Below are 137,862 nucleotides of genomic sequence, written 5' to 3'. Positions count from 1 at the left end.
TGTGGTGGGTGAAGGGGAAGGAACTGGGATTAAAAGTGGACCCATTGGGGCTGGGAAGGTGGCTCAGTGGTAGAGCGCTTGCCTTGCATGCCTGAGGCCCTGGGTTCGATTCCCCAGCACCACATAAGCAAAAAGAAAAAAGCCGGAAGTGGCGCTGTGGCTCAAGTGGTAGAGCGCTAGCCTTGAGCTGAAGAGCTGAGGGACAGCGCCCAGGCCCAGAGTTCAGGCCCCACAACTGGACCCCCAAAAAAAATTTTTAAAAAAAGTGGACCCATTGAAATTCTCTAAAACACACATCGAAACCAAGCGCTGGTGGCTCATACCAGTACTCTTAGCCACTCAGGAGGCTGAGATCTGAGGATCAAGGTTCGGAGTCAGTCCAGGAACCAAAAAGCTGGAGTGGGAGCTGCAGCTCCAAGTCTAAGCCCTGACCTGAAGCCCTGGTTCTGGCAGAAGAAGAAGAAAAAACAATCCAGGAGGAGAGAAGGCCATACTTGTGTCTCTGGAAGACAGGCCTCTGGGTAGAGGGTTTGTGTCCAAGGCCGCTGAGCGGGCCAGAGAGCCCCAGGACACAGGGCAGGAGAAGAGACGGACATGGTCAGGAGCAAACCCTCTGGGTTAGGCTGAGCTCAGAGGGTCCCCCCAGACATGAGGAGGAGACTGACGAGCAGGCTGGAGCCTGTGACGCCGCTGAGCACCGCGAGAGCACTGCACGGGGCCCCAGAGCCCAGGCAGCTTCCGGGCAACGCAGCATGCCATGAGCGCGGCAGGGACGCGGCAGGAACGCTGTCCATTCCTATCAGCCAGCTTCCAACACACAGCATGCGCCATGCCTGGAGATTCTTCCAGTGTGTGCACCTCTGTGTGTGTGTGTGTGTGTGTGTGTGTGTGTGTGTGTGTGTGTGCCACCTTCTAACACACAGCATGCTCCATGCCTGGAGATTCTTCCAGTGTGTGCACCTCTGTGTGTGTGTGTGTGTGTGTGTGCATGCCAGCTTCCAACACACAGCATGCTCCATGCCTGGAGATTCTTCCAGTGTGTGTGCATGCGTGCACGCACGCACGCATAGCTGCACACACCAGTCCTGGCGCTGGAACTCAGCCTGAGCACTGCCCGAGTCGGTTTGCTCAAAGCTACCACTCTATCACTTGAGTGACAGCTTCACTTCTGGCTTCTTGGTGGTTACTTGGGAGATGAGAGTCTCTTGGACTTTCCTGCCCTAGCTGGCTTGGAACCACAATCCTCAGATCATAACCTGAGTAGCTAGGATCACAGGCCTGAGCCCCTGGCACCCTGGAAATGCTGTATACTCGAATCCAATTTACAATCCCCATTTGTGATCAACTGTAATCAACTGAATGACCCCACCTCCCTGCAAAAACAGGGGGAGGAGAGGGGGAGGGGGGGAGAGAAGGGGGGAGAGAGGGGTCCCTGACTGAACACCTGCAGCTTCACATCACTCACTGGCAGCAAGAGTTTTGTGAATGTGGTTTAAGATGGGGAGAGCACCCTGGAACATCTAGGGGATCCCCACACCACAAACGTTCATAAAAGGAAGCGGACAACGGCATACAGAGGTGATGTCCAGACCGACAAGGCGAGCCCGGTGCAGGCTGCCGCCAGCCACCTGCTCTGCCGCCTCCTCTGCTCCAGGCTCCAATAAAAGCACTGTGCACTTCCAGCCTTCAGGACTGCGAGGAAAACAAAGGTGGATTTTTTGTTTTTGATTTTTTTGCTGGCCCTGGGTCTTGAACTCGGGGCCTGGCCGCTGTCTCTGAGCTCTTCAGCTCAAGACTAGCACTCTACCACTTGAACCATCTAATTTTTTCTGTGTACGCGGTACTGAGGAATCGAACCCAGGGCCTCATGCATGCTAAGCAAGCACTCTACCACTGAGCCACCTTCCCAGCCCAAAGGTTGTTTTGCTCAGACACCAAGGATGTGGTGCTTAGCTAGTTACCCCAGGAGGTGACCAGACCCTCATGGGACTGGCTTGCCTGCCAGGCACAGCCCCACACACCGACCCGTGCCCGCCAAACTCATCCAAGAGCCCTCTGCACCCCAGTCTGCCTGAGCACAACTCCCCCCAGGGTCCAGGGCTGAGAGCCCCTCTCTGCATACCCCAGCCCCGAGCTCTCCCGCCCACCAGAGACAGTCATGACTTGGGGAAGTGGGCCTAAGCTTTCCCTCAGCTGCTCATTTGTCTTGAAAAATCGTGGGATTTGGTGTGGGTCATGGTGGCTCACACCCCAAATCTCAGCAGTTAGGGGAGACTGAGGCAGGAGCATCTGGGATTCCAGGTCTGTCTGAGCAAGAGAAGGTGTCACTATGCCTGCTCCACGGGAGAGGCCCGTCACACAGTGCTCAGAGCACGCTGGGGTCAGGGGTCGCGTGTGTCCCTGGGCTGAGCTTGTCTGGCATTCAGGGCCTTCACTTGAGCCACACCTCCACTTCTGGGCTTTTGCTGGCTGACTGGAGATAAGAATCTCAGACTTTCTGCCTGAGCTGGCTTTGAACCAGGATCCTCAGGTCTCAAGTCTCCTGAGCAGCTAGTATTAAAGGTGTGAGCCACCAGTGCCTGGCTTTCTTTTTTTTTCCCCCTAAGCCTGGGGCATGAACTCAGGGCATGAGCACCGCAGCCCCCTCAAGGTTAGCACTCTACTACTTAAGCCACAGCTCTTCTGGCTTTTTGGAGGTTAACTGGAGATAGTCTCATGGACTTTCCTGCCCAAACTAGCTTCAAACTGCGATTCTCAGATCTTAGCCTTCTGGTTAGCTAGGGTTACCAGCACAGGCCCCTGGCGCCCGGCTCTTCTTTTGAAGCTCAGGTCCTCAGTGCTGGTCAGGACTTGATCCTCCTGCCTGGCACTGAGTAACAACAGGCTACCAAGAGGCTTGGTTCCAAGGGAGTGCCGGCCGATCCTCAGCGCTTGGCAGTGGCCCCAGCCTCCTGCCTCTGGGAAGGAAGGCCTTGCTGCCCGGCCGGGGGGGGGGGGGGTGGGCACGCTCCTGCCTGCTCCCTGGGGAGGGGAGCTTTTCTCTCTCCATCTGGGAGACCCTCGGGACAGAGGGCCTGCCCGACGGGTGGAGTAGGGGAAGAGAGCCAGCAAGCAGCCCGGCCCAGGTCCAGCTGGGCTTCCCAGAGCCTCTGCTGGGGACACAGGGCTTGACTCGGGCCAGGTCTCTCTGCCTCGGCCTTTCCGCTCACGGCTGGCATTCTGCTCCCTTCGGCACCTCCAGTTCCTGCCCTGGGGTGGCGCGTTGGAGATAAGCATCTCGAGAACTTTCCTTCCCGGGCTGGCCTCCTTCCAGCTCCGGGGCAGCCCGCAGGCCCAGGCCGGTGCCACCCCAGCGCGGGGAGGGCGGCGCGGGGCCCGGGCTCCGAGCGGACGCGCGAGGCGGCCCGGCCGGCTGACCCGGGAGCGGACGCGGCCCCCGCCGGCTCGGAGGCGGGCACCGAGGTCCGGAGACCAGCCGGCTTCCGCCCGCCACTCCCGCCCCGCCTCTGCCGGGGGCGGCCCGGGAGGACGGGCCGAGGGCGGGGCCGGACGCTCAGCTGGTCCCGCTCGGAGCCCGCCGGGGCGCAGAGGGAGCCGGAGCCGGAGCCGGAGCCGGGGCCGGGGCGCAGAGGGAGCCGGAGCCGGGGCGCAGAGAGAGCCGGAGCCGGGGCGCGGGCGCAGAGGGAGCCGGAGCCGGAGCCGGAGCCGGAGCCGGAGCCGGGGCCGGGGCGCAGCGGGAGCCGGAGCCGAAGCCGGAGCCGGAGCCGGAGCCGGGGCGCAGAGGGAGCCGGGGCCGGAGCGCAGAGAGAGCCGGGGCCGGAGCCGGGGCGCAGAGGGAGCCGGGGCCGGGGCGCAGAGAGAGCCGGGGCCGGAGCCGGAGCCGGGGCGCAGAGAGAGCCGGGGCCGGAGCCGGGGCGCAGAGGGAGCCGGAGCCGGGGCGCGGGCGCAGCCGTCCGGGCTCCGCAGCCCGCGATCGCCGCTCCGAGTCCGGCGGCCCCGGTGCCCTCGATCGGAACCGCGGCGGCCCGGGTCTCCGCGTCCAGGACGGAGAGCTCGGCGCCCACCATGCTGCTGAGGTGAGCGGGGACCTCGGGGCCCGACGGCAGCGGCCGCACCCGGCCCCCGCGTCCCGGTTCACCTGGACGTGCGGCGCGGAGAGCCTGGGGGCCGCCCGGCCGTGAACGCCAGGGGGCGGTGCGGGGCGCGGTGCGGGGCGCGGACCCGCGGCGCAGGGGGGGGGGGCGGTGCGGGGCGCGGACCCGCGGCGCAGGGGGGGGGGCGGTGCGGGGCGCGGTGCGGGGCGCGGACCCGCGGCGCAGGGGGGGGGCGGTGCGGGGCGCGGTGCGGGGCGCGGTGCGGGGCGCGGACCCGCGGCGCAGGGGGGGCGGTGCGGGGCGCGGACCCGCGGCGCAGGGGGTGCGGTGCGGGGCGCGGACCCGCGGCGCAGGGGGGGGGCGGTGCGGGGCGCGGACCCGCGGCGCAGGGGGGGGGGGCGGTGCGGGGCGCGGACCCGCGGCGCAGGGGGGGGGGCGCGCGTGGTGGAGGGGGCGGGGGCGCCTAGGGCAGGGGCTCGCGTGGTGGAGGGGGCTGGGGGAGGATCCCGGCTGGGGGGGGGGCGCGCCTGGCCTGGAAGGGGTGGGCCCCGGCTCTCTGCCGCAGCCCCCTCCCTCCTTGGCTCGTGGCCTCGTGTGTCCCTCAAGCCGGCTGGGTGACGAGGTTCCCCCCTCCGGCCCCCCAGGCCCCCCTCCGTGGGCTGCCTGGAGGACCGTGGCGGGAGGACAGCGTTGCTGGAACCCAGGTCCCCTGTGCGGCCCCCTTGGCGAGCCCCGAGGTGTCTCCCGCAGTCCCCAGGAGGGGCAGGACGGTCTGCCGGGACCCCGGCCAGCCGGCCCTGGGCCAGTGCTGGCCGTCCCAGCTGCATGGGGTTTGGGGCTCCCCGGGAGGGGTGGGGGGAGATCCTGGGACACAGGCTCCAGGCAGTGGCTGCGAGGTGAGAGACTTTGAGTAGAGGCCCTGGACCCTTTCTGGAGACTTCCACCTCTGGGTTTGGGGGTCTAGGGGGAGTACTGAGATGGGAGGGGGACACCCGGGGTGGCCTGGAAGGGAAGAGGCCAGGCCGAGGGGCACGGGGTGCAGAGACTTTGGACAAAGAATGACAGCCCCAGCTCTGGGGTGTCTGAAACACGGGGGTCCCACAACTTCCAGAGGCTCTGTTCCTCCCCTTCCGGAACCTGCCTGGTGCTGGCCCAGATGCCCTGGCTCCCGGCTTTTCAGGGCAGCTGGAGGCATCTCCCTCCCGCCCCAGCTCCTGGCGTGGAGTCAGAGCCCAGGGCCGGTGGCTTGCCCAGCCCTTTCTCATCACCCTCTCCTCATTGTTTTCCTGGGGTTCTGGGGACTTGCTGTGGGGGGCAGGAAGGAATGGTCCCAGCTCAGCGCCCCACCCCCCATTCTCTGCGGAGAAGGGGCCAGCCAGGAAAGCCAGCCCGCCATGGCTGCGCTGCCTGCCGGGAGCACCGCCCGGGAGCACCGAGAAGAGGACTCACCTGTGCCCCTCACCTGCCGCTGTCTGTTTGTTTTCTAGTCCCGGTCTGTTCTTACTGCTGCTCAGTGGCCTACAAGCTGGTGAGTTTGGGGTGCTTTATGCAGGGGGAGGCGTACCTAGCTCTGAGCTGAGCTTCCAGACCGCTTCGTGGCTGCTCCCGGAGAGCCGCAGACGGAGCCCTTCGGGGGCCTTGCTGCAGGCCTTCACGCTTTCCTGGGGCCTGCTTCTGGCCCGTGTGCTGGGTTGGTTAATTCCAGGCGTGGGGTCTTCTGGCTCCAGCCACTGCCACTGAGCTCTGAAAGACACTGGTTTGGGGAAGAGTCAGGAGCATCACAGCAGAGCCAGAGCCCTGGCCCAGAGGGGGAGGCATTAAATGGCTATAAAAATGTTCCTATTGGCCGGGCGCCAACGGCTCACACCTGTAATCCTAGCTGCTTGCGAGGCTGAGATCTGAGGATTGCGGTTTGAGGCGAGCTGGGGCTGGGAAGTCCCCGTGAGACTCATCTGCAATTGACCTCCAGAAAAGCAGAAGTGGAGCTGTGGTTCAAAGTGGTTCGGGAGGGGCTGGGAAGGTGGCTCAGTGGTAGAGCACTTGCCTTGCATGCTCAAGGCCCTGGGTTCGATTCCTCAGCACCACATAAGCAAAAAGAAAAAAGCCAGAAGTGGCGCTGTGGCTCAAGTGGTAGAGCGCTAGCCTTGAGCTGAAGAGCTGAGGGACAGCACCCAGGCCCAGAGTTCAGGCCCCACAACCGGACCCCCAAAGTGGTTCGGGCGCTAGCTTTGCGCAAAAGAGCTCAGGGACAGCGCCCAAACCCTGAGTTCAAGCCCCACCACCGACAAAAACAACAACAACAACAAAGAAACTGAAAGCTTATTTAACAGCAACAACAAAGACAAACAAAATCTGTGTCTTGTGCCATGCCCGTGCCCCCTCCCGGCGTGGCCGTCTGTGTTCCTGTGTGTCCACGGAGGGCGAGGCCTTGGATGTGGGAGCCTCTGTTGGCCACGGAGGGCGAGGCCCCAGGCTGTGACCCGTGGCCTGCCACTAAACAAGCGGCGTCCCCGCCCCTCCCTCTCCCGGTGTATCTTACAACTTCGGGGCTGTCTTCCCCTTTTCTGTTGAATGGGTCGGGATTGGAGCTTGAGTCCTGTCACAGCAGAAGCCGATGGCGTCACAGGCCGGGCTGCCTGGGAACCTGAGTGGCTTCCTTCCCATTGCAGTTGCTCCGGAGAGAGACGTCCAGGCGATGGTGGGGAGCGACGTGAGGCTCGGCTGCGTCTACCCCGGGGGAAGCACCTTTGACTTAAACGATCTGTTTGTCTACTGGCAAATCAGCGGCTCCAACACCGTGGTGGCTTACTTCCTCTCCGGGAACAGCTCCGTGGACCACGTGGACAGCCGCTACCGCAGCCGGGCCCACGTTTCCGGGGACAGCATGAGGCAGGGTGACTTCTCTCTGCTGCTACAGGACGTCGCCCCCGACGACGCCCAGACGTTCCTCTGCCTGGTGTTCAGGAAGTCCTTGAAGCTGGGAAAGGTTCTGGAAGTGGAGATCAGGCTGCACGTGGCCGGTGAGGCCCTCAGCGTGATGAGAGCAAGTTCTGGGAGCCTCGCACCCTGGCCCCGCCGCCTGCTCTCTCCTGTGCAGAGGACCCCATCTCGTGAATTTCTGCTTCTTTGTGAGGCTGCAGTGAAGAAAGCGTGTTCAGCTTGTGGAAAGTTCCATAACCTGAGACCCCCTGTACCATAGAGCCCCGACCCGCTCTCCCTGCTTGGAGCACTCCAGCACCAAGTGGATTTTAAACAATGAATTTTAAAATCCAGGCATGGTGGCTCACGGCTGTAATCCTAGCTACTCAGGAGGCTGAGATCTGAGGGCAGAAGTTTAAGCCAGTCTGGGCAGGAAAGTCCATGAGACTCTTGCTTCTAATTAACCACCAAAAAGCCACAAGCAGAGGTGTGATTCAAGTGGTGGAGAGTGTGGAGGAGAGTGCCAGCCTTGAGCATAAAAGCTGAAGGATAGCACACAGGCCCTGAGATCAAGCTCCAATAGCTTCACACACGTGCACACACACACACACACACACACACACACACACACACACACACACACACACACACACACACACAGTGCTGGGAGGTACCAAGTGAAACAGAATTTAGAGGAAAACAAGTGCCAGTGGTGCCACCTGCCTGTGAGCAGGTCCAGATGTGGGGCTCAGAAGCCGCCATGGCACGGTCACTGTCCCAGGGATGGCGGCTCCCTGCTGGGAAGCAGAGGCCCAGCCTGGCCACGCTGACGCTCTCCCCTCCTCTCCCCTGCAGCAAACTACAGCTTGCCGGTGGTGAGCAGCCCTGGCGGCGGCCCTGGGGCCAGGGAGCTCACTTTCACGTGCACGTCCACCAACCTCTACCCGAGGCCCAAAGTGTATTGGATCAACAAGACGGACAACAGTCGGCTGCCCGAGGCCCTGCAGAACCACACGGTCTCCGTGAACGCCCGGGGCTTGTACGACGTGGTCAGCGTGCTCACGCTCCCGCACACCCCGGGCGTGGACGTTGGCTGCTGCATTGAGAACGAGCGGCTGAGCCAGAACCTCACGGGCAGCAGCCAGGCACGTGAGTTCGGGGCTGGGGCTGGGGGGAGGCGGGGGGGGGGGCAGGCGCCGAGTCCAGCGCATGTCCGGAGGCATGGAGGAGGAGAGGAGGCAGGTGTCAGGCCCCGTGGTGGCAGGAGAGCCCCGATGCTGAGACATGGATGGCACCGGTCGGCATGGCGGCCGTCGGGTCTGCTCTGCTGAGTCGTTTTGCCAAGGAGGCTGAGGCTTTGGGGGCCACGGAAGCGGTGCTGCAGGTCGGGAGGGAGCCCCACGCGCTCTGCCAGGACCGAGGCCTGCGGAGGATCCGGCCCCCTCCCCCAGGGGCCGCAGGACTTCCCTGTCTGTCTCCAGCAGCGGCGTAAGATGAGGAGCTGCAGGCCCGGGCAGCAGACGCCCACACGGAGGGCTGTGGAGAGGCTCTCGCGGGGGGCACCGGATCCACGTGCAGCGGCATGGAACAGAAACACAGGCGTGTTCAGAGCGCTGAGAATCGGCTGTCCCAGGCCAGAGCCCCGCACCCTTTCACAGGGGCCTCTGGAGCCTCTGAAAGCCGCCGCGGCTCCTCCCGCCAGCTCTCTTCCTGGAGCGTCATGCCTTGGAGCGTGGAGCGCTGGGCTCTCCCAGCACTCATCTTAACGCGCTGCACGCGTCTGCTCTACGTCTCAGTGGCACGCCCCTACAGGCTGGGCTGCCCCACTGGGAGAGCAGGACCCCTGGGAGGGCCTGAGGCGCTTGTGCGTTGGCCAGGGTGGAAGGATGCCACTGCTGTAGAAAAGGCCAGAGCTCTTCAAGAACTAAACTGGATGCTGGTGGCTCACACCTGTAATCCTCGCTACTCAGGAGGCCGAGATCTGAACATCACAGCTTAAAGCCAGCCAGGGCATTTCTATGAGACTTTTATCTCCAGTTAACCACCAAAAAGCCAGAACTGTAGTCGTATGGATCAAGTGATAAAAGACTTAACCTTGAGCACAAACACCCAGGTACAGGCCCCAGGCCCTTATTTCAAGCCCCAGACCTGGCACACATAGGTACACACACACACACACACACACACACACACACACACACACACACACACACACACACACACACACACACACACACAGCTAAGCAGTCACAGGACGGCCCAGTGATTCATCTCCTACAGATGCACCCAAACCAGCAGCTCACGCGATTCCTGTGAATGTGCACGCCCAGCAGTTAGCAGCAGCCCCAACAGCAAAACCTCCCACTTGCCCCCCCCCCACCGAGGACACACGTCGCTGGAGAAGGACACACACCGTGTTGGCCGTGCAAAACCTCCCACTTGCCCCCCCCCCCAGGACACGTCGCTGGAGAAGGACACACACTGTTGGCCGTGCAAAACCTCCCACTTGCCCCCCCCCCCAGGACACACGTCGCTGGAGAAGGACACACACCGTGTTGGCCGTGCAAAACCTCCCACTTGCCTTCCCTGGAGAGGGACACACACCGCGTAGGCTGGGCAGTACCAGAGTGTGGGTGACGGCTGCTGACACCATGCTGAGCGGCCAAAGCCAGTCAGCAGAGACGTCACGGACGTGTCCAGAATAGGCAGGCCACAGGGGCAGAGCCTGTGAGTGGGGGTCAGGGCTGGACATGGCTCCCCCCCACCAGCGTCCTCCATAAGCTCAATGTTGTTGTGTTGTTCACAACGGGCGAGGGTATGTGCTGCAAATTCTGCCTCCCTTGGAAGACCAGGAAGGGCCTGCCACCCCACGGTCTCCCGCCTCGGATGAGGATTACAGGGACTGCAGGTCTCCTGTGTCCTGGCTCACAGGTCCACCCCGGGGAGCCTCACCTCTGAGAAATCCCCTCCTGGCCTGGTGTTTTACATGACAAAGCAATGTTAGCAGCTCTTGGGGGCAGAGGAAGCCCCGCCCAGGCCCCTCCCCCAGGCTCAGGCCCCTCCCCGGGACGCCGGACACGGGCATTTTCCTCTCTTACAGTAGCAGCTTCCAGTGGAGCAGGAGAGTGGTTCACCGAGAGCCCCGCAGGCCCAGCCGGCCGCCGCAGGCGGGAGGTGTCAGCCATGGCCATTGCCCTCCCTGTCCTGGTGGTGGTGGTGGCGGCGGCGGTGACCGCGTGCCTGGGCCTGGGCCGCTGCCGACGACGCTGCCGACGCCACCCAGGTGCGCGCAAGGCTGTTAATGTTGCTGTTTCTGGTGTTGGTGTGAGCTTTTTGTTTCTTGTCAGTGGTGGGGTTTGAACTCAGGGCCTGGGCCCCATCCCTGAGGCTGTTCCAGCTCAAGGCTAGTTAGCACACTGCCACTTGAGCCACAGTGCCACTTCCGGTTTTCTGGTGGTTCATTGGAGATGAGTCTCCCGGACTTTCCTGCCCAGGCTGGCTTTGAACCACGATCCTCAGATCCCAGCCTCCTGAGCAGCTAGGATGACAGGCTTGAGCCATCGACGCCCGGCTAGCACTTTGCTTTTTAAGGCCTTCCTAACTCTTGCAGATGTTCATTTGAGGTTTAGCTTTCAAAGCTGGAGGGCTGGGAGGCGGCTGGGTGGTAAAGTACTTGTCTGGCGCATGCAGCGTCCTGGGTTTGATGCTTAGGACCAAGATAGAAAAAGACGAAAAAACTCTTGAGCCCCGGGAGCCAGCCAGACTCCCAGACGTGGATCTGCACAGGGGGCGCCTCGTGGGCGCCGCCCCTGTGCGGGTGATGCCGGCCGCCCGGGAGGGCTCCAGCGCCCGCAGTGGCTGCCCCGAGGCCCCTGGCCCCAGGACCCTCCCCCAGCGGGGCCACGGAGCCCCTGTGGGTGGGGCTTCGCTCTCTGGAGGGGAGGCTCCGGGTGGCGCCCTGACCCCCTGCCCCCACCATGTCACCACACCGCTCGTTTGTCCACAGGTGACCAGACTGTGACCCTGGAGCAGGAGCAAGAGCTCACAGGTGAGTGCACCTCACAGAGAAAGCAGGCTGTGGGTGTGAGCCGCAGGCCCGTCCCTGCCCTCAGGTTTCAGTGACTTGGCTGAAACGGCTGGCGATGGGGTGGGTGGCATGGGTGGACAGCGGCAGTGCTGTGCACGTGCCTAGCACTGTGCCGGAAGTGTCTGCCTGCGTGCAGGCAGCCTGGCCCTCCCACCCTCGGGGCCTCTAGGACAAGTGCAGACACCAGGCACAGTTTCCTGCCCCGGCTAGGCCCTGGCCCTAGGCACGGGTGCGCCTCTGGCACCGGCTGGTCCCACATCCAGTCTTGGTTTGGGAAAGAACATCCACACACAGGTGTCAAGGTGCCGGTGGCCCACCAGGAGGGGCCTCGGGGTGCAAGGGGGGCCTCGGGGTGCAGGGGGAGGGGCCTTGGGTGCAGGGGGAGGGGCCTCGGGGTGCAGGGGGGCCTCGGGGTGTGGGGGGAGGGGCCTCGGGGTGCAGGGGGGCCTTGCCCCTGTGGGCAGTGACTGTTTCATCCTGGGAAGGAGAGAATGAGGCGTGGGGTGCTGTGAGCCCTAGGGTACACTCCCCATGACTCAGGACATGCCAGTTTCAGGTCACTTTGGAACACAATTTGCCAAAAGCTAGAGCTACCTGCTGGGTTTTCTTACTGTGAAGGGGAGAGGCCAAAGTGGGCTGGGACATGGCCCAGTGGTAGAGCACTGGCTAGCAGACACAAGTCCCTGGGTTCAAACCCCAGAGCCATAACAAATGAGACATGAGGGAGATGCCAGTCCTTCACATCCCCTTCGCCCTTCCTCCCAAGACCAGGCTGCCCAGAGCCTCTGCCCGGGACACCGACCAGGCTCCGGAAGGCCACCTGCGGGCCGGTGGACGCAGCTCAAGGGCAGACTCAGCCAGGGCTGGTGGCAGAGGGGGTGACAGGCCGTCTGCCCTGTGTGCTGCTGGCCCGCACCTCAGCCCTGAGGCGGCCCCTCCCCACACACAGGGCAGAGGCCGCGCCTCCTCCCAGCAGGGCCCTCGGAGGGCCCCCCCCCCCCCCCCCCGTGATTCAGACCAGCTGATCCAGACGTGTGGGGGGCGCGGCCTGCAGGGCACACGCGCTTGCTGAGACTGACCATCACGGCACTTGGCTCGGAAAAGAAGAATGCGCCGGCGGCTCAGGAGGCGACCAGGAGGCCTGAGATCTGAGGATCACGGTCCTGATTTTTCCTGGAAGGAAAATCCATGAGATTCATATCCAATGAACCAGCAAACAACTGCAAGTAGAGCCGCAGCTCGCGCGATCGATAGATGCCAGCCCCAAGTGCAAAGCTCAGGGAGGGTGTCCGGCTCTGAGCTCAAGCCCCAGCACTGGCACACACGTGGGTGCGCTCACCCGGGTGTGTGTGCATACAAATGGATGTGGCACTTGGCAGGAGGTTCTGGAGAGCTGCTGCCGGCCGGCATGCTGTGCCGCTCTCCACGCGGGCCCCGATGAGAGGTGGGACGTGCCTGGTCAGGCTTTGTCCGGGAATCCCACTGCCGGCGGCTGAGGGTGAGGCCGGCGTGGGTCGGGGTGGACCGGGCCCGGTGGAGGGCGAGGTTGGCCAGCGCTGCCGTTTCCCCGGAAAGCATTAGGTCGCGTCGAGGTCTGTGTAGAGTTGCACTTCAGCTAAGAAGCACAAGGAGCTGCGGGCGAGGAAAAGCTGGGGGGAGGGGAAGCGCGGTGCACCGGGCCCAGGGGACGAGACGGAGGGGCTGCCCCTCCCGGCCATCCCGGCCCGGGACACGCCACGCACACACTGTGGTCTCAAGTCTCACTAGAGAGGCCTCGGAGCCTCGGGCGGGCCTGACAGTGGGGGGAGGGGGTAACCGGCGCCCCAGCCTCTTTTGCCAGAAGCAGGAAGCCATGTCTTTGTCAGCAGATACAGGCCACAGCTGTAACCAGCTGCCCCAGGGCACCGGGCCCCCCCCCACCGCCGGGGGTCCTGCCTGTCCACACTGGGGCTGCCAGTCACCTCCCCGCGGGGCCCTCTGACAGCCCCCACGCAGGGGCCCCTGGGTCGGGTCCTAGGAGAGCCGGCCTCGCCCTTTGGTGTGGGGACTCGCCAGGGCCTTTGGCCCTTCAGCCTGTTGCTCTCCACGCCAGGTTGTGGAGCGGCTTCAAGAGCTCTGAGCCAGGTGTGACCCGTTACCATGGTTACCACGCATGCAGTGGCTTCTGTCAGTGCGGCGAGACTTCAGCTGCCAGTCCAGCTACATGTGTCTGTGCAGAGCCGGAAGTGGGGGCCCTGCCCCCCCAGCTGCCCTGGTCCCCCCAGGGCCCATGGGGCCTGCAGATGACAGCGCGTCACGTGGTGGCATGGGCCTGCACGGCACGGAGCTGCCCTGTAGTCCAGGACCAGAGTCCTGGCCGTGAGTGTCTCCAGCTGCTCCAGTCCTCGCTGCATGGCTGTGCCCAGGGCGGCCTCCTGTCCACTGGGCACCCACACAAAAAGAAAAAAGCTTTACTTAAACAATCTAAGATAATTTGAAGTCATGTTTGTATCGCATAGATACAGGGATATAATGTTTTATCTAAGACATCTTATATTCTTATGTTTACATACACATACTCCAGACTCTTAAAGGTTGAGATTGTATACATGCTCTTTGGAAACCTAGCCTTTAACCTGATTATTTTTTACATTATAATGATCATTCTGTGACTCTTTATAGTTTTCAATATTCTGTCATGTATTTGAACTTTGATATTTTTGTCGAGGGCATTAAAAACTGCTTAACAGAAAAGAATTTTTGTTTTTTTGGGTCCAGTCGTGGGTCCTGAACTCTGGGCCTGGGCGCTGTCCCTCAGCTCTTCAGCTCAAGGCTAGTGCTCTACCACCTGAACCACAGCACCACTTCTGGCTTTTTTCTTTTTGCTTATGTGGTGCTGAGGAATCGAACCCAGGGCCTCAGGCATGCAAGGCCAGCGCTCTACCACTGAGCCACCTTCCCAGCCCTGAGAAAAGAATTTTAAAAGGAAGAAGAACTGCTTCCTCACTAAGAAGAGTGTCCACATGCCAATCTCCACGCCCACCCTGTCCTCCCCGCCTCCTCTCTTCAGTCTTTTGGGACTGGGTAGTGCTGTGTGACCCAGGCTGGCCTTGACCTCCAGCCCCTCCTGCCTCAGCCTCCCGAGGGTGGGAACTTCAGGTGTGCACCGCCGTGCCCAGTGCCTCGCTCACAATCTTGGCTTACTCGTCCCCGTGGGGCCTGGAGGAAATGAACGGAAGAAGAGGGGCGGCCGTGCGGGTGAAAACGTGACTGCAGGCCGGAGCCGCACAGCCTCGGAAGGGCCTGTCCTTCGGTGAACACAGCCTCCTGCGGCCTCCATTGTACAGAGGTCTGAATCAACCCGTGTGAGAGCGTGCAGGGGCTGATCACTGATGGGGGGCATTCTGCGGGCCCGAGCGCCCCCGGCTCCAGCCAGCAGCTCTGAGAAGATCAATGACAAAACCCCACCTTTTAGGGGAAAAAGCAACAGACATTCAGTTAAAATTACCTCCCGGACTTCCTGTCTGCCACAGAAAGAGGAAGTGGGTACAGTGGAGCCATGCGAGACCTCGAGACCTTGCTGAGGGTCCCGAAGCCAGGGCACCAGGACCCCGGGAGGGAGGGACGAGGGGGGAGGGGAGGGCCCGCCCCCGTCAGTCATCCCCGGGAGAGGGTGTCGTGTTGGGTGGCCAGCTCCCCCAGCCAGCAATGTTCCCTGCAGGTGGAGGGGGCGGCAGCAGCGCCTGGCCCGTCCTCCGTCCCCTCCCCTGCCCAGCTGCGACAGCCCTCATTCCAGGCCCAGGCTGGAGCGCACAGAGCAGGCCCCACTGCTGCCTGCTGGGGTCGACGCCGACCCCACAGGGTGACTCCAGACAGCGCCCCCGGGTCACGAGGGCAGGGAAGGGGCGAGGAGCCCTGCTACTCCCCCGGGACAGGCACCCTGGGTGCTTAGGCTGCCAGCCACACCCCGGGGTCTCGGTGCCACACGGGCCGCCGGCCGCGCCCTGGGGTTGTGGTACCACCACTCCCCAGTCACATGGAGTCAGCGGGTGCTGGGTCACTTCCAGGCCGAGTTGGCAGGGAAGGGAAGGAGCTAAGGTTAAGGCTGACTGATTGATTGCTCCTGTCCCAGGGCGAAGGCAGGGTCTGGGCCCCGTCCCTGAGCTTTTCATTCAAGGCCAGCATCTACTTGAGCCACAGCTCCACTTCAGGCTTTTGGTGAGTAAGAGGAGATCAAAGCCTCATGGGCTTTCCTGCCCAGGCTGGCTTCAGACCAAGATCCTCCGCTCTCAGCCTCCTGAGCAGGGAGGGCTGCAGGTGAGGGCCACGGGGGCCAGTGAAGTTCAGGTTCAGACAGAGGTGATGGCCAACTGAAGGACAGATCACAGTCTGGCTTTTCACACGTTTACAGCGAATTCAGAAAAGTGTGCAGCTGCAGAACAGCCGGGCCGCGCAGCCTCTGCTGACCTCAGATAACACGGAGGGACAGTCACTCAACCAACCCGTTTTACCCCAGGCCTCAGAGCCTCTGTGGGTCCCGGGGCCGGCCCTGCCCTTCCCACCTGCCCCCTGTGCCATCCGGAGATGCTTCCAGAAGGGCTCCCCAGGTGGGGGCGGTCCATCTGTCCCCCGGGGACCGAGTTTATGATATCATTGCAAAGAAATGCAACCAGGCAGACACCAGAAGTTCACTGTGAATCAAAGCAGAGGGCATGGCACAGGCACAGATGTGACACCACATGCTGTGTGGCCGGCACCCTACGCCAGCCCTGTCTGTCAGATGAAAGAGGGAGCTGGGAGCTGGGAGCCAGCAGCTCACACCTGTAGTCCTAGCTGCTGAGGAGACTTAGAAATGAGAACGGAGGTTCAGAGGCAGCCCAGGCAGTGAAGTCCAGGAGAGTCTTACCTCGCTCTCCGCGCGCAGGCTGCGGGTTTGCTGCCTAGGGCAAGGCCCTTCCCTCTGCAGCTGGGTCGTTCCCTTGCCTTCGGCTCAGGGCTGTTCAGGCCTGTGTGCTAGCCCGGCGTCACGTCGGAGCAGTGGGCTCTGCCAGGCTCCCTTGGTGGCAGGTGCGCTCGTGCCCGCAGGAGGCCCTGTTCTCAGCACCCATTAAGACGATTTTGCTCCGTTCCCAGAGGCTCGCTGTGGGGTCTCGTGGATGAGCTTGGACAGAGCTGCCTTTTGCCCTCTCTTTTTACTGAATGCCATCCTTCCTACAAACACAGAGGCTTAAGGAAAGGAGACCACGTCTGTGGGGCCATCATCACACTCTCCAACAAGGTTTCACCGCGGCGTGCCCTCCCTTCGGCCGCCATGCAGGTGGGCGCCGTCGCTGGGATGGGGCTGGAGGGGGCGGCCTCTGCTGCCCGAGTCTCTCCAGCCCCCCTCCGCCACTGCTCTGCTCTGCTGCTTGTGCGCGCTCATGCCCCTGCCCACTCACGTGTGTAAACCACCCCCAGTTAGGCAGGTGACACACACCGTGGCACACAGCCACCACTTCCCAGGAAGGCGGAGGCAGAGCCCAGCCAGGGGCGGAGGCAGAGCTCCGGCGGGGGCGGAGTCAGAGCCCGGGGGCGGAGTCAGAGCTCCGGCGGGGGCGGAGTCAGAGCCCGGGGGCGGAGTCAGAGCTCCGGCGGGGCGGGATCAGAGCCCGGGGGCGGAGTCAGAGCTCCGGCGGGGCGGGGTCAGAGACCGGGGGCGGAGGCAGAGCTCCGGCGGGGGCGGAGTCAGCTCTGGCAAGGGCGGAGTCAGAGCTCCGGCAGGGGCGGGGTCAGAGACCCGCGAGGGCGGAGTCAGCTCTGGCGAGGGCGGGGTCAGAGCCCAGCGGGGGGGGGGGGGGGGTAGTCAGCTCCGGCGAGGGCGGGGTCAGAGCTCCGGTGGGGCGGGGTCAGCTCTGGCGGGGTCAGCTCCGGTGGGGCGGGGTCAGCTCCGGCGAGGGCGGGGTCAGAGCTCCGGTGGGGCGGGGTCAGCTCTGGCGGGGGCGGGGTCAGAGCTCCGGTGGGGCGGGGTCAGAGCTCCGGCGGGGGCCACACCAGGCCTCTGTGGCCTCAGTGTCCCGGCCGTCCTGCCTGCCCGGAGAGGGCCCAAGTGCTGGCACAAAACCCCTGGTCCGTTGGAACGGCCGCCGGGCAGCATCGGTGACGCTCCGGCCTAGCAGCCGAGAGGGGTCCGTGTGGGACCCGGTGGGGGCCGAGCCGGGGTCTCCTTGGAGCAGCGCCGAGCCAGGGGCCACATAGCCCGGCAGAGCGCGGTCCCGCCTTCCGGTTTTACCAAGCAGGGAGGAGCGGGTCAGACCAAGCTGGGGCCGGGGCAGGGGCAGGGGCAGGGGCAGGGGCAGGGGCAGGGGCCGGGGCAGGGGCAGGGGCAGGGGCAGGGGCAGGGGCAGGGGCAGGGGCAGGGGCAGGGGCCGGGGCAGGGGCAGGGGCCGGGGCAGGGGCAGGGGCCGGGGCCGGGGCCGGGGCAGGGGCAGGGGCAGGGGCTGGGGCCGGGGGCGGGGCAGGGGCAGGGGCAGGGGCAGGGGCAGGGGCAGGGGCAGGCAGGGGCAGGGGCAGGCAGGGGCAGGGGCAGGGGCAGGCAGGGGCAGGGGCAGGCAGGGGCAGGGGCAGGGGCAGGGGCAGGCAGGGGCAGGGGCAGGGGCAGGCAGGGGCAGGGGCAGGGGCAGGCAGGGGCAGGGGCAGGGGCCGGGGCAGGGGCAGGGGCAGGGGCAGGCAGGGGCAGGGGCAGGGGCAGGCAGGGGCAGGGGCAGGGGCAGGGGCAGGGGCAGTCAGGGGCAGGGGTGGGGCAGGGGCAGGGGCAGGGGCCGGGGCAGGGGCAGGGGCCGGGGCAGGGGCAGGGGCAGGGGCAGGGGCAGGCAGGGGCCGGGGCAGGGGCAGGGGCCGGGGCCGGGGCAGGGGCAGGCAGGGGCAGGGGCAGGGGCAGGGGCAGGGGCAGGGGCCGGGGCAGGGGCAGGGGCAGGGGCAGGGGCCGGGGCAGGGGCAGGGGCAGGGGCAGGGGCCGGGGCAGGGGCCGGGGCAGGGGCAGGGGCAGGCAGGGGCCGGGGCAGGGGCCGGGGCAGGGGCAGGGGCCGGGGCAGGGGCAGGGGCCGGGGCAGGGGCAGGGGCCGGGGCAGGGGCAGGGGCCGGGGCAGGGGCAGGCAGGGGCAGGGGCAGGGCAGGGGTAGGGGCAGGGGCAGGGGCAGGGGCCGGGGCAGGGGCAGGGGCCGGGGCAGGGGCAGGGGCAGGGGCAGGGGCAGGGGCAGGGGCAGGCAGGGGCAGGGCAGGGCAGGGCAGGGGTAGGGGCAGGCAGGGGCAGGCAGGGGCAGGGCCTGCAGAGCACCCAGGCGCCAGTGGGCGATGGCTGCATGCGTGGGAGAGTTCGCGGTGCTCCATCACCCAGGGAAGCCACCCCAAGTCCACAGAGGGGCTCACGGGGGTCTGAGAGGCCACCTCCCTGTGTGCACTGCTCCTGGCTGGCCTCCCGGTGCCCGGTGTGCACCGACAGCTCCCGGCCTCCGAGGGGCGGCCTCCCGGTGTGCACCGCTCCGGGCTCCGCGTCCTCTTGTGTGCCTGCATGCTAGGCTGCCTGCCGAGTCCCCATGCTGCCCGGCAGATCGCAGCACACCGGCGAGGGTGTCTTCCTGAGCCGTCCACCTCTGCACACCCCGTCTATTTGCACAGTCACGGAGGGGTGACCAGCACGTTTTTATTTTTATTTTAAAGACAGTTGAGGGCAAGGTGCCCCCCTCCCCGTGCCCCCTCCCCGTGCCCCCTCCCCGTGCCCCCTCCCCGTGCCCCCCTCCCCGTGCCCCCTCCCCGTGCCCCCTCCCCGTGCCCCCTCCCCGTGCCCCCTCCCCGTGCCCCCTCCCCGTGCCCCCCTCCCCGTGCCCCCTCCCCGTGCCCCCTCCCCGTGCCCCCTCCCCGTGCCCCCTCCCCGTGCCCCCTCCCCGTGCCCCCTCCCCGTGCCCCCTCCCCGTGCCCGGCTCGCTCTGGGGAAGCCCATGGTGGCCGGGAATACTCTGGAAGAGGCCTCGGCTCTGGACATGTAAATTCTGTGGCTTGGATAACAGTAGCTTCTTCAGTTAAGAAGTCATCAGTTGGTAAAACAAACAAAAAGTACCCTTTCTGGAGGTTTCTATTAACTCTGAGGGAGAGACTGGCACCCCAGCCGCGCACGCGCTCATCCAACAGGGCGCATTCCCTCTCCACGCTGCTCTGTTCCCTCCTCCAGCGATGGTGAGGAGCGGTGAGAGGACAGACACCATTCTGGGCACTGGAAGTGGAGGTCAGGAGACGCGGGTGGGGTCAGGCGGGGGGGGGTGCGGGGGGCACGGGGGAAGCCTGGGCACGGGGGAAACCTGGGAGGTTCGGGGAGGGGAGGCTTGTCCAGACCCATCCACTACCTAGCTCTTCCCCCACCATTCTCTCGGGTCGTGGGAAGGGACTGGGAAAGCTTGACTTTGCTCTCCCTGCCCTGACTGACGCCAGCTGGAGAGCCGGGCCCAGAGCCCTGGGTGCAGGGCTGGTGGGAAAACTGGAATGTTCCTCCACAGTGCTGCGGTGGGTGGGGATTGGGAGGGAGGGGCGGAGCTTAGAGGAAGAGATGAGAGGAGGCTGCTAATGAGGGGCGGGGCCTGCTGAGGAAGGCCAGGGAAGGGCTGACTGGGTCAATCTCACCCATGGCCAGAGGGTCAGGATCCATCTGCAATTCTGCAGAGCAGGTCGGGACATGTCCCGAGGCCCATGGGGTGCTCTGCACATTATAACATGCCCTAGTGGTTGGCTTGGCGGGATCCTCAGCCCGCTCCCCGCCGGCAGGACAAGGCCCTGCGGCTTTGCAGCCTCTCCCATCCCCTCCCTCCTGTGACAGGCCACATCCTGGATCCTGGCTGGTCCTCTATGCACGGGCAAGGGGACCCCAGTCCCTCGGGAAGCTGCCCTACACACTTCCTGGGAGGCCCCAGATCGCAGGGTCCTGAGGCCTGAGTTCCTGAGGCTGGTCATCTGGGTGGGGGTGGGGCGAGCCGAGTCTACGTCTGGTGTCCCCCTCCCCCCCCACGTGTGGGCGGCCTGAGACCTTCTTCCCCAGACTGCGGGGATCCCGTGGGGCCTAGAGATGACCGGCCAGCTTCAGCTGCCTGTGGCCATTTTGGGTGGACATCGCATGAGAGACACCTAAGCAGGTCTGGACACTCTGTTTTCTCCACCAGCCATTGTCCTGCACAAGATGCCCCCCTGATGTGGTTGGTTTTCTTCATTCTGGAACTGAACTTTGAACGCTAGTCCTCACACTCAAACATGGCTTTTTCGATGCATGCCTCCACTGCTGATTTTTTGCCGGTGAATTGCAGAGGGGTCTCCGTGCTTCCCTGCCCAGGCTGCCCTGCTGCCCGAGTTCAGCTCTTGGATCTGAGCTTCCCAGTAGCTAGGCTGGCGGCTTGAGCCTTCAGCCCGGGGTCTCCCACGGCCCCATCCAAACCGGCGGACCCCCTCCACAGCAGGGCAGGGCAGCCTGTCCAGGCGGGACACGGGACACAGCACCACTGCTCCGCCTTCCCAAGAACCTTTTCTCCTGCCTGAGACCTCCTCCTCTCCAGCTCCCACTCAGCTCCCAAGCCTCGGGCCCTGGCAACTTCCGTCTCCCCAGCCAAACCACCTTCCCACACAGAGACGAGACTACAGCACCTTTTATGGTTGGGGCAAGATGCCTGGGGTGTGAGGCTGTGCCCAGCGGGGGTGGGGAGGGAGGGGGGCAGAAAGGACCAGGTGTGGGGAGGGGGTGGCATTCCAGATGTTTCTGGACTTGGACGCATGCCCCCTGGGGTTTGGAATCACTCGGATGAGAAAATCTAGTCTAGCTGGGCGCTGGTGGCTCATGCCTGTAATCCTACTCATGAGGCTAAAATCTGAGGATCGCAGTTCAAAGCCAGCCTGGGCAGGAAAGTCAGTGAAACTCTTATCTCCAATGAACCACCTGAAAACCAGAAGTGGCGCTGTGGCTCAAGTGGTAGAGTGCTCGCCTTGAGCTGAAGAGCACCCAGGCCCAGAGTTCAAGCCCCATGACAACAACAAAAAAAAAGAAAAGAAAAGAAAGGAAACCTAGTCTAGACCATGTCACATGAGGGTGATGACAGAATCTGGGCCACCTACCCCCCCCCTGAGGCCCAGTGGCCAAGCTGTGCAGCAGGTGGGGGGCCGTGTGGCCCCCGGTGCCCGCGCGGACACGGGCCACAGCGCACTCACGCCACCGCTTCCTGCAGCAAAGGCTGCGTCTGCTCCTCGCTCTTCACCTCAAGGCCAGATGGCTGCGAGCAGGGAACCCCGGAAAGCCTGTGCTGCACAGGTGTGCGCCACGCTGGGGGGACAGGACAGAGCCGCGGCACGGCACGCCGGCCAGACGCCCCGGGCGGCATCTCTGAAGATCACCCTGACCACAGCGCTGGGCCTGTCGCCAGGGCTGTGGGTCGAGGTGCCGGGGGGGGGGCGCTGTGGGTTGGGGTGACGGGGGCTGTGGGTCGGGGTGAGAGGGGCTGTGGGTCGGGGTGAGGGGGGCTGTGGGTCGGGGTGAGGGGGGCTGTGGGTCGGGGTGAAGGGGGGCTGTGGGTCGGGGTGAGGGGGGCTGTGGGTCGGGGTGAAGGGGGGCTGTGGGTCGGGGTGAGGGGGGTTGTGGGTCGGGGTGAGGGGGGCTGTGGGTTGGGGTGAGGGGGGCTGTGGGTTGGGGTGATGGGGGCTGTGGGCTGGGGTGAGGGGGGCTGTGGGTTGGGGTGAGAGGGGCTGTGGGTTGGGGTGAGGGGGGCTGTGGGTTGGGGTGAGGGGGGCTGTGGGTTGGGGTGAGGGGGGCTGTGGGTTGGGGTGAGGGGGGCTGTGGGTTGGGGTGAGGGGGGCTGTGGGTTGGGGTGAGAGGGGCTGTGGGTTGGGGTGAGGGGGGCTGTGGGTTGGAGTGATGGGGGCTGTGGGTTGGGGTGAGGGGGGCTGTGGGTTGGGGTGAGGGGGGCTGTGGGTTGGGGTGAGGGGGGCTGTGGGTTGGGGTGAGGGGGGCTGTGGGTTGGGGTGACGGGGGAGGGGAGGGGGGAGGACCAGCTCCCTGGTCTGGAGCCACCATGATACCCGGGCAGTGTGGCTTAGCCAGGTCTGTGGGGCCAAGAAGAGGCAACCACGCCAAGGCCCAGGACAGAGCTTCTAGAAAGGGAAGGCTGGGTTGTGGAAACTAAGGACAAAGTCTTCTTGAGGCCCCCGGGGGAATTTTGAGTCTAACCCAGCACCCCTAGACCCAAAGCCAGCAGCCGGGGGCAAAGAGCTGGCGGAGGTGGGCCGGGGCTCAGACCAGGGCGGGGGCTGCGCTGGCTGTGGCCGGGGTCGCCAGCCCCGAGGCCCGGGCAGGCTGGCTGCCTGCCTGCGGGGACACCAGCCCCCCGGGAGTGACCCCACGGCAGGTCCGCAGCCCTTCCAGCCGACGTGCCTCGTGGGGTGAAAGCCTTCCTCGGGACGCCTGATCTGTCTTTTTATTGGGTTGAGTGGGGGGTGGGCAGGCCGTTAGTTACCAGCAACAGCTGCTGTGGACCCAGCACATTCCTTCTCTCTCACATGAAGACGCAGCCTTTGGCTGGGTGCCAGCGCGTCACCCCCGCGGCCCCCGAGGCTCAGGAGGCGGAGATCTGAGGATCCGTTTGAAGCCAGCCCAGCAGGAAAATCCAGTGAACCACCAGAGAGTGGAAGTGGCGCTGTGGCTCAAGTGGTAGAGCGACAGCCTAGAGTGAAGAAGCAAGGGACGGCGCCCAGGCCCCGAGTTCGAGGCCCAGTCCCATCGCACACACGATCGATCGCTGAGGCTGGAATTCCTGGGGGTGGAGGGGTACAGCAGCGAGGAGGCCGGCCCTGGCAAGGGCCGGCACCTGGGGGCAGTGTCTGCAGGTGTGTTACGTGGAGCCAGTGTCTCCAGCCCGCTCCTGCTGGGCGGGGTGCTGGGCGGTTTCTCTGGGCTTCCCTGGGGTGCTGGGCTGAAGAGCTCTTGCAGCTGTGAGATCCTAGCAATGGTCACTTGTTAACCCCCCGCCCCAAGCGTGCTCAGGGGACCCAGAAAGCCCCAGATACAAAGCCCCCGGGATTTCGTTCCCAGAGAAGCACATTCCGAGCTTGCACTCGGCTGGCTGGGGATCAAGTCCTGTGTCCATGGATCCCAGGGAAGCAAATGGAAGCCCTGCACCCCAAGCCGCACCACGAGGTCCTGTCCTTTGACCATCCTTCCAGAACCTTCTACACACTCAGCAGAGAGACCAAGATGTAGGTGCCTGTGAATCTCAGCCAGGTGCTCAGGATGAACAGGCAGAGCCCAAGGCCACAGCAGATCGCGGCTGTGCCCTGGGGCCTCACGGAACATCTACTTGCATGCTGGCTGCGAGGGCGGGGAGGGCAGGGAGGGCTGGGAGACACGCACGTGCGTGGGGGGAAAGCAGCCTCTGCACCACCCAGTGGCGTGGAAGGACTAGAGCGTCCAGTCGGGACCGGGGAAGGTCCAGGCTGGGATGGGGGTCAGCGGGGAGGGAGGGGCAGCTCTGGCCACCTGAAAGCTTTTGCTGGGCCCAAGAATTCGCTTTAGAGCCGGGAACTCAGTGGCCCCCATCCCGCTCCTCCGCCTCCCCCGGCCCCTCCTGCGCTCTCCTCGGTCACGCTGTCTTCACACAAGAGCCTGCCTGCGGCTTGCAGCGCAGAGGCCAACGCCCACCGCCCACCAGGGTCCAGAATCAAAGATGGAGCTAAGGGCCGGGCAGGCCCCTGGGCCCGGGGCCGGGGTGACCTGCAGAGCTCCTCACTCGGCCCCAGCTCTCCCCACCCGAGGCCAATGGCGGTCTTCCTACGGCTGCCACAGTCAGTGTCCTTTCTCGCCCTTCACCACGTCTCTTCAGTGGACAGAGTGGGTGAGTGGCTGGAGCTGGAACGTAGCCCCTGGAGTTGTGCCGAGGGGCTAAGGGCCCTGGTGCCTGTGGACAGCGGCCCCAGCCCTGCTGAGGGCCCAGCTTTGCAGCCTCCCACCGCGGGGCTCCAACTGCTGCCGTCCAGCACACGAGCCCTGTAAGCGTCTCTCTTTGTGAGGCGCAGACCCAGGAGCTGGGTACTTCACTAAGGTGACAAAAAGCCAGCCATACTCCGGACCCCAGATCTCAGGGAGACGGAGTCCCGGACGCAGAGTGCACCCTGGGGGAGGGCGCCGCTGGCGTGGCGGGCAGCGCCTCCCCGGAGGGCAGATGCCCTCTGGAGGGGACGACTGGATTCAGCCCTGAGTGACTAGGAGAATGTCCCTCCACACCCTTCCCCTGCTCCCCGAGGACACAGCAAGGGAGAGAGGGAAGGGGCGGGGCTGACGGGCCCAGGGTCCTGGCCCTTTCTCCCCAGCTCCAGGGAAGAGTGAGATGGAAGGCTCCAGAAAGAATCTGAAAGGCTAAGACAGAATGTGGAGCTGGGGCTGAACTCTGCAACCCCCTTCCCGTCCCTCCTCCCGTCCTGCCACCGTGACTGTTGGGGGCAGGGGTGCAGCGAGGAGAGGACACTGGAAGAATGCTATCTGGTGGGGCTCCCCGGCAGACAGGGCTCTTGGGGCGCTGGGCCAGGCCTGGGTGGAGGCTGGTGCTGCAGCTGGGCTGGGAAAGTTTTGTTTCTCGTCCCAGGGTGGCGGATTGCGCTTTGTGTGGATGGACGGATGATGATGGAGGGATGAGTTATTTTGCTTGGAAGAGGCCTCGGGCATGAGCAAGCCGCATTGTCCCCCCTCCCTGGCCCTGCCCAAGCCGCACGGAACCACAGTGGAGGGGCAGGGAGCCGGGTGCGGCCCTGGGCTGGCCTGGGAAACGGGCGAAGGGGACTGGAGGAAGCCAGAACAGAAGGCTCCCTGTGTCCAGCGACTCCCGCTCAGCCCCGGGAACACGGAGCAGGTTTCCTCTTCTGGGGAATTCTGTCACCCAGCAGGGTGGCCGTGGGTGCCACCTGTCCCGTTCACCCCCCCATCCCTGGCCCCGGCCCTTCCTGGAGCCGGGGCTGCACCCCCCCCGCCCACCCCGGCCCTTCTTGGAGCCGGGGCTGCACCCCCCCCGCCCACCCCGGCCCTTCTTGGAGCCAGGGCTGCAAGAAGGCAGCTGTGTTACAGCAGTGTGGCAGCAGCAGAGACCACACCGTCCCACGCCAGAGAAGCTGGGATGGCGAGGCGAGGGGGGGCCGGCTTTATACCAACCGGTTCACAGAATCACGTCATTCATTAGAAGGGCAAAGGTCAGGCGGGGCGGGCGAGGTCTCCCCAGTGGTTTTTCTGTCATCATCCACAGAGCCGCACCTGGTCTGGTGCAAATCCACGTTCCCGCAGAATTCCCTCCTCCAGCCCTGGGCCCAGCCCCTGCCCCAGCCCCAGGCCTTCCCCAGCCCCAGCCCCTGCCCCAGCCCCGGGCCTTCCCCAGCCCCAGCCCCTGCCCCAGCCCCGGGCCTTCCCCAGCCCCAGCCCCTGCCCCAGCCCCGGGCCTTCCCCGGCCCTGGCCCCGGCCCCGGCCCCAGCGCGTGACCCTCGGAGCCTGTGCAGTGGCCTCATACACATGGCGCCAAGCCACATGGGCGTCTGCCACGCTCGGCCTCCGTCATTGGCTGCTTGCTTTTGTTGGGCTTTTGTAAAGTCATGAGTCTGCAAGTTCCCTCAACCGCCCCACACAGTTTGGCAACTGAAAGCCAAACACTCAGATCGTCCCCAGCTGTGGAAGGCGTCGAGGTGAGGTGGAGACCTGGGGGCGGTGGGGGGGCCAGTGGTCAGCCTCCCTGCGTCTTCCATCCAGAGTCCTCCTGCCCAGCGGACAGGCCCCGGGATGGGAGGGGTGCTCAGGGGGTGTCCACTTGCAGCAGGTGGCTGTGACAGGCAGAGTTTGGGGCTCCAGGCCTGAACTCCTGGGCTTCCGGGCCAGGCGCGGCCTTGCACGCTCCCGCACAGGAGATGAGAGCTGAGGGTGGCGAGGGAGGGTGGGGTCTGTGCGCCCGCCACCGCACCCCTGCCCCGTGCTCCCACGAACATGCACACACGGACACACACAGGAGCCCCCGGCCCTGTTGCACACACTTCTTTTGGACAAGCTTCTGCTTTGGGTTACACACTCACTACAGCGTGGGCCACACCGTGACCTCAGGGAGAGAGGAGAAAGCAGCGGCCGGGGTTGAGGCGGCAGCCCAGCATCCCGGGTCCTCGCCCTGCTTCCCGATGGAGCAGCCACTTTCCCAGAAGTTCAAGCTTTCCTGGGAACCACATGGACAGAGAAGCTAACCTGCGGTGTTTCCCTTCATCCACACACCACCCACAGACCACACAGTGTCCATCCATGCACACACCACCCACAAACCACACAGTGTCCATCCATGCACACACCACCCACAGACCACACAGTGTCCATCTATCCACACACCACCCACAGACCACACAGTGTCCATCCATGCACACACCACCCACAGACCACAGTGTCCATCCATGCACACACCACCCACAGACCACACAGTGTCCATCCATGCACACACCACCCACAGACCACACAACAGAGCTCTCCACAAAGCGCACAACCTGCAGCCTCACCTGTCTGACAAAAATAGAGATGAGGCACGGCGTGCCAGCTCCTCACACCTGTCATCCTAGCTACCCAAGGGGCTGGAATCTGGAGGACCGTGGTTTGAAGCCAGCCAGGGAAGAAAACATGAGAGGCTGTCTCCAAAATCACCAGAAAAATGCTGGGCTGAAGGTGTGCTCAGGAGGTAGAGCACTGTCTTAGCAGGTTGGGTTTGGACCTCAGGACTGCCAACTCCCCCCACATCTATACACGCCTGTGTGTATGCATACGCACCTATACACACATTGTGACACAGACTACAGAGACGTGCGTACGTGACAGTACGAATTGTAAGATAGATCGCTGACAGGCAGGTGTCCCGTAGTTGAATGGTGGGAAGAGGAGGCCCTGGCCGGCTCTTCTCCTCCCCGAAGCTCAGTGGGTGCGCTCCGGGCAGCCCCCATGAAGCAGGGGAAGGAGCCCCGCCGAGCGCGCGCATCCGCTCCGGTCAGGGGCCTGCGGGCGGCTGCGGGAGCGGAGCCGCTCACGCGGATCCTGGAGCCGCCTGGACAAGAACTGGCTGACTGAAGTGAGAAGACTTTCATTGGCACACAGGAGGCGTACGGGGGCGTTGTGAGTCACTTCTGAACGGGTACGCAGGGTACCCCAAGGAAACACTCTCCCTCATTCCTTGCATTTTTTCTATTGCCACTAACAGATTCCTTTTATTTCCATTTATAAAACTAAGGAGAGGGGCTGGGAAGGTGGCTTGTGGTAGAGTGCTTTCCTAGCACTGGGTTCGATTCCTCAGCACCACATACACCGAAAAGGCTAGAAGTGGTGCCGAGCTGCATGGCTGAGGAAGCCCTCACACACCTGCCCGAGCCCGAGCCCGAGCCCGAGCCCGAGCCGAGCCCGAGCCCGAGGCCGAGCCCGAGGCCGAGCCCGAGGCCGAGCCCGCCGGCCGGCCCAGAGCTAAAGCTCAAAGAGTTCTTGTTCTACCAAAATGCTCAACTCTCTTGTTGAGCAGAGATATTCTGACTCCTTTAAGGACAAACATAGCGAGGTTCTTTTCTTCCTGGGCCTCCATGTCAGTACAGTGCTGCTGAGGGCATTTCATCTGGTCGGGGCTTAGCGGCTGACTCAGGGTCCGTGGCTGGCAGCGGAAGCCAGAGGCCAGGCAGGAGGACTCAGCTGCGTGGCGAGACTTCTGAGGACGAGTGGAGCCCATGAACAACAGCAATAAAGCCATCACCCCGCCTCTACTCGGGAAGTCGGGGTGAGACAGGGTGGCTTCCGTCTGGGAAGCAGCGTCCCTGCCGGAGCCCGGTTTACCACGTGGCTCGATGTCCGTGTTTATTTGGACAATCAAGCCACGCTGACACAAATGGTCTTAATTAAACATTTCATTCCCCCCGCCAGACGCTCCCAGCAGAGGCGGAGCAAAACAACCACCCAGAGGATTGTCCAGGGAGCGGTGCTGGGAGGCGGGCGGCAGCTCCGAGTTCCGCGTGGGAGGCCCTCGAACGTTTGCAGGCAGGGGGCCCTGCCTCACGCCGGAGCAGACCCACACAGTGCCAGCCCCGAAACCTACGCGTGAAGCCAAGGATCACGGGAGCGGAATGTTTAAAGCAGCCTGGGCTCGGCGCGCAAAGCCTTCATGCCATCGGAGTTGGCAGATTCTCGCCCTACCAAAGCCTCGAACAACAGAAGGGGACGTGGAACTAGGTAAAATTAAAACCTTCTGTTCATCAAGAGGCCCTCCCGAAAGCGCACAGGGAGCCGCAAGGAAGAAAAGATCTGCAAAGCCGTGAACCCGAAAGGAGTCAGAAAGCAGAACGAACATTCAGAAACTGCCAAAGGACTTGATTAGACATTTTCTCGGAGGAAACATAAAAAGGGCAGCCACCGCGGGGCGGAGCGGGCACTGCTCCCTGGGGAAGCGCAAGCCACGCCGCACCGCGCGGGCGCCGGTATCCAGACCAGTGCAGTGAAGAACAGTATGGAACGTCCACGCACGGTGAAATTAGACACACGTGAGCCAGCACGTGCACGCCTGTTCCCCCCAGGTCAGCCCGGACACAGCCTGGGTGCAGCCAGAGAGCAGGAATGCAGCGTCGTGCCCTTCCCCAACCCCAAGAGGCCCGAGCAAGACCCCCCCCCCCGGGCCACGTGCAGGCATGAAGGGTGAGCTAGGTGTCGGTGGCTCACACCCAGAATCCTCGGCTGAGATCTGAGAATTGCGGTTCAAAGCCAGCCTGGGCAGAAAAGTCCATGAGTCTCTTGTCTCCAATTAAGCACCAAAATAAATCAATAGCCAGAAGTGGAACTATAGCTCAAGAGGTAGTACACCAGCCTCGAGCCAACATCATTCAGGGACAGCGACCAAGCCCTAAGTTCAAGCCCCAGCCTCGGCCCCAGATAACAAACTAACCAAAACAAGTGCACAGGTTTATCCCATGCATAATCATTTCTTAATCTGGATGTCTGAACCCAGGGTCGCACACTTCTCTTACTTTCTCGGTGGCGCGCTACATTAGCCACACCCCAACCCAACTTCAACGTGAGTTTGCCCAAAACGATCCATGCCATCTAAAGAAAACAGGAACACACCACCACCACCACCACCACCAAAGAACACAACTACAGACGGCCAGGAATGAAGACCAGAGCAGCTCCGCCGGGCCATAGCCACGCCCCGTGGAAGGGGGAAGGGGGAAAGGGGGGGACAGAGGGATGGAGGGGGAGGACGAGCAAACGCCGAGCACCAGCGCGTCCCATGATCATGTGCAGAAAAGGAGCTGCGTGCCGGTGGCAGGGCGGACAGGGACACGGGCGGCGAGGCCGGGGCGGCAGGCACAGCACCGCAGCACAGCGGCCGGCCCGTCACCCTCTACACCGTCTAGTCACAGGAAAAGAGAAAACGGGCAGCGTGACTTTTTAGAGAATGGGTTACTCTCTTTGCATAGGAAAGTGGTTGCATAAACAAACTACCAGAATGTTCTCTCTTGTGTAACTGTGGACTCTTCTAGCGCCAGAACATTTTTCATTGCCCCAAATGAGCCCTGCCCTTCTAGTCTGGGCCTGGAGGAGCTAGCGAGCCAGGACTGTGCGGCTCTGCCGGCCGGCCGCTCTCGGGGAGGGGGGGAGAGGCCGGCCGCTCTCGGGGAGGGGGACGGGAGAGGCAGGACGCTCTAGGGGAGGGGGGGTGGGGGGGAGGCAGGCCGCTCTCGGGGAGGGGGACGGGAGAGGCAGGACGCTCTAGGGGAGGGGGGGTGGGGGGGAGGCAGGCCGCTCTCGGGGAGGGGGACGGGAGGCAGGCGCTGGCCCCGAGGCTCACTCGCGCTGTACCTCGTCCTGGTCACTGCTGTGTAGTACTCCACCTGGGACGGGCGGCATGTTCCTGTCAGTGGCGGCGGCCCCGCCAGGAGCGCCCGGCACAGTTTGGGTGACGCCCGTGTCTGCGTCCGTGCCCCAGCACTCCGGGGCTCCCGGCTTTCCCATGACCACAGCACGCCCAGGAGTGGGTGCAGTCTGACCTGCCCAGATTGTGTAGAGGACACGGAGCCCAGCTCAGGGGCTCCCCAGGGGACTGAGGAGATGATGCCCTCTTCCCAGGAGCCGTCCTGCGCCCCTTGCAGAGCCCCAGAAGGGCTCAGGGAGGGCCCAGGCCATGGCCACCCTCCACCCAGACCCCTAGAGTGGCCACCACACTGTGGTCCAGTGCAGTAGCCAGTGTGGGTGGACACTCCAGGCCTGGCCAGAGGGAGAAGGAGGAGAGGGAGGGGGAGAATAGAGAGGAGGAAGGGGAGGGGGAGAATAGAGAGGGGGAGGGGGAGGAGGGGGGAGAGAATAGAGAGAAGGGGGAGGAAGGGGAGGGGAGAATAGAGAGAAGGGGGAGGGGAGAGGGAGAGGGAGAATTGAAAGGAGGAAGAGGGGGAGGGGAGGGGGAGGGGGAGAATAGAGAGGAGGAAGGGGAGGGGGAGAATAGAGAGAAGGGGGAGGGGGAGGAGGGGGGAGAGAATAGAGAGGAGAAGGGGGAGGAGGGGGAGGGGAGAATAGAGAGAAGGGGGAGGGGGAGAGGGAGGGGGAGAATTGAAAGGAGGAAGAGGGGGAGGGGGAGGGGGAGGGGGAGAATAGAGAGGGGGAGGAGGAATAGAGATGGGGGGTAGAGAAAGATGGGAGGGAGGCTGTCTGCAGCTCTGGAGAAAGTCTCAGGGCTCTGGGAGTCCCCGGCTGGACCGCTGCCCAGCCCAGCTGGCTGTGGTTTCCGCCTGGCACATCCCGTGCCAACTTTCTCCCCAGTGGGAAAGCCCGCCCGCCCTCCCTCCCTCGGCTCACTTTCAGCAGCACACTCTGCTCCGGCCTGGCCTGGAGGAAGTGTGCGTGACCTTTCCCCGGCCCCGTCCCGCCAGGCACCCACGAGGGTCTGCCTCTCACACCCGGGCCCTGGCTCCGGCCCTGACCCCGTCCGCACCCACACTCCACGGCGGGGGAGGGGTTGCTGGACGGCCACGCAGGACCCCGGCTCACACACCCCAGTGATCTCGAACAGCTCACGATGGAGACGGAGGTGCCTGCCCTCCGGCAGGTCCCAAAGTAGGCTGCAGCTCAGGGGTGCACGCAGGCAGGACGGGAGACCCGACCCTAAAATACCCCGTGCAAAGCTGCGTCCAGGCTGGGCCGTGCGTGGCTGGGCGGTGCGTGGCTGGGCGGTGCGTGGCTGGGCGGTGCGTGGCTGGGCGGTGCGTGGCTCGGCGGTGCGTGGCTGCGGTACGCGGCTGGGCGGTGCGTGGCTGGGCGGTGCGCGGCTCGGCGGTGCGTGGCTGGGCGGTGCGCGGCTGGCAGAGTTGTGTCAGCAGAGTTGTGACAAGGCCCCGAGCTCACAGGAGGACCAGTCTGCTGTGCATCCTGTTTCTGAAGGGATGGACAGCCCCGGCCACGCACAGTGCACCCTTGACTGTAAGACTCTGTCTCTATGCCGGAAACGAGGGCGGATGAGCCCAGCCGCGCCGCGTGGAGTGGGAGCGTCACCGCAGAGAGGCGCCGCAGCCGCCGCAGCCTCACGCGGACACTTGCTGCGAGCTGGGAGGAGCGCCCGTGCCGCTGCAGAGCCCCGCACGCAAATGCCAGCGGACCAAGGGCAGGCAGGGCAGGCTCAGCTGGCCGGCCGGGCCTCGGGAGACAGACGGCAGGACGGAGACGGCGGGACAGACTCTGGAGGCTGAGGCTGAGGCCCACCGGGCCGGGAGCTGCAGCCTGGGGAAGGCTGCCCACCCACACGGGGCTTCAGAGGGTCCAGTGGGTCCCAGCTAGGATGCTGGAGCCCTGTGGGTGAGGATCGGCGTGGGGCCGGGCGCCATGGCCTGCGTGACTGAAGCACTGGCGGGAGCATCGTCCCCAGGTGCCATCCCCACGGCCAGGCTGAACCCGGGGTCCTAGCAAGAAGCGAGGGAAAGTGGAGGATCTCCGGGTGGAGGATCTCCGGGTGGAGGATCTCCGGGTGGAGGAGCACCCGGGTGGAGGATCTCCGGGTGGAGGAGCACCCGGGCGGAGGATCTCCGGGTGGAGGAGCACCCGGGTGGAGGATCTCCAGGTGGAGGATCTCTGGGTGGAGGATCTCCGGGTGGAGGATCTCCGGGTGGAGGATCTCCGCGCGGAGGATCTCCTGGTGGAGGATCTCCGCGCGGAGGATCTCCGGGTGGAGGATCTCCGGGCGGAGGATCTCCGGGTGGAGGAGCACCCGGGTGGAGGATCTCCGGGTGGAGGATCTCCAGGTGGAGGATCTCCGGGCGGAGGATCTCCGGGTGGAGGAGCACCCGGGTGGAGGATCTCTGGGTGGAGGAGCACCCGGGTGGAGGATCTCCGGGTGGAGGATCTCCGGGTGGAGGATCTCCGGGCGGAGGATCTCCGGGTGGAAGAGCACCCGGGTGGAGGATCTCCGGGCGGAGGATCTCCGGGTGGAGGATCTCCGGGTGGAGGATCTCCGGGTGGAGGATCTCCGGGTGGAGGAGCACCCGGGCGGAGGAGCCCCCAGGACCAGGAGAGCCGTGGAGGCCCAGCGAGGTGGAGGGCCCCCTCCAGCCTGGCCCCCCTGCCCGGCCACCCCCTGCCCTGCCCGGGCTGGTGTCGGGCTGTTTGGCTTGGCAGGGATGGCTCACACTCCCCCGCCCCCTTGCTGGAGTTCCATTGGAAGGTTCAAGAAGAGCTCACTTCCTCCCAGCCTGCTGCCCTGACTGGCCAGGCTCCAAGCGGGAGAAAACAGTCAGGCAAGTCCCCGGGAAGCCCCAGCTGAGCCCCTGCCCACATGGGCAGGCCAGGTGGCCCTGGGCCCTGGGGAAGGGTATTTCTTTCCCTGGAAAGCCTGTCACGTAACCTCGTGGGCTCTGTCACGTGACCCCGTGGGGTCTGTCACATGACCCCCTGTGGGCTGTCCTCCAGAAATCAGAGAGCTGCAAAGCCCCCAGGCCACCAGAAGGGTTCACTGGACGGCTCAGAGGGACGGAGGGTCCCTCCAGCCCCCCTAAACAAGGGCGGGGAGACCGGCCACCTCCCCCCAGGCCGGCACCCACCGCCACAGCATGAGCCGCCGTCATGCCTCCATTCCTTTCCTGGGGAGAGGCACGCAGGTCCACATCCACCCCGAGGTGTCCTCAGCGTCCGGCCAGAGTGGGCTGGGGGCAGGCACCACCGGCGAGGGGTCCGCAGGCCTTGGAGGCCATGGTGTCGCTGGGGCCAGCCCCTCCGGAGGTCCCCTCCCCTCCCTTGGGGAGATGGTCTGGTGGGAGCCTGCACAGCACCTTCCTGGGCCAGGGTCCCCTCGCTCCCCCTGCGTCCCGCGTGCGCCGCTCCAGCTCTGCTGTCTGCGCGTGACTGACTCTGAGCTGGGGGGGGCCGGGCAGCACACTGGGGAGCGGAGGCAGAGCCAAGGCCCTGGGGACCCGGAGACCCACACGAGAGGACGCGCGCGCGAGGAGGGAGGGAGGGAGAGCGGGCGGCAGGAAGCCGCACTGAGCAGAGACACGGGGGAGGGTCCCGAGGTGAGGCCGCCGCTGGGGATGTCCTGGGAGCTGTCAGAGCAGCTGTGCGGCTGCGGGGCGGCTCGGAGCCCGGGCGCCCGCCTAGCACGCGTGAAGCCCTGGACCACACACATACACAGGAAAAGCCGGCAGTGGCGCCATGGCTCAAGTGGTAGAGCGCTAGCCTTGAGCAAGAAGCAGATCAGGGACGGTGCCCAGGCCCTGAGTTCAAGCCCCGGGACTGACAAAACAAAAACACAACAAAAAACTCCCAGCTGTGCAAAGGCAGACGTGCTCAGACATCGAGGCTGAGGCCCGCTCTGGGGTCACGTTGGAATTGAAGGCTGGGAGGAGCCCTGGGGCGGTCAGCTGACTCCGTTGGAAGCCGTCCCCAAGTGTGCAGGGCGCTGCCCACACAGGCCCGTGTCCCGGCCGGCACCGTCCCACGCCTCCTCGCCGAGCGGCCAGTCCCCTTTCACAACACGCCCGGGGATTCCCCAAGCCAGCCTTTGGTCAGGGTCCAATCCTGGGAAGTCCAGGACAGAGAACAAGGAAAATTCAGCCCTGGGCTGTGGCCAGGTGAGGCGGGGCCCTGGTGTGGCTGAGCTGCCCTGCCCAGGCTGCTCTGAGAGGCCCGGATCGGGCCGCAGGGCCCGAGGGCACTGCCCTGGCTCCAGCGCCCTCACGCCTCCTTCGCCAGGGCAGTCTACGGCCTCAAGGGGCAGAAAGACTGAGGTCCCTGTGGGGCCTGGTTGGAGGGAAAGGTGAGGCCGGATGACTGGCCAGCGGCTGAGGGGACAGCAGAGGGACAAGGCAGGGACAGAAGCTGCGGTGGCCTCATAGAACGGGCCCCTGGGATCTGGCTCCAGGCCTCTGTCCCATGGAAGGAGGCCCAGGCGTGGCCAGAGGGGCTGGGGTCGGGGAGGTGGCAGAGGGCTGTGCAGGGTGGAGGTGCGGGGAGAGGGTGAGGAGAGCGGGGGAGGAGCCCGCTGTGGGAGCAGGCTCCCGCCACACACGCACACGCGCACGCACACTCGGGGCGTCAGAGCCGGCCGGCATCTCCCAGCACTGGGGTGGCTCTCCATGCCTGCGGCGGGGTTCCGCGTGGCTTTGGAGGCTGTGCGGGGCTGCGTGGTAGTGGGGGCTGGGGTGAGCATGGGGGGCTGGAGCAGGTCTGCCCCACTCACGGGATGATCTGGCTGCGGAGGCCAGCGTGCGCCTCACCCCTGCCTGACTCAGGGGCCTGCTGAGGTCCCAGTCCCGGGTGGGCTCCTCTACCCCTCCCCCATCCCCGCCTCTCTAGGCCTCAGTCTCTGTCTTGTCTGTCTGTGTCTGCGTGTCTCGGCCCTCTCTCTCTCTCTCTCTCTCTCTCTCTCTCTCCTCTGTCTCTGTCTCTGTCTCGTCGATCTCTGTGTCTTGTCTATCTCGGTGTCTTGTCTCTGTCTGTCTGTGTCTGCATGTCTCGGCCCTCTCTCTCTCCTCTGTCTCTGTCTCTGTCTCGTCGATCTCGGTGTCTTGTCTCTGTAAGTCTGTGTCTGCGTGTCTCGGCCCTCTCTCTCTCTCTCCTCTATCTCTGTCTATGTCTTGTCTCTGTCTCATCGATCTCAGTGTCTTGTCTATCTCGGTGTCTTGTCTATCTGTCTGTGTCTGCGTGTCTCGGCCCTCTCTCTTTCTCTCTCTCCTCTGTCTCTGTCTCTGTCTCGTCGATCTCTGTGTCTCGTCGATCTCTGTGTCTCGTCGATCTCTGTGTCTTGTCTATCTCGGTGTCTCGTCGATCTTGGTGTCTTGTCTCTGTCTGTCTGTGTCTGCGTGTCTCGGCCCTCTCTCTCTCTCTCCTCTGTCTCTGTCTCTGTCTCGTCGATCTCGGTGTCTTGTCGATCTCGGTGTCTTGTCTCTGTCTGTCTGTGTCTGCCTGTTTCTCTACCCCCCCCCCCCCATTTCATCTCTGGTGGTGGCAGCTGTTGATACAGGGCGGATCTTTACAGTTACTCTGTGTCCTTTAATAAAAGAAGTTGCTGGCTGGGAATGCCCTGAACAGAGGACTTCCTGTCCAGAGCCTGGTGACAGCGTCTGTCCCCTGCTCTTGTGGCAGGTGCTACTTCTGCAGGTCAGGGGTCAGGAGCCAGAGCCTCTCTGCCCTCTACATAACACCCGAGTGCCCCAGGACCACCCTGCATCAGACTCCTGCGGTGCCCCAGATCGAAGCTGGGGGCAATGTCCCCCGGGGGTCCCTTTGCTCCTCTCAGCCCCCCACTGGCCTGCCCTGCCCTGCTTGTCTTTCCAGAGCCTTGGCCTCTATGGTCTCGGAAGGGCAGATCACGTGTGGCCTGCTGTCCTCTGAACCGGCCACAGGGACGCCCGGGCCTGCCCGGTGGAGCTCGGGCTGTGAGGAGGCGGCCATGGCGCCGATTGCCGGGGGTGCCGTTGGTCCGCTGGCTCAAGGGGCTATGGTTATTCCCGGCCCAGCATCCATGCCAGTGGCCTGGCCTCCCACGGAAAACCTCGCACGAAACCTGGTCCCCCACCCCGCCAGCCCCAAGGCTGAGAGCCGGCATCCTGACCCGAGACCCGACCTGACCCGAGAAGAGCTCCCTGGAGTGTTGGCAGGAACGAGTGCGGACAAGGGCCTGCCTGGGGGGAGGGGGCTGCCTGGGGGGGAGGACCTGCCTCGGGAGGGGGGCGGCCTGGAGGGCGGGGGGGCGCGGCCTGGAGGGCGGGGGAGCACCCTGGGGGAGGCGGCCTGGAGGGCGGGAAGGTCTGGGTATCCTCAGGCTCCCTGGCACCCTCCCAGAGGGGACCCCACAAGACAGGGTCAGTGGGTGGGGCAGGGCTGCCATCAGAAAGCAGACAGCACCACCCCTCCGCTGGGCCTCCCCTCCCCCCGTGGCTCCTACTCAGCCAGCAGGGCTCCGCAGAGGCACAGCCCAGGTCACACAGGGCAGGGCGGGGGGGGGGGGGGGGGTAATTGAGTCCTAGGCCCTCGGTGCGGAGAGCAGTTGGCGGCTGGGTGGGGGCTCTCAGTGGAGCCCTGGTGAGCCCATGGCCCCCAGGATAGCAGGGATACTGTGCGCTGCCCACAGCACCGCCGCTGCAGTGCTCAGCACTGGAGCCTGGATTCCAGGAGGGTGTCTGGCGGGGCAGGTCCGTGGGGTGGGAGGACCCCCCTTCGGGCTGTGGTACCACCTCACCCCGAGTTCTGCCCCTGGCAGTCTCGGCCCTGCTAGGATGCCACCCACCCCAGATAATGGGCTTTGTTTCAACTCTCATGCTAACTAAAGCATGCAAGAAGACGGGGACACACTGTGTCCCCCAAATCCATGTGTTGAAGCCCTGATCTCCAGGACATCAGAGTGGAGGAGAATGAGGTCAAAGGAGTCGCCAGATGCCCTGTCTGATCTGTGTCCAAAGAGGGAGGCTAATGACATGGGGAGTCCCGAGTCCCCACCCCGAGCCAGGGGGCAGCCTGGGCCAACTGTGGGACACCTTGGCCTTGGGCTCCGCCTGAGGGCAAGGAGACGATGAGTGCCGAGGTTCAGCCCTGGAGCGTGGTACTGAGGTGCTGGAGCGTGGTACTGGGTACTGGGACATGAGCCTGGAGAACTAGAGCGTGGTACTGAGGTGCTGGAGCGTGGTACTGAGGTGCTGGAGCGTGGTACTGGGTACTGGGACATGAGCCTGGAGAACGGGAGTGTTGTGCTGGGGTGCTGGAGCGGGCTACTGCGGGAGAGGCGCACAGTACCTAACACGTTAGTGAGGGTCCTAGGCCTGTTCCCAAGCCACATAAGCTGAGCGGGGTCTCCGCAGGCCTGCACACATCCCTGTCCTCCCTGCTCAGCCACAGCCCGCAGGGGCAGGGAGACTTTGGGTAACGGGGTTCAGGGAACTTCCTGTTTGGGGATGGGTCAGTAGATGCTTAATGAAAAGTATTTTTGAACTTCTGCTATCTGGACTTAAGCAAAACTAGGAAGTGCTGGGACACGCAAAAATAAGACAGAAAATGCCAGAACTGTGACTTGAAGCCAGTCCTGTCCATTCCTCCCAGCCCCACGCGCCCTGCCCCTCTCCACAGCCACAGCGGGGCACAGGGCTCGGGAAGCCGCCGTGCGGCAGAGGGGAAGGGGGCGGGACAGCGGCCGCCTCTGTGACATGTCGGGCCTGCGGGCCTGCCGACACATCCTCGGCCCTGGCGGCGATGTGAGGTGCGGGCATCTTCCCCAGAAGCACCAGCCACGCCTGCCTGGCCCGGGCAGCCCCACCGCAGGGAGCTGGGAGAGTGGACAGAAAACACCAGGCTGGGCCAGGCCAGGACGGGCTCGCGGAGCGCGGGAGCGGACGGATGCCACTCTGCGGCTGGCAAAGAGGCACCAGCTCTTTAGGGGGACGGGTGAGCGGCCCAGGAGCTCAGACTCACCCAGGAGGTGAGCACTGGAGGAGGAGGAAGCGGAGTGAAGTACAAGTTTATTTTCTTAGTTGAGCTAACCAGTCTAAGTTTGCTCAAAGGAACAGCAGCACTGAATCCACTTCCTGTAAGTGAAATGGGCCTCAGCCATGGCCCAAGGGACAGGAGGGGTCAGGACCTTGTTATTAAAAGATACTCGCCAGGAGAACAGGAACGGGAGGATGGTAGTTTGAGGCTAGTCTAGGCAGAAAAACCCAAATGACCATCTCCACGGAGGGAGGCCCGATGGAGTGGCAAACTCCGGTCCTCACAGCCAGGTGGACTGCAGGGACAGAGTGGAACAGAGACTGTGCTAAAACCAAACTAAATAAAAACCCCAAAGCAAAAACTCCCACAAAATGCCAATAGTCAAAGACAAAAATAGGAACAAAGCCAAGAAACAGAAAAACAAACAACAACAACAACAACAACAAAAACAGAATAAAACATGTCAGCAACTCATCCAGCTACCATGAAGCACTCTCAGTGACCACGGTCTAAAAGCCGCGGCGACACGACACTGAAATCAGGACCCAACCCCACACTGGCCACAGGAAAAGCCTTTTAAATGTGACACAACTGGATGCTGACCGAAGATCACCACGAGATGCAGAGACCTCTGCGCATCGAAATCAATGTAGAGCAAAATCAACAGAACGAAAAGCCTGTTTCTTTGAAAAGACCCAGGAAATCAATAAGCCTCTAGCCAAGCTAACTGAAAACAACTCACACCGAAGACACACATTCAAGTGTCTAAAGTAGAAGAGGGACAGGAGGTGGCTCTCTCGCCCGCAGTCCCGGCACTGAGGCGGTGGAGGCAGCCTGAGCCGCCAGCGAGCCCCGGCAGCCCAGACCCCCTGGCCCACAGCACCTCTGCTGCAGTTGCTGGGCACGGTGGCTCGAGCCTGGAGTCCGCGTTCCTTGGGAGGCAGAGAGATTTGGGGATCGTGGAACTCCACCTCAACCACACGCTGGACGTGACAGATGCAGCCTGCGTCCCTGTCATCCCCACACGCCACCAGTGCAGCCGGGCGCCGGGGCCAGACCTGTGATCCGGTCCACTTCAGAGGCTGAGGGCTACGGCTCGAAGCTCCAAGCCAGCGTGGGCAGACAAAAAGTCAGAACTGGAGGCATGTCTCAGGTAATGGAGCATCTGCCTGGCAAGTATGAAGTCCTGGATTCAAAACTACAGGCACCAGAGAACTGTGAAATAATGGAAGGCCGGTGATGAGCAGGCTTTGGCTCAGAAATCTGAAATCCAGATGACATGGACAGCAGCTTCTTTGAAAGATGCAATCTGGCTGGGAAGGTGGCTCAGGGTTAGAGCGCTCACCTTGCATGCACAAGGCCCTGGGGTCCATTCCTTAGGGCCACACACACAGAAAAAGCTGAAGTGGCGCTGTGGCTCAAGTGGTCGAGCACTAGCCTTGAGCAGAATAAGCTCAGGTTCAGCGCCCAGGGCCCGAGTTCAAGCTCCAGGACTGGGGGAAAAAAAAAAAGATACAATTTGTCAAAACTCACAGCAGAAACAGACAATCTGAAAAGGCTCCTGTTGGCCAAGGAGACAGAATCAGAACCAGACCAGAGCCAGGAGGTATGACCTCCCAGACTGAAAGCTCCAGCCAGAGCAGCTCCCTGTGAATGCACTAAGATCTCCTTTGGACAAAAGCAGAAGGAACACGCTCTAGCTCATGCTATGAGGCCAACATCATCCTAATACCAAAGCCAGACATGGGTAGTACAAGAGAAGGAAGTGCAACTCAGGAGGACACAGCGCTGGGGAGACTCTAGCAGTGGTGGTACACGCCGTGGCCTCAGCTACCAGAAAGAGCGACTCTGTGTGCCGTGGACATGTGCAAGGGCAAAGGAATCAAGGTGGAGCAAGGAAAGACGTTCCAACAAGTAGGGCTGGAGCAACTGGAAGCTCCGTGTCCAAAAATTAGATGCTGATCTTTACACGGCCCAAGATTAATTCAAGTGGGACCACAACTTACACCTAAAACTCCCAGAAAAGACCCAGGAGAAAGCCCGGTGACTCGGGCTTGGTGGTGGCCGTCTGGAGCAGTCACTCAAGCACCACAGGCGGAAGAAGTCGGCTCAGCAGGGCGGCATTCAAAGGAACAACCTTGCTCTGCGCAGCCACGCTGGGAAAAGAGGGATGGTAGGCCACAGTGCTCTGATAAAGCCTGCCCGGGGAACTCAGCACTCAGCACCTGCAAAGCTCTGCTCTCCAAACACACAGAGGACTCAGCACTCAGCACCTGCAAAGCACTGCTCTCCAAACACACAGAGGACTCAGCACTCAGCACATGCAAAGCTCTGCTCTCCAAACACACAGAGGACTCTGAACACAGCACCTGACAAAGCACTGCTCTCCAAACACAGCAGACTCAGACAAAACAAGCAGCTGACAAAGGACTGCCCAGGGAACTCAGAACTCAGCACCTGACAAAGCACTGCTCTCCAAACTACACAGTGAATTCAAAACGCAACAGCAACAGAAAAGCAAACACTAATTAAAACAGGCAAAGCAATCTCAACCAGACACCCTAGAAAGACACACAGAAGCAAATAAGCACTGGGAAAGAAATGAGGCCATGCCAGGGAAGGCACACAGGTAACAATGGTGCCTGACACCCATCAGAACGCTGCACGCCCGAGGTGAGAGCCCCCGACCACGGAGATCCTGCTCACATGCACACACACGTGCACACACACGTGCACACAGCAGCCTGTTCACCAGTTCCCAGCCCCCAAAGCAGCCTGTATGTCCTTCAGTGGATGAGTGGCTCAGTGGGGGTGCATCTAAACCACAGGATCCACTCGCCAGCCAAAAACGCACACGAGGAGCCCTAGGTGTGCACAGTGAAGAAAACAGGGTGGACCGACTGCACACTTCATGACATTCTGGAAAAGAAACACTAAGGGGGGGGAGAGGAGGGGTGTGCAGGCAGAGGTCAGAGGAGGCCAGGGACGAGCAGGTGGTCAGGGGTGAGCAGGGGGAGGTGGGGGGTGGGACAGGGGTGAATAGTGGAGGCAGGGGGGGAAGCAGGTGGAGGTCAGAGGTGAGCAGGGGGAGGTGGGGGTGGGGGAGGGGCGGGGCAGATGGAGATCAGAGGTGAGCAGGGGGAGGTGGGGGGTGGGGGTGGGACAGGGGTGAATAGAGGAGGCGGGGGGGGGAAGCAGGTGGAGGTCAGAGGTGAGCAGGGGGAGGCAGGAGGGGGGTGGGAGGTGGGACAGGGGTGAGTGGGGGAGGCGGGGGGGCGGGGCAGGGGTGAGCAGAGGACACAGTTCTGCAGCAGGGCTTGTCACCAAGCCAGGTCTCGGCACAGCCATGTCCCCAGGTCCAGTGAGCCCGGAGCCCACACAGCCAGTACGGTTCATAGGCCGCAGTGGGGAAGGCGTGGCACCCCTGCCCCCAATCCCACCTCTCCTGCGACCCCCAAAGTGCCCCATAAAGTCTGTTTTTCAGTGGCAAAACAGCTATGCTGGGAAGTCACACAGACGAGGAGCAGGCTGCGCCGACGGTGGCATCAGGCAGGCCTCCCTGTGCGCCCGCTGGCCACGGGCTTCTGGCACCTGGTGCCAGCATAGGCCACGAGCCCACCACCCTCAGGACCACGCCGGGTTGGGGACCGCAGCGTGCAAACCAATGGGGGCTCAGCAACTCAGTTCTCAGAGCTGGGGGGTGTGTGTGACAGCACCTCAAGCAACCTGCACCGCCACGTGTGTGTGTGCCAGGGCCCTGGGCGGGCAGCACCGAGGGCACCGCCATGTGTGTGCCAGGGCCCTGGGCGGGCAGCACCGAGGGCACCGCCATGTGTGTGCCAGGGCCCTGGGCGGGCAGCACCGAGGGCACCGCCACGTGTGTGCCAGGGCCCTGGGCGGGCATCACCGAGGACACCGCCATGTGTGTGCCAGGGCCCTGGGCGGGCAGCACCGAGGACACCGCCACGTGCGTGTGTGCCAGGGCCCTGGGCGGGCAGCACCGAGGGCACCGCCGCGTGTGTGCGTGCCAGGGCCCTAGGCGGGCAGCACCGAGGACACCGCCACGTGCGTGTGTGCCAGGGCCCTGGGCGGGCATCACCGAGGGCACCGCCATGTGTGTGCCAGGGCCCTGGGCGGGCAGCACCGAGGGCACCGCCAAGTGTGTGCCAGGGCCCTGGGCGGGCAGCACCGAGGGCACCGCCACGTGTGTGCCAGGGCCCTGGGCGGGCAGCACCGAGGGCACCGCCACGTGCGTGTGCCAGGGCCCTGGGCGGGCAGCACCGAGGGCACCGCCACGTGTGTGCCAGGGCCCTGGGCAGGCAGCACCGAGGGCACCGCCATGTGTGTGCCAGGGCCCTGGGCGGGCAGCACCGAGGGCACCGCCGTGTGCGTGTGTGCCAGGGCCCTGGGCGGGCAGCACCGAGGGCACCGCCGTGTGTGTGCGTGCCAGGGCCCTGGGCGGGCAGCACCGAGGGCACCGCCGTGTGTGTGCGTGCCAGGGCTCTGGGTGGGCAGCACCGAGGGCACCGCCACGTGTGTGTGCCAGGGCCCTGGGCGGGCAGCACCGAGGGCACTGCCACGTGTGTGTGTGCCAGGGCCCTGGGCGGGCAGCACCGAGGGCACCGCCATGTGTGTGCCAGGGCCCTGGGCGGGCAGCACCGAGGGCACCGCCACGTGTGTGTGTGCCAGGGCTCTGGGCGGGCAGCACCGAGGGCACCGCCGTGTGTGTGCCAGGGCCCTGGGCGGGCAGCACCGAGGGCACCGCCATGTGTGTGCCAGGGCCCTGGGCGGGCAGCACCGAGGGCACCGCCATGTGTGTGCGTGCCAGGGCCCTGGGCGGGCAGCACCGAGGGCACCGCCGTGTGTGTGCCAGGGCTCTGGGCGGGCAGCACCGAGGGCACCGCCACATGTGTGCCAGGGCCCTGGGCGGGCAGCACCGAGGACACCGCCGTGTGCGTGTGCCAGGGCTCTGGGCGGGCAGCACCGAGGGCACCGCCTGGCCAGAAGGGCACGTAGGAGGTGCAGGAGGAGAGGCCCCCTGCAGAGCCCAGCATGGCCGGGGACGCAGAGGACACAGGGCTGGGGTGTTGGCAGGAGCAGAGGGCCGGGGAGGGTGCAGGGCCTGCAGGATCAGTGTGCCAGGGTCACAGGATGGAGACAGAAAGGTACGTGTGTGACTCCCCCGTTTCATGCGTGAATCTGGTGGGCAGAGGGTCATCAAGAAAGGTAGGAAGTGGAGACTTACTAGATGCGGGGAGGAGAGAGGGAAGAGGCACAGGAGATGGCTGGAGGGCGGTGGCCGCAGAGGGGCCTGGGCTAGGGGCAGGGGGAGGTACCACGGGGTGGACTCTGCCTGGAGCCCAGGGACCTGGTAGAGGGCAGAGGTGCAGGCCAGGTGGGCCCAGGCTGGCTTCTGAAGTTGCCGATGAGCCCGGTTAGATGGGGCTGGCACGCACAGACAGCGGCCTATCAGGCCAGACCCAGGGGCCTGCAAGCATCCAAGATGGGTCTACCGTGCCCCCTGGTGGCACTGTCTTAAACCTACAGCCCTGCCCTGGAACCATGGAGTCTCCGGGACACCAGCCTGCTGTCCCAGGGATCTGGGGCTGCCCATCAGCACCCTGGCTGGCTCCAGGATGAGCCCCAAAATCTGAGCTGTGAACCCAAAGGGATTGGGAGTTTGGCAGGCTTCTCCCAACACGAACTCTCAGAACAGTTTCCTGGCATGGTCAAGCAGTCCTGCCTGGACAGGAATTCAGATTTCTATCCTGTGGGCTAGTTCCACCCAAACTCTGACAATCTGCCCATGCAGATTCTAAGTCGTCTACTGCTCACCTCCACTTCCTCCGTAAGGAAGTCGTTTATCATGGGAATAAGATTGGACCACGCAACCCACACCTATGACTTCAAGGGTACTGAATAGCATGGATAACACCTTGGTGCTTGTGACTTCAAGGATATTAAGTATCCTGAGTGGCACCTGTGACCAAGCACTCCCTGCACAGCGCGGCACCCTACTCCTAAGAGGGACCTGACGGTGCCCACCTCAATCCCACGGCCCGTTCTGTCCCGGCCTTGTCCCTGCTTGTGGTGGTCGTGCCACGCCTGGCCATGTGGGCCTCTATCTCTTCCCTGGACGTTGTGTGCAGGCCCTGCGCTGCCCCGCGTCCTGCTGCCCGACAGGCTCCCGTGCCTGGCGGTGCAGGGCATGAGGCCCGCGATTGCGTGCGCTACTCTGGTCACTTGGAATGGGCCTGGCACGTGTGTGGCTCAGGCCCTCCCTGGGCCTTCCAATGACCCAGAACTCGAGCTGCCTGAGTGCCAACAGCAGCCCAGACCTCAGGGGACACGGTGGTACACCGTCGGCATGGCCAGACGCAGTGCTGACGGGGACACAGCGGGCTGCGTGTCTGGCTAGCGGAAGCAAAGGACGGCACTCTGGCAAACCCGCACCTTGGTGCTGGGAATGAAGTTGCTCCTGGGGCCCTCAGGTCCTCACCCCCCCTCCCCACTCCCACACCTCTGGGCAGGCTCCTCTGAGAATCTTACCAGGAGCCCTGCCCCAGAGCTATTCCCAGAAAAACCTCACCCCTGCCTTATCTCAAAGTACAGGATCTGCAGCTACCACTGCAAAGACGTCACGACCCCAACAGGGGCCTTCCACAATTGCACAAACAGTACACACCCCAAACTCTTCACCACACACACACTTGTCGGTGGTGGTGGTCGTGGGGCTTGAACTCAGCCTGGGCGCTGTCCCCGAGCTCGTCTGCTCAAGGCCAGCGCTCTACCGTTTTGAGCCATGGAGCCACTTTCAGCTTTTTTGTGTGTAGTTTATTGGGGATAAGAGTCTCATGGACTTTCCTGCCCTGGCTGGCTTTAAACCGCCATCCTCAGATCTCAGCCTCCTGAGTAGCTAGGATGACAGGCGTGAGCCACCAGCGCCTGGCTTTGGCTTGACTCTTAAGCCTACAAAAAGCCCACGTTCCTCACCCCTTGTCTCTCTGCTTGTGCGGTGCCACTTGGAGCCCCTCCGCAGTGATGGGCAAACCCTGAGCTGCTCTGCTGAGGGCTCTTCCCCTTTCTCTCTTGATTTTCCTAACCCTTGGAAAGCTACTCTGACATCAGCTCCCCAGGGAAGGAGGCAAAGGAGTGAGCAAAGGAGACTGGAGCTGGCGCAGGACTCGCACCAGCCTGCCTGGCACAGCCAGGGAACACCCGGGAGCATTCACACCAAGGGGGTGTGATCACACCGGGGCGGGGGGGAGGGGGCTCTCAGGGGAAGCCTGGCATTGACACCATGTGCAGGTGGCTCAGGGACGGCAGGGCGGGAACAGGGAGGAGCCCCGCTGCCACCGACAAGGCAGGAGGTCCAGGGTGCAGGGGCCAACGCTGTGGCTCCCAGATGTGGCTGGACGAGGGTTTCCCGTGACTCACTGAAGTGTCTGCCCAGGTCACACACAGGATGTGCACACGTGTCTGCGGAGGCTGCTGGCGACGGCCGGCATGTCAGACAGGTCCCCAAAGCAGGGGCCCGAGGGGGCAGGACCGGCCCCCTGCCATGAGGAGCAGCCCCTCAGGGCTGGCGGCTGCTGAGGTGGGGCCAAGGGCACGCACGGCCCGCTGCTCTCCACCAGGCCCTAAACCGGCTTCACAGCACCTGACACAGACCACACAGCCCAACTCCCTGCAACACTGCTGGGAGCCAGGGCGCCCACCTCTACCTGTGTAGACCAGAAGGGGGAGAATGTTCCAGAATGGGGCAGGGGGTGCAGACACTCAGTCCGGCATGCTTGCAATCACACACGGCCTTCTTTAATCTTCCTCTACACACGTGGGAAGGTGTCACACGGTCCCAGGCCCAGACTTGGCTAGGCCCAGGCCCCCTTCTGGAAACGCTGAGCAGAGGCCTGCCCGCCGCCCCGCTCCCTGGGCTCAGGCTTGAATGGCGCCCTCACGTTTCAGTGGAGAGGGGGAGCTCTCGGCGGTTTAGAAACCCCCTGGCTTTAAGTAGACATCTTAAAAACCCAGACAAATTACTTCTGGATCTCTAATTAGGATTTGAAACCTCCAACGATTTTTTTTTTCAAACACTAAGCATCCCGAAGGTCCAAAGCTGGCTGGAGAAGCTGGGCAGCGGCCCAGGGGACGGCGCAAGCCCCACCTCCTCCAGCCCGAGGCTGAGCTGAGCCCCGCGTGGGCGGGGCCTCCAGCAGGCATGGCGGCGGCCCCTGCCCTGGGCAGCCGGGGCCAGGAGGCACACACCGCCCGCCGCCAGCGCCGTCACTTCCCCGTGAGTTCCAGCACCTTCTTCACCATGGCCCCAATCCCGTCATGGATGTGGTGAAGCTCGGTCTCACACATGAAGGCCGGGGTAGTGACCACTTTGTTCTTCAGGTCCACATGGGCTTCGTGCACGAAGTTAGGGAAAGCAGCACCGGCCAGGCCCACGGAGGGAGGAGACTGAGGCCCACAGGGGAGCAAGCCACCCATGGGGGAGGGGGACCACTGCCCACGGCGGAGACCTTGGCCCACAGGGCCCGACCCACTCTACTACTGAGAGCAAAGGACGGGGAGGCTCAGGGCGTAGCACTTGCCCAGCGAGTACCAGGCCCTGAGTTCTACCCCAGCCCTGCAAAGTCACCAAAGGGGCACTAGTTTCTAACTCACTTTTTTTTTTTTTGTCGGTTGTGGGGCTTGAACTCTAGGCCTGGGCGCTGTCCCTCAGCTCAAGGCGAGTGCTCTACCACTTGAGCCACAGCTCTACTTCTGGTTTTTGGGCTTCCCTGCCCGGGCTGGTTTTGAACCACGATCCTCAGATCTCAGCCTCCTGAGTAGCTAGGATGACAAGCGTGAGCCACTGGCGCCCGGCTAACTCACTGCTTTTAAGATGAAAAAAGCTCCAAGTTCCAGGGGTCAGGCCAGCACAACCCTGGGAATGGAGCCCTGCCAGCCCACCAGAGCTGCTGGGACCCTGTGGTCACCAGCCAGCAGCTCCCGGGTACTGCCCCACAGTGGCACAGCAGCCGCTGGGTGGCCACAGGACGGCGCGAGGTCAGCACGCGGCAGGTGGCCACAGGAAGGATATGTCCACGCCCTTCACGCGGTGCGTGGCCCCCAGGGCTTTGATGGCTTCTGCAGTCCCGGCGTAGGGCCACTTGCCGCCCTCTTCCTGCTCGTGGCCCACTGTGACCTCCACGCCTCTGAGCACCTTGGCCGCAAGCACAGGCGCGATGCAGCACAGGCTGAAAGGTGAGAGATGGGGGTCTGCGGGCGGGGCCGGGCTGTGGCCCCGGGTGGCCCTGGCTCTCTGGGGGCAGCACCCCCTCTGGGAACCCAGGTGCAGGCCTCGGGCAGCCCCCGGGGCAGGCACAGGGCTGGGCCCGCTGCTTGGGGTGGTGTCCCCGCCTCTGGTCAGAGGACACGGGGTGCACACGGGTGGCCGGCGCTGAGCATGAGACGGCTCATGCTGTAACTGGCAGTTAGGCGCAGGGCGGTGGCACAGCTCCCCGCCCGCCGGCGGCACTGCACGGCACCGGTGAGGGCGGCCAAGGGGACCGAGAGCAGGCTGGAAAGGCGCGAAGCCGCTGGCACGGCTGGGACCTAAGCCGGCTGAGGATGGGACGCGTGTGAGCACTCCGCCGGCGGCGTCCGCCTCGCACCGCAAGTTCTGTGGTGCCGGCCGTGCGGGTGTCCGTGTGGCCCAGCCTCGCTGCGGGCAGCTCTAAGGCACCAGGGTACCAGGCACCTGCACAGACCAGGCGGCTTGAGGGCTCTGCACCCAGCTGGGCAGCGGCCGCCAGGACCAAGGCCGCCCCACGCTGCACCACGCCGGAACCAGGCTGACCGTGTCCCAGGGCACTGCACCGCGAGGAGCTGCTCTGAACGGGGAGGTACGGCAGGAGTGCAGGCTGGGGCCCGGAGGGGCCAACTGTGAACATTCTGGAAGTCTCCACTTGGGGAGCCTTCCTGCCTGTCAGCCACCCGCAGTTAACGTGACTGCCTGGCTAGGCCTCGGAGCTGCACTGTGGAATGACTGCGCAGCCTGCACGAGGCGCCCCGGCCCCGCCCCGCCACCTACCCGATGGGCTTCCCGGCAGCATGGAACTCCTTCAGGACTCGCTCCACGTCCTTATTCACCTTGCAGTCTTTCCCATCCACGGCAAAGGTGCTCCTACCACGAGAGAGACCCCCTGAGCAGCTCCCATGGAGCCAAGGGCCAGGCACGGCAAGAGCACACGCCAGACGCGGCCGAGCACGGCTGGAGCACACGCCAGCATGAGCCACACCTGTGCGGGAGCACAGTCGCGGGCGTCACCCCGACGAGCTGTTCATCTAACTTCCCGTTTGTCAGGCAGATGGGCAGGGAAGGGAAGACACGGGCCCAGGCCCCACAGAGCAGGCTGTGAGCACACCTAAAGCCCAAGGGCAGCAAAACCCCCACAAGGGTACCACCCACCCGTTGGGGGGCCCGTGGGGACTGACGGCTCCTGAGGAGCCGGCCTGAAACAGCACACTGTAACGTCACACAACAGCTAAGGCAGCCGGTGCCATCTGAACAGCTATGGGAGGGCGAGGAGTCTCTGTGCGTGCAGCACGGGGCCAGGGCAGGGCTGAGGACCCCCAGGGGAGCGCTGCGTGCACGCACACGCAGGGGAAGGGACTGAGGCGGGGCAGTGGCCTGCGCGGTGGAGGGCTGGGTCCCCACGCCCTCACTGCCCGCTGTGCTGCCTCGTGTGTCTGTGCACGCACCGTGCGGGCAATGCCGAGCCTCAGCCCCACCTCACAGGCTCACCTCACGTGTACACAGTCGCCTCCCCTCATCCTACGTACGCCAGCCCAGCGCCTGCCGCTGTGCACACACAGCAGGGGAGGCCGGGCGGTGCCATGGTCTCCGCTTGCCCACAGTCGCGTACAGTGGGAATGGCAGCTTCCCTCTCAACTCCCAGAAGACACCATGAGCTCAGACACATCACACCTTACCCCGCACACCACCTCCAGAGCCCCACACACCCCATCCAGCGCCTCAGCTAGCACACAGCCCAGCCAATCGCCAATGGGCCTTTCACCCGATCTGGCAACGTGCCCAGCCGGGAGTGAAACGCAGCAGGCCCACAAAGAGAGCCACATGCAGCCTGGGCCCGCTGCCCACAAAGGTACTGACGGCCACTGGCTCTGCAGTGGAGAGGATGGGGGGGGCTGGGGGGGAGTTAAAAGGGGCATTGGCCATCGGGGCGTAGGCAGATGGCTGGCCACACCTTAGGCAATGAAATCATGTCCTTTACTTCCAGGCCCAGGACACCCAGGAGGAACTGCTCAATGCTCAGGCAGAGTCGCTCCTGCGCTCTCTGGAAGGGACAGGCTGAGGCCAAGACCAGGATTTCAGTAATGGCAAAAGACAGAAAAGACGCACAGCTGCCTGGCTGGGAAGCAGTGAACACTCAGGCCGCCCCTCCCCCAGCATGGAGGTTCATAAGAGGTCGGCTCCCCCTCAGGTGCCAGGAGAGTTCGGAGTGCAGAGAAAGGCCCGCGCCCAGCAGCGGCCCAGGCCAGAGCCTGAGCTCCAGACACTCACAGGTTCTTGGCAGCTCCAAATCCTCCGGGGAAGATGGCAGCATCGTGTTTGGAGGCGCTGAGCTGGGCCAGGTTGGTGATCTTGCCTCGGGCAATTCTTGCCGACTCTGCCAAAACATTCCTAGAACAGAACAAACCAACATTACGTAAGGAGCGAGGTACGCGTAGGGCTAAGGGAGGAACACTGGGGACATTTTCTATAAGCAGCTTGTAGCCAGTCATGTTTATGGCTGCCACCTGGATGGAAAAGCAAAGGATTCTATGGCCCTGACCCACACTAGAGTCCTCCAGGTTGCCCATCAGAGGGGTCAACGGGAAACGGACAGCCCTCCAAGCACAACTCAGTCATTCCAAGAGGTAGAACGGGGTCTAGGAAGCTACCGCTTAAGGGCCAGCTACAGCCGGAAGCTACTGCCACCCTACAAGCGTGGCACAGAGCAGAGGCAAATAAACAGCTGAGATTCTGCCTGGCCCCGCCCACAGCACGCGTCAGGGTAGAGACCTGGAGCACAATGCGCAGCGGCCAGGACCACTTGTGACGCGGCACCGGTGGGGAGGAATGCGACGCCCAACCGGTGGACAAGGGCAGAGATGCCCTGCTCACAGCAAACCTGAGGCACGAGCACCTTCACCAGCGGCTCCCAACCTCATGGGCATTTTCACTCCTGTGCTAAGCACTGAGAGGTAAGAAAGACTGTAACGAGGGCCAGTGAGTTTCCAGAGCAGCCGCACTGAGGGACACTCACTGAACGCACGTCTGGGGCACCAGGCACGCAGAGCTAGCCTCAAGGGCTGTACCACGGGAGCAGTGTCCTGTGGACAGGCCTTCTGAGGCCCCCATACACCCGCACCTGCTCTCGCTCTCAGATGGCTGCCCCTTGGTGTGGTCAATCACGTGCATCTGAGGGACATCTGGGGCAAAAATCTGGACCTCAGCTCCTCCACGGCTCAGGTGCACCAGGATCCTGAAGAGGAGAAGACAACAACACATCAACCAACCTGCCCACCCAGAAGCCTTGGGCTCAGCTTTTTCCTTTCTGGCAACATTGGGAGCTGAACTTTGGCGTCACATTTGCTACAGATGCTCTACGTTTGTACCACACTCGCAGCGTTTTGAGTTTATACACAGGCCAGCCTGCATCACAGTGCTCTTACTTGTAATTCCTAGACGGCTGAGATGACAGAACACAGAGCCAGCTCACCCACACTGAGACCTTCCAGACCTCTATGCCCGAGCAGCTGAGTCTGCAGGCCTGAGCCCCTAGCCCCACTGTGCTATGTATTTACACATGCATGTTCAGAGCCTGTTTACTTCATGAACCCATGGCTGGGCCCGTGGTGGGTGAGCAGGGAGCCGCAGGACAGGCTGTGCAGTGTACGTGGTACCAATAACCACCTTTGCAGCCTGGGCGCCAGGGAGCCTGGGGCTGCTGCGCTCCAGGCTGTGGCCCAGCCCTCACCTTACTCAACACCACGTGTGCAGCGGAGAGGTGCTGAAGAGCCGTCACTACTCAGCCCCGTTGCCAGTCTCCTCCAAGAGACGTGGACACACGGGGCAGGGTAAGTGGACAGGAAAGGAGTTACCCCCGACCTGCAGCAGCAGGACCCCCAGAGACAAGAGCGGGCACTCCTGAGCTCCCTCTGGGCCAGCTCACGTGCTCACCCTCCCACCGGGACGCGGAGGAGGAACCTGAGGCACAAGGGTCAGTAACCTGCTCAAGGTCACAAAAATAGGTGGGATCTGGTCCTGGCACCCAGGTGTCTGGGGGTCTTCAGCCCACCCCGTGGCTGCGCAATCACCTACCGCACTGGCTTTCTCCCTGCGGCTCACTGCTGGGAGGCTGTGTCTGTGGCGTGCTCAGGCGCCCGCCCTTGGAGCTCCCGTTTACCCTGCTCCACGTGGAAGGGGGTGCTGGGTTGGGAGGCGGAGTACCACCCTGTGGGTAACTGCTCACCTCAGCTCTCCAGTAAAACAGAAAACCAGAACCAACTGCTCAGTACACAAAGGTGGCCTCCCATGCAGAGAAGCGACCGGAAGGAAGCGGCTTCCAACTGGAACCTGTGCCAGAAGCCTCCAAGCACGACCCGAGAATTTGACGTTTCCCACTGTCCCCTTCTAAACCCCGACTTAAACACATCTCCTGTGCGTGGTCTCCAACGGACGACTTACGCAGAGGCCTCGTGGATCTCCGTCCCGTCATAGACCCCACAGCCAGACAGCACCTGTCAAGGGGGGGCAGGGGAGGGACACACGAAGCAACAAAGAAATAATCTTACAAATGTGTTAGAAACAATCGCATGAAAGAAAAAAAACTTATGAATACATCTCTTAGGGTTCATTTCCCTAACATCACCTTATCTGACCTTTTCTGCTTGACTCAGACATACTTTCACTGTATTTGATGTGGGTATAATTTGTGGAGGAGAAGGGGAAAAACAAATCGTTTAAATAGGGATACAGGTGGACCCATTGCAACAATGAGATGTACAAGTCGTTATGTCGAAAACGAACTTTACAACTTTGGTGGTGGGGTGGGGAGGATTGGGTGGGGGGGACGGGGAGAGGATGGGAAGGGATGGGAAGGGGAAACAAAGGAGGAGGCTACAATGCTTGATAAGAAATGTACTCATTATCTTGCCCATGTAATTGTCACCCCTCTGTACAGTATTTTCACAAAAAAAGAAAAAGTAAAAGTGATTGAAAGAACATGAAAAAAAAAAAGAGAGGGGGCAGGGAGCTGACCAGGGGCAGGGGTGGGAGGGGCTGGGCAGCCACGCAGGGGCAGGAGCGGACGCCCTAGGCCGGCGGGGTGTCCCATGGGGAGAGGCTGGCTGACCTTGGGCTGGCCGGGCTGGGGCCCTCCAGGTGGTGGGCTGGACAGGGGCAGGCCAGGCAGGCGGGGCAGGGGCCGGGCAGGCCGCAGCAGGGGCAGGGCAAGGCCGGGCAGGGGCAGGGCAGGGCAGACCGGGCCGGGCAGGCCGGGCAGGGGCAGGGCAGGGGCAGGGGCAGGGCAGGAGCAGGGCAGGAGCAGGGGCAGGGCAGGCCAGGCAGGGGCAGGGGCCAGGCCGGGCAGGCCGGGCCGGGGCAGGAGCAGGGGCAGGAAGAGGGCAGGGGCAGGGAGACAGGGGCTGGCAGGGCAGGGCAGACCGGGCCGGGGCAGGAACAGGGGCAGGGCAGGAACGGGCAGGGAGACAGGGGCCGGGCAGGGCAGGGGGCAGGGCAGCAGGGGCCGGGCAGGCCGGGCAGGGGCCGGGCAGGGACAGGGGCTGGGCAGGGCAGAGCAGGGGGCAGGGCAGGCAGGGGCCGGGCAGGCCGGGCAGGGCAGGACAGGGGACAGGGCAGGCAGGGGGGCAGGCAGGGGCTGGGCACGGGCAGGGACAGGGACAGGGGCCGGGCAGGCAGGGCAGGGCAGGCCGGGCAGGGGCCGGGCAGGGACAGGGGCCGGGCAGGAACAGGGGCCGGGCAGGGCAGGGCAGGGCAGGGCAGGCCGGGCAGGCAGGGCAGGGCAGGCCAGGCAGGCAGGGCAGGGCAGGGGCAGGTACAGGGGCAGGGCAGGGCAGGCCGGGCAGGGCAGGCCGGACAGGGGCCGGGCAGGACAGGCCAGGAAGGGGCAGATACAGGGGCAGGGCAGGGGCAGGCCGGGCAGGGCAGGCCGGGCAGGCAGGGCAGGGCAGGGGCCGGGCAGGGCAGGCTGGGCAGGGGCAGGGCAGGGGCAGGTACAGGGGCAGGGCAGGGCAGGCCGGGCAGGGCAGGCCAGACAGGGGCCGGGAAGGGCAGGCTGGGCAGGGCAGGCCGGACAGGGGCAGGGCAGGGGCAGGCCGGGCAGGCAGGGCAGGGCAGGGGCCGGGCAGGGGCAGGCCGGGCAGGGCAGGCCGGGCAGGCAGGGCAGGGCAGGGGCCGGGCAGGGCAGGCCGGGCAGGCAGGGCAGGGCAGGGGCCGGGCAGGGCAGGCCGGGCAGGGGCAGGTACAGGGGCAGGGCAGGGGCAGGCCGGGCAGGCAGGGCAGGGCAGGGGCCGGGCAGGGCAGGCCGGGCAGGGGCAGGTACAGGGGCAGGGCAGGGCAGGCCGGGCAGGCAGGGCAGGGCAGGCCGGGCAGGGCAGGGGCCGGGCAGGCAGGGCAGGGCAGGCAGGGCAGGGGCAGGCAGGGCAGGGCAGGGCAGGGCAGGGCAGGCAGGGCAGGGCAGGCTGGGCAGGGCAGGGCAGGCAGGGCAGGCCGGGCAGGGCAGGGCAGGGCAGGCCGGGCAGGCAGGGGCAGGCAGGGCAGGGCAGGGCAGGCCGGGCAGGCAGGGGCAGGCCGGGCAGGCAGGGCAGGGCAGGGCAGGCCGGGCAGGCAGGGCAGGGCAGGGCAGGCCGGGCAGGGCAGGGGCCGGGCAGGGCAGGCCGGGCAGGGCAGGGGCCGGGCAGGGCAGGCCGGGCAGGCAGGGCAGGACGGGCAGGCAGGGCAGGGCAGGGGCCGGGCAGGCAGGGCCGGGCAGGCAGGGCAGGGCAGGGCAGGGCAGGGCAGGCCGGGCAGGGCAGGCCGGGCAGGCAGGGCAGGTACAGGGGCAGGGCAGGGCAGGGGCCGGGCAGGGCAGGTCAGGGGCCAGGCAGGGCAGGCCGAGCAGGGCAGGCCGGGCCGGGCCGGGGCCGCGTCCGGGCGGCGGGTCGGACACTCACCAGCGCCACCCTGGCCGCGGGCCGCGGCGCCGAGCCGTGCAGGGCCGCCCGCCCGCAGGGAGGGGGCCCCCTCAGTCCCGCGAGCGGCCTGAGCGGGGAGGCCAACGCCAGAGCCCTGACGGCCGCCATGGCGGCGCGGTCGGCGGGTCGCGAGCGGAAGAAACGGGCGCCGAAGCAGGGAGACCCCAGGCCGTCCGCGGGCTGCGCGCAGGTGTGCGGACTGCGCACGCGCCGCGCCTTGACGCAAGGGCCCGCCCCCAAGGAAGAGCGGAGCTGCGCGTGCGCGGGGCGGGGCCACAGAGGCACGCCCCCTCCCGTGGAGGTCATGTCCGCAAGGTCCCCACCCGCTTCCTCGGTTTCCCCGCGGCAGGCCACGGTCACGGCCCTCGGGGGCAGGGCCGTCTGCAGGTTCGTGTACACCCCAAGTAACCACACGCACGCGCGCGCCCGGGTCCTGCCGTCCCCACCGTGCACGCGCACGCCCGGGTCCTGCCGACCCCAGCGCGCACGCGCACGCCCGGGTTCTGCCGACCCCAGCGCGCGCCGGGGCGGCGGCAGCGGGCCCCTGCCTTGGTTTGCGTGCAGAAGTGTGGCTGTGGACCGGCCGCTCAGCCACCCTCAGCTCGGGGGCGTCCCAGGGAGGCAGGAGGCTGGCGGGAGTGGGTGGGCTGCGGGTCCGCAGGGCCGGCGGTGCGGGCCCCGCCCGTGGGCACGGCCAGCCGGGGCTCCCCGCGGGGCTCCCCGCCGGGCCGCCAGCCCGTGCTCTGGGTGTCACCCTGCCTGCCGGTCAGGCCGGGCGCCGCCTGGTGACCCGCGGGCCGCACAGCCTGTGCACACGCCGTGCCTCGCAGCAGACCACGCGTGCGGCCCCCTCCGAAGGGCTGGAGGACAGCCACGGCCGCTGGGCCCTAAGCCAGGGGTCAGCGCGGGCAGCTCCTCCGCACTGAATGAACCGTAAACACGTTAAATCTCAAGTGTTTAGAAAGGGTTTTCTTTAAAACTCTATACATTAAAAACATAAATTACTCTCAGACAAAACAATGTGAGTCCACAAACCTCTCCCCTTAGGAGAGACAAAGTTCCGTTATCCACACTCAGCAGCAGCGTGCTGGGCCCGCTGTCCCGTGCCGGTCCTGGCTCCCACTGGCCGGCTCCTGGCCCTGCGGCTCCAGCAAAGGTGAGTCTCATCCCAGCAAGCAGGGCGGCTCAGCGCTCTGGAGCTCGCTTCCCAGACCCAGGCAGCGCGAAGGCTCCACCCGTAGTCTGGCAGGTTTTGTGGCCACCATCTGGAGGCTCCATTTATCTACACCAGCATCTCGGCCTCTTCATCCTCTCCAGCTTCTCCAAGCAGGTGTAGACTCTCCTCATCCGACTCTTCATCCTCTTCTGTTCCTGGTGACTCCAGGGCCCGTTTCAGGCCCCGCTGCTTGGAAACCGCCAGAGCGTACTGGATATTGTAGCGGTTCCAGTCACAGCTGTGGGTGGGGCCAGGTCAGCATGAGCTCCCCGCAATACGATCTGCACCCACCCACCGCAGGGACCGGGTGAACCTGTGTCCACTCCAGCCACCCCCGTCCCAGTGCTCCACCTCTGGTTTGTGTCTCAGCTGCCTGAACAGCACCTGCCCCCCTCCCCAGCCGGCCCCTCCAGGTCACTCAGGAGCAGAGCCGCACCCTGCACTGGCTCCTTCTCCAGTCATGGAACCATGACATCACCCCATCACCCCCACAGCACTACTGGCAAGGAAGCAGGAGCAGGGACACAATTAGCACTTGTGGGGACAGGGCTGTTTACACAGGACTCCATGTCTGCTTAGAGCTGTGCAGGCTGAGCGGAGCCGGGTCCAGGGAGAACTACAAAGCGGTGGGGACGGACCGGTCAGCGAGGAGGCCAGGCGCCTGGGGGCCTCTCCAGACCACCACACAGCAGCACTTCCTATGAGGCCGTTAGGGAGAAAGGCAGGGGGAGAAGGGCTCGCTCCAGAGCTGAGACCCATTAAGACGGAGGCCCATGGGACCACAGGGGCCAGAGACACTGGATAACTGGACAAAGGAGACCTTGTGTAAGCAAGCCCAGCCGCGACACCTGGCTGCACAGTGACAAGTCCCTCATTGGGATTTTTATAGTCCAGGCTCTGCGAAAGGGGTGTAGGGGCAGAGGTGCAGACACCAGGAAATGACCTCTGGCGGGCCGGCTCCTTGGGTGGGCCGGCTGGGAGCCCTACGTTGCTCCTTTCACCTGCACTGCCCCCACCTCTTGCTGGGAAACTGGTGCAAGTAGAAGCGGTCACATCCCAGGAGTCCCCGCTGCATGGCCCCAAGGCTATGACCAGTGCGTGAACCGCATATGTGACAGGCAAATCCAGACAGATGAGGGCCAGCTCCTCCAACTCAGCAAGTATTCACTGTACCCTCCTTCCTCTGGCCACACCAACGTGGGCCTCAGTTTACCCCAGCAGGCAGAGAACATGCACCTCTAACCCCAGGACCATCTTCCCTGATCAGATGATACCCACCCTCCACCGCCCTCCCAGCCCCGCTTCCCACACACGTACAGTTTAGCCATGTCCTCCAGGTGCCGCTGCAGGCCCTTCTGAAGAAACTGGACGGTGGGCAGCACCTGCCCTGCCCTGCAAAGGAAGACAGGCCAGGGTGCAGGTGGGACAGGGACACTCACTTGGCATTTGCCACCACAACCAGCTGGCCAAGAGACCAACAGTAGGAACAGGAGCAAGCCCATCCTACCTGGACTTGAGCCTCTGTCCGTGCGACATGAGCAAACTTTGCGTCCACAGAAGGTAGAATTCAAGGTGACGGGATTCTTCAAAAGAGGCAGCTAAAAACTCGAGCACTTTGTCCACATACGGCTCGGGAAGAGATGCACTGATCACGTTGACTGTGAAGAGAAGCCACGCTGACTTCACACGGAACTGAATCGGGAGAACAGGTGGTGGCCCCAGCAGCCCCCTGCCCTCGCTCACTCTCATCCGGGGGAACGGCCTCCAGGGTCTCCTGCATCAGCTTCCGCTCATTGAGCCGGAAGGCCATGAGGATGGCCCGGGTGAAGTCCTGCTGTCGCAGTGCCTCTCGAGTGCGCCCAGGGGTGACGCTGGCATCCAGCTCAAAGGGGTCAAAGAGCATCTGGGTGTCCAGGGAGAAGATGAGGAGCCCCTCCGTGCTGGTGGCTGCCCAGCAGCGCCCTGTGGGGAGAGCAGGGAAGGGGCTTCTGACAGCTGAAAATGGCCTGCTCTCCCGAGGGAGCCGGACACGGCCCAGTGCGTCCCACCGCCTTCTGGAGGCAGGCAACACGTGCTCTCATGAGCCACCTGCCTGAGCCAGCTCCACTGCCCATGCCAGAAGCCACCCAGCTTCTCGCAAGGGCACAGGGCCCTCCTGCAGCTGTCCAGGCTGCCACTGTGCCCTGGAGAATGAACCAACTTGACCCCGAGACCTGGCCTTCTGCTGGCCTGCAGGCTGCTGGCCTGTAGGGGCCCCAGCTGCACAACCCAGGAGCTAGCCCATCCACCGCACTCCCAGCATCTGCGCTGGCAACATGTTGGCTGAGCCCCACACAAATCCTGCTGTGCTGAGGGAGGATGTGTGTCCCTAACAGGCCTGGTCGGCCTCTAGCTAGATCCAAGCAGAAGCCCGAGAGCTTAGAGCCCTGGGGTGGGAAAGGGTCTCTGGACAGCAGAAGCTGTCTCCCAGGACGGAAGGGCGCCTGTGGAGTCGTCCAAGGGTCGGGCAGGGCTCCAGCCAAGCCTTGCAGGTGTGCACTCCACAGATGTCTGCCCCTGGGGACAGGGGAGACCATGTGGCCAGTGGGGTGTCACAATCCTGCTCACGTGGCGGTCACCAGTTCCCCGAGACTGACCTCACCATGACAAAAAGGGCCTGCATACATCAGGATCAACAAGTCACAGCTCACCAGTGGGAGAGAAGCTTAGTGAAGTCACCCTGATTTCAGGCTTGAAGTGGCGAGAACTCATGTCACCTGGAAAAAATGGAGTGCAGTTACTGGGCAGCAGGTTCTTGCTGCCCACCTGACAACCAGCCTTCAGGACCCGTGGCTGGGGCCTGCGGTGGGGACACGCCAAGAACAGCAGCCTCTGCCCTGGCCGCTGGGCCTACACCAAGTCCAGCAAGGAAGCAGCCTTCAGCTCCTGCGCCGAGGCTGGCCAGGCGCTGCTGGCCGCCAGGCGCTGCTGGCCGCCATGGGGCTGTGCTCCCGTGGACTAGGCTCCCAAGCCTGTACACAGTTCTTCTGGCGCAGGAGGCTCCCACCGGCCCAGGGCGGGGCCTGGAGTGGGGCCCACAGACAGGTTCTGCATCTTGGTGGTGGACATCTGTCGGGATGGTCTACCTAGTACCCAGATGGCCCGAGTCTCCCAGAACACTTGCCAGACCCAGGTCCTCGAATCCTCCCTGTGCCCCTGCAGCAGTGACCCCGCATCCCTGGAGCCAGCTGACAGGCGGCCTCTCCCACCTAAGGAGGCCTGGAACTCGGACCGCCCCCCCCCCCCCCCCCCCCGCCATCTTCCTGCCTAACACTGTGATGCTGAGTGCCAGACAAGGAATGTAGCTGCCGCCAGGAGGGACAGCGGGACCTCTGCTCACCTTTCTTGACTCCTGGCAATGGAATTGCAACCCCGTTTTCTTCCCCCGCATCTTGGTCAATCAGTGCCAGGTTGCCAAACTCGGTCATCTTTCTCCGATTCAGAAATTCCTGGAACAGCAGAAGCAATGGCACCTCACCTCTCCTTACGCACATATCGCCTGCAGCTGCACCCATGACTGGCGGGCCCCACCCACGCCTGCTGCTCACAGGGCCAGGGCGCGGAGCCCAGGACCTGCCTGCACGCAGCCACCGCCCAGGACCCAGGGACGAGGACCTCACCACCTCAGACCGTCTACCCTCCCGTGAAGGCAGCTGCTCCTCGGGAAAACTCCGTTTTCCTCCAGAAAGCGGAGTGTGGGGGCTCCTGCCATGTGCGTGCTATGCAGTAAAGCCCAAGTGGACTCAATGCTTTCCTGACCAGTGTCTATGACACTCACGCCCCTCACCCAGTATTTCTGCAGGGCACAGGTGTGAGGGGCCTGGGACAAGGGCTGTGGTGAGCAGGAAGGGTGGCCACCCACGGGACATCAGACTTCCTACACTGGGGCTGGACAGACATAGAGCTGTGCCCCGGCAGGCCCGCCAGTGCCTGCCACCCCAGAGCCGTGGGTGCAGCCACAGTTCATGCGTGGACAACAACCTCCGAGGGCCCAGGGAGCCTCCACGCCCACCCGGAGGCCCGGCACCGCCACTCACCTCCATAGCGTCCAGGGAGAAGTTGCAGGAGAGCTCAAACCGCTTCACCAGGATCTGCTCCCGGACATGGTAAAGGCACACGAACTTGGACATGCCTCCTGCGAGGATGTTCTGGCCGTCCGCAGAGTAGCACAGCGTGGTAAAGGCCCTGGGCAGAGGACACGGGCACTCAGCCAGACCGAGGGACCGACATGCCTGCCCTTGAAAAGCCAAACAGGGGAGGAGGCGAACCTCCCTCACAGGCGGGCTTTGAGGCCTCCCTGTGCTAGATCCAGGGCCTCCACCCGTGCACAGACGAGCTTCCTCGATGAGGAGGGACCTGCCAGGCTGTCAGGGACAGCACAGGACTGTGGGGTGCTGACCACACACACAACGAGCAGCACCCCACCATCAACCCTTCACAGCCTGAGTGGGCTCTGCAGGTCCCATAGCCGGAACTAGGTCTGGGCCAACCCAGGGGCCCAGACTCAGGGCAGTGACCCTCAGACAGGCGACAGGACAATGGGAGAAAAGATGCCACTGCCACTTAACACTTGTGTCAGAGGCCACCAAGACCTGCAGCGCGCACGGAGGAGCACTGCAGGTGACACGCCTGGCACACGCCACGTCCCACACACGGAGCTGCCCACCTCGAAGACGGGCAATAGACAGAACACTGTCCACAGGGGCTATAGACTCCAGCTCAGCCAACAGGCAGCTCGGAGACAAAAAGGCCAGGGCTGCAGGCTGCGGAGAAGCGAGCTCCTCCCACAGGGCTGGTGGGAAAAGGCAGGATTCCAGTCAGCAGATGCCACACTGTGCTTAGGTCTAGAACTGAAAAGGCGCTCCCGCACAGTGAGCAAGATGGGCTCGGCTGGCGCAGGGAAGCCCGCAGCCCAGTGCAGCGCCTCCCACGGCCCCCGAGCAGGGAGAAGGCAGCAGGGGCTGCAGGGCCGAGTTCCTGGTTACGAAGGGCAGGGGTGCAGGGCTGCTCTCTGCGTTCCCTGGCACCCTAGGCCGGCGGGTGGGTGTGGGCACGGCGCACATTATTCAGGTGACAGGGACTTCAGGCGCGGCCTCTCTCCGCAGGGGCTGGCTGCCTCAGGAACAGGAACTGTACTCCAGGACAAGGCTGTGTGAATCTGGCCCCAAGAGGCCCAGAGCAGCCAGAGAAGGGGCGTGTACCGTCCAGCTGTGCCCCATCCAGCACGGTGCCCTGGCACTCACTTGCCCTTGGCTGAGTGTTTGGCTGTGATCTTGTCCAGCTCCTTCCTGCCAGTCTTGAGGTCATGCCTGCCCTCGATGGAGCCCGTCTGCATGGCGTTCTCTGGGTCCCAGAAGGTGATCTGGGAGTTGAGGGTAGCCACAGCCAGCTCCTCACCGTCGGGCCGAAACGTCACCGCCAGGGCTGGAGAAAAACCAATGCAAGCTCTGGGAAGAGTCCACCCGGGACACGGGAACCCCCAGACAAAAGCACCAGCCCCGGAGGCCAAGGCCCTGCCACACCCCGCAGTGGTGATGCATGAGGGCCACCAGCCACCTTGCTGAACAAGGCATGGGGCACACGGTGTGGTCAGCCAAGGGCCGGGTCAGGCTCCAGGGCCCCGCCAAGGGGGAGACCTGCTAGCAGAGAGGCAGACACGTGGGTGAGAGCCAGGCTCCTCTGCAGGGAGCACGCGGAAGGGAGGCCAGGGACGGGAGGCAAGGGACGGGAGGCCAGGGACGGGAGGCAAGGGACGGGAGGCAAGGGACGGGAGGCAAGGGTGGCGGTGGAGGCGGCGGCTGCCCCAGGGCCACCGCAAGCCTCCACCTTCTCTCCTTCTCACAGGTCACAGACCAGGCAGAGCACGGGCCACTTCCTGGGGACAGTGGTCCCTCCCCAGGGCAGCTCTGGAAAGCAGCCTGAAGCGGCAGCAGACGGGAGCCTCACCCAGGCTCCAGGGCTCTCAGACTAACCCAACAGGGAAGGAAGCTTGGCATGGATTTGCCCTGCACTGGCTGGTGTCAAACAGCCACCAGGAGCAAGGAGGAGGGAGACAGGAGGGGAAGGAAGGCCAAGGCTGGACGGGGGAAGAGACCCCACCCTCGGCCTCCCCGTCCCCACCCAGCCTTGGGCTAGGGCTACCATCGGAGGACAGAGTGAGTGTTTCCTTGGTTCTCCAGCTATCAAACATGTCCCACAGGCGGACTGTCTTGTCCCAGGAGGCACTGGCCAGGATGGACCTCATCGGGTTAAAGCACAGACCACTGATGGGACCCTCGTGGCCAGACAAAACCTATAGCGGCGGAGAATGGAAGAGGCCATATGTGGGACAGGTGGTGAGGGAAGTGGGGGGAGATAGGCCACTCCCACTCCTCAGCCGCCCCCAGGTTGGCAGAAGGAACCCCAGAATCCCAGCCAGTGCTTCAGCCCTGCACAGCCCAGACCGGGGCCGGCCTCTCCCCAGGCCCACTGTCCCCCAGCACCCTGAGAACACATCTCTTACATCGAGGAGCCTGCCTGTCTGCATGGACCACACAAAGACCTCAAAAGAGTCCTGGGCGCCTGCAGACACGATCTCCCCACTGCAGTCCACCGCCACGCAGGAGAACTGGGTGGGGCGTGGAGACGTGAAGGTGCGGAAGTTCCGGTACCTGCCAGGACAAGTCCAGCATCAGCGGTCTCTGCCCCGCTCCCTGCACCTTCCGCCCCTCCCCGACGCCCCCCCCCCCGCCCCCAGCCCCACACACCACAGGCAGCCCACCCCGAGAGGGAGGGCCTCACCTGTGCAGGTCAAAGGCCCGCACCGTGCCGTCCATGGACGAGGTCACAATGACGTGGCCGGTGGCCGTGAACGTCACACCTGTGACGCCACTTGAGTGTTCCGTGAAAGTGACGAAGCAGAAGCCACTGAGGGTGTTCCACACCTTCACCTACAGTGTGGGTGTGCGGGAGCTATGCACAGGTACTCGACTCCCATTCACCTCACGAGCCCCTCAAGTGCACCAGCAAACCCAGGTCAGCACAGAGGCCTAGAGGCCCCTGCCCCACCCCCAAGGCTGTCATCCCCGTGAAGGCCTAGGATGGCCCAGGATACCTCAGGTGCGGCACCATGACCCACTGTTCCACTCAAAGCCTGCCAATCCAGGAAGACCCCCACCCCCACCCCAGCCCTGCTCACACCACCCAACCTGGCCAAGCCCCCCCTCCCCCGCCCCGTACCCACCTTGCCATCGTCCCCACCAGTGACGAGGTACTGCCCATCGGGGGAGTAGGCCAGCGACACCATGCTGTTGAAGTGACCCTGCTGCTTCAGGACGTAGGACTCACTCTGCCACTCCCACACCAGCAGCTGGCCCAGGCCTGCACACAGCACAGAGGACCCCGCCAGGGCGGGCAGGGCCAGGCCTGCACTCAGCACAAGGCAGGGCCCAGCATCCCCAAGACCCCATGTCTCCTCAGGGGGACCCGGGCCACCCTGCGCTCCACTGCCCACTGCCTTGAGCTCAGGCCAGAGGTCCAGGATGGCAGGCGTCCACTGACTGGGGCTCAGGCCAGGTCCAGCACAGCTGAGCAGGGGGCGGGCATCCACCACAACCCTCCAGAAGCCAAAGTCCGGCTGCCATTCAAGGAGCTGCCAACTGGACCAGAATTCAAGCAAGAAACTACATGCTTCAGAGATGTAATCAGTTTAGAAACATGTAGAAACTTCACTGGCTTTCTCTGCTCTGGTCCTGCTGGGTCCGCCTTGGAAAGGCACTGTTCCTGGGGCGCCGGGCTACACTAGGAAGGCCAGCTTTCAGGGTCTACTCTGTCACAGCCCTTCTCTACTTGGAGCCAGGCCCAGCCTTGGGAGGTTTTCCTCCAGAAGCTCTGCTCCCACGGCTGGCAGGAAAACACACCTGAGCAGCCAAATGCGATCCAGTCCCCAGAGCTGTTGATGGCCACCGAGGAGATCCTCTGGTCGGAGATGCTGAGCAGAGAAGCACACCATGGGGTCAGCAGAGAGACCTCCACCACCTGGGGCTGGGCACCAGGGCCGCCCGGGGTCACCCCTTTCCCTCCTGCAGGGTCCTAGACCAAAGTTACTTGTGCGTGAACACTTAAATTTTCCCCATTATCTAAAGGTGAAGAACAGAAGACAGGAAACGAGGAGCAAAACCTGCTGAGATCCACCTCTGAGCCCGGGGCTCCTGGAGAGGCCCCTCCGCGTGGGGCCCAGCCCTGAGCCTCGCGGAGAGGCCTGGAAACCCACAGAGAGAGGGCTCACCTCAGAGAGTGGATGAGGTTGAATTCTGGTAGCTCATGCAGATGGAAGATTCCAGAAGCAAAACCTGTGACCAGGAGGTGAGTCTTTTTGTGATACGCCGCAGCGGTGAGGTTGTTGAAGTCTCCTTCTTTATTGAAGAAGTACCTAGATCAGACAGCGGGGAAGGGGGTCAGGTAGGAGGAAGTCCACAGAGCTGGCAGCCCTGTCCCCAAACCAGAGGCTGTCAAGTGTCTGGGGGGCCAGGCACCTGCAGAACGGGGGGGGGGGGCCACAGCCTGCGGCCCACAGAAGCCCCCACACTTCCACTGTGTGCTGCACCTCTCTTCTCTAGGCCATCTGCTCCCCCCTGCTTCACGAAGGGGGTTCTGGAGGACCGCTGCCTCTAGGTGGAGGGAGCAGACCTGCCTCCCCGTGTCCTCCCAGCAGGCACTGGCTGCCGGGGCTGCCTGCCTCCCTCCCTCCCTGCCGACGTCCGGCCCGCGAGCAGCCCCTACAGGGAAGGCTGTGCCCGTGGTCCTGGGAGGGTCCGAGTGCATCGAGCCACCCTCACCACGCTCCTTCCTCCCTGCTGAGGCCCATGGCCTCCTCACCCACCACAGCCTGAGCTCCCACACGAGCCAGCACCCCAGGTCCAGCCAGTATGGCTGTCCTGCCCCAAGGCCCTGACAGCGGCCCTCACAGAACCGGGGGCCTCTGAGAGAGCCCGTCGCGCATCTCAGCACCCCAAGCACCCAACGGGTCTCCTCACTACTCCAGGAATTTCCTGTTTTAGGGGTCACTGTGGGCAGGAAAGCCCACAGCAGCGGTACCCACACCTGGACGCCCACTCTCTGGAGACCTACTTGGCCAGGCGCGAGTATTTCACTTTTCCCGCCTTCTCCGACTCGGCAGGCATGGCCTTCCCCCGGATGGTGGTCTCTTTCTCCCCTTCCTCCTCCTCCTCCTCCTCGCGCTGCAGCAGGTCTGCCCTCCAGCCTGTGGGGGCCTTCAGCCGCAGGCCCTCGGGGGGCGTGTCACACTGCCACACACACAGAGCTCCATCCTGGCTGAGCGAGTAGAGCTGCAAGGGAAGTGCAGCACAGCGTGGGCCCCTCCCCTACCTCCTGCACAGCAGGTCCCGCTGAATGCCCCGGCAGCCAGGAGCAACGTGCAGGGGGCTCAGACCCACGGCCCGGCCCGCCCGAGACTCACGTCCAGACTGTTAGACTCGAAGAAGCAGGCCACGATCGCATCCTTGTGCCCCCCCAGTGCGTAGTAAATGAGGTTGTCCCAGCGCTCGGCTCCAAACACCCAAGTGGACATGTCTTTGCTCCCGACCACAAAGCACCTGAAAGGAGAGTGAGGAGCTGCAAAGGCTCACAGCCGCCGAGAGCGCCTGAGCTCCAGTCTGCAGCAGGCTCCGACCACCACACACCGGGACGTTGCCCTACACATAGGGCTCCTCTGGGAGCTGCTTCCATCCTGTGCCTTTCCTCCCCAGACATAGCTGATGCCCAAAACAAGAAAACGGTTCCCCACACAGGAGTGGGCTACCAATGTCACTGGGTGAGAGGCAGCACAGGAAGGCTCAGCTACTTGAGGCTCAGCAAGCCAATACACACACACAGCCTGCCTCTCCCCCCCCACCCCCACCTCCACGGGGCCAGCACAAGTGCAGGAACAAGGCAGAAGCCAGGGCCAGAGACACAACAGCACCAGCAGCTCCTGCTCAGCAGGGGGCAGTGATCAGGAAAACCGAGACTGCAGAGATGACCTGGGACTGGGCAGTGAAAGGCAGTGATCTGAGCTCAGGGACTGGGCCCTGGTGCTAGCTCCCGATAGCACTGCTGGCAAAGCATTTAAGACAAATGCACGTACAACTCCACATCTGCAAAGACCCACATCCTGCCCCTAGTTTCTAGTGACAGTTTCCTAGTTTCCAGATAAAGACGGGCCCCAGAGTCAGCTGCCTGATCCTGCTTTGGGGAGCTGCACCTAATCACCTGTGGAGCTCACAGGAGAATGCCTCAACGCGCCCCATCAGCACAAGCAGGAGCTGTGTTCTCCCAAGGGAGATGGTCACAGGTGCCTCACCTGGAGTCATCTGTCCAGTCAATGCACGTTGTCTCGTCATATGGCCCAAAGTAGGTTTTGTCCAAGACAAATGCATTGAATTCTCGCTTCTTCCCAGGAGCATGATACATCTGAGCGATGTTGCCCTTAGTGACAACAAATTTCCTGCAAGAGAACTAGGAATGCAGGTGCTATCCAAGCTGGTAGCTCAAGAGGGGTATGGAGCCTGGAGCCCCCCAGCCAGCCCCCAGATCCTGCATGGTACCCCATTTCCTACACGACAGAGGCGAAAGGGAAGAAGCCAGCACTGGGGTACCCGCTTTCTCCTCTACTCTCCCGGGGAAGCTGCTAATGTGGGAGGCAAGACTGGCCCTGTGCCCAGGTAACCACCCCAGGCCCAAGTGGAAGCAGCAGCAGTTGGCACGGCAGCCAGTGCCCTTACCTGCCATCGGGGGAGAAGGAGACGCTGTGCACAGAGCCCTTGAAGTGGAAGTGGTGCAGCACTGACCTGCAGACCAGGCTGACCAGCAGTGCAGCGCCCCCTGCAAGAGGCCAGGGTGTGACCCTGCAGCAAACCCTGGGACCTGTCCCCATACTCGGCACCTGCTTCATAGGCATGGCTAAGCTTGAGAGGGTGGCTGTGCATGTACACCCAGGGCCCCAAGCACTAATTCCAGGAGCCATGAAGTCAACCACTGCCCCAGCCACTACTAGAACACGGTGCAGAGGACACAGAGCCACCCCACCCAGCCCCGGCCCCCACAGGGGGCCTGCTGCCTGTAACCCGTGACCCCACCCCCCAAGGCAGGTGATCACCTTCATCAACGATGATGGCAAGACGGCCATCGGGAGACAGTCCCACGCACTTGATGTTGTACTTTGTGGCCAGAGGCAGAGTGTTTGATCGGTTGCTGCACAAGGCAAAAGCCATAGCACACAGTGTCATCAGACAAAGGACAGAGAGTCCAGAAACAAATCATCAGCCCAGCTCTCCAAGGATCCATGGTACCAGAGTTCACCTCTTATCCCTGGGCCTTCCCCCAAACTGTCCCTGAAATATGTCTGGAGAAGAGTATAGCACAGCATCTGCTTTGTGCTGAGCACCAGTGGCTCACGCCTGTAATCCTAGCTACTCAGGAGGCTGAGATCTGAGGATCATGGCTTGAAGCCAGCCCAGGAAGGAAAGTCCATGAGACTCTCATCTCCAACAAACTCAGAAAAATCCAAAAAATAGAGCTGTTGTCTAAGTGATAGAGTGCTAGCCTTAAAAAAAGACTCTTAGAAGTAGTGCCTAGGCCCTGAGTTCAAGCCTCAATGCTAACACTGAGAAAAAAAAGAAATGGGAAAAATACATGGAAAGAGAAAAACAGACACATCTCTAAGAGTCAGAGGCAGGTTGTAGTTATCTTATTATTGTCCTGATTTTCTTCAACATGTCCTCCTTCGCCTAGAAAGCCTCTTTTAAACGAAATGGAAACGAGCAGTGCTCACAGACCAGCAGCTGACCCATTCCTGCAATGCCCTGAACCCGGCGCAGCTGGTGGCAGACAGAGCAACTGAGGCCCCAAAGACAGAGACCCAAGCAGTCTCAAAATCCAAAGTCTTGCTCCGGCTGCAGGGGGTCAGCCCAAGGCCTTCCACCCACGGCGGGAAGGAGCTCGGCCCTTCCTGACAGGGCAGGAGGCCGCCCCTGGGCGCCACAGGCCTGCAGCTGCCGGGCGGCTGCCCGGGCCGGCCGCGCTGAGGCCTCAGGGTCCGTCAGCGACCCAGGCTGAGAGAGCGCCGGGGGGGGGGGGGGGGGGGGGGGGGGGGAGCGCGTCCCCGCCCTGCCCAGCGGGGCCCCGCCCCGCCCCGCCGCCCCGCCCCGCCCCGCCGCCCCCCGCCCCGCCCCGCCCCACCGCCCCGCCGCCCCCCGCCCCGCCGCCCCGCCCCCCCGCGGCCCACCGCCCCGCCGCCCCCCCCGCGGCCCACCGCCCCGCCGCCCCCCGCCCCGCCGCCCCCCCGCGGCCCACCGCCCCGCCGCCCCCCGCCGGCCGCCCCGCCCCGCCGCCCCCCCGCGGCCCACCGCCCCGCCGCCCCCCCGCCCCGCCGCCCCGCCCCACCGCCCCGCCGCCCCCCGCCGGCCGCCCCGCCGCCCCGCCCCCCCCGCGGCCCACCGCCCCGCCGCCCCCCCCGCGGCCCACCGCCCCGCCGCCCCGCCCCCCCGCGGCCCACCGCCCCGCCGCCCCGCCCCGCCCCGCCCCCCCGCCGCCCCCCGCCGGCCGCCCCGCCCCCCCGCGGCCCACCGCCCCGCCGCCCCCCCGCGGCCCGCCGCCCCGCCGGCTTACTTCTTCAGGTCGAACGCGGTGACCCTGTTCCCCACGGGGCTGATGACCGAATTCCCGTCGCGCGTGAAGTTCAGGTCTCCGCGCCGATAAACGGTGCCCAGCAAGTTCGAGAACTAAGGAGCAAGGGCGGCGGTCTCGGCACCCGGAGAGCCGGCCGGCCGCCTCCGCAGGCCTGCGGCCCCGTCCCGCCCACGCCCGGCCCGGCCGGCCCGCGCCCGGCCCGCTTACCCGGTAGGCGAACTTCATCCCGGCGGCCGCACGTGAGTATCTGCACTCCAGCACCAACTTCCGGCAGGGACCGGATGTCGCGGGCTACACGTCCGGGGCGGGACCCAGGGAGAGCGCACACAGCTTCCCCAGGGCCCAGGGAAGACAGCCCCGCCCCCGGTGGGCGGAGCCTCCCAGCCCGGGCCCCGCCCGCCCGGCGAAGGCGGCTGGGCGCGGCGTCCCGGGCCCGCCACCGCAGGCCTTCCCACGGCGAGTCGCGGGCGGGGGCAACGCCGCGGATGGTCGCCGCCCCCTCGCCTCGCACGGGGAGCGGGCCTGGGCCTCGCCCTGCGTCCGGTGCCGACCCGCGGCGGCTAGGCCTCGTGGGCCCGGGCGCGTCCCAGCCAGGGTCCGCCCGGCAGCCAGGACCACAGGTCCGGACCACCCGCTTGAACGCTCCCGGTGTCGCCGGGCCGGGGGCCCGGAGTCCGCGGGGTAACCCCCCCTCCGCCCGCCCTGCCGCCCGGCGCCCGGCCAGGTAGCTCCCGTCAGGGCTAGCAGGGCTAGCCGGGCACCGTCGTCGTAGGGGACCTGGCTCGCTGGGCCTGGGCGCCCACTCCCAGCCTGTCGTCCGCGCGGGGCGCTCTGCCACCACCCCAGCCGCAGCACCACTGTTTCACCGGGACTAATTTCTGCAGGGGCTGGCTTTGAACCACGATCTTCATGTCTGAGCCTCACGAGGAGCTAAGATCGCAGCATGAGCCACAGGTGCCCAGCTATTAAATTTAATTTTACAATTTAAAATTTAATCCTAAAACGCTGGGGGGGGGGGTAAACAGAAGCTCTTCTGTGGAAATTCTGTTCTTTCCACCAAGACTTAATACAGGAACCTGACCTGCTGTGGTGGTGCAGACGGCAGAACTACAGCTATGTCATTTTTCAGCCTTAACAATGCACACAAAGAATCAGCAAGTAATTTCCCGCATCATAGGAGGCCCTCATGAAAGTCACAGAAATGAGACCTTTTCTTCTTCATTTGCTCCTGTTTGCGTGCCCATCGGGACAGCTGCAGGATGGCTGCACCATCCTGCTTTTGAGACACCATTCCACACTGGTTCCACTGTGCAACATTCGCTCCCATCTTTATCAACAAAACCAACTTGTTTCGTATACATGCAATCTTGTAACACAAACTCAGTGCTGACCAGCTACTCTTATGACCAATATTAAGAAACAAAAATGACTTTAACTCTTGACTTTTAAGGCAGAAGCATTTATTTTAGATTGCAGAAGATCTTCTGGATAACCGGAGGAAGCTGTGATTTGATTTCAATTTCCAGAAATGACCATTATTTTAATTTCCCTTATTTCTCTTCCTCTAAACAGACGTAATGAGAAAAACTCACCCTGAGAATGCAGAAACAAGAAAGTCAAAAGATGTATGGACACTGAATCCTGTTGTTGCCCAGTGAGGGTGAGCAAGGAACAGCCACACGTGGAGATGAGTGGTCTCAGGGCTGCACAGAGGACTGGAAGCTTCTCTGATAGAACTGAACCACAGGTCTCTTCAGCCACAGGCTTGGCGCATCTAAAGGACCATCATCAAGTTTGGTCATTAAAAAAAAACTAAAACAAAATCTTACTTAGGGACCCAAAAACTTGAGTCTATTTTGCCTTACTAGTTTGATCAAGTTTATTAGTTTTAAACTGCATGGAAGGTAGATTTCCTAAACGTTTAAACTCATGGATGTTTGTCTTCTTTACAAATTCATCTTCTACAAATGATAAAGACATGGGGGGGGGATCACACCATCTTTTATTTGCTGAACAATTGAAAAGTCAACATACAGAATACTGTCCTGGCCTCCGTCTGTGCTCTCCACTTCAGTGTGCAGGCTGGAGAGCTCGCTGCCGGCGGGGTCAGCAGGGCTGGGGGAGGCTCCTGCACCTCTGGCTCACACGCTTCAGGCTGCTCAAGGAGGCCTCACCGCTGCCAGACCCAACATCTCACACACCGTACCCACAGATTCACAGCACTCTATGTCATATGTACAAAAATACATTGCTCTGGAGAGCTGAAAAGGTTTCTTACATACAACATGTATTTACAAGCTGTGATTTTCACACCAGTAAAAAGAAATGCACATTTATTTTGTCCTTGATTTTTGGTGCAAGTTATACATAAACATTACATCCGTTAGTCTGTACTTTTAAAAATAATAAATCAACCATATGTACAATTAAATTTACAACCCAAAGTAAGCGCACCCGTTGGTATGGTATACTGCAACCAAGTGGATGAGCAGAGGCAGCGCTGCAGACCTAGTCCTTCCCCTGCCAGGCCAGAGCACGCTGAGCCCCTCTGATCTCCACTCCAGAAGAAGCAGCTTAATGTCTGAGACTTAAGGTGCAAAGAAAGATGTTGATTATACGGCTACAATTATATGTACAGACTTTAAAAGTGAGAGAAAAACAACGTATTAACCCCCACATTTATAAAGACAATTAAAATAAATATATATTTAATTCCAAGTGCATATGATATTCAGTTAAATCAGGGGGGCCAGGAATACAGAAACATTTATTCCTAAACCACTTCTCCATGGAGCTGTTCCTTCCGCCTGGTCGTCTTAAGTACTTGAGCATGGCTCCAAATGGCGACCGTCATAGTCCACAGCTCTGCCACTCCAAGGCACAGAGGGGTTATGTCTCCTCCTGGCCCCACCCTGCACCCCCACCCACTGCTCCAGAGGTGTTAGTGTGGAAAAGCACAGCTAGGTGATCTGGACCGGAGGAGGGCCTCGAGTCCTCCCGGTCCAGGACATGGGCAGCCGTGTGACGGAAACGGCACACAGTGTTGTAAGAAGCCTGCATGGCCGGCAGGTGTCCCCTGAAGGCGGTGAGCTGTGCACAGCGCCAGAGGACAGGAAGCGGCAGCAGCGGAGACCAGAGATGATGACACGCTGAAGGAGCAGCGCGCCCGTGAGGGGCGCGCGCGCGCACGGGCGGGATGAGGAAATAATGACTCCTTTGTTAAACAACATAAAGGGAAGCTCCGCGGCTCTGGCCAGCTGAACACCCAGCCCGATGCCTCTGTGGCCAGGCAGGGTCACCCACGCACGTCTGCTGAGAGCCAGCAGGTCGTGACACACAGCAACCCAGCCACGGTCCCTGAAGTACACGCACAGCCATCTGCGGTGTCATGTGACGCTGACTTCCAGGACGTGGTCGTCTTGGCTGGGAATGACCAGGACCTGTGTGCCGGTGCTGGAGTTGAAGACCTGGCCCGTGGGCAGGGCCTGGAGGCGGGGCATGGGCAAGCCTTTGAGCTCGCCACTGGAAGCTGAGTGCACACTGCCTCGGCTCCACACGCTGCTGCAGTCCGGCTGGTCGTCCAGGCGCCGGTCCACCGCCAGGCCGTCGCTCTCAATCCAGCTGTCTGTACAGCACAGGACACACAGTGAGTCACGCCCGCGGTGGCCCGCACCCTCCACCCCTCCCGGGGCAAAGCCTCCTGCAGGACCAGCGTCGCCCGAGGCACTGCTTTGCAGCGCGCTGAGGAGCCGCGGCTCCGGGGCGACACCTGCCCCGCACCCTCACATCTCACTGCCCGCCCTCCCAACTCGGAATTTATAGACGGCCCTGGCTGACCACGCTTCCAACTATCAACCCTTCCACCATTTGATGGTGCAGTGTGCGTTCAGAAGCCATATCTTGGGGGGGGTGTGTGTGTGTGTGTGTGTGTGTGTGTGTGTGTGTGTGTGTGTGTGTGTGTGTGTGTGTGTGTGTGTGTGTGTGTGTGTGTGTGTGTGTGTGTGTGTGTGTGTGTGTGTGTGTGTGTGTGTGTGTGTGTGTGTGTGTGTGTGTGCGTGTGTGTGTGCGCGCTGGTTCTGGAGCTTAAACTTAAGAGCTGCTCAAGGCTAGGGCTCTACCATGTGAGCCACAGCTCCACTTACAGCTTTTTCTTGGTGGCAAATTAGAGATAAGAGTCTCACAGACTTTCCTGCCCCGGCTGGCTTCCAACTACAATAATCAGATCTCAGCGTCCTAAGTAGCTAGGATGATGGGCGTGAGCCACCCGCGCCCAGCCATGCTGTTTCCAGCCCATGGGGGCTGTGATACAGTCTGATCTTCCTGTGGCTTGGTGGCGGCAGCGACTGAAGCTCCCAGTCAGTCTGGCCCTCACCCGCGGCCGTGGCCAGCAGTAAGCGGGCTGGCTGCCTGTGCCCTTGGCTGTTGTATTTTGTTCTGGAATCCCGTCTTGCCTACACCTGTGTATTTTATGTAAACAGGCTTTGTGTTGGATGTCGGCCCTGCAGTTGGTTAAGGAAACCATTTTGATGCTGCACACAGGAGAAACTAGTCCAGGGTGGTGGCCAGGCTTGGCGGAGTAACTGCGGGTGTGACTCGGCCTGCTGGCTGCAGCGGGTCCTTACCGGCATCCAGCTGCGAAGAGTGAGTGGAGTGGTGGGGGAGGTACTTGAACAGCCGGACGTCGGGCACGGGCAGGGAACCCGCGAACAGAGGCATCACCTCCATGCGGACGCGGTGGGTGGCCCGGGCAGCCAGCGGCATGGAGATGACACCACAGCTCTTCCCACACACCGCCCAGTTGCTGCTGTTGTCCACAACTGAAATGAGAACAGCACAGCGGTGTCCGCCGGTCACCCGCCAGCCGGCCCACACTCGGCTGGGGAGAGCTCCGAGCGGGGATGCACACGCACAGCTCTTTGTGCACAGCGCCTCGCGCGCACTCCATGACGCCACTGCTTTCGGGCAGACCACAGCGGACGCACCAGAAAAGCAGGCTTTCCTCTGCACGAGGCACGCAGGGCCAGCTAAGATGGGTGGCACAGCTTCGCAGACCAACAGTCTCCCATGGTTTGGATAGGAAGTATCTGTCAAGGCTCCGGGGTTGAGAGCTGGGTCCCCAGCTGAGGGCCCTGCGCAATGCCTGAGCTCCGCAGCGGGTGAGCCCGTGATCACATCACGGGGCTGTGCAGTCGGGGCCCGGTGAGAGGAAGTGGGGGAGCGGTCCCTTTGAAGGGTGCACCATCAGCCCCCAGGCTCCCTAACCCCTTCTGGCGAGGGAGCCGCCGCCTCTATCACGAGCCCGCCGCTCCGATGGTCGGTCTCACCACAGAAGCCGCCCATCAGGGGCTGACCACCTCTGAAACGGGGACCTAAATCCACTCTCCCGCTTGAAGTTAATGTTCGTTCTCAGGCACGGAGAACGTGCTCAAAGGACTGCACGAAATCAGACTGCACCCATACCTGGTCTGCAGACTGCCACCGTCCGGCTTTGGTCAGCAGCAAAGATAACAAAAGGCCGCCTCGCAAGCTCTGAGTCTGTGAGGCGGGGCATGCCTCGTGCGCTCCACAGCACACAACAGACCCCAGAGCAACTGCAAGAGGAGACGCCAGATACTAAGGAGATTTCAAAGAATGGAAATCAGCACTATTTTTCCTTTGTTTGGGGATACACTTATTTTTTATGAACATGTCATGAGTTTACTGTTGCTGAAAAGTAAACAAGTAAATACGTATTTGGCTGGTCAACCATGTGTTTAGAGCAACTTTGGGAATCACTGGACTGAGGAACCCAAGCGCTGGTGAGGTGAGGAGAGGTGGGAGGAGCCTGGGGACAGTGGGAGGGGTGAGGTGAGGAGAGGTGGGAGGAGCCTGGGGACAGGGGAAGGGGTGAGGTGAGGGCTGGGAGGAGCCTGGGGACTGTGGGAGGGGTGAGGTGAGGAGAGGTGGGAGGAGCCTGGGGACAGCGGGAGGGGTGAGGTGAGGAGAGCTGGGAGGAGCCTGGGGACAGTGGGAGGGGTGAGGTGAGGGCTGGGAGGAGCCTGGGGACAGGGGAAGGGGTGAGGTGAGGGCTGGGAGGAGCCTGGGGACAGGGGGAGGGGTGAGGTGAGGGAGTGTTGGCTGTTGGCTGCCGAGCAGAGGGGTCTTGAAGCTGCTTCAGGAGTGAGGGCTGGACCCCGGTCACAGGCACAGAGCCGCTGTTGGGCTCCAGGCAGGCTTCAGCCCGGCAGAGGAGTTCTGGTCACCAAGCCCAGGACTGCTGTGTAATGGCATGGTAGGAGACGGCACTCAGGACGCACCTTCATACATGAGCTTGGTGGACAGGTAGTCATCGGATTCCACCAGTGCTTCGTCCTTGTCCACCTCCAGGAGGGCGGCCAGCCGTGTGATGGACACCTCCAGGGAGCAGAGCGAGCCAGTCCTACAGTACTGCGCTCCCGGAGCAGGCAGGATCTCAGCCTTCACTGTGTACAGAGTCTAGGCAGGAAGGGACAGAAAAGTTCAAAGGCAATAAAAGCCAGAGGCTGATGAAGGCAATGGGGGGCCATCGCACAGCCTCACATCACCACGGCCCGGCCACTCGGGTCCAGACACGGAGACCTGGAGGCCCAACACCAGAGCCCAGCCAGCCTTCCCCGTATTATGGACATCAAGCATAGGATATCTCCCCGTGTCCCGGACTCAGACTATCAACACTGCTTAGCTTGCTCCATCCATCTATTCATCTACATTTCTGAACTTGACTTACGTGTGTGTATTGTTGTGTTGACTGAGGTTCTGGGATTTGAACCCAGGGCCTCACGTGTGTTTTAAAGCAAATTTGGGACAAGGTGGACTTCTCGCTCCCTGTGTCCAGTATGCGTTACTAAAAGCTGTAGACAGCTTTTCTCCAGAGCACAGCATTACTACATCTAGAAAATGTACACCACGTCCTGGGTGCGTGCAACCCCATCCAGAACATGCTTTCTCCATAACCAAGCTCCTCCTCCAGGGCTCATCCTCTGCGCCCAGCATCAGCTCACCCACCCTGGCAAGGCCAGAGTGAAACCCACTGCCAGGGGCGTGAGGCGGTGGCTGGGTGCTGAGGCCTGCCTTGCAGTCACTGTGAAACCGGCAGCAGTGCAGGACCTCGGCCTTCAGCGCTGCCCGGGCTGCACGATGTGGTTAGAAACCAGCCTCTTCAATCCCTGTGGCCAACGGATACCCAGCAATGGAGTCCAACCCCTCCGATGGAACCGGAGTCTTCCAACCAATGACAGAGGCTCAATAGATTCGCTGCAGGAATGGGGGCTATGGTCCCTCCCTTGCGTCTCCCCCCCCACACACACACACACAAAGTAACTCAAAGCAGTCAGAGACCAGCTGTAAGCACAGAGACTACAGAAGTCTTAGAAGAATCAGGATGAAAGCTTTAACGGCCTCGGGTAGGTAAGAGTGTCTTAGATCTGAAACTGAAGAGTTGGAGTCAAGAAAGAGAAACCAGAGTTCATCACAACTATAGTTCCAGTACTTTACAGTTAAAGTGTTTAAATTAAAAACAAAACACAATACTACTGCTGCTGCTTAATAAAGGCTAGGTATGAAGTGTCAAGTAAAACATGAATGTCAAAATAGTGTGGTTCAGTCAGGTGTGGAAAACTGCAACCAACATCTCAGGTTAAAAACCTGCCAAGTACTTACATTAGTGTTTGTAGGCATGCAGGATTGCTAGTCCTTGGTTAGAATAAAGTTAGTGTACATTTAGTTTTCTGTCCAGAAACCCCACTTTCACAATGTCATATTTATAGACTAGTTTTATAAGTTATATCAATACCTAATGAAGTACTCTTCAGAAGTAAAAAAAAAAAATGAAGATCTCTATGAACTGTTATGTAAAATATACAGTTCTAGGTTATATGGCATAGTTTTGAAAATAGTTTTTGAAGAGCTGAGGAACAGTGCCCAGGCCCAGAGTTTAGGCCCCACAACTGACAAAAAAAAGAAAGCCCTGAAAGCCCTGACTGAGTTTAAATTCTAGTACCACCATACACATAGAAAAAAAAAAAAAAACCTGCCAAGTATCTCTCGTGTGTGTGTGTGTATGTGTGAAACTCAGGGCTTGGGCTGAGTTTCAAGTGCTCAAGACTCTGTGTGTGTGTGTGTGTGTGTGTGTGTGTGTGTGTGTGTGTGTGTGTGTGTGTGTGTGTGTGTGTGTGTGTGTGTGTGTGTGTGTGTGTGTGTGTGTGTGTGTGTGTGTGTGAAACTCAGGGCTTGGGCTGAGTTTCAAGTGCTCAAGACTGGCACTCTACCCCACTTGAGCTACAGTTCCGCTCAAGACTGTGTGTGTGTGTGTGTGTGTGTGTGTGTGTGTGTGTGTGTGTGTGTGTGTGTGTGTGTGTGTGTGTGTGTGTGTGTGTGTGTGTGTGTGTGTGTGTGTGTGTGTGTGTGTGTGTGTGTGTGTGAAACTCAGGGCTTGGGCTGAGTTTCAAGTGCTCAAGACTGGCACTCTACCCCACTTGAGCTACAGTTCCGCTTCTGGCTTTTGGGCGGCTAGTCAGTTTACTAGTTTTCTACCCAAATGGGCTTTGAACTTCAAGATTCCTAAGTGGCTAGGATGACAAGCATGAGCCACCAGTGCCCAGCTATACATCTGCGTTTTGTTGTGCTGACAGAGCACGCACAGCTGGTCCTGGCCCAAGTTCCACACCACCGTGAGTTCCACACTCAGACTGGTTTCTACCAGTACTGAATAGGCAAATTCCCATATCTTGATTTTTGTTTTAAAGTCAGATCGCCCTCAGAAAGCAGTGCCTCGGGTAAGAGGCACTGATGGGTTGCGCACTGCGGGAGGGTGTGAAGCCAGCGAGCAGAGGTGTGTGTGGGCTCCAGACTGCCCACACTCGAGTGGGGACGTGAACGGGGGGGGGAGGGGGGGCGCGCACACCACAGCCGGTGCTCAGCTGCTCACAGTGAACAAGTGCCCCCGAGCCTCTGCTTTACTACACCGAGATGCGCCTGGAAATCAGAGGGAATCACGGAGTGACACCTGCACTTCCCCGCCCCACGCCCACGGGCCAAATCATACATTACGTACAAAAAAGTTTTCCACTTGAAATTCGTATGTGTAGGGCTTTAAGGAGACGGACAGCTGTTCTCCAGCCACTGGGGAGAATCCAACAGAGAAGCGGCCGTGCAGAGCCGGGGGAGGCTCCCGTGTCCACGTCAGCTCCCAGACGAAGAACACCGACTGCTTGCTGTGGATGTGCTGCAGAGAGCACAGGGGGTCAGGTCCTGAGCGGAGGGAGGGAGTCCAAGTCCCGCTCCCCGGCTCATGGCATATGGGGATGGGGCAGAAACGTAATGATGCTGGGCCAAGTTGGAGGAAGCAGGGAGTCTGTCTCTCCCTCTCCCTCCCTCTCACGCTGCTGCCTCCTCCCCCTCCCCCTTCCCCTCCCCAGTAAAGTGAGCAGCTCTGCTCCACCACACACTCCGCACCATGAAATGCCGCCTCACCACAGGCGGAAAAGCAGCCCGCCAAGCAACCATGGACTGAAACCATGAGCTAAAGCAAATCCCTCCACTGAGTTGATTTCTCCAGGTGAAGGGGTGAAGACAGTCATCAACCAATTGCATCCTGACGCCCACACCCACTGCTCTCCACACACAGCCCACTGGGAGGGAGCATGAGAGGGCAGCCCCAACCCACTGCTGGACGCGATGCCCCCACTCCCTGCTCAGCCCTGCTCAGCACGGGGTGCCCATGCCAAGTATTACTGGGCAAGTCTTCTGCAAATGAAGCCCCTGATGTTTCCAACACAGCAGCATTTACTGTCCAAAAGCGCCATAAGAAAAGGCAGTGCTCAGCCCGACAGCGAGGACACGCCAGCCACACGGAACTGGCGCTCTTTCCTCAGGGGTGGCCCAGACCTTAACAGGAGACGAAGCACCACCTGCATCTGCACAAGTCAGGCACAGTCAGGCTCTTTGCCTGATCCATTGCGGTGCTGTGTACCCCCCACACCCCCAAAACCCACATGTGCACACACACAGCACAGGGGTCCACTGGTGGCCAGCCCTTCTGAATCAGCCTCCTCAGCACCGTGAGCTCAACATCCAACCTGAGGGCACACGGCCCAGCACACCCGTCCCGAGATCACGCTGGCCTCCAGAGCGCGTCTGTTTACCTGCTGGGGCTGCGTGCTCAATGGTATTATCCGCAGGTCAGAAGCCTGGCCTGTGTCCTCCAGATTGCTATCTGACAGCTCAAAGTCGAGTTCTGACAAGTTCTGGACACAAACCTGGACATATTTCCTAAAACAGAAATAATGTAATTTTGATATTTACAAACCTTATAAAGTACACTTTACTTTGTTAGGAGACCTCACTGACTAGGGAATCAGAACAGTGAAAGAAAAAGAAATACATATGTTTCCACATTTCACTTAAAACCTCCCCAAATCCTCTCAAGCAGCTGATTTCTATGGGAAGTGATCAGAGGGACAGTTCTGCTGTGGTTTTGTAAATGACATAGTCAGTTTCCCTACAACAAAGCATCAGCTCCAAAGGTCAGGTTCTCAGTAACTAGCGCTCACTAGCAGATGACAGGGAAAGTCATTCTTCAGCCAGAGAGCATACATCTAGCCAGTCCAGAATGACAGGTCTTCTGAAGGCTGAACAATGCAGTATACCAACAGGTGAATGATTTAGGACACTGAGGTAAAAGGAGACTCTCCAGTGTACTCTCTGTCTGGACCCCAACTCAAATAAACTCCGAGACAGAGGGAAGCGGATAAATGGATTGGGTGAACAGGAACAGGAATGGCTGAGAACGGGCCTTGGCCATGGTTCTGTAAGGAAGTGTAATCAGGCAAGGCCCGACTCTGCATCGAGCAGTCTTGGGGAAGAAGCAGCCTGGCCTCATGTCTCTGTTACCGAGTTCCAGCAGAGAGCAGGGAGTGCGTGGTCCTGAAGGGCACGCTGAATGTCAGCGCGATGACAGTGGAATAGATGGACCACGGGCAGTCAATGGACACCTGCAGGAAACAGAGGAACATGCTCAGCACACTTCCCAGGTGGCAAGTGCCCAGCTCTAGCAACTGCCAATCTCCTGCACACTTTATTATCACTTCCCTGCACATTCCTCAGAAAGGAAATCCTACTAAATGTATGCATATGAGCTAGCCAGAAACCAACTAAACCTGGGATACAGAACTGGCGAGTTGTACAGGCAAGTACCACTGCAGCCTCACACACTGAGGCCCTGAGCCAAGGGCCCCGGGAAGTGCAGAGACGGCGCCACCGAGGGCTCTAGCAATCCCTAGCTACTCCAGCGGAGCTAACTGCCTCACCACCTCACGCATCCCACGCTGCAAACGTTCCTAAAATATCGCTTGTGGACAGAGCGAGGAGTTCCCCAACAAGCAAGAGTAGACTTGGGTCTTAAGCTTTCCATGCATTCACACCCCTCCTTCCCTAAGGACCATGAGCTCCGCCTCCTCTACTCCTTAAGGACTGAAACAGGAAACCGTCCCGAGTTTATGTCACAGTCTCTTCTAAGTGAATGACTGGTGTCTGAGACTTTTGTCCTACTGCTCCTGTGCCATGCGGGGCAGGTCAAAGGCCCTCAGGAGAGCGCCTGTGTCAGGAGGTGGACAGACAAGCCCATGGGACATGGGTCCCCCTCTCAAGCTGACTCCCGTGTGCCTAGGTGCACGGCCAGAGCTCGCACACATCTATTAAACGCTAGCTCAAAACCCACTGCGACTGCGTCTTCTGGCCCAGCCATGAAACACACAACCCCGTCGTTACACCACAGCAATACGGGCTGTCTTTCCCCAAGCCCGGGTGGGGCGGTCAGGCAGGCCTGCTGCACATGGTGGAGCTCCGCAGGAGAGGACCCGGGACGGGGAGTGCTGTCTCTCCCACGTCCGATGAGCAGAAGCTGCCACCGTAACTCTATGGCTTGCGGCCCCCCCTACCTTGTGGTCCGTGGTGATCATACCAACGGCAGCTCTCTGCCCGTCCTTCTGCTTCCCGGGGGGCTCCGGTGAGGCCAGCACGCTGCTCTCCACCCCAGCGGCGGCGGCAGAAGGGGACGACAAAACCTCCAGCTCAAACTCGATCACGTGGTACGCAGGCACAGCAGGGAGGCCGATGCTTGTGACCTTGTCAGAGGACTGGATCCGGAGCAGCGCAGTGTAGGACTCCTCTGTGGGAGACAAAGCCCCCTCAGCACCTTGCCTCATCCGTTCTTCCCACCGTCAGTGCAGACCTGGCATGAGATGCCCCAGAGCCCCACGGAGCCGGATGCAAGGGGAGAGGCAAGGACATCCCAGAAAGACGCAGGACAGGGCCCAGCAGAGGGACTGGCAGCTCACAGCACCACCCTCAGGTGAAGACAGAGGGGCAGTTTCCACCAGGAGCACACATCCTGGCACCATGTCCACCTGCTCCACCCCACCCCAGAGGCCTTCCTCCTCCGTGAGGCTCAGGCCTACTCAGGACAGGAGCCCCTCAAAAGTCTGATCTGATGTGACGGACGGGTAGCCAAGGCTGGTGAGGTGCTCAACAGAGCCCGCCAGCCACGCGGCTGCCCTGCGCTTCCCAGCAAAGTCAGCAGCAGCTGGCATCCAGCACATGCCCCATGCCCAGTCCACCATGAACATGGCCTCAGGTGCCACGGAGGCCAGCAGGGAACATCCAAAGTGTCAGGACGCGGGGGCTGGGGCTCGCTTCCTCACGTGTGGGACATGGTGTGTCTACACCACCCGCCTGCCTCACCTCTCGAGTTGGAGTAGATCGTGGCTCTGTTTTCCGCCTGGCACAGGATAAGCATGGCTTCTGCGTTGCTGAGCTGGAGGCTGTCCCCAGTTCTCACTGTATAATGGCCGGTAGTGACAGTAAACTTGACCTTCTGAGGAATGCCAGCCAAAAGGCTATCTAAAGGGAATAAGATGGCAATTAGCCCTGCTCAACCCAGATAAGAGGCTACCGAGGCCCACACAGAGGACTCACGGCACTGTTTCCTTTACTGGGGACACTTGCTTGTTCATCTTGGACACTGCTCAGTCTTCCGTACTCCCTAGCCCCCTGCATGCTACAACCGGTAGCACTGGGGGAGGAGAGCCTGGGTGTCCATGTGGTCTAGAGTGGCCGTGACTGAGAGTCTCGAGAACACAGGTCACCATGGGGAGCTTTGGACCTCCCTGATTTTGATTCAGAAATAGCAAAGCAAGGACAGCTGTGTCTCTCGCCACAATCAAGAGTGACTCAAGCCCCAGGACTGACAAAAAAAAAGAGATCTTTCATGCGATTGTTTCTAACATATTTATAAGATTATGTCTTTGCTGCCTTGTATGTCCCTCCCCCATGGTACAACCCCTGCTTTCACTATATATGATGTTGGTATATGTGGAGGAGAAGGGAAAAAACAAATTGTTAAAACAGGGATACAGGAGGACCCATTGCAACAATGAGATATGCAAGCCGTTATGTCGAAAAACGAATTTTACAACTGGGGGGGGGACGGGGAGGGGAGGAGGATGGGAAGGGATGGGAAGGGGAAACAAAGGAGGAGGCTACAATGCTTGATAAGAAATGGGCTCATTATCTTACCCGTGTAATTGTAACCCCTCTGTACAGTATTTTCACAAAAAAAAAAAAATTGTCAAATATTAAAAAAAAAAAAAAGTGAGCTCAAGTCTCTGAGAATCCTGCCCTGGAGGGTGGGGGAAGGAGGAGAGAGGAACAAGAAATACAGACAAGAGAGGGAGGTAAAGGCGGGCAGGAAGGGGTTGGCAGAGACAGGGAGAGAGACTGCTGTGGGACGGGTCTCTGCAGGAGTTCCAAAGCAGGAAGACTGAGAACTGGGCTTCGATTAAAAAAGTTCCCTTGTTCCTTTAAACTGTAAAGGAGGAAAGGAGGAAAGAAGGAAAGGAGGCTACGGATGTGCTAGGGACATCTTCTTAGAAGCTGGCAGGACACTGAAGGAGCAGCAGGCCTGGCTTGGGAGAGAAGACAGGGCGCACACGTGGGTTTGGATACAGGGTATGTGCACATTTACGTGGGCCTCCCCCACAGTGGAAGAAACAAACAAGCACACCATCCCCAGCCGAAGGGAGGCCCAGCCTTCACTTACTAGTGTTTAATAAAGGCCTTCCGGTCTTCAGCCATTCGAGACCGCCAGCTCCTTCTAACTTAGACCTTATTTGAATGGCCAGTAGCTCTGAATAACAACGCCGGGTGAGGGTTTCCAGGGAAGTCTTAGCAGCCCAGGCAACACCCTGTTACTCAGCATCTAAAGGGAGCGCCAGCTGGGAGCCTGCACAGCTGCCGGCGGCAGAACCTGCCTGCCTGACAGCTGGCTACCTTTTCTGCTTTCTTATTCTCAATACTCCAGTTAAAAACGTAGCATTTCTGGGCAACTCATTTCAGTCCATTGGCTCCGGACAGAATTTCCACTACATTAGCCTGGGTATTCCCGGAAGGCGGGGGGACGCGGCCGGAGAGAGGAAGGCAGCCCCCCTGAGCCACCTCCCGAGTGGCTGTACTCACCGGCCAGAGGCTCCACGTGCAGCTGGGGCTCCTGAGAGTAGACATCATACTGCACGATGGGGTAGATGTGCGGAAGGACGAACCACACAGGGCCCACTGAGGCGCACAACTGCCTGAGCGTGTACGTTCCAGGCTCCTTGGCCTAGGGTCAAAAATCAGGCACTTAGCCGGGTGCTGGTGGCTCACGCCTGTAATCCTAGCTACTCAGGAGGCTGAGATCTGAGGATCGCGGTTCAAAGCCAGCCCGGGCAGGAGAGACCATGAGACTCCTATCTCCAATAAATCACCAGAAAACCGGAAGTGGCGCTGTAGCTCAAGTGGTAGAGTGCTTGCCTTGAGCTGAAGAGCTGAGGGACAGCGCCCAGGCCCAGAGTTCAAGCTCCACGACCGACAAAAAAAATAAATAAATAAATAAATAAATCAGGCACTTGGAAAGATGGCCACCTATTTGTGGTTACAAGCTTCCTGGTAAGACCGAATGTGATCTCTTCCAAATGCCTGTCTTCTTTCCTTCCTAGCCCTCTGCCTGGGCATCTGGTCTGCACTTGGGCTGTTCCAACAGGTCCTCCCAAACCTGGATTTTTCTGAGCAGCTGATGCTTCAGTCTAGACTCAGATTACGAATGAGTTTGTTTGTTCGTGTTTGTTTGCTTCTGGCACACTATGAAGGTCCTTGGGAGAGCGGGTCAGCAGATGCCAGGCCTGCTCTGGGATAACAGCAGACCCATGTGGGACTGAGAATGCCCCTTCCTGCCTCCCCACCCACTCAAGAGAGCCGCATACATAGGGAATGCTGCAGCAGAGGAAAATGGACCAAAAGCAACTGCTCCAGCCCCATGCAGACACAAAAGGAGGACATTCACCAAGAGTGGACTGCTTTGAAATCTCAGTTTAATGAGGGTAACTCAATACACAAAGGAAATGGTTAACTAAATCTACTAATCCTATTCGATAAAAAGAGTGTATATAACAAACTTCATTCAAAATCCACAGGGCCTGGGAAGGTGGCTCAGTGGTAGATGCTTGCCTGGCATGCATAAGGCCCTAGGTTTGATTCCTCAGCACCACATAAGCAGAAAAAGCCAGAGTGGTGCTGTGGCTCAAGTGGTAGAGCGCTAGCCTTGAGCTGAAGAGCTGAGGGAAAGCGCCCAGGCCCAGAGTTCAGGACCCACGACCGACAGACAAAAAAAAAAATCCAACAACAGCCAAAATGTGTAGGAAATGTTTTATGTCTGGGGTGCAGCAGCAGTGGTAGAACGCTTGTTTAGCAAGCACGAGACACCAAGTTCAAGCCCCAGTACGGGGGGGGGAAGGGGGAACTTGGAATTTTTTAGGTCACTGTCATTTTTGTTAAGGACAAAGAGGAAAGCACAGGGAAGCAGGCGGAGCCCCACCTCCACCCAGCCTGCCTCCCACAGGGACGCAGGCAGAGCCCATACCTGAGTCCTGAAGGTGACCCTGTTGGCCCCTGGCTCCAGGGTCACGCTGCTGCACTTCAGCACGTGGGCCCCGTCCTCCAGGGCCACCCCGGAGGCCGTCTCTAGGGACGAGCCACTTTCCTGCCTCCGCAGGAGCATGTGCACATTTCTGCAAATGATCCCGGTGGTGTTGAGAGAGCTGTCCGAAGGGCTTCTCTCGAACATCTCCGACAGCTCCAGCGCGGGCAGGCTGCTCTGCGAGGCGGGGAATGGCGAGGCCTCACTGGGGAATTTAATGATCCCGTTGGACGTCTTGTGCTTGGTGAGCCACTCCGCCGTCTTCCGGTAACTGTTTTTCTCGATGCTGAAGTGGACGTTGACAGCAATCTGGTCCATGTGGACAGGGACAGGCATCTGGCTGCACAACGTTATTTCCAGGGACAAAATGCCACCCGCGTGGACCACAGCATTGGAAGGGTCAAAATGCAGATCGCGCAGCTGTGCGAAGGAGTGCATGGGCAGTACCACCTTGTGACCTGCAAGCACACACCATCATGCCTGCACCCGCCCTGCCGCGCAGAGCAAGACCACCACAAAAACGCGGCCACAACGGAGCGGAAACTGCCTAGGAGTGTGGAGGGCAGGGGAAGTATAACACCAACAGATACAGGGGGTTGGAAGTCTGCTGGGACAATTCTGAGAACCACAGGGCAACGAGCTTCCCAATGTCAAAATAACACATCAGCAGTCCCGTTTATAGAGTTCATCTTTTAAAAAAACAATTCTAGGGGCCCTAGGTTCCATTCCTCAGCACCACATAAACAGAAAAGCCGGAAGCAGCATTGTGGCTCAAGTGGTAGAGGGCTAGCCCTGAGCTGAAGAGCTGGGGGACAGCACCCAGGCCCCCAGTTCAAGCCCCAGGACCAGAAGAAAAAAAAAAAAAACCTAAAAACAATTCTAACACTCTCCCATATACTTAATATTCTCAAGGAAAGTTCTCAGAGCCAGTTCAAATGAGTCTATCAGATGGCACGTGAATTCTATCTCAGCAAAGCCAGTTTACACGGGTCTATCAGACGGCACATGAATTCTATCTCAGCAAAGAGAAGTCAGTGCCTTAAAAAAAGGGCACTGGTGGCTCACGCCTGTCATCCTAGCTACTCAGGAGGCCGACCTATGGCTCACGCCTGTCATCCTAGCTACTCAGGAGGCCGAGATCTGAGGATTGCAGTGCAAAGCCAGCCCAGTGAGAAAGCCTGTGAGACTTACCTCCAGTTAACCACCAGAAAACTGGAAGTGTCTCTATGGCACAAAGTGGTAGAATGCTAGCCTTAAGCAACAGAGCTTAGGGACAGCAACCAGGCCTCCAGTTCAAGCCCCATGGCCAAGAACAATAACAAGAACAACAAAAAGAGACAAAAGTAACTCTTCTAAATTACAAGAAAATCAGATGTAATAACCAACAACATATGTGCCCTTGTTGAAATCTAAAAATAAACTGTGTGGAAGAAATTTTAAAGACAACCGGGGCGTCAGGTGCCTATGGCTCATGCTTGTAATCCTAGCTACTCAAGAGGCTGTGATCTGAGGACTGTGGTTCAAAGCCAGCCCGGGGAAGGAAAGTCTGTGAGACCCTTATCTCAAATTAACCACCAGAAAACCAGAAGTCGTGCTGTGGCTCAAGGTGAGCTGAAGAGCTCAGGGACCACCGCCCAGGCCCAGAGTTAGCCCCACGGCCACCACCACCACCACCAACAAAAGACAATTAGGGTAATCTTAATTGATATTGCCTGTGTTCCCTTGGGCATCTTCCTCATATGTGGTGGTACACCCTACATGTGTAGTGTGAGAGCGCAGGGCAGTCTGGGAAAGCGCATCCCGTGTTTTTGCCACACACCAGGTGAACTGCTGCCTGCAGGGAGCGGGGCTATCTCATATTTTTCTTCTTATGTCTCTGTGAACAGACTAGGAACTCAGGTCTTACCAGGGCTGCCCTCCTGGCGGCTGGCAAAGCTGAGTATTTCCTGGCAGAAGTACTTCCGCTCCTCCTCAGTCAGGCAGCAGTCGCTGGCCAGAAGGCTGCTGGTCTGCAGGTAACTGGAGTGGATGGTTAAGGGCCTGGAGGGCTTCACATGGAGGAGACTGGGAGTAGAGGGCTTCAGAAGGTTTCTCTGGCCTTCAAAGTGTGATCCAGAGAATAGTATTCTTTTTATTAAAAAGTGATTAGCACCAGAAAAAGCCAGAAGTGGCACTGTGGTTCAAATGGTAAAGTGCTAACCTTGAGCAAAAGAAGCTCAGAGACAGCACCTATGCCTGGAGTTCAAGCCCCAGGACTGGGGGGGGGGGGGGGGGGGGGCACAGAAAAATTAGAAGCCAGGCACTGGTGGCTCATACCTGTAACCCTAGCTACTAACTAAGGAGGTTGAAATCTGAGGATCACAGCTCAACACCAGCCTGTACAAGAATGTGAGGCTTTTATTTCCAATAAACAAGTGGCGCTGCGGCTCAAGTGGTAGAGCACTCATCTTGAGCTGAAGAGCTCAGGGAAGTGCCCAGGCCCAGAGTTCTAGCTCCACAACTGGGGGGGAGGGGGGGGCGTGCAGGGAGATAGGGAGAGGAGACAGGACATTGACCAGGTATTTCGTTCACATTCTTCTGTTAATATGTGTGCATGGGACAGTATTTCTCTCTTTAGTATTATGTGCTTACTCATCATGAATAAGGCTGCTATACTATAAAAAAGAGTTTTTCTATTTCATGAAACTGGATTTTTTTTTCCTGGCTTTTTTTTTTAAATTTTATTTTATTTGTGAACATACTGTACAGAGGGGTTACAATTACATGGGCAGAATAATGCGTACATTTCTTACCAAGCATTGCAGCCTCCTCCTTTGGTTTACCCTTCACATCCCTTCCCAGCCTCCCCCCTCCCCCCCAATCATGAAACTGGATTTAAAGGATACTTTTCCATTTGCCCAAGGTGTTTTTGGCATTCAGCTAGTTGCTTCCGTGTGTGCCTGACGGGCAGGACCCAGCCCTCAGCCAGATAATTTTTCAAAGCTCCCTGAAGATAGGCTTCTGCCTTTTGTGGAGACTTCTTCCTCCTTCCAGAGTCAACAGACAAGCTTGTTAGGGCTCAGAACCTCAGCACACACAGCCTCACCTGCCCACTGTGCCTCAGTTCTTGCCACCAGAGACACAGGCCCCGTCTCTACGCCATCCTTCCTGCCATGGTCCCAGGAGGAAGCCATGGAAGGGACTGGCCGGGGAGATCTGAGAAACAGCTCCTCGTGGTGCCAACACAATGGCACGAGTCATAGCATTATCACCTTTCTGACGGAGTCTGAGCTGAGTGAGCAAGAGCAGTGTGCTCACTCCTTCACGTGGACAGAGGATACAGCACAGCCACCACACACAGCGAGCAGAGGTATGGCGCCACACTCCTCACACCTGTACACATTTTACACAGGAAGTACACAGGGACACAGAGAGCCACAAAGGGCTAACCTAGCAACACATGAACTCCCTGCACAGGACTGAAGGTGTGACTTCCACAGCATCATCTGGGGCCTCACTCCAAACACCAGAGTCCGATGCTAGAGCTGAGCCCGCAGTGACCCAGCTGCGACGGGCTTCAGCTGCTCTCACTGCTGGGGCTTTACTCAGCCCATCAGACCCCTGTCCAGCAACCTCGTCAGTTCAGGTAGATTACACTCTTTCCGTGTCATCTACTGCAAGCTTACTAAAGACTGATTTCAAGACCTCACTTCAACTATGCATTATTTTGGGGAAACATGAACAGCGATCTTCCCCTCTGTAACGCATCTCTTGTCAGGATGGTGAGCAGCAGTGACCCTGCCGGCCAGGTCTTCTCCACGACCGGCTGATTCCATCACACTGATAGAAACAGGCTCAACTGGCATCTCTCTGGGGAATCAACACCAAAGCTGGAGAGGAGGCTCTGTGGTCTCCCTCAGACCATCCCTGTGCCTATGCCCAAGGTACGTGGCTCACGCCACTGGCCTTGAGACTGACCGTCCTGCTGAGACAGGTGTCTCGTGTGTGTGTGTGTGTGTGTGTGTGTGTGTGTGTGTGTGTGTGTGTGTGTGTGTGTGTGTGTGTGTGTGTGTGTGTGTGTGTGTGTGTGTGTGTGTGTGTGTGTGTGTGTTGAAAATTAGACAAACTTAATTAAACAAAAGTACTTCAAAGTATCAGGGCCCTCAATGCTGTGTTAAGGGCAACAAGTACAAAAGGCTCTCCATTTGGTTTTCAGAAGTAAAAAGCAAAACAATTTAGCAGTTAACAGACTCTACATTTTCAAATCCACAGATTCATGTAGACTTTACACTAGCTCCACACATAAACTTTTCACTGTACTTGTGAAATGCTTCAAATTCAAGAAGGAGAAGATGCATTACATGTAAAATTCGGCCAGGTCCTTCCCAACAAGCTTGGCGGAGCGGAGTCTCCCGACGCTCGTGTGCATCTCGATGGTGGTATGGGACAGGTCCTGAGGACAGGTTTTAAAAAAGCAGAATTAGGTACCTGAATCTTGCATTCACTAGTCAAAAGCGGAAGCAAATGATGTCATCAATCGTGTAACTTTTTTTACGTGGTATCTACTTCTGCACTAAGTTTTTAAGTAATATGTAATATGTGTTATACGAAGTTGGTAACTTTTATATATGTTCAGAAGCACAATAATGAAATCCTTGGGCTGGGAAGGTGGCTCAGTGGTAGAGTGCTTGCCTCGCATGCATGAGGCCCTGGGTTCGATTCCTCAACACCACATAAGCAGAAAAAGCTGGAAGTGGTGCTGTGGCTCAAGTGGTAAAGCACTATCCTTGAGCTGAAGAGCTGAGGGACAGCACCCAGGCCCAGAGTTCAGGCCCCACGACCAACAAAAATTAAAAATTAAAAAAAAATAATTATGAGGGCTGGGAAGGTGGCTCAGTGGTAGAGTGCTTGCCTTGCATGCATGAGGTCCTGGGTTTGATTCCTCAGCACCACATAAGCAGAAGAAGAAAAAAGCTGGAAGTGGCGCTGTGCTCAAGTGGTAGAGTGCTAGCTTTGAGCTGAAGAGCTGAAGGACAGCGCCCAGGCCCAGAGTTCAGGCCCCACGACCAGACTCAAAAATAAATAAATAAATAACTATGAAATCCTCATGGACTCACTCAAGACAGACTGGTGTCTGAGGTACCATGACTGGCTGGCACTGTCTCTTCCTGTTTGTGTACAGGGACGCCCCATCACAAAGTAGTCTCAAATGCTTCCCAGGTCTCACAGCCCAGCTGACAGCCCTCTTCCACCCTCCCACCACCCACCTGCTCTGCTTTCTGAAGTCTAATTGAACCCTTTTCAAATCAAGTACAATAGCTCTACCCAAGTTCAAATGGTTCCTTTATGCGAAGAAAATTATTCATTACCCTCTCTTAGAATTTCTCCTATTCAAAGGGCAAAGTCATTTTGAACAAAATTTAAAGTACACAGGTTGTGTTCATGCCTAATTATGGCACCACAAGAAACTCTGAAGACTTAATACACAATTGTCCCATGTTTATACACAGCTCCCTAGGATAGCAGAGTGACCACTAGGCTCCCAAGCAGGAGGTGTTTAGTACCAGCTCACCCCAATTCCCAAGACCACATGGAAAAGCAAAGCCAGTGGAGGTGGAGGTGCCCCGAGGCCGAACACTTACCAAGTAGTGCTTTTCAAAAGCTTCCACTGATGACAACGCTTCCTTGAGTTTCTTATAAGGACTCTGGGCTGTGTTGGCTTAAACAGAAAAGAAACAAGAATCCTTATTCATCTGGAGCAAGTACAGGTACACCCACTGACGTCTGCCTTCCAACTGAGGGCGATCGACTCATCTGACTCCGGGGAAATGACCAACTCAGCCCTGCCAGTGAGCCTACGTTGTTGTCTGTTCTTTCCCAAGAAATATGTGCATGAATCAGTCTGAACCCTTCTAGTGACACTTCTCTCAGCTCTGAGTCAGACTCTTCAAAAACCCGTATTACAAATGCTTGCATCTGAATCTGGAACGGCCTTGGGTTCACATGGTGCGGCACGATGTGCTCTCCGTCCCCAGCGGACCGGCAGCCACGCGTGGCAGCCAGCCCACAGGGGCTCTTCACCATGCATTAGCAGCAGCAGCGGTACCTGTTTCAGGTCGTTCTGCTCCCAAACCCGCCAAAAGGTCAACTGTCCTATTGAGATCCTCTGAGTTAGGTCCTTTTTCTGACACAAGTCCACAGAGATAGCCCAAGGATTTTAGCTGTTGAGATAAATCCACAATTTCAATTCATTAGCTACAAAAATCAGCAGTCAGAATGCATGAATTCTAATAGAAAAACTTCAAGCCCCGCTAGATTCTAGGAGAAACCTGGCTTTCTTAACAAAATGATTAAAATCTGGATATAAAAGTGCACTTTACAGCCAGGCGCTGGTGGCTCACGCCTGTAATCCTAGCTACTCAGGAGGCTGAGATCTGAGGATCGCGGTTCAAAGCCAGCCCGGGCAGGAAAAACCGTGAGACTCCTATCTCCAATAAACCACCAGAAAACCGGAAGTGGCGCTGTAGCTCAAGTGGTAGAGTGCTCACCTTGAGCTGAAGAGCTGAGGGACAGCGCCCAGGCCCAGAGTTCAAGCCCCACAACCGACAAAAAAAAATTAAAAAAAAAAAAAAAAAAAAAGTGCACTTTACACAATAGCCAAGATGTGGAAATTAGCCCAGATGGCCTACAACAGATGAGTGGATCCAAAAAAATGTGAATCAAGGGGGTTGGGAAGATGGCTTAGTGGTAGAGTTCATTTCCTTGCATACATGAGGCTCTGGGTTGGATTCCTCAGCACGATGTAAGCTGAAAAAGCCAGAAGTGGTGCTGTGACTCAAGTGGTAGAGCGTTAGTCTTGAGCTAAAGAGCTGAGGGACAGCGCCAGGCCCAGAGTTCAGGCCCCAAGACTGACAAAAAATAATAATAATAATAAAATAAAATTTAATACATGGGGATATAACAAATTATACAAATCTTTAGGCATTCCCAAACCATGAGACCAAAGGAGAGGAACACAGGCATAATGCCTATGTGCATCTGATCATACAACATAATATTTATCAAAATGAACTCCAGGAAATAAAAACAAGAGGCTTTTTTCTTTTTGCCATTTTTTTTCTTTTTGTTCTGTTTGTTCATTTACATATATTGGAGAGTTAGAGGAGGGACAAAGGGTGAACAAATGCAACAGTGGTACTCACTTGATAATCTTGATACTATGTTGAAAATGAACTATCCAACTTGTGTGTGTGTGTGGGGGGGGGGGGGGGGGAATGGGAGGAAAAAGCTGGGAGAGATCCAGGAAGGTGTGACACTATCCAAAAAGAAATGTACTCTTGGCCAAGTGCTGGTGGCTCAGTCCTATAATCCTACCTACTCAAGAGGCTGAGATCTTAGCATCACAGTTCAAAGCCAGCCCGGGCAGGAAAGTCCATGAGACTAATCTCCAATTAATGGCCAGAAGACCGGAAGTGACATTGTGGCTGTAAGTGGTAGAGTGCTAGCCTGGAGCGAAAGAGCTCAGATAGCATCTAGGCCCTGAGTTCAAGCCCCACAACCAACCAAAAAGAAAAAAAGAAAAGAAATGTACTCTTTACTCGACCTTTGTGACTGTAACCCCTCTGTATATAACATCTATAACAATAAAAATTTTATTTATTTTTTTATTTTTTGCCGGTCATGGGGCCTGAACTCTGGGCCTGGGCGCTGTCCCTCAGCTCTTCAGCTCAAGGCTAGTGCTCTACCACTGGAGCCACAGCGCCACTTCCGGCTTTTTCTGTTTATATGGTGCTGAGGAATCGAACGCAGGGCCTCATGCTTGCAAGGCATGCACTCTACCGCTGAGCTATCTTCCCAGCCCCTAACAATAACAATTTTAAAAAACTAAAAAGACCACTTCCTTAAAAATAAAAGACAGGGCTGGGAAGGTGGCTCAGTGGTAGAGCGCTTGCCTTGCATGCATGAGGCCCTGGGTTCGATTCCTTAGCACCACATAAGCAGAAAAAAATCTGGAAGTGGTGCTATGGCTCAAGTGGTAGAGTGCTAGCCTTGAGCTGAAGAGCTGAGGGACAGCACCCAGGCCCAGAGTTCAGGCTCCATGACAGACAAAAAAAAAAAAGACATTTTATTAAACTTTTTTGGGGGCATTTTAATGGGATCGTCCCAAACCCAAACATGTTCTAACCAGTCCCAGTGTGCCTCTGATGTTGTCGGTCTCCTGGCTGTTAATATTCACCCACCTGTAATCCAAGCTCCTAGGCTACTGTGAGCCCCAGCCCGGGCCCAGCTCTAGGCAGCTCCTGGCACAACACAGGCCCCCCACGCTGGGTGCTGCCACACCTCCTGACCCACAGCCATGTGTTCAGCACAGGCAGAGCGAGCACCTGCCGCGTGCGGAACAACCTCCTGCATGGAAAGGAAGCCCAGCCCTGTGGCTGTGTCCACACGCGTGGACACATGGTCATGAGTGCCGCCATGGAAGATCTGGCCTTCTTCCACAGTGCGTGACCCCTGGCACGGAGGCGCCAGCAGGCAGAGCAGGCGCTGCACGCTGGCAGTGGGTACCTTTTCCGTGGCATAGCTCCACAGTCCCACCATGTGAGCAATGTTGGAGTCTATCTGTGCCCGGTCACAGCAACCTTCTATCCTCTGCAACACCTCCAAACAGCTCAGAAATACCCAGCAGTCCAGAGCGCCGGGCGGGACGGACACCTGCAGAAGCACAAAGTATGGGCATTGAGGACGCAGAAGAGCACACAAACCCACACATCCAGCACAGTGCCAGGGCCGTCAGCCCTCATGTAGACAACCAATGGAAGGGGCCGGCAGCCCACAACACTACAGTGCCAGGTCCCGGCCCACACAAGAACGAGCCTCTGGGCTCAGATTACAGGTGGTAATGAACTGACATAGCAGAAATACAACTTACATGAAACAAACTCCAAGATAGGGAAACAAAAGACTTTTTTAGTGTTTAGTTTTTGATCATTCTGTCTTCTTTACCTTATTTGTGGTGTATTGATGTGTATACCTTTGGGAGGGTGCAGAGGAGGGCACAGAACTAGAGGAAAAAAGGGTGAGAAAGTGTAGTAGTGGAGCTCCCTGGACATTCATGGAAGTGAACTATTCAGTTCATGGTGGAGGCAGAAAGAAGGTGCTGGGAGAGAACGAGGAAATAGAAGACACCGCACAACAGGAAGTGTACTCATTACCTGACTCAAGTAAGCGTAATCCCTCTATATGTCATCATTTTAATAACAATAAAGTAAATTCATTAAAAAAAAAGAAATCCAGGGGCTGGGAAGGTGGCTCAGTGGTAGAGCGCTTGCCTTGCATGCTCGAGGCCCTGGGTTCGATTCCTCAGCACCACATAAGCAGAAAAAGCCAGAAGTGGTGCTGTGGCTCAAGTGGTAGAGCACTAGCCTTGAGCTGAAGAGCTGAGGGACAGCGCCCAGGCCCAGAGTTCAGGCCCCACGACTGGACTCAAAAAAAAAAAAAAAAAGAAAGAAAAGAAAAAGAAATCCAACTTTCAGTTAAATAATTTTAAAACATTACTAAGAGCCAGGCACTGGTGGCTCAAACCTGTAATCCTAACTTCTCAGGCAGAGATCTGAATATGGTGGTTCAAAGCCAGCCTGGGCAGGAATGTCTGTGAGACTCTTATGTACAATTAACCACCAGAAAACCAGAAGTGGCGCTGTGGCTCAAGTGGCAGAGTGCTAGCCTTGAGCTGAAGAGCTGAGGGACAGCGCCCAGGCCCAGAGTTCAAGCCCCACGACCGACAAAAACAAAAACACTAAGAAAAAAAGCAGCCTATCAAAGGGCCAACTATCATCACTTAGGCTGTGTGAGAATTGGCTACATCTGGGTTTGGAGGGAAGCGAAGGGAGGAGGAGGACTCTAAGACTTCAGAAGACTGTGTAGCTGCCCAGCACAATGAACGCTGAATCTTCAGATGTGTCCAGGCGGTGGGCAGAACTGCCTACAAAGACGCCAGAATGTTCCTGTCACAGGATTTGCTAGGAGCACTGCCAAGGGAAGTGGACAGCAAACAGGAAATGGAAATAGGGTGGAAGCTGCCACCGCTAGGGATAAACAGATTGCGTGCAACACTACCCGCACCAGCTTTTCTCTGGTGGCACCAACTTTGCGGTGTGTCAGTCTGGGAGAACACATTGGTACTAGAAAGGACTGACGCACAGGGAATGCTCTATCAGTGGACATATGAAAAGCTGGGTCCCTGAGACAAACTAACTACAAATAAGAGCAAAGGATCTGGAGCCAACCAGAAAGATCCCGAGTATCTTTAAATGTCCCTGATTTTTGAAAGATGAAGTAAACTTCCTACATTCTTTGAAACACCACACAATGAGAACAGCAGGGCCTCTGTCTGTCGGCCGGACAGCGTGGGGCCTGCCCCCTCTTGAGTCAGTCGTCAGATCCAGATGAACCCAAAAGGGGCGTAGCATCTGGGGGCCAAGGAGTGCAGGGCGCAGCACATGCCGAGTGAGGTGCAGGGTCAGGCTGGCCCTGCTCAACCCGGGGCATTCTAACGCCACCCAAGCCCACCCGCGGGGAACCTGCAGAGAGCTCCTACCACTTCCCACACAAGGCCAGTGCTGAGCGTGACACCGCCACGTCCTCTCAGCCCTTCCACACTATCCTGCGAGAATGAGACTTTCCAATGTCACTCTCAATAGTAACGCTAAGAGTCTTAGTCCAAGCAGAGCAGAAAGGCACTCTCTTCCTTCTTGTGGAAAGACTGCCATACTGAAACACGAAAGAACTGGTGGCATGCCTGGGGCTGGGAAGGTGGCTCAGTGGTAGAGTGCTTGCCTTGCATGCATGAGGCCCTGGGTTCAATCCCTCAGCACTACATAAGCAGAAAGAAAAAAGCCGGAAGTGGCACTGTGGCTCCAGTGGTAGAGCGCTAGCCTTGAGCTGAAGAGCTGAGGGACAGCGCCCAGGCCCAGAGTTCAGGCCCCACGACTGGACTCCCCCCTCCCCAAAAAAAAGAGGTGGCATGCCTGTGAACCAAGTCCCCCAGTTCTACCCCCAGTACTGCAAACAAACCACAAACTGCAGACCAGTCCTCAAGACCCTGGGCAGCCTGCTACCAACAGCAAGAGTTGCAAACACGGCCATCTCTGCCCCACCCCACGGCTGAGCCAGCTGCAGCCACCAGCCATTGGGACATGGTGGCAGAGCCACCGCAGAGCTCTGCAGCTAAGGAAGACACACATCCTGTGTCTGTGTCTGACTTGCTCAGCTCAGCGGCGGGTTCTCCCCACCTCCAGTCCCTCGTTCCCACCACTGATCCTCGGCGTGGACACAGCAGGGCGTTGGCCCCAGGACCAGAGGGTATCTGAGCTCTTCCTACTCCTGGTAAAATGCATCTGCCATGCATTCTGTGCTCACATGGTGTTATATGGGCATGCTCCTGGGCATGAGGAGGTCTTGCTCCATCAGTTACCGTTTTACCCTCTGCAAGTGGGCCCACATTCACACTCAAGTGAGTCACAGTGCCTGCCAGGGTGGTGAGCCCAGGGTTCACGCCACAAGACTGCTGGTGTCTGGCGTCCCAAGGAGCCACGCCGGCCTCAGAGCTCCTCCAGGCGTGAGAGGCGAGGGGAAGGGTGAGCGACATGACTCCTGAAAGCCCCCAGGGACTTCGTGCATGCCATCTGGTGCCTTTCAGAGGCCCAGGAAGACAGGTCTCGTGCAGGACTGAAGCAGGGAGTGCTTAGTCAAAGCTCCGAAGGCCGTGTGAGCTTGAGCCTGGGAGCTCTGCCTGGACACCTCCGCACAGACACCTGCGTGCGGATCCACACCACTCTGACCAGGGCCCCGGACAGCCCACGGGCTCTGAACAAGACTCAACAGGGACAATAATCGTTGGGGGGGGGGAGGGTCATGACACGACACAGCACACATGCTGAGCACAGGTAACCCCTGGAACCTATTCCCAGCCCCAGGAAAACACACACACACACAGGCTGCACCTGTGTGTTCTGACCAGGACTTCCCATCAGACACACACACACTCACACACACAGGCTGCACCTGTGTGTTCTGACCAGGACTTCCCATCAGACAGACAGACAGACAGACAGACACACACACACACACACGTGCTGCACCTGTGTGTTCTGACCAGGCCCGTCTCTCTCTCTCTCTCTCTCACACACACACACACACACACACACACACACACACACTCACACACACGTGCTGCACCTGTGTGTTCTGACCAGGCCCGTCTCTCTCTCTCTCTCTCTCTCACACACACACACACACACACTCACACACACGTGCTGCACCTGTGTGTTCTGACCAGGCCCGTCTCTCTCTCTCTCTCTCTCTCTCTCTCTCTCTCTCTCACACACACACACACACACACACACACACACACAGACACACACACACGTGCTGCACCTGTGTGTTCTGACCAGGCCCGTCTCTCTCTCTCTCTCTCTCTCTCTCACACACACAGACACACACACAGACACACACAGACACACAGACACACACACACACACACAGAGGCTACACCTGTGTGCTCTGATCAGGCCTTCCCGACAGTGCTGGACACCGCCACTCTCTACAGCACTAGGTCAGTGTACTGAGGACTACAAGTAGAAGTCCCAAGCGCTAACCAGCCATCTGGCATGGACATGAATACAAAAAAAGAATCTGGCAGAAAACTGACTCAGACAGGGTCAGTTTTAGCCAGCATCTAAACCTGAACTGATGGCCTCACACTTGTTTGGCTTGCTTGCTTGGCTGGCACTCTAACGCTTAAGCCACATCTCCAGTCTGGGTTTTTGCTGGTTACTCTGGAGATGGGAGTCCTATGGAACTTTCTTGCCCAGGATGGCTTAGAACCACAATCCTCCAGATTTCAGCCTCCTGAATAGCTACCATCATCGATGACCAGCCACCACCTGTTTTTTGAGAATAGAAGAAAATGCACAGAAAATAATTGAGTTTTTAGATTTTAAATCTTTTCACAAAAATGTAGAAAAAGTTCTAGAATAAAAATTTCACATTAATCCCAACTACAAAGCATATTTAAGATATAATTTTAAAGACATAATTTCTCTCCTTAACTCCCCCTCCCCCATCACACAGTGAGTGGCTCATTCCTGTAATCTTACTCACGAGGCTGAGATCTGAGGATCATGGTTCAAAGCCAGCCTGGGCAGGAAAGTCTGTGAGACTCTTATCTCCAATTATTAATCACAGAAAAAGCTGGAAGTGGTGCAGTAGCTCAAGTGTAGAGCACTTGCCTTGAGCACAAAGAGGCTCAGGGACAGCACCCACGCCCTTAGTTCAAGCCCCAAGACCAAAAAAAAAAAAAAAAGCCCACCCACAGCTTAGAATGTGGGTCAAGTTGCAGGCAACCTTACCAACAAGCCCTAGGCCCTGAATCCACACCTAGTTCTGCCAACCACACAAAACCTAACCTACACAAAGACCTCAGCTCAGACCTGAAAGGTGACATGAAGTTGAGAGGATGACCGTGTGTCACGTCAGCCCCAGGATTTACACACTGGCCACTGCCCTCTTCTAAGCCCTGGACCCAAGGGGATGCTCAAGGAGATGTTCTTAAGGGCGCTCACGGCACATCTAACACCACACTAGGCACTAGGCACCACACTAATAAGCTGCCACCACACTGGGCATCACCCAAGCAACCCAAGGATGTGGAAAGTGCCCACACATGGCACACGCAGTAGACAGGGGAGTGGACTGGTGGGGGGGGGGCAGCTCAGCCTCCCGGCCTCTGAGCTCATCTTCCTAAACCCAGCCCCACAGGAGAACTACAGCACGCTACACCACTGGCAGAGGAAACGTGCCTGGTCTGAAACTGACCCTAGCACCAATCACACAGAGGCCAAGCGTGCTGAGGGGCTCTGGGGGCCTGGGCAGGGCGGTAAGGGAGTAGAACACAGTAGGAGGTGCCACGGAGCACTGGCTACGTGCGGCGGCGGCCAGGGAGCAGGCAGTGGGTGATGAAGAGGCTGTGAAGGTGGCGTGTCCTCAACCGACCTCGGGCCTGCAGCGTTCATCCACTCCACTCAGAAGGCACAACAGGCCGGCATCGCTGCAGGGAGGCGCAAGAAACACACTGGGGGTGGGACAGTGTCCACTCAAGAGAAGGTCACTCGGTGTGGCTGAGAGGCACACAAAAACAATGACCCTTCATAGACCCTGAGAGCAGCCTGAGGGGACAGACAGCCGCTACCTGAAAACATGGGCCCCGGGGCTCCTGGGAGTTGCTCCTAAGACCACGGGAGCAACTACGTTCTCAGCCCTCCCTAGTGCCAGGTGACACCTGGCCTCCGTCCCTGTGGTAGCAGCCACACGGGCGGGCACTGTCATGGCCATCAGGGCCGAGTATGGTCCTGGCGCGCGCACACACACACGCACACACACACACACACACACACACACACACACACGCACACGCACACGCACACGCACACACACGCGCGCGCGCGCGCGCGAGGCCCATACAAGGGCTGAGGTCGTGACTTTACAACTAACTCTCCACGCTCAGCCAGGCAGCGGCGGACACCTCCTCCTCAAGGGAGCCTTGACGCCCAGTTTCCAGGGAGCCTGGAGGGCTGCAGGGACAAGATGGGGGGCCCTTCCCTGCAGAGCGGCCGGCGGGCTGAGGCACGTGCCCTGCTGGGCTTTCCCTGCTCTGTAGCCTGCCACCGCTGCACTGCTAACCCCAGCACTGTCCCACGCTCCTGGGTCCCACGGCATGTGACTGGGCTGGACCCAGCACCCAGTGACAGGAACTGCACCCTCTACCAGGCTCTCCTGTACCCCAAACCCATCACCGGCACGTTCTACGAAGACCACGGTAAGCCACCTAACCCACGGAAGGCAGAGCCAGCTGGGATTCGGGGCGGGATGGCATGTCTCTGAGCCGGGAGCCGCGCTCTGAACACGCCAGCATTCCCAGTCTCTGAATCCCTTACCTCATCAACGTTCACATGGACAGGCGGTGAAGGAGCTCAGCGCCCTGGGGGAACTGGTTTTTGTTTTTGGAGTTTTTTTTGGTCGGTTGTGGGGCCTGACCTCTGGGCCTGGGCGCTGTCCCTCAGCTCTTCAGCTCAAGGCTAGCGCTCTACCACTTGAGCCACAGCGCCACTTCTGGCTTTTTCTGCTTATGTGGTGCTGAGGAATCGAACCCAGGTACCACTGAGCCAGCTTCCCAGCCCTGGAAATAGTTTTTAAGGGACTGAAACATTTACCCCACTGCAGATAAACAACGGAAAGCCTCTAATTGCCTGGTTTCTCACAAGGACCCCTCCCCAGACACACCACCACTCCTCCGAGAGGCTCCGCGCCACGCGGCCATGTGTGTCACTCATGTGACCACCTACACAGCAGGGGTCTGCCGAGAAAGCAAATTTAACCCAGTGAAGGCCGGTCCCACAGGGCAGGTCTCACGGACCTTGAACCCAAGGGATTTGCTTTGCTTTGGGCCAGTGTGAACTTCAGCGCATGCAGAGCAGAATGTACCTTTGAGCGGTTAATAATGCAACAGAAGCTATGCCACTGATAAGCGATGTGTTGCGTTCAGGGGAGCGGACGAGCCTCCCGGCAGCCGGGCGCGGCCCTCACTCACCTCCAGGAGCCTCAGCTCCTGCACGCAGCTGTGCAGCAGCTCCAGGGCGCGCTGCGCCACCTCCCAGGGCCGCTGCAGGAAGAGCAGCAGGGTGCACTGGCGCGAGAACAGGTAGCCGCGCAGGTCCAGCAGGGCAGCCTCCTGTCTTTGGATCAGCCCCCGCTTCTCCATGTCGATGGGCTTGCGGAGGCCCAGTCCGTGCCAGCTCTTCACTGGCCGGCAGAAGAAAGTCAGCCAGTTGGCCCCGTCTAGACAAACGACATCATCAAAGTGCTGGCTCAGGTTTTTGCCTGCGACCCAGAAGCGGGCTTTACGGCTGGGACCCTCACCCCCCTCCCCCACAGGGCTTCCCGTGAGTCCCGGCACTGATGGTCGAGCCCGGGTCCTCACCCAGGCAACAGCGCAACCTACTTACCATGCCAAGAAGGGCCCCAAGACAAATGGACTGTGGACTTGAGCGCACCTTAGCCATGTCTAAATGTACCCCCTTGTACAGCCTGAACCTACTAGACCTCCTGGACACGAGCTGTGTGTTTCTTTGTCCCTTCACATGAGCTCCGTGAAGGAAAGGGCATTTTGTTTCACGCTGGCAAGACCCTTGACAAGTGCAAAGTCAAAGCAATATTAGCATTCAACTGCATGACTTTGTCTGGGACAACTTCTGGATTTTTTTTAACTTCTGGATTTTAAGTGGCCCCACATTTATTTTTAAACTGAGAAAAGCCAACTCAACATTCTAAAATATAAGACAAGTGTTCTCAAAGATGTGTATGCATATAACATAGATACACAGCATAAGAGAAATGAATACAAGCTAGGCACTGGTGCCTCATGCCTGTAATTCTAGCTACTCAAGAGACTGAGACCTAAAGATCCTGGTTCAAAGCCACCCAGGCAAGAGAGTCTGTTAGACTCTTACCTCCAATTAACTATCCCTACCCCTGAAAAGCTGAAAGTAGAGCTGTAGCCCAAGTGGCAGAAAAGGAGCCTTGAGCAACATTACATAGGACCAGCATCCAGGCCTTGAGTTCAAGCCCCCAAACCAGCACCAAAAAGGAAAGAAGAAAAAAGAAAGAGGGAAGTGTTTCTAACTTTTCTGATTTTTAATTTTTAATAGTTTGCTTTCGCTAACATTTACATTTCTATCTTAGCAGAGTAAAATATCCAGACCAGACCTTCCGGAAGAGTGCTCCACCAGGAGAGCAGCTAGCATAGTTCCAGTTATCTGGGGAAGCAGCCCAGAAGGGCCACAGACAAAGGTGAGCTCAGGCAAAACACCCGCCAGACGCCATTTCAACCAACAGAACCTGGGTATGGTGGCACACACCTGTCATCTCAGCTACACAGGAGCATAAGATAGGACCATCACAAATCAGGCCAGCCTGAGCATAAAGGCCAGCCCTTTATTTTAAAATAACTCAAGTGCTGGGCACTGATGGCTCACGCCTGTAATCCTCACTACTGAGAAGGCCGAGCTCTAAGGATCGTGGTTCAAAGCCAGCCCAGGCAGGAAAGTCCCTGTGAGACTTTCATTTCCAGAAACTGGAAGTGGCGGTAACCTCTGTGATCTCTCAGGACAGACCCAGGTGAGCTGGCTGTCCCCGCACCCTGTCCCCCCACAGGTTCTCAGCAGGCTTTGCAGCCCCCTGAACCACTTCCTTTCCTCAGACACAGAGGCAGGAGCTCATGGAAATGTGTCTATCACAAATGCACTGCATGGAAGCCAGGGGCAGAAAACATATCATCCGTCCAAAGAAACGCAGAAGCTACAGCGAAAACATCTCACCCCTGGCCTGGCAGCGAGGAAAGACACCAAGAGGGCTAATAATAAGAAAAGCAGCTGAACAGAGATGTCCGGAAAATACGAAGCACTTCTACCAAAGCAATGATGATGATCATTCACTGTTTTCTCTGTATATGGTTCACTTTCTGGTTCTGTAATTTTCGGAGAAGAAATTAGGATAACTGTTTAAACGTTTCAAAGGTGCTGGTGGTTCACACACCTGTCATCCTAACTACTCAGGAGGCTGAGATCCAAAGATCATGGTTCAAAGCCAGCCTGGACAGGAAAAGTCTGGAGAATCTTATCTTCAATTAACAATCAAAAGGCCAGAAGTCTCTAGAGCTGTGGCTTAAGTGGTAGAGTGCTAGGTGGAGCAAAAAAGCTCAGGGGCAGCACCCAGCCCCTGAGTTCAAGTCCCGGGACCAGCATAAAAAAAAAGCTTAAAAGATGGATGAGTACCCATTGTAACAGCATCACACAACACATCAGAAGGAGACCTCAAGTACCATAGAGTAAGACAGCCGGGAGCCAGAACGTTAGACGCACGGGCAGCATGCTGCTAAGTTCCAGAAATCACACTTCCCATCTATCTGCAAAAGGCAGATCTGTAAGTGCTGTTCCGACCTGAGATTCTTCCATGCCGATTCTGTGTGTGCCAGGCCTAGGTGCGACTGGGGCTGGAGCTCTCACTAGCTTTTCACTCCAGTTGGTGCTCTGCCCCTTGAGCTACTTACTGTCTTGTCTTGAGATTCTTCTAAATTTGATAGCAACTCCTTTTTTTTTTTTTTTTTTTTTTTAATCTTTAGGTGGTGCTAAGAACTGAACTCAGGGCCTCGTGTTTGCAAGACAGGTGCTCTATGCCACGAAGCCACACCCACAACTCCCTTTTTCATTGGTTATTCATTAGACAGTCTCATTTTATGCCCCGGCCAGCCCAGACTTCAATTCTCCTATTTGTGATGCTGGGGGTGACAGCAGAGCGTGACTGGGCCTAGCCGCTGTGCTGCCCCGACAGCTGCTAACAGGTACCAGACACCACACCAAGCCACTGGCTGAGATGGAATCTCACAGACTTACACCTGGGCTGGCCTCAAGTCATGATTCCCCCAGCAGCTAGGATTATAGGCTTGAGCCACTGTATCAAAGCTGACAGCGATTATTTTAAATTCTCACTCCATTTCCTGTAGGAATCCCATGAATCCATCCTTAACATCCTTGCCCCAACACAACAGCAATGATGATCGCTGGACAGATGTCCGTGAACGCAGGGCAGAATACGCAGAGGCAAAGGCACTGCCCCTGAAACATCTACTCACCCCCAGCCCCAAAGTTGACGACATACTGGGAGAACAGGGCGTCCAGCTCATCATACTGCACCAGGGCATCTTCAAACTGCTGCAGCATCTCGAAGACGAAGGCCAGCTCCTCCTGTTTACCCGAAGAACAGCCTGAATCAGCTTACAGAGCCACCGGCAGCCATGCGGGAGGGAACAGCGCTATGCATGGGAAGGATGCTGAGCACTGACACGCAAACCCCTCCGATGACCACGCTTCATGTACGCTTGCAGAGGGGTGGGGGTCAGAAAGAAGCAGGAGAATGAAGCCAGGATAACGTCAGACCTATCAGCAAACACAGGACTCCACACATCACCATCTCGCCTCTTCTCAGCAAGGCCTCTCTCCCCCCCTCCCTCAGCCCCACCTCTACGGTCCTTCTTCCTCACACATGGGAGCACATGCAGCCTCTTCCTGGGTTGCAATGCTCTGCACTTTCTTCATATATCCATATGGCTTGCTCTTCACCTCCTTCAGGCTACTGCTTCCAGCTAGGCCTTCGGGCCTCCCTCAACACCTCTGATCCTCGCCCCTGCATGCCATACTGCTGGCTCCTGGCATCTTCCATCTCTACTCCTGAGCAGGTTACCATAAGCTCACCGAAGTTGTGCGTGAACATCACCCAGTACCGAGCAGCACAGGGCAATGTGCACAGCCTGTGTGTGTTGAAGGAAAACATACAGAGCCAGGTGATTTTCTCCTGATTTCCACCGTTGGACAGTAAAGCAAATGACTTGCACACAGGTGTTTGCTGACACACTGGCATTCACAGGTGGGTACTCTCTGTTCTACCTCCGTGTTTGTGAATACCAACCTGACATCTACAAGCCAAGCAGTGCTTACTGGGCAAGGACCAGGGACCACCCTGAATTCCAGACAGAGGCCAGATCCAGACTCCAGCACTACCAGTCTGCAGCCGATTCCTTATCTGGACAGTGAAGTTCTACAGGTAGGAGCCCCTGTGGATTAAATTCCTGTCTCATAAGGAGCAGAGTCTGGGCATGGCCAGCAGGCTGACTGTGCTCTACCGACCGTGAGTCAGAGGGCAGGTGAGAACCCTGGCCTGCAGATTCCAGTGCTCTAGGACTCTCCAGCTCCGTGTATGTTGCTGCTTCTCAGAAACATGCTGGTGGATGGTGCTCCACATGGAAAATTACTGGGTTAGCCTCACCTCCTATTCTTTTCCTTTTTTTTCTTTATGAAATACTTTTGGGAGCGTGCACTCCAACTTTAATTTTGGGGTGGCCTCAACCTCCCAATCCTCCTGCTTTAGCTTCCCAAGTATTAACACTACAGTCAGGATCTCCCATCTTGAAGTGTGTAACTCAGACGTTTCAAGTATATTCACATTACTGGGCAACCAAGTTCCAGGATTTTCTCATCTCTCCAAACTGAAACGCTGAGCCCGCTGCACAATACCCCTCTCCCCATGCTGGCAGCTTCATCCTACTATCTGTGGACTAGACCCTTGAGGGGCCTCTGTCTGGGTGGGGTAAAGTAGAGTCCCACAATGTCCATCCCTGACCTACTTTTCACTGAGCATAATGTTAAGCTATATCCATGCTGCAGCACTTATTCCTTTTTAATTGTGAATTAATTCTGACTTAGAGAAATATTACCGCACCCTGTGCTAGTGACTACTCAGAAGGCTGAGATCTGAGGATCAGGGTAGAGAATCCAGGAGACTCCTATCTCCCAATTAACCAACAAAAAAGCCAGAAGTAGAACCATGGTTCAAATGGTAGAGCATAAACCCTAAGAGAAAAATCTAAGGGTCAGGACTCATGACCTGAATTCAAGCCGAAGGACCAGCACCAAACAAACAAACAAATAAACAAGTCTTCTTACGAGAGAGAAAAAGCTGATAGTGAACTCTAACTTTAAAAGCTCCAACCACATTCACACATCTTTACTGAAAGCCAGATCACAAAACAAGCTATGAAACTGGACTTAGAGGTTCATACCTGTGTTCCCAGAGGAACAGAACCATCCACTCTGGTTATTATATTGTTGATTTTTAAAATTAGACAAGTGCCAGGCGCCAGTGGCTCAGGCCTGTAATCCTAGCTACTCAGGAGGCTGAGATCTGAGGATTGCGGTTCAAAGCCAGCCCGGGCAGGAAATTCTAAGAGACTCTTATCTCCAATAAACCACCAGAAAACCGGAAGTATTGCTGTAGCTCAAGTGGTAGAGCGCTCGCCTTGAGCTGAAGAGCTGAGGAATAGCGCCCAGGCCCAGAGTTGAAGCCCACAGACCAAAAAAATAAAATAAAATAAAATGAGACAACTGAGGGCTGGGAAGGTGGCTCAGTGGTAGAGCGCTTGCCTTGCATGCCTGAGGCCCTGGGTTCAATTCCTCAGCACCACATAAGCAAAAAAGAAAAAAGCCGGAAGTGACGCTGTGGCTCAAGAGGTAGAGCACTAGCCTTGAGCTGAAGAGCTGAGGGACAGTGCCCAGGCCCAGAGTTCAGGCCTCATGACCGGACCCAAAAAAAAAAAAAAAAAAAAATGAGACAACTGACGGTTGTTCCAAAGGCTGTTTCACTAAAAGGGAAGGAGGAGGTAGGGCAAGGGAAGCTGTCTGGTCTCCACTGAGCCCAATACCTGCACCATGAAGTATTCACAGAAACTCCATCCTGGCTCTGTCCTCTTCTCCCGCAAGGTTCTCATGTCATCTTCAAACTTGCCAAGGTTTTTGGTAAAAGACATAAGCAGCAGCGTCCTGAGTTTGGTCAGGAAGGCATTCCAAGATTCCTGAGTTCGAGAAGAGTCCTTCAAGGGGTCAGAGAGTACAACACACCTGCAAAGATGTACACAGGGGTCTGTGAAGACCTCAGCACGGAGCCCTGGCCCAGTGGACCCTGCCCTTCAGCGCTTTGCTAAAACGCCCACCCTCCTTCTGTAGTCAGTGAAGACCATCGGGGAGAATCTGCTTGACCACATCACACCCACATCACACTTGGTTCCTGCCCTGGTTCACCTGTGCCTTGCAATCTCTGCCAGCTCCTTACAGTGCAGATGACAAGCGGGCCACAACCCAGCCTTGGCATCGGGCTTCAATTCCCTATGTCAGCCTGAGGCTGCAGAACGCGTCGGGCCCGCGGGGGCCTGGAGCACACTCCTGTACCCCTCCTGCCTCCTGGGGGGCCCCAGCAAGCCCTGCTGTACACCAGCTTGTGTCATCACACTGAACTCAAGGAGAGAAGGTGCTAATCGGTACGAAATAAATACAGCTGACATCTGGATGGGAAACAACTTAAAAGAGACTGTCATAAATGCTGGAGGGGATGCGGAGAAAGAGGAACCCTATTACCCTGCTCGTGGGAATGTACACTTATACAACCACTTTGGAAAGCAGTCTGGAGGGTCCTCAGAAAGCTAAATATTGACCTCCCTTATGACCCAGTCATACCACTTCTAGGCATCTATCCTCAACAACAGGAACCAGTATACAAGGACACATGCACCTCCATGTTTATTGCAGCACTGTTCACAATAGCTAGGATATGGAAACAACCCAGATGTCCCACCACAGATGAATAGATCCAAACATTGTGGTATCTATACAATGGGATATTATGCAGCAATTAAAAATGACAAAATAATGGTATTTGCAGGGAAATGGATGGAGCTAGAAGAAATCATGTTGAGCGAGATAAGCCAAGATCAAAGAGACAAACGGTACATGGTCTCTCTGATAAGTGAATGTTAAATCCAAAATGTTAGGTGATATGACAAAATTAACAGGACTTAAGAAACAAAGGACTTCCACTCATCTGGTCAAATCACTACTAAATAACCCCATGCTGCTGATCACATGTATAGTATATGTGTACACAGGAGGACGACACAGAACTAGAGGGAATCAGGGAAAAACACACAACAGCGTGACCCATCAGCTGCACTGGACATTGATCAAAATGAACTAAGCATCTCAATGGCAGCGATGGGAGGGAGGGAACAAGTGGGAAAGAGGGAACCGCTGATGCTATGCAAAACAAAAGAAATGTACATATCATCCAATGTGGAAGAAATAACTGTATCGCAAAGCTCATAGAACCCATAAATGTTGTAGACCACGATAGACAATTTGCTCCAGGAAAGTTAGAATGTGTTTGTGACTTTAACTGAGCATCACTATCCCACAATACTGTGAAATTTGGGGAATTATGTAACCACTTAATCACAATAAAAAATTTGGAAAAAAAAAAAAGAGACCGTCACTTGGCAAAGGTGCCCAAGTTAACACAGGAAACTTCCAGTGGCCCGGAAAAGGTAGAAACAGGACCTGTCTTTTGTCTTGCTAGAAAGAGGAATAAACCTGAACTCAGAAGTGACCTGCAAATCCTGGCGAGCGTCAGCAAGCCTCTTTAGTCGCTCGCTGAGCTCCAGCAGGACTACGCCAAGGCCAGCTTCCTCCATGGGATCACGCACTCTCCAGAGAGAGGGCAGCTCCAAGGACACGGCCTACCAGCCAGAACCTGCCCACCACTCACTCACCTCACACAGAGGGGCACGAGGAGTGTGAGAAAGCGTCCTTTCTGTCTAAGTAGTTTGCTTCCTTTCTGTTAATCTTGAGAGAACTGTTTTTCTGAAGGGTTCCTGCTTTGGCCAGGTGGCTTGGCCACTGTTAATTACATCCTGTTCCTGAGTACTTTAATACATCCTGTTAGAAGCTCCTTAAATGTTAGTTGTATCTCATTAATTAAGCAGGAAATTAATCTTGCAGATTGTGAACCTGAGCTCAGCCATGTGAGCAGGGTGGGGCTGCGCAGGGAGACAGGGAGTGTGCTCAGTGTGCTTGCCTGTCAGATGTTTGGCTGACGGTGCGCCCTTCTGCAGAAGTTAACTTCGCCTTGCCAACTTCCTTTCCAGTTGGTGTGTTTATTTCTATATAACACCCCAATATCCTGAGCTATTCTAACACCAGAAAGGGCAGAAGCCAGGGCAGCCACCACGAGGCCCCAAGGACCAGGGAGAACTTGCTACCCGAGAGATTGGGGTCCCGGTGGTTTACCCTCACCACACCCTCAGGGTTAACATTGGCTATGCTAGTCCTGACTCCACACTACCACGAGTGGAAATGAAAACAAACACCACACGGAGCACCAGGGACCCCAGGGGCAGACACAGTAGGCTTGGTACCCTCACCCTGTCGGTCCCCCCTCCTCATGAGGCCTTTCAACTTCCTCTAGGGCATGGTTATCTCTTTTCTAAAAATAAAAAAGAACTAGCCCAGAAATAGTCCAGAGATTCACAGCAAGCCTCGACGGCTCTCCAAGAGGGTGCCCCAAACAGCGGCGATCCGGAGAGTAGCAGCGCCTGCTGGGCAAGGGACCCGCATGGGGCCGCTGCTCTCGGGGCACACGCGGTGAGGAGCTGTCCATACCACCTGAGCAGGGCACTGCCACCATCAGCACGGTGCCAAGTCAAGCTCAGACTGCAGGCAGGATTTCCAAAACTCAGAGAAGTGTCATGAAACCTGTGCTCACACCCAGACATGCTGCCGCAAGCAGAAAGCAACCACTAGACACCCCCAGAGGTCTGTATTAATAACTACGGTACATCAGTACTATGCAACACTAGGCTCTAAATAGTAACGGTACACAAACACGTCATCTATTGTCTCTATGAAATGTTTACAATGTCCTGAGAGAAAACAAGTATAAACTATATATAGATGATATCGCCTTAAGACACACAGACACACACACAGATATAAGAAAAAGAAGCCTAAAAATATTCTCTTCATTCATTTACTAACAATTCTACAAAGAATGTGTTATACAACCAAAAATTAAACACAATTACAAAGCTAAAAAATATAGTAAGCCACTTGAGGGCCATGTGTTCCAATATGTTCGAGGATTGAAATTTGTACTGCATAAAGCAAATGGTAATTCAGACACTCAAATTCAATTTACAAAACTAAACCAATTTTTTTTTTTGGTCAATCATGGGCCTTGAACTCAGGGCCTGGGCGCTGTCCCTCAGCTCTTCAGCTCAAGTGAGTGCTCTACCACTTGAGCCACAGCCACTTCGGGTTTCCAGTGGTTTATGAGAGATAAGAGTCTCACGGACTTTCCTGTCCGGGCTGGCTTTGAATCATGATCCTCGGATCTCAGCCAGCACCCGGCTCTAAACCACTTTTTAGGTTAATAATAAAGTCATTTGTCAAAAGGTGCCTTTGCAAATTAATAAAAATCAAGATGTTCAATGTCCAGTCTAATGTGTTGACTAGCTGAGCCTTGTTACAGATTCACACTACCATTTACTTACTGCAACCCTGAGCAGGTATTCCTCTTGCTGAGTTGAAGCAAGCCTCCCCCTGGCTTGGTCTGGCTTTTCACCCCAGGCGTTGCAATGCACTCCTGGCTCCACAGTGGGCCTGAGTCCCGGGGGGAGGGGCTACAACATTAACTAGCCCCTGTTAACCCTGATCCCTCCCCACCTGGTCTACAAGTCCACCCATGCAGAATTCCTGGGAAATAAGCCGTAGCCTCAATCTAGTATCTGATCCAAACCATATATAAACCAACTTTGAGCACTGCGATGTGTCCAGTAAGGGATGAAACATGAAAAGGTGCCTGGGCCGGGGGCTCACGCCAGCAATCCTAGCTACCCAGGAGGCTGATCTGAGGATCTGAGGCGACACTGCCCCACGAAAGGGCCAGGTAATAAAGGAGTAACATGGCCCTGGCTAGATGGCACTCCGGGCCGCTGCTCTTCCCTTACCATGTGTGCTGGGCACATTCCAGCCCACTCCTGCCCTGGAGCAGGGCACGGCCCTCATGGGTTCCCTGTTGCAGCACGGAGATCCTCTCTCCAGACCCCTGCCAGACAATGACCCCTGCAAAGGATGGCCTGATTTACAGACAGGGTTCAGGCTTAGCACAGATCCTCAGGAGCCTAGGAAACTCCACTGCCAGCCCGGCCATCAGTGATGTGCGAGTCAGAACCTGGCAGGCCGGCGAGGGCCAGCAGTGCTGGAGAGGAGGCAAGCTTAGGCACAGAGGGGAGAAGGCACCCCATGAGGCTGAGACGAAACTGACATTTTTACCACATGGTGTTTAGGAACTCTAACAGGTGTTATGGGAAACAAAAACACACTGTCCTTGGGTCGAAAAGGCAAAGGGTTTCTACACAAGGATTTCAAGACCTCCTCTTCCAGGCTTCAGGAGAGCCCGTGTGGCCTTCCCTGGTCACAGGCCCAGGAGCTCTCCAGCTGGACTCAGGGCCAGGGAGGGACACAGGCCACCCGCCACTCGCTGGGCCCTCGGAGTCCAGTCACCACTGCCTGCAGTGGCAGCTAGTGCCACCACGGGAAGGTGGGGTTAAGACACACTCACCTAGGGCTGGGAAGGTGGCTCAGTGGTAGAGCGCTTGCCTTGCATGCTCGAGGCCCTGGGTTCGATTCCTCAGCACCACATAAGCAAAAAGAAAAAAGCCGGAAGTGGCGCTGTGGCTCAAGTGGTAGAGCACTAGCCTTGAGCTGAAGAGCTGAGGGACAGCGCCCAGGCCCAGAGTTCAGGCCCCACGACCGGACCCAAAAAAAAAAAAGACACACTCACCTGTCACTCTGCTTATTACAGAAGTCATTTCTTATTTTGTCCACAATAGAAGTACGAGGAAGGATGTTGGTTTTGTTTTTCTTCTTGGCATCATTTTCAACTACCACAATGAGCCAGTCCACGGAGCTATGGGCTTTCAGAACATTCTGCCACTTGGTGAGGTCATCTTTTACTGTAGCTTTGTACACTTCAGTATCCTAAAAATAAAGAAGTCAGGTGAAGCAAGGTGCTGGGTGCCCCGCAGGGCACAGGCGCTGCTGTGCGAGACAAGCACACACAGTGATCCCAACACCCCCTGCCATCGCCGGCCCCCAGGGCCGCCAGACACAGCACCCGGTGCACAAAGAGGCAACATGCCCATGAAGCCAGGTGGCGCTTTCGTCAGGGCCAAGCACCACAGGACTGGCACACTGCCCCAGGTTAGCATTATCCCCTCCTTTGGTCCTGAGCTCCACCCAGACCTGAGCTGCTCCCTGCCCTGGAGTTCCCGCCACACACGCCCTCTGGGCCCAGCTCTCCCCCTTCCCCACGGCCACCGCCCCCCAAGCTTACCTCACTTCCGCCCTCACTTCCACCCCCAGACCTGCCCCCACCTGGACAGGGGCCGACACCATGTGCTCCCTCCCTCTCCAGGGAGATATGGCCCCGCTAATAAACCTTCCAATGGTCTTTCTTCTGTGCCCGCCTCCGCGTGGTGCCCTGGATGGATGTGAAGGATTCTTACACCCATGCCAGCCTCACGCTTGGGAGATGTCCACAGGAACTCCAAGCAGACCTCCTGTAGCCAGCGCTCTCTGTGAGCAGTGGACACTCAGCTGTCACTTGATTTTCCCCCCAGTACTGGCATTAAACTCAGGGCCCTGTGCTTGCTCAGCCTCAGATGGCACTCTGCCACCTGAGCCGTACCTCTAGCCCTGTTCTCTGCTGTCTATAGTCCTGTCTGCTTGGGCTTTTTCAGACAGGAATCCTCCAGATCTCAACCAATTAAGTACCTAGGATCACAGGCATGAACCACCAGTACCTTTATGCACCCACATACGAATTCCAGTTTTCTGTAGAAAATCTAAAACTATGACCACAGGACTGGATTAAGGCTCTGGGGGAGAGAGCTAGCCTGAAATGTTTCAGGCCCTACGGACACAGAGACACACAAAGATGTTTTACCCATTTCAAAAGCAAGCATATAAAAAAAGGAAAGTCAGTAGAAACAGCTTTGAAAGCAATGGACAGTAAGTCAGCATACACTCCCCTCCTTAACAGTCCCGCCTACTGTCCTGCCTGCGCTCGGTGGCTTTCCTGTCACTCTTAACACTCACATAGACATATGCATGCTGACTGACCCATAAGCCAAAAAAACTTACTTGTTATTGAGTTTTTCTTTTTGGTTTAAACCAATAAATAGGAAGGTCCAAAGGGCAATACTTTACACTTTTTATCCCAATTTTTAATCCTGTTTTAATGTAAATGATGATTTACTTACAAACTGAGATAAAACCCGTACTACAAAAATCAACTTTCTGCAATGCTCAGCAACATTAACTATGCCGCGCATGACGCCCTGAGAAGAGCATCAGGGAGCTGTTGTGCTGGAGTGCCAGAAGAACCAAACGCATCATGTGTGGGGCTGGATGCAGAAACAGAAGGGCCTTGGCCTGCTGCAGCACCGCCAGTGCCCTCCCCTCCCTTCCCCTCCTGCCCAGAAGTGCCCGAGGGGCACCAGAGCAGCCCTGCTGAGGCACTCTCTCAGAGCAAAAAGGGTTGAGGGTAACACAATCCTTTTACTAGGCACAAACCGAGCGCTGCCAAAGCAGCCCAACCTAGGCCCTAGTAGGTTGGAGTCTTAAGAACAAGCCTACCGGGCTGGGAAGGTGGCTCAGTGGTAGAGTGCTTGTCTTGCATGCATGAGGCCCTGGGGTTCAATTCCTCGGCTCCACATAAGCAGAAAAAGCTGGAAGTGGTGCCATGGCTCACTAGCCTTGAGCTGAAGAGCTGAGGGACAGCGCCGAGGTCCAGGGTTCAAGCCTCATGATCCAAAAAAAAAAGATGAAGCCTCCCAAGAGGAACCAGCACTGCCCTTTGTGACTTACTCTAGTAAACCGAGTGTCGATTCTACGAATTAGAGATCCACCCAAGATGAAGTTACAATATAAAGGCCCCGTCTCAAAAGAGGAAAGCCCCAGCTCCACAGAGCACATTCAGGGTGGGACACACACAGGACACGTGGGGTGGGACACACACAGGACACGTGGGGTGGGACACACAGGACACGTGGGGTGGGACACACAGGACACGTGGGTAGGATATGTTGGTACAGTCACCTCTTTAGGAAACAGGATTTGTCCACTTCACAAACAAATGGAAGTGTGTGCTATCAAGGAGGCTTTTTTTTGAGGGGGGGATGGAGAGGGGCTTGAACTCAGGGCCTGGGTGCTGTCCTTGAGCTCTTTTGCTCTAGGCTAGAACTCTACCACAGTTCCATTTCCAGTTTTCTGGTACTTAACCGGAGATAGAAGTCTCACAGACTGGACTGTGGTAGAGCGCTTGCCTCACATGCATGAGACCCTAGGTTCAATTCCTCAGCACCACATAAGCAGAAAAGCCGGAAGTGGCGCTGTGGCTCAAGTGGTAGAACGCTAGCCTTGAGCTGAAGAGCTGAGGGACAGCGCCCAGGCCCAGAGTTCAAACCCCACAACTGACAAAAAAAAAAAAAAGTCTCACAGACTTTCCTGCCAGGTCTGGCACTGAACTACAATCCTCAGATCTCAGCCTCCTAAGTAGCTAGAATTACAGGTATGAGCCACCAGCAACCAACTAAGGCTGACTTTTAAAAAATTGTGATTGATATGATTTACAAAAGTGTAATTAAGGGGCTAGGAAGGTGGCTCAGTGGTAGAGTGCTTGCCTTGTATGCATGAAGCCTTGGGTTCAATTCCTCAGCACCGCATAAGCAGAAAAAGCTGAAAGTGGCGCAGTGGCCCAAGTGGTAGAGTGCTAGCCTTGAGCTGAAAAGTTCAGGGACAGCGCCCAGGCCCAGAGTTCAGGCCCCATGACCAACCAAAAAAAAAAAAAAAAAAGTGTAATTAAGTCTGAATATGATTGTGATAAATAGAAGTGTCTTAATATTGTGTATACAATATACTGGTTAAAATAAAGTTGACATACAGAGCACTGGTGGCCTGTAATCCTAGCTACTCAGGAGGCTAAGATCTAAGGATCAAGGTGCAAAGCCAGTCCAGCTAAGAAAGTTTATGAGAATCTTATTTCCAATAAACTACTCAGAAAAAAGCCAGAAGTGACACTTTAGCTCCAGTAATAGAATGCTAGCCTTGAGCACAAAGGGACTCAGAGACAGCACCAGGCCCTGAGTTTAAGCGCCAGACCAACAAAAAAAAAAAAGCTTAGGAACAGCACCCAGGCCTAGAGTTCAAAGCCCAGGGCTAGCCTAAATAAATTAAGTTAGTTGACATTTCTGATAAGTGAAAAATAGACACACTATCAAAAAATAGTGTTAGATCAATCTGTTGTTCATTTGGACAGGCAAATTAGACCCTCTAGACCCTCAACACCATAGCACCTACTTACAGGAAACAACTGAAGCTATCAGATAGAACAGAACCCAGTTATGAAATTATTAAAAGAAAACAAAAGTGAAAATCAGTCGTCATCTTTAGTTAGCTAAGACCTTAAGTAAGATACACAATCTAAAAATCATCTTTCACTAAAGTTATGCTAGTATGAACCTCTGCGTGCCAGGCACGGCCTACACACGCCCCCCCCACCCCACCCCCACCCCCGCACTGGGTGAGAGGGGGAGAGAGAAGTGCCCGCCCAGCAGGCCTGAGCTGGCCGCCTGCTGCACACGTACTTATAGGTATTCCAAAAGCTCCATGAGCGTCACAGCCTGAGCATAGCAGAAACACAGGACAAAGCTAGAATACACAAGAACCCAGAGCAAGCACGGGACAAAGCCCCGAGAAGCTGTGCTCCTCTCAGCAAAACCTGGAGCAAACAGCTCCCATCAGACTGAGCAAGAAGCGTGGGAAGCGTGGGATACTCACGCAGCACTCCGTCCAATAGATGTGCAGGAAGGGGAACGTGAGCAGAGCCTTGTTTCCTTCTTTGGGCAGCAGCTCCTCTTTGAATTGAACAAAGTTCGATTCTAGATGAATCATCTTTGGAGCCCGGCCATAAGACCTATAAACAAGGTTTTAAAGTCACTGAGGACACAACTAAACAATGTAAAGTAGAAGGGGGGGGGGGGTGAACAACTCAAAATTTAATCCTGTGAGTTCAGAAGCATACAGACTATTGACCATGAATTACATCTGTCCAAATACGTGTTTGAATTATTTGGGACCTAGCTCACATTTTAATATCAAGGTGTCCTCTCCATAAAACCTCTCACTACACTGCAGAAGACGTACATAATGATGTGCTCCTGCAAGTGTTCAGCCTATCCAAGGCTGCCCGACTTCCAATAATAGTTTTCCTTGTGTCCAGTGCCAGTGGCTCACACTTGTAATCCTAGTTACTCAGCAGGCTGAAATCTGAGGAACACAGTTCAAAGCCAGCCTGGGCAGGAAGGTCCATGAGACCCACCTCCAACTGACCACCATAAAACCAGAAATGGTACTCTGGCTCAAAGTAGTAGAATGATAACCTTGAGTAAAAGGAGCTCAGGGGCTGGGCACCGGTGGCTCACGCCTGTAATCCTAGCTACTCAGGAGGCTGAGATATGAGGCTCTCGGTTCAAAACCAGCCTGGGCAGGAAACTCTGTGAGACTCTTATCTCCAATAAACCACCAGAAAACAGGAAGCAGTGCTGAGACTCAAATGGTAAAGCCTCGCCTGGAGCTGAAGAGCTGAGGGACAGAGTCCAGGCCCTGAGTTCAAGCCCCAGGATCAACTTAAAAAAAAAAAAAAGGGCCACAACCTGTTCTCATGCATTATGTCAGTCAGGTCTACTCCTACATGGTGCGGTTTTAGGAAGGCAAAGCTGGGGCTGGGAAGGTGGCTCAGTGGTAGAGCACTTGCCTTGCATGCTCGAGGCCCTGGGTTCGATTCCTCAGCACCACATAAGAAAAAAGCCGGAAGTGGCGCTGTGGCTCAAGTAGTAGAGTGCTAGCCTTGAGCTGAAGAGCTGAGGGACAGCACTCAGGCCCAGAGTTCAGGCCCGACGGCCGAACCCCCCCCCAAAAAAAAAGAAAAAAAAAAGGAAGGCAAAGCTATGAATGCATGCATTAAGTCAAAACAGTTCTTCTATCTCTCTTCTTCCTCATAACTTTCATTCCTGTGTTTTTGAACATATATTTTCTCTTTCTGAATGCTTAGCTAATATGCACTTATTTGAAACCCTTTATAGAGATTAGTCCACTTCTTCCAGTACTAAACCCTTCCATTTAGTGAACTGTTTTCTCCTCTTAGCAGCACGGGGCCTCCTTGTGTATTAAACAATTTTCTCAAAGAGCATCTTTCATAGTTCTGTACTCTTTATATTAAATATTAACAATTAAATGACTGCCTTGTAAGACACTGTAATCATGCACCGCAAGAGACTACATTCACCAGAGAAGCCTGGAGAAGCTATCCCCAGACACCACAATAATCAGAGTATGCGGACAGACATGCCTAGCTAGAAATTGTATACACTCTGATTAGGACTAAAATGTTTCCCCCTGTACTGACAAGTTAAAACCCAAACGTTCCCCACAAATACTATCCTATCTTAGTGAAATTACTCCAAGGGGAGGGGCTGGAGACATGGCTCGGGACCATTGCTTGCCTAGTGTGCTCGCAAGGCTTTGGGCTCCATCCATCCATCACCAGCACCACAGTCAATAAACAAGTAAAAGAGAAGAAAGTCAGCTGGGCGCTGGTGGCTCACGCCTGTCATCCTAGCTACTCAGGAGGCTAAGATGTGAGGATCACAGTTCAAAGCCAGCTCTGGCAGGAAAGTCCTGGAGACTCTTATCTCCAATAAACCAGTAGAAAACCAGAAGTGGCGCTGTGGCCCAAGTGGTACAGCGTTCGCCTTGAGCTGAAGAGCCCAGGGTCAGAGTTCAAGCCCACGACTGACAAAAAAAAGAGAGAGAAAGTAATGGTAAAGAACAAGGCTTGTGGACTATGAGAAGCCGCTCCATTCTTTTTTAAGATGTACTATTATTGTAAAGGTGATATAGAGAGGGGTTACAGTTACACAGAAGGGAATGGGTGCATTTCTGTTTGAACAGTGTCATCTCTTCCCTCATTTTCTCCCAGGATTTTCCCTCCTGACCCTCCCCGCCAAGCTGTACAGTTACTTTCAACATTTGTTCACCACTTCTCTGCTCCCTTACTCTGTTGCTTTGCTCTTCCCCCTTCATTGCTGGTTCTGATTTCTACCCCGCTCCTCTGACTCCACCGCCTCTCTTGCTCACATGGACCTCTGAAATCTACGGGGCTACAAGCATGGCGTCCTACCTTCTCCACTCCATCGGCTCCCTCGGAAGCTGCTGGGAAAGCGGCGGATAAATAGAGGTAAATAAGTTGTGATCTCCAGCACCTACAACAGGAATGGGGAGAAATCCAGTTATGACATTATGCAAGAAACACAGGTAAAGCTGGCTCCAAGGTATATAGTTAATAGTCTCAGAATTTACTATTCAGCAAAATGTTAGCACAAAGCAAGCCTTCACTGTGCTTCTAAATGACAGCTTCGACCGGGAGCTGGTAGCTCATGCCTGTAATCCTAGCTACTTAGGAGACTAGGATTTGAGGATCACAGTTCAAAGCCAAACAAGGTAGAACAGTCGGAGAGATTCTTATCTCCAATTAATGGGAAAAAAAGCCAGAAATGGAGTTGTGCTCAAAAGTAGCAGAGTGTTAGCCTTGAGCACAAAAGCTCAGAGACAATGCCCAGACCCTGAATTCAAGCCCCACAACTGGCCTCAATCAAAACGAAAGAAAAAAAAAAGGATAGTTTCAAGAAAACCTAGCCCTTAGTGTGTGACTGGAGGAAGCCTCCCAACCCTCCACTAGGGGGCTACAGCTTTCCATCGGGAAGAGACCATGAGACCCAGAACCAGCCAGCAGGGTCCCAGCCTCCTGGGGAGGGGGCCCCTCCGGCTCTCTACAGCCACACCAGAGAGACAATGCAGTAGAGCGAACACAGACTCCCCCACATAACGTTCACCCAGGCCCAGCAGGAGCTGGTATGAGCCCCAATGCGAGGACAGGTTACAAAGCACGGGAAGGCACCCTCCGCCAGTGAACATACAAGCACGCCGGAGCCTGGCCTCCGTCAGCCAGGCCAACTCGCAGAGCCCTGGGGGGGGGGGGCCGCTGTGTCTGCCTTCCCGCCCCACGCTGACTTTCTCTCTGGCTTTCATCCTAACTTTAATAAGTGAAAGATCCATTCCGTTCTCCTGAAATAACATAACCATATCATACTTAAACTGAAAAGGAACCTTTTAATACAGATGACTAGAATTGTTATACTCAGAGGTTCTCTTTTAGGAAAACCATTTTCCTAATTGCTTTTATATTGATCTTAAAGGAGTCATTGGGAATTGGTGTAGACCATTAACACAATTGCTTATTTTGCTAAAAACAAAAAACAAAAAAAAAAACAAAAGCCTCCCCACCACTGGGGACATCTCCAGGCATGGGAGGTGTTAGATGGGAGGGCCCCAGTCCAGCCCCACCTCTGAGCACGGGACTAGGCCGAGGAACCGCGGCCTTCTGGGCTGCAGGAACAAGATGGGAGGGGTAAGGGCAGCATCCCAACAGGACTAGGGCAAAAGTGGGTCAGTGCCACACCACACGCAGCCTCCACCAGGCCCAACCACAGCGTACGCAGCTATCACTACATCAAAACAGCTGTTCCCAACATATCTCTTCATATGATCATTTACTTGGTAGTCATCTTAGAATCTGTAAAGAAAATCTTCAGAGCCGGAGGCATAGCCTGTCCACACAAAACAGAAAGTAGCAATCTTAGCTGGGCACTGGTGGCTCTCAGCTACTTCAGAGACTGAGATCCGAAGATCACAGTTCAAAACCAGTCCAGGTAAGAAGTCTGTGAAATTCTTGAAGTCTGTGAAACTCTTATCTCCAATTAACAAAAAAAAAAAAAAAAAAAACTGCAGGTTGGGCTGGGAAGATGGCTCAGTGGTAGAGCGCTAGCCTTGAGCTGAAGAGCTGAGGGACAGCGCCCAGGCCCAGAGTTCAGGCCCCACGACCGGACCAAAAAAAAAAAAAAAGAGCAATTCTTCTATTCTCCCATGACTAACATTTCATGTTTCACCTGGGACCTAATCCAATAGCTTATAGGCCAAAACAATACATTGGCCAAAACAATACATCTGCCAGCAGGTTTATCTGACATGCCAGGGAGCCACCTGCCTCAGTTCCCAGCACGGACCCAGTAGAGTCCCCAGCAAATCTTCACACACGTCAGAACAACTTGACTGTTTCTGAAGACAGTCTCTGAAGTCGATCGGATGAAGAGGTTAAAGTGAGCCCGACCATCCCCCGAAAGGCGAGAGCGCACAAGCATGGGGGCGTCCCTGGGGTTGCAAGGAAGATGGGCAGAAGGGGACTGCTGCTTCCAGACCAAGAGAGGGCCCAGAAGCCCCAAGTGCAGCAAGCTGAGCCTCTGGATGGGGAGGGAACACAGCAGGGGGCAGGAGTGTGGCCTTATTTATGGAAGGGTCTTTGTAGCTAAAACAAGCTCAGGATCTCAAGACTCGGTCACAGAGATCATCCAGGCAGGCCTAACTCCAGTGACAAGTGTCCTAAGAAGGATTAGAAGATGGCCATGAGAAGCCAGGTGGAGCCACAAGAGGAAAGGAAGGGGGGAGGGGGGAGGGCGGGAGGAAGACTTCTGCCTCTAGAACTGTGAGAAAACAATCATTTGTTGTCTGTTTTCTTAGTGGAACAGGTGCTTGAACTCAGAACCTCAGGCTTGGTACAGTCATACCCCCAGCCCTTTTCAGCGTTTGTTTTCAGAACGCAGCCAGCCTTAGAGTTCAGTCCTCCTCCTTCACCTCCTGACTTGTTGGGTCCACAGAGTTACACTACTAAGCATGACTTTTTTTTTTTTTTTTTTTTTTTTTGTCGGTAGCGAGGCTTGAACTCTGGGTCTGGGAGCTGTCCTTCAGCTCAAGGCTAGCACTCTACCACTTGAGCCAGAGTGTGCCACTTCCAGTTTTCTGCTGGTTCATTGGAGATAAAAGTCTCATGGAAAGCAGGGCGCTGGTAGCTCACACCTGTAATCCTAGCTACACTGAGGATCATGGCTCAAAGCCAGCCGGGGCAGGAAAGTCTCTGAGACTCTTATCTCCAATAAACCACTAGAAACCCTGGGGGGGGGGGGGGTGAGTCTCAAGGACTTCCCTTGCCTGGGCTGGCTTTGAACCTGGATCCTCAGCTCTCAGCTTCCTGAGTAGCTAGGACTACAGGTGAGAGCCACCGGTTCCGGCCAGGCCTTGTTTTTCTGATAGGATCTCAGTAACTATTGCCCAGACTGCCCTTGATCCTCAATCCTTCCATCTCCACCTCCTGAGTTTCTGACACCACACACAACCCAACCCTCTGTTGTTTAGTGTGTGGTTTTGTTGGAAGCCCTAACAAACTAATACAGGTAGTTTAAAGTCAAAACTTAGAATGTGCCTTTTTTTTCCTCGTGCTATTTATTTTTACTTCTCTTTTAGACATGAACAGGTAGAGGTAAATGGCAGAGCTCTTGCATATCAAGGGCAAGGCCCTGGTTTCAATCGTAAGTAGAGTAAAAATAAGTTTTAAAAGTAAATGAACAAGGCTGGGAAGGTGGCTCAGTGGTAGAGTACTTGCCTTGCATGCATGAGACTCTGGGTTCAATTCCTCAGCACCACATAAGCAGAAAAAGCTGGAAGTAGCACTGTGGCTCAAGAGGTAGAGCACTTGCCTTGAGCTAAAGAGCTGAGGGACAGTGCCCAAGTGCCCGGGCTCATAGTTCAGGCCCCACAACCAACAACAACAACAAAAAAAAACTGGCCAGCGCTGGTGGCTCACGCCTATAATCCTAGCTACTCAAGAGGCTGAGAGCTGAGGATCACTGTTCAAAGCCAGCAGGGCAGGAAAGTCCCTGAGACTCTTATCTCCACTCAGAAAATGGGAAGTGGTGCTGTGGCTCAGCCTTGAGCTGAAGGGCTGAGGGACAGCGCCCAGGCCCAGAGTTCAAGCCCCACGACCCCAGGCCCGGAGTTCAAACCCCACAACCGAAGAAAAACAAAATAAAACCCTAATCTATTAAGAAGAGAAGAGCAGGCAAAAATGTTCAGTATCACTAATCTTTAAGGAAATGCAAATGAACTGAAATCAGGCTCGCTGTTCTGGGGAGGAAGACAGCCAGGCTTGGGAGGCGGTGGGGGCCGGAAGGCCTGTGCGCTGCAGAGGGAAGGGCAGGGAGCAAAGACACGTGGGCACAGACGGATGGGTTCCTGGAAAGCAAGCCTAACTTATGCTTCTCATGTGGCACAGCCGTTCTCTCCAAGGCCCCCCACGTGATGAACAAAAACACGCCACACACACGCGTGCAGGCCAGTGCTCCTGGCAGCATTCCTCACGAGAGACATCCGACCACGAGTGAGTAGATCCACGAGGGGTGGGGCGGTGGGCAGACCTGGCATGTCAGGCTGCATATGGCATGAGTCACTTACACACAATGTCTAGAAAACACGCCGTTCCAGACACAGAGAGCACACGAGGGCGCGCTGGGGCAGAGCAGGGATGAACAGCCACGAGCACCAGGGGACTGTTGGGCAGAAGGAAAACCCTCTACGGCTGAGCTGCCGTGAGCTCCTACAGCTCAAAGTTCACCACCACTCCTTGACCTGTACAGCCGGCAGCCCGAAGCTCCCCGGCGCCCATCATGAGGCTCCTGCCTGGCGTTTCCCTCCAGCCACCAGCCTGGCGCGGCGCGCACATGAGCGCCGCCTGTGTGCTGAGGCGGGCTGCGGCGGGCTGCGGTGGCCTGCGCTCCTGGGGTGACAGGCAGTAAGGTGCTCCCACCTCTGACCCCCCCCCATCTAGACACCTCACCTGCTGCTGCGTTTCTGCTCTGTTCACACCTTTTGGTCGGTAGTGGGGCTTGAACTCTGGGCTTGGGCGCTGTCCCTGTGCTCTTGAGCTCTGTTCACACCTTTTTAAGGTTTAAAGCCCGCTTTGCGGAGTCAAAGTGAGTCTTCTTCTAGGGCCTCGTTCCAAACCACACATGGCTCTCCCCTCACCGCCATGTTCTCCTCAGAAGCCCTCTGACCTGCATAAGACAACCTAACCGCGTGCAGACAGACACAGCACGCCACCCAGCGCGCAGCCGCTTCATTCCTTCACTGGACTGACAAGTATTCCTCCATTTCCACACCAATGTGCCTGTGTCAAAAGGCTAAGCGTGCTCAAATGACCTGAGCGCTCCAAGCCATTCTCTACCTGGGAGGCGCGGTGAGAAGCCCTGCTCGACACGCGCAGTTCCTCGGAGAGAAACGCTTTCTCCACAGACACTCAGTGCCCGCCGCCACTGCGGTCCTGGCGCGGACGGCAGGAACACGACACCCTGCAATGACGAGCCTCACATCCTCACCCAATCAGTGTGGAGAGAGACAGTAAGCAAAAACAAAACAATCTGTACGGCGTGTTTACAATAAAAATATATATGGAAAAAAAACAAACACTCATGTTGGGGGACTGAGCCAAACATGAATGCGTGAAGGAAGCCAGCACGTCCCCAGAGTGGCTGTGGGGTTTGGTGATGTGGAGCAGGAACTGTTGCGTCCCGGGCGGTGAGGAGAAAGCCAGGGCAAGGAGCAGAGGGACAAAGGCCAGGCGAGTGTGGGGACCCCAGGCACAGGAGGACAGCCTGGGACAGGGCGACCGGGATCAGAGGCTCTCACAAGTTCTCTGTTTTGCTTTTATTCTGGTTTTGTGTGACGCTGGGGACAGAGACCCAGCCCTGATGGCCACTGGAGGGCCAAGCCGAGGACTGGCATGCTGTGACCCCTCTGCCGACAGGCCAGCTGAAGGACAGCGGGGTGCAATACGGAAATGGAGAGAGCTGGCCGGGTAAGAGGTAGGCTCCAAAGATGAGCAAGGTAATACTTGCTGAGAGCCGGAAGGTCAGGCCAAAGGGAGAAAGAATGACGAACAATTATAAGGTCCTCCACCTGCAATTTACCAAGGAAGGTTCTCCAAAGCCAAAGTACCGTGAGGAGCGTGGCAAGTAGACTGACAATGCTCATTGTGAGTAGACTACAAGACACACTGTGAGTAGACTGACATACACACTGTGAGCAGACTGACAAGACACACTGTGAGTACTGACATACACACCATGAGCAGACTGACAAGACACACTGTGAGTACTGACATACACACTGTGAGCAGACTGACAAGACACACTGTGAATAGACTGACAATGCTCATTGTAAGTAGACTACAAGACACACTGTGTAGACTGACATGCACACTGTGAGTAGACTGACATGCACACTGTGAGTAGCTGACAATGCTCATTGTAAGTAGACTACAAGACACACTGAGTAGACTGACAATGGACACTGAGTAGACTGACATGCACACTGTGAGTAGGCTGACAATGCTCATTGTGAGTAGACTGACATGCACACTGTGAGTAGACTGACATGCACACTGTGAGTAGCTGACAATGCTCATTGTAAGTAGACTATAAGACACACTGTGAGTAGACTGACATGTACACCGTGAGCAGACTGACAAGGCACACCGTGAGCAGACTGACAAGGCACACCGTGAGTAGACTGACAAGACACACCGTGAATACTGGCAAGACATACTGTGACCAGGTACAGGCAAGATGTGACCAGACTAGCAAGCAGACAGACAGAAAAAGTGGGACAGGAGAAAAGGCCAGAACTGGTCAGCCTCCACTGTCCGTCTGTGCACGGCACAGAGGTGGGTGGCCTTGGGAGATAGGATGGTTCTCCTTATGAGGACCTGCCACTCATGTGAAGAGTCATCCACTGGCAAAGATGCTTCCTAATATCAAACCACCACTGTTTCCAAAAGACTTGATAAGACACTGGGACTTAACTTCTTAGTAAATGGAATTATTAGGTATTAGCCTAGTAGCACCGTGAAAATTCACTGAGATCAAAGGTACCATGAACAAGGAAAAGTTAAGTATCTCTTCTTAGACGCTAACTTGCACCTGCGAGCTGACACAGATGCTGGATGAGCAGCTCAGGCAGAAATGAGAGAGAGGAAAGCCGTGAGTAGACACGCATGGTCCTCCTTCCCTTCCCGCCCCTCCAACACACTCTGCAGCAACCTAGGGCTCTGCAGGAGGAGGTTTCCAGCCACTGCCCAGTTACTGGTGGGCTGCTGGCTCGAGACTTCAAGACGAACCATTTATTTTTACTAACCCACACATACACATATTCACTTAAAGCTATGCTGCTGGTAATAAAAGGAACTATTTGCCTACATATCAGGTAGCTTATTTTCAGACTTGGTAGAAAATCACAGCATGCAAGTTTTGACAAATTTAACTTCAGGAGAAAACCCCAACTTCAGCCTAGTACAAAGCTTTACAGATCTGCTCGTTTCTACTGCTGTTTTCCCATTCAAAGCTTAGACCACCAGTTTAAACCCCGAAACAAGCCAGTGAAAAGTAATTAGGGAAGCGATCTTCTGAACAGATTGAACTGTACACTAACAGAGCAGTCCACAAGGAGAAGAATGATATTAACTTTCTCCACTAAACCAGACTCAGGAGAAGGAACACGCCTGTCTTTGCACAGCCTCACTCTTCATCCTGTAATGCAGAAACGACTGGTGGAAGGTGGGAGGACCTATGCTAGTTTACCTAAACATCAAACGGGCATGCTGGATTTGTTTTCAGTTTCACTGAGCATTTTTCAGGATTAATAAGTGGCAGGTAAAAGTATTTAAACTGAGCCAAGCGCCGATGGCTCACATCTGTAATCCTAGCTACTCAGGAAGCTGAGATCTGAGGATCTCAGTTCAAAGCCAGCCTGGGCAGGAAAGTCCGTGAGACTCTTATCTCCAATAAGCCACCAGAAAACCAGAAGTGGCGTTGTGGCTCAAATGGTAGGGCACTTGCCTTGAGCTGAAGAGCTGAGGGACAGCGCCCAGGCCCAGAGTTTAAAAAACACTTTTTTTAAGTACCTTGGAAACATTAAAATAATTCAGCAAGACTTTCCAGTAGCAATCTATTCTATTTACCTTGAAATTCCTTCATATCATGTAGTAAGATGTGTTATAAACACATGCACCTGTTAGTGTCATATTCCTAAATTTATTGGAATCAGTTACCATCCATGTATTTCTTTTTTTTTTTTGTCCATCATGGGTCTTGAACTCTGGGCCTGGGTGCTGTCCCTCAGTTATTCAGCTCAAGGCAAGTGCTCTACCACTTGAGCCACAGTGCCACTTCTGGTTTTCTAGTGGTTTATTGGAGATTAGAGTCTCACAGACTTTCCTGCCCGGGCTGGCTTTGAACTGCGATCCTCAGATCTCAGCCTCCTGAGTAGCTAGGATTACAGGTGTGAGCCACTGGCACCCAGATTTGCACATATTTCTTTAAAGGTTGAAACCCAGTTCAATTCCAAGAAAGCTAATGTTCTGATTCTATGGAAAGAACTGGTGACAACCAGTTTCCATTGAAAACCAGTGACAAACTGTTTCCATTTTAAATGAACACAGTCCTTGTAAGAGTTTAGTACTCAAAGGGGGTGGGGGTCAAAGTAAGAATGCTACAAATAAGGTGGAAACATTTTTAAAACTAGAAGTGCCACAGCCAGGCACTGGTGGCTCATGTCTGTAATCCTAGCTACTCAGGAGGCTATGATTTGAAAATGGAGGTTTGAAGCCAGCCAAGGCAGTAAAGTCTGTGGCTTATCTCCAATAAGCCACCAACAAACTGGAAGTGGGGCTGGGGCTCAAAGTGGTAGAACATTGAGCCAATCAACTCAGGATTCAAGCCTCAGGAATAACTAACAACAACAACAAAAAGTGCTGCATAATGTCGAAACGGGGGGGAGGGGGGGGGCGACACTGTGGACTTTTTCACTTTTTCAAGCATTTCCACTACCTCTGCACTGCTCAGACTTTCTTCTGTTTCAAGCACATGTAGTGAACAAGGGACAGGATAAAGAATGAGCAAAACCAGGATAAGCATTCACCAGAGCTCTAGCCTCAGAGTCACAAAAAATGCAACCTCAGGCATGAACTTTCCAAACATTAAAAACCACACACAAAACTTTCCTTTTAAACAGGTCCCTTCTGCACTTGAACCTGAAGACGCTTTCTGTTCTCAAACTCCACTGAATGAAAGGTTGAACTGTACAGTTTCTCATTCTGCCTCCAAAGGTACAAATCAGGGGCAAACCTCCCTCACGGAAGTCTCTGATCCGACCCAGGAAGGTGTGGCACTCGGTAGCTGTTGCGGACACACAAACGAAACTAAACATTAAAGGTCTCCAATACTGACTGACGTCCAGCACAATGAAGTCTATCAGTCTTGGCGGAATCCAACATGGCTTCAGGGCTTTATCCTCGGAGAGGATAAATGCCGTGGGACTATTCCTAGATACATGGTGCCCCTACCAGCAATGGATCTTCGTCCAGCACTTCTGGAGAAAATTCCCCAGGATCTAGAAGGTATCAAATCCGAGCGTGAACAGAGCTTCCGCCATATCTGTCCACCCCACCTGCAGGTGCAGAGTCTGCCCAGACTTCTAACATTCTGGTGAAGCCTGGCTCCAGTGGTCAATTCCAGCTCCTGAGGAGGCTGAGAATCCTGGCAGGTGGAGGAGGTGTGGCTCAAGTGGTACAGTACCCGCTTTGAGCAGAAAAAGCCAAACAAGAGTTTGACGCCCTGCGTTCAACTCTCTCCTCTCTCTCTCTCCTCTCTCTCTCTCTCTCTCTCCTCTCTCTCTCTCTCTCCCTCCTCTCTCTCTCTCTCTCTCTCTCTCTCTCTCTCTCTCTCTCTCTCTCTCTCTCTCTCTCTCTCTCTCTCTCTCTCGGGAGAAGGGAAGAACCAGCCACGGCTGAACCAAGGCAGTCCACTCCTGTCAAAGCCCAAGGCCCGACCAAGTTAATATGCAAACTGGGACCCAGAGACTGGGAAGAGGGAGTAGCAGGAGTGCGGCTACGACCGGCCCGGGAGGGGAGCCCGGGCGCCTGCGGGCAGTGGCGGAGCTTCCGGTCCGCACGCGCGGCGCCGGCGCCCAGTCCTGCTCCTCGGGGTTAAAGGTCAGCCCACCTCGGCCATTCCCAGCTCACGCTTGGAAAACCCAGTCGTTTCTTCCGGCAGCAAGAAAGCCCCACGCTTGGTGCGGGAGGCGCGGCGGCCCGAGGAGGCCCGGCCTCCAGGCCAGGCCGCCCGCTGCCCCGGGGCTGCGCCCGCCCTGCCCGCAGGGCCTCCGCGGGAGCCGGGCCTCCGCGGGACGGCGGCGCGCGGGCCTCGGGGCCGCCCGGCGGGCGGGGCGGGCGGGGCGGGCCGCGCGGGGCGACGCCGCCGTCCAGCCGCACCCAAGGGCCAGGGGCGCGGCGCGCGGCGGCGGGGTCGGAGGTCACCCCCGGCAAGGTCAGAGGTCGCCACGGTGGCCCGAGGCCGCGCCGCCGCCGGCCGGGCGGCCACACCTCCCGGCCCGGCCGCGGCCTCCCGCCCCCCGCGCCGCCGCGCGCACTCACAGGTGACGATGGGCTTGTTCTCCATGGTGTAGATCACCGGCGGCGGCGACCCCTCGGCCGCGTCCATGGGCCCCGCGTCACCGGCCCGGCCCCCCGCGCCCCATGGGCACCCGAGGCCGCGCCGGGCCGGACGACCCGCGCCTCCGCCGCGCCGGCGGCCCCCTGGCAGCTCCCGAGCCGCCGCCCGCCGCGCCGCCCGCCGCTGCCGGCCGCGTCCACTTCCGGCCTGGGCGCCGCCACATGACCACTTCCGGGGCGCGCGACTTAAAGGGGTGGTTCTTCCCGCCGCCTGCCCTCCGACGGGAAGGGGTGCGCGACGGGGCGGAGAGCCGAGCGCTGGAGCTTGGTGGGGCGGGGCGGGGCGGGGCGGGGACCGGAGGGTGGGGCGAGGACTGCGGGGCGGGGCGAGGAAGGGCGAGGAGGGGCGGGGCGAGGACCGGAGGGTGGGGCGGGGCGAGGAGTGAGGGGTGGGGATTGGAGGGGCGGGGCGAGGAGTGAGGGGCGGGGCGAGAAGGGGCAGGGATCGGAGGGGCGGGGCGAGGAGTGAGGGGTGGGGCGAGGAGGGGTGGGGCGGGGCGAGGAGTGAGGGGCGGGGCGAGAAGGGGCAGATCGGAAGGGCGGGGCGAGGAGTGAGGGGTGGGGCGAGGAGGGGTGGGGCGGGGCGAGGAGTGAGGGGTGGGGCAGGGATCAGAGGGGCCCGGGTCTCCCCGCGGAGGGGCGGGGATTGGAGGAGCCAGCGTGGTTTAGCGTTCCAGGCTGGGTCCTGTTTGCTTCTGGTCCACGCAGCAGGCGGTGGTCAGCGGTATTCACCCAGCACGCAAGTTCACACAGCAGGCGGTGGTCAGTGGTGTCCACCCAGCGCGTGAGTCCACGCAGCAGGCGGTGGTCTGCAGTGTCCGCCATGCAGCAGGCGGTGGTCTGCAGTGTCCGCCATGCAGCAGGCGGTGGTCTGCAGTGTCTGCCATGTGTCCGTGCAGCAGGCGGTGGTCAGCGGTGTGCTCCCAGTGTGAGTCCACGCAGCAGGCGGTGGTCAGCGGTGTCCTCCCAGCACAGGAGTCCATGCAACAGGCGGTGGTCTGCAGTGTCCACCATGTGTCCATGCAACAGGCGGTGGTCTGCAGTGTCCACCATGTGTCCATGCAGCAGGCAGTGGTCTGCAGTGTCCGCCATGTGTCCACACAGCAGGCGGTGGTCAGCGGTGTCCACCATGTGTCCATGCAGCAGGCGGTGGTCAGCGGTGTCTGCCCAGCACGCGAGTCCCCATGCATCCCCTGAGAACACTGCTTCCTGCCGCCCTTTGGAGCCATCGCACTGGCCTGGTGACCCCTCAGCCGCCCCCCTTCCACCCCCGGGGTGGGGCTGTGGTGCTGGCCCTGTGCCCGCTGGGGTGCCGTGTGGGAATGTCACAGAATCACACTTGGCTTTCGGCCTCACATCTGTTCCTGAGGTGAAGCCGGGCCAGCCCTGCAGATGGGGAGCACAGGGACCCCACGGGAGCAAAGCCACTGGCTTTGTAGTGACACAGCCACGTGAAGGGCCAGGGGCCAGGCACAGGACAGCTGATGAGGGAGATGACCCACCTGACAGAGCCTAGGGAGAGAAGGGTTGGTCAGGGATGGGCCCCGAAGCCCCTGCAAGGTGGGACCGGAGGGCTGCGGCCTGGGCCGAGTGTGGGCTGGGTGCCTGGAATGCCGTCTGTGCTGGCCTAAAGTGACACAGAAACCACAGGTCAGCAGCACTTCGAGAGACCCGTCAGGAAACAGAACCCATCCCAGACCAGCCAGCTCCCATCTGTCAAGTGACAAAGGAGTTTAGCTTTCACATGCTGCTATGGATTTTGCCTCATACTTGTCCCCATTATCACCACTTTAACTTTTTTTGTGGGGGGTGGGTGGTGTCAGGGGGCTTGAACTCTGGGCCTGGGCGCTGTTCCTGAGTTGCTTTTGTGCTCAAGGCTAGTGCTCTACCACTTGAGCCACAGTGCCACTTCTGGGTTTTGTTGTTGTTGTTGTTTTTGGTTTTTAGTTTTGGGGAATGTTTTTTTTTTTAGTAGTTTATTGGAGATAAGAGTCGCACAGATTTTCCTGCCTGGGCTGGTTTTGAACCACAATCCTCCTGAGTAGCTAGGATTATACCAGTACCTAGTTCAACTCCTTGATGGTCTCAACGGTGTTCTTAGCTCAAGGGCTACTCAGAGAGAGACTAGCTAGATGTGGCCAATTGCCAATCCCTGCCCTGAAATGAGGCCTACTGTAAACCTGCCTTCACAAGGCCCAAAGCAACGACTCCATGGTCCAATCAGGTAAAGCTTGGACATGGGGCCTTGCCAAGTTGAGGGTTGGGAAGCACCTTGAACAGTCCTCAAATCCATCTGAGACATTTCAAAACCTACAGGAGCCCACAGGGAACAAGACTAGCCAAGTGCCAAGCTGGAATTAGCACAAAAGGCAAGGCTTGAAGAAGGAAGATAACCCAGTCTCTATAGTGTATTAGTTATCAATGTCTAAAATGCACTAATAAATTACTAGCCATGCAAAGGCAAAATAAGAAGGTTAGCTGGTGGCTCACGCCTGTATTCCTAGCTACTCAGGAGACTGAGACCTGAGGATCAAATCTCAAAACAGCCAGAAGTGGCTCTGTGGCTCAAATGGTAAAGAGAGTCAGGGACAGCGCCCAAGTCCTGAGTTCAAGCCCCAGGACCAGAAAGGAAAAAAAAAAAAAGGTAAGCCACTTCCAGAAGAGGATGAGTAGAAAGAAGCCTACAGACAGCCCAGATCATTCATTTACAAAAATCCTAAAGGAAATAGAATAAGTATGTTCAAAGGATTAAGTGAACGCATGGGCTAGTGAAGAACTAGGAACTCACAGTAAGTAGTAGGAAGTAGTAAAAGAAAAAAATTTAAAAATCACGTGGAAATTCTAGAGCTGAAAAGTCCAGTAATTAAAGTGAAAATGTCACCTGACAGAGGTCTCAGAAAGAGGAGCCTGCCGGTAACGACAGGTTAGCAGAAATCACTCCATCTGAAAAAGAAAAAAGGTGGCAGGGAAGTGAACAGAGACTTGGAGCAATACGAAATGGCCGAACTCACGCAACAGAACTTCTAAAAGACAATAAGACCAGGGCAAAAAAAATAAGTTTAATAATGGTCAATTTTTTTGGAGGGTCGTCCGGTCATGGGGCCTGAACTCTGGGCGCTGTCCCTCAGCTCTTCAGCTCAAGGCTAGCACTCTACCACTTGAGCCACAGTGCCACTTCCTGCTTCTTTCTTTTTGCTTTATGTGGTGCTAAGGAATCGAACCCAGGGCCTCAGGCATGCAAGGCAAGCGCTCTACCACTGAGCCATCTTCCCAGCCCCTAATGGTCAATTTTTTAAAATAGACTTGGAATAAAATAATTCATGGAACAGAAAACTTAGCCAAAGCTGAGTAGAATCACACGCAGCAGCGTGCTGAGAGCAGAGATGAAGAGAAAATCCTAAATCAGCCGGCAGAGACCCTGCGCCCTCCATGTGTTGTGAGAGGCGCTGGCTTCTCACCAGATGCAGGGCAAGCCGGGACACCTTTCAAACTTCGTTGATGCTAAATTTAAATCAACCCGTAACTCTATTAGCCTGAGAACACCAGATGAAGGCTCTGTCTCTGGCCTGAAGCCACACACAGCTGAGAGAGATTCTGGGAAGCACCCCAGGCATCGCCCCGGTGAAGATGGCAGGTCCTGGCTCTGGGATGGGGGGAGGGGAGTGCGCTCTGCCCCGGGCAGGAAGTGGACTGATGGACAGTTTTCCCCGAGGTAAACAAATGAGAGCATTTTCTTTATTTACTTCAACCACATGGGAATTTAAAAACCCTTGGCCTCCGTGCAAATACTGGATTAGTCACTCCCTTTAATGACGGCAGAAGCTGATTCCAATCCTATTTACTGCGTGGATTCTTTTTCCAAAGCCCTTTCTCATGAGATGGCATTTTGTTGGTTGGTTGGTCAAGCCTCTGAGCCTCGAGCTCCAGGGGTCTTCCTGGTAGCCCTTGGCACAGCCTTCCGGCTGCAAAGACGTATGGTCTGTGCTTTGCTGAGAGCAAGGCTCAGCAGTCCTTGCTCGGGCCCTCTGCACAGCCAACTGGGGTAAAAAAAAAAAAAAAGGGTAAGTCAGCAGACAATCAGAGCAGGCTTAACCAGAGCACCTGTGAAGTGGCTTCAACAACATTGGTGTTCTTCAGTGAGCCACACACACCTTGGAATACTACTCAACCCAGAAAAGAAAGACACCATTGATGTTGTCAATAACCTGGATGCGTCTCTAGAGATAATGCTAAATGAACCAAATCCAGCCCAAGAACCCAGGCCGTTAACTCCGCTCCACCCACAGAGCACTCCTGAGATGACAAAATTGAAGTGCCTGGGGCCAAAGGGGGTGTGTAGGGCGGGGGGGTGTGGCCGTGGCTGTGGAAGAGCAGCAATCCTCAAGGGGGAGAGACGTCTGCATCTCCACAGCAGCACCCATGCCCTATTTGTAGTCACCAGAGAGCTCCTGTGTTGAAGACTTGGTCCCCAGCTGGTGGCGCTATTGAGCAGCACTGGACTTGGATCATACAGGCTCTGCTCCTATCAGTGGGTTGATCCATGGACAAATTCGTAATCAAACGGACCACTGGAGGAGGCTCCTAATGGGACAGATGAGGGCATCCTGGGAAGGTGGGCCTCGTCCCGCCCCAGCTGACCACTGTAGTGAGGGCCTCTGCCACACCCTCCCCCGACACCAGCTGATATTCTGCAGCCAACTCCGGGCCCAGCAGCCCCTGCAGCGGAGGGCCCGCAGCCTCTGGCTGGGAGAATTCATAAACCTTTCCCCTTCGCCGTTTGGGTCAGGTGTTTGTCAGGCGGCCGATTGGCACTCCTGCCTGGTTGTGACATTGTACCACAGTTTGGCAAGATGCTGCCACTGGGGGGAATGGGACCTCAGGCCTCTCAACTGCAGGTGTGTCCACTCATTCCTCGTAATGATGAGAAACGCCAGCTGGCTTTGGGGAGGGGCATACTGGGTCTTGAACTGAGGGCCTTGTGCTTGTGAGGCAGGGGAGAGCCTCCTCAAGCCACATTCCCACCCAGGCCAACTAACTTTAAAATGTAAACACGAGACTCTTCAAAGGGGCCACCGGTGAGTGTGTGTGGCTCCCACGGGCCCTGCCACACGCCCTCCTTCCAGGTGTCCTCGGGGTGTCTGATGCCTCACGCCAGGCAGGGAAAAGCAGGCCAGAGCCTGGCTCTCTGCTCTGAAGTTTCCTGCTGTGAATTTGTCTGCATGCATTGAACCAATACTCATAAGTAATGCTCAGTGGCCCAGCATGCCAGGCGCCCAGCCCCTCCAGACCGCTCACACCGCAGAGCGGCCCACGGTCTTCAAGGAGGAGATAAAAGCAGTGGGAATGATACGGAGAAATAATCTGCCTCTTGAATAATCAACAAAATGCCAACTCAACATTTTCTTCCTACTAAACCAAACAAAAACTGAGGGGTGGGGCAGAGCCTGCCCCAAGTGTGAGAGCCACTCCGCATCAGCGGTTCCGTCCCCAGTGACTTCAGGGGACACGGCTACCAGGTCTGTCCTCTGCAGAACGTCACTCATGGAAGCAGCGGCGCTGCGCCTGCTGTTCCCCCACACCTGCTCCGTGCTCCTATTTTTAGCCCATGCTTTTCTCTCTGCTTCCTGACAGGCCCAATCCTCACTCCCTCTCGAGGCCGAGGGACTCCGTGCACGAGCCTCCTGCCTCTCCTGTCCCCACATGAGGTCCTCAGCTGGGCTCCACCTCTTACTGGCAGTTTGCAAGGCCCGGGGATCTGCTGTTGCCCAGTTGGCCCAGGGACAGTGCCCAGGCCCTAAGTTCAAGCCCCAGGACTAGCACAAAAAAAGGAAGGAAGGAAGGAAGAAAGGAAGGAAGGAAGGAAAGAAGGAAGGAAGGAAGAAGGAAGGGAGGAAGGACGGAAGGAAGGAAGGAAGGAAGGAAGCTCAGTAAGTGGTAAAGGAAGCGTCAGAATGGCACCGGGGGGACAGTGAGGCATGAGGAGCGGGCTGGGCTCAAACACACTGCCATCCGTGTGAGGGACAGTCTCCTCTGGGACTTACTGGTCCCAAATACTTCTTCCATGCATCCTGGGCTGCCCGTGAGGTCCAAATGGTCCTCTCCCAGGGCTGGCCACCAGCCGCTGGCCCTGGCCGCAGTTGGTGCACACAGGCCTGGCTTGGATCCTCCTCCCGGGGCCACCTGGTCTGCACTGTGCCGGCTGGCCTTGGGTGACTCGCGTCCGGGATGTCTGGGACGCGCCCGCGCCTCCTCTCCTGTACCTGAGCGGCAGGATGGAGGCAGGCGGGCCTGGCCCAGCCACGCGGGGCGCGGCCAGGCTGGGGAGCTGACGCTGTACCTGGGAGGGTGAGGCAGGCCTGGGCCTGGTGGGGAAGAGCAGGCGGGAGCCTGGCTGACGGTGGCAACTCTAGAAAGAAGCGCGCACTGGGAGAAGAAGGGTTCTCTGGGAAGAGGAGGGCAGAAAGGGACGGCGCTGCCTGGGAGGGGCGCCGCCAGGGCCCCGCTGCTGCCCTCGGATGCTGGAGCCTGGCCGGCTCCAGCTGGAGCAGTGCAGTCCCGGCAGTGTTGCTGGAGCCAGGAGGGGAGAGGAGGCGCCCGCACTCCGAGGCCCGGGCACGCCGCCATGAGCTGGGCAGTGGTGCACGGGGCTGGGCGCAGCTGAGGGTCTTGCCTGACTCCAAAGGACACATGGAAACCCGAGCTCCACGGCAGAGAAGCACACGGTGAGGAAGAGCCCGAGAGACGGGGCGCGGCCGCTACCCTGGGGGCGCAGGAGCGCAGGCGGGCCAGGAGCTGGACCTGCCCAGCCCCCCTCCACTTTCCTCAGAAACCACAGGATCGATTCTCCCCCAGGCTGGGGAACTGGCAGGAGTTACGGCATGCATTTTTCAGAGGCCATTAGTTGGGGGCAAGCTCGAAATGGGCTGCATGAGTCACAGAGGCTCCGCCGGGCCGGCAGAAGGCCCTGGAGTGGCTCAGGGTAGGGCCTCCAGGTGCTGCCAAGGACAGGCCCGCCCAAGGACCACCTCTCCGTGTGTCTCCTGAGGCCGGGCCGGCGGCCAGCGCCGGTGACAGGGCAGGAGGTCGGCAAGGCCTGGGGAACTGTGCTGCTGAGGAGTCTCACCTCCGCTCCTGAGCCAGCAGATCCCCCTCCCCACAGCTTTGTTGGCTGCCGTTCTGCACTTCAAAGTAAACCTGGCCCAGGCCAGTGGCTCATGCCTGTCATCCTAGCTACTCAGAAGGTAAAGATTTGAGGATCATCGTTCAAAGCCCGCCCAGGCAGGAAAGTCTGTGAGACTCTTATCTCCAACGAACCAGCAAAAAGCCCAAAGTAGAGCTGTGGCTCAAGTGGTAGAGTGCCAACTGGGACAGTATCCGGGCCCCGAGTTTAAGCTCTGGGACCAGCACCAAAAAGGAGAAGAAAAAAATAAAAGCACTGATCCCCAAATGTCCTGGGTCTTAGAAAAATAAACCCAATACAAAAGAGGCTCAAAGGTGACAGAAAGAAGAACATTGGAGGACCCGTGGCCCCGGGAGCAGAGCTGTCTGCCTCCAAGTGGGGTGGGAAGGGGGCACTCCAGCCAGGCCACTGGGCAAAGTGCCCAGTGCAGATGCAGCGCCTCCCGGGCTGTTCAGGGGTGCTGGCTTGTTTGGTATCTGCTGTATCCAACACTCAAAACTTAGGTTAGTCCTCCTCATCAGCATCCCGATTTCACAGACCAGAAAACTGAGGGGCACAGGATGAGCACTGGACCTGGGCCCTACGAGTGCTATGGAGAATCCAACCCTTCCCTTCCCTGTTCTGCCCCGTGGGGGTGGCCCGTGGAGGGCGGGGCTGGTGCTTCCCCTGGCCTCGAGACCCGGATGGTGGTGCAGACCCCGAGCAGGCTGCCCTGCAGGGACTTCAAGCCCCTGGCGGCATCTGGACAGAAGGCTTGTGACATTGTCCACTCCTGAGCTTCCGAGGTTGAGAGTGATCGGGGCAGCAGAGGCGCTCAGCTGTCCGTCTGTCCTGGCTGGAGGCTTGTCCTTCAGCCTCTGTCCTGGTGGGTGCCTGAACCTCGCCCGGGGCTCAGATGCCAAGTGAGCATCTGCTGTGCGAGTGTGCACGTGCATGTGCATACTTGGATGTGAACGGCAAAGGCTCTTGTGCCACAGGTGGCTAAGACCTTTCCCAAACTCACCAGGGCCCAGCCCAGGCCCAGGGCAGAGGAAAAGCCGATGCTGGGCAGCAGAGCAGAGCTTGACACTCAGCTTCCTCCAAGGACCAGCAGGGGCTTTATTGAGTCCCTTGGGCCAGGAGCTTCTCCAGGGGAGAAGGTACATGCTGCGGGCACCGTGGGTACCTGGGGGGCCGGGGGGGGGGAGCTTTGCAGAGCTTTCCACGGAACCCAAAAGCCCATGCTGGGCAGGGCACCGGCCCCGGGCAGGAGGTGACCCTGGGGTGGAAAAACACATCTGTCATCGGGGGCCATTCCCCAGAGCAGGACAACACTATGGTTCATATAGTGCAATTTATTTTTGGAAGACAAACACATGAGAACCCGGGACATCTTCTGGTTCCAACAAGGCTTTTGTTTTGTCTTTTAATAAAGAAGGAAAGAGGCTCCTTGGTTTCTTCCACAGAATGAATTTTACAAAAATAGTTTGGGACATCACACATTCCTACTTTGGACAAAGCATTTTGTCCTTGATGGCTTTTGGAAAACCTGAAACAAATCAAGGCCATGGTCTCTCAGGGCTCAGATCCACCCCCCCCCCCCACCCCCCGCCCAGTTCCCTTCCAGAAAGCACCTGGCACCAGAGAGCAGTAGGGGTTGCAGGAGGCGGGGCCCCAAGGGACAGGAAGTGCCCGGGTCTTGTACTTCCCCGCCCCCCCCCCCCAGCCTCTGCACAGAGATCTTCCCAAACGTGGCCTGGCCAGGCCTGGGGGACACCGCCTGTAACACGCCACAGCTCTTGGAGACACCATCTACATGGTCTCAGCCTCTCCGCCCCCAATTCAAATGACATTCTGTAGCTAGAAGCCATTTCCACCCTCCACTACATAACGCTGTGAGTAGCAAAACTTGTAAAAAGGAAGTATATAAAAGGAAACGACCCTATAATACAGTTGTACCCTGTAAACAACGCAACCCTTTGAAAAGAACCAGCAGCCAGCCATGGCAGTACTTTTTCCAGTAATAGAAAAAGAACTATGAATGTCTGCAATGCATGGGGTCTCCAGAGACAGGGCGTCCCAGACAGTTCCGGAGCCCAGCTCGTCTGTGAAGAGGCCGCAGAGCTCCTGACCGATGGCCGGACCCAGTGCCACCGCAGAGTGCACTGCAGGAGAGTGATGCGTCCCCGCACCGCGTCCAGCCACTCCAGCTTAACTGAATGCAACCGAGTGCGTCTCACACCCATTCACATCTGGACTTCTGGCCAACTGCCTTTGCCAAAGAAGTTAAGAAACAGAAAGCAAGGAGATACGAAGCCTCCGGGCAACCTTGTCCGTACAAAGCCTACAGCGTCGCAGCGCTCAGCCCGGGGGAGCCGGTGGCCCCGCCAGGCTGGCTCCTCTGGCGCCTCTTGCTTCTCGGTGTGCTTGTGCATACAGAGCTAATTGTGAGCACCCCATTTCCCCAGACCCAGCAGCCACAACCACGTGTCACAAAACCTAACTCCCACGGGCCCACTGCACTCCATAAAGCGGATTGCAGTGTGACATTTACCAAGAACTGAACCCAGTGGTTTTGCATCCGGGCACCAATATATAAGGGCCTGGAGGCTGCGGGTCAGGGCACGGCTCTGCCAGCCCCACGGCAGGGCCGGGGGCGGGGGTGTCTCTGCCTGAGCCCGGGGCTGTGCGGTGCTTGCCTTTGGTTGGGGCTGGCCCGCAGGCCAGGGCATGCTGTTCCCAGACAGAAGGCAGACAGGCTTTGCAAGCTCATCACTTTAACCCTGAACCAGGTACAGCGCGGAGGGCTGGCAGCCTGGCTGCTGCCGGGCGATCAGGGCTCGGCAGGGCTGCATGCAGCTAGCTGGTGGCAGGGCAGCACGAGCTGATGCCTGGCGAGGAAGAACTCCCAGATGAAAGTCAGCAGGGCTGAGATTACACTTGCTCGTCCTAGAAGCCTCAGCAGAGACGAAGCAGAGAGCCGCGCCTTCCTCACCCGCACCTCACACCGTGCGGTAGTCCTGGTGGGCGTGGCTGGGCCTGTCCACAGCCCGGGACTGGCTTCTCTCCCTGCTGGCTTCTCAGCCAGGGCCAGGGCCGAGCAACACCTTGGCTGGATTGGCGTAAGGAGGGGCTTGTGCAAATGGAGCACACGGAGATCGGGACAGTCAATAAGCCTCGTGTTTTTTCGAAGGAGGAAGTGCTGCTGTGGCGTTCACAGACTCGGCGCTCACCTGCTCAGGATAAGGCTGTGCCTCGTCTCGAACGGCGCACCTGGCTGGGCTCAGCAAGCCCCTCCACTGAGGAGTTTCTCTCTTTAGGTTCTTATCTACCAGTAGGTCTTATCTAC

The 137,862-nt window shown here is 58.2% G+C and overlaps 4 protein-coding genes and 1 long non-coding RNA gene across 7 annotated transcripts; 2 read left to right on the top strand and 3 right to left on the bottom strand.

The window, feature by feature from the left end:
• Nucleotides 1-3,601: 3,601 nt before the first annotated feature.
• On the top strand, nt 3,602-13,853 carry Icoslg (inducible T cell costimulator ligand). Of its 3 annotated transcripts, none has more exons than XM_070030801.1 (7): nt 3,602-4,076; nt 5,582-5,622; nt 6,764-7,114; nt 7,869-8,162; nt 10,114-10,296; nt 11,020-11,061; nt 12,155-13,853. In XM_070030801.1, the coding sequence occupies exons 1-7, from the start codon at nt 4,066-4,068 to the stop codon at nt 12,250-12,252; spliced, it is 1,020 nt and encodes a 339-aa protein (XP_069886902.1). In that variant the 5' UTR covers nt 3,602-4,065; the 3' UTR covers nt 12,253-13,853. The 3 variants fall into 3 exon arrangements, with proteins under 3 accessions (XP_069886902.1, XP_069886903.1, XP_069886901.1); XM_070030802.1 differs by having other exon boundaries at nt 12,050-12,240; XM_070030800.1 differs by lacking the exon at nt 12,155-13,853 and adding an exon at nt 11,867-12,116.
• Nucleotides 13,854-45,850: 31,997 nt separating this feature from the next.
• On the bottom strand, nt 45,851-54,495 carry Gatd3 (glutamine amidotransferase class 1 domain containing 3). Its single transcript, XM_070030797.1, has 7 exons — nt 54,288-54,495; nt 51,802-51,854; nt 50,483-50,596; nt 49,633-49,752; nt 48,139-48,231; nt 47,146-47,302; nt 45,851-46,469 (listed from the first exon to the last, which is right to left on the bottom strand). The coding sequence occupies exons 1-7, from the start codon at nt 54,414-54,416 to the stop codon at nt 46,341-46,343; spliced, it is 795 nt and encodes a 264-aa protein (XP_069886898.1). The 5' UTR covers nt 54,417-54,495; the 3' UTR covers nt 45,851-46,340.
• Nucleotides 54,496-55,257: 762 nt separating this feature from the next.
• Nucleotides 55,258-68,516, bottom strand: Pwp2 (PWP2 small subunit processome component). The gene is made up of 21 exons (XM_070030796.1): nt 68,437-68,516; nt 68,209-68,321; nt 66,698-66,792; nt 66,324-66,423; nt 65,903-66,046; nt 65,021-65,156; nt 64,672-64,889; nt 63,830-63,973; nt 63,462-63,532; nt 62,786-62,922; nt 62,344-62,492; nt 62,066-62,213; nt 61,705-61,855; nt 60,807-60,987; nt 59,601-59,748; nt 58,904-59,012; nt 58,215-58,280; nt 57,268-57,486; nt 57,032-57,182; nt 56,842-56,916; nt 55,258-55,762 (listed from the first exon to the last, which is right to left on the bottom strand). Exons 1-21 carry the CDS (start codon nt 68,452-68,454, stop codon nt 55,591-55,593), a joined length of 2,745 nt encoding a protein of 914 aa, XP_069886897.1. The 5' UTR covers nt 68,455-68,516; the 3' UTR covers nt 55,258-55,590.
• Nucleotides 68,517-68,585: 69 nt separating this feature from the next.
• On the top strand, nt 68,586-70,155 carry LOC138832577 (uncharacterized). The gene is made up of 2 exons (XR_011373583.1): nt 68,586-69,183; nt 69,802-70,155. It is a non-coding gene; the product is annotated as an uncharacterized lncRNA (long non-coding RNA).
• Trappc10 (trafficking protein particle complex subunit 10) lies at nt 70,095-127,489 on the bottom strand. The gene is made up of 23 exons (XM_070030795.1): nt 127,277-127,489; nt 117,026-117,107; nt 114,625-114,760; nt 110,567-110,763; nt 105,600-105,795; nt 102,978-103,089; nt 99,879-100,126; nt 92,798-92,944; nt 90,339-90,453; nt 89,875-89,951; nt 88,594-88,685; nt 87,139-87,279; nt 86,160-86,272; nt 84,197-84,711; nt 82,759-82,900; nt 80,986-81,144; nt 80,184-80,413; nt 79,138-79,238; nt 78,390-78,516; nt 77,300-77,470; nt 74,526-74,703; nt 72,852-73,046; nt 70,095-71,854 (listed from the first exon to the last, which is right to left on the bottom strand). Exons 1-23 carry the CDS (start codon nt 127,341-127,343, stop codon nt 71,616-71,618), a joined length of 3,780 nt encoding a protein of 1,259 aa, XP_069886896.1. The 5' UTR covers nt 127,344-127,489; the 3' UTR covers nt 70,095-71,615.
• Between the last annotated feature and the right edge of the window lie 10,373 nt (nt 127,490-137,862).

The sequence above is a fragment of the Dipodomys merriami genome, unplaced genomic scaffold (genome assembly GCF_024711535.1).
Source record: "Dipodomys merriami isolate MVZ:Mamm:240054 unplaced genomic scaffold, mDipMer1.0.p SCAF_2, whole genome shotgun sequence".
NCBI classification, from domain to species: domain Eukaryota; kingdom Metazoa; phylum Chordata; class Mammalia; order Rodentia; family Heteromyidae; genus Dipodomys; species Dipodomys merriami.
Note: the sequence above shows the minus strand (reverse complement) of the source record. Positions and strands in the feature narration are given on the sequence as shown.

Excerpts from the sequence above, each read along its gene's own strand:
- Icoslg (XM_070030800.1), top strand. Across the intron at positions 7,115-7,868 it reads GATCAGGCTGCACGTGGCCG|CAAACTACAGCTTGCCGGTG; the intron begins GTGAGGCCCTCA and ends TCTCCCCTGCAG. Across the intron at positions 11,062-11,866 it reads GCAGGAGCAAGAGCTCACAG|ACCAGGCTGCCCAGAGCCTC; the intron begins GTGAGTGCACCT and ends CTTCCTCCCAAG.
- Gatd3 (XM_070030797.1), bottom strand. The coding sequence starts at position 54,416 with ATGGCGGCCGTCAGGGCTCTGGCGTTGGCCTCCCCGCTCAGGCCGCTC. Across the intron at positions 49,753-50,482 it reads CCATCTGAGAGCGAGAGCAG|GAATGTTTTGGCAGAGTCGG; the intron begins GTGCGGGTGTAT and ends GTTCTGTTCTAG. Across the intron at positions 46,470-47,145 it reads ACCGCGTGAAGGGCGTGGAC|GAAGCCCATGTGGACCTGAA; the intron begins ATATCCTTCCTG and ends AACTTCGTGCAC.
- Pwp2 (XM_070030796.1), bottom strand. Across the intron at positions 63,974-64,671 it reads AAATACTCGCGCCTGGCCAA|GTACTTCTTCAATAAAGAAG; the intron begins GTAGGTCTCCAG and ends TGTCTGATCTAG. Across the intron at positions 62,923-63,461 it reads GATCGCATTTGGCTGCTCAG|GCCTGGGCCAGCTGCTGGTG; the intron begins GTGTGTTTTCCT and ends TGCTGTGTGCAG.
- Trappc10 (XM_070030795.1), bottom strand. The coding sequence starts at position 127,343 with ATGGACGCGGCCGAGGGGTCGCCGCCGCCGGTGATCTACACCATGGAG. Across the intron at positions 92,945-99,878 it reads AGGAGCTGAGGCTCCTGGAG|GTGTCCGTCCCGCCCGGCGC; the intron begins GTGAGTGAGGGC and ends GTGCTTCTGCAG. Across the intron at positions 71,855-72,851 it reads CTCTTCGCAGCTGGATGCCG|ACAGCTGGATTGAGAGCGAC; the intron begins GTAAGGACCCGC and ends TGTGCTGTACAG.